Source organism: Psittacula echo, assembly GCF_963264785.1.
Source record: "Psittacula echo genome assembly, chromosome: Z".
NCBI lineage: Eukaryota > Metazoa > Chordata > Aves > Psittaciformes > Psittacidae > Psittacula > Psittacula echo.
Genome location: NC_137742.1, coordinates 72,838,382 through 72,971,443, shown reverse-complemented (window position 1 = coordinate 72,971,443; position 133,062 = coordinate 72,838,382). Strand labels below are relative to the sequence as shown.

Sequence of the window (133,062 nt, the reverse complement as noted above, 5' to 3'; positions counted from 1 at the left end):
ATAACACAAACCACTACTGCTACCACCAATAATAATAATGATAAGGGAAATAACAAGGCGAGAGAATATAAAACTAAAAGGAGAAAGCTAAAAAACAATAAGAACAAGTGATGCACAATACAGTTGCTCACCAGCTGCCAAGCGATACCCAGCCCAACCCAAGCAGCAATCTGGGCCTTCCGGGTAGCTCTCCCCAGTTTATATACTGGGCATGACGTGCTGTGGTATGGAATACCCCTTTGGCTAGGTCAGGTCAGGTCAGGTGTCCTGTCTCTGCTTCCTCTCGGCTTCCTGCGCCCCTCCTCACTGCAGAGCGAGACTCTGAAAGTCCTTGATGGGGGTAAACATTACTTAGTAACAACTAAAACATTGGTGTGTTATCAGAGTTGTTCTCAGGCTAAAGCCAAAACACAGCACTGCACCAGCTACTAGGAAGCAGAAAAATAACTGTTACAGCTGAACCCAGGACAGCAGTTAAATCTGACTTTAAAATATATAGCTAGACATATTTACTCATTAAGTTAGCACAAAGCATGTGATTCTTATGCACATCCAAAACAGCATAGAGGATTTCATTGAAATTGGTTTTCTCCTTGTAGGTGGAGAGGTAATAAATTAGTCAGGAATGCTTAGGTGCAGTTTTCAAAAGTTCTCCAGACTTTCAGAGCCAAAGTTCTCTCATGGGATGTAGCAGTTTGGAAAATATAACCCTTTGTCACAAGTTTTATTAAAAAGAACCTTAAATGCCTGCCTTTTTTTTTTTTTTTTATGATAATACATAATATACTAAATTTCTACATTACCTGTGGAAGTGTTATTATGATAATGAGATATTTATTTGACATTACATCACACACCTACTTGCAAAAATAGATCTTTTGGGGATTTTCCTGTCTTTTAAATCATAGATCGTTTTTAAGAATAAACTTTCCCTGACACTTTTCCTTTCCCCATTGAGAAAAAGGAAGAGCATCTTTGCTAGTGAGTGATATCATTCAGACTCTCTCTGCCTTACTTTGGGATAACATCAGCAAGAGCTAAAAATGTCTCCATAAGTGTTTTTCCTTTATGTCCTTGTTACTCCTTGTTATACACTTCAGGTATTCTAGCTTGTTCTTTAATGCCTTGTTCTGTTGCTTGATGCAAATGGATTACATGCTGAAATTATCTTCTCTTTAAAGAATCAGGAACAATTGTAGAAGGCAGATTGAAAAACAACCGAGAATCAACAGACCCTGTAAAGAAGCAGGAAAAAGAACATTTAGTCCAACAACACACCAGCACTGGAATTTCATTTGTTCTTATTACAACTCTTCTAATTATCCCTGTTGTTGTTCTGCTGGCAATTTTACTATTTATTCGATGGAGGAAGACAACTGTCTATGGAGGTAATTGTGAATAACTCTAGAGAACAGGCTTTTATTATTGCAGTTCAAAAACATTGCTGAATACTGAGGCATGAGGGTATGGAGAGGCTCACTGTCCCTTTACCCTTCTGAACAGTTACTGTGACACTGCATGCAAACCAAGAATCAGTGTGCATACAGCAACTGCAGCCTTTAACATTACATCTCAAGCCACCACCTTTTCAGAACATGTATCTAAAATTTTAACTGGTGTCAAGCCAAAAATTTGTGTCTCAGAACCAAGATAATTAGAATATATTCATGTTATAAAATTTATGTCTAGAATACATAAATTTTAATACTTTTGAGTTTGATTTTCAGTTTAAATTTTTGAGAACAAAGGACTCTAAAAGTATAAGCAAAAAGCAAACAGATAACATTTACAAGGCATTATATATTATTGTTCATTACTACTTTGTGCATTTTGTGAGTCAGATACCATCATGGACCTCTACCCATTGCTGTGAGAGCTTTAATTGGTACTTACAATGCTATGTAAATTTGCTGTTAGTTTACATTTCATGGTAAATTATTTTTGAGAAAATGGTAGACTAAAGCAGGAGTTTGATCATGATACTTTATATTGCATAAATAGCTTTATCAAAATACTGTCATCAAGAAAAGAAAATGTACATGCAATAGATAAATAAAAGAGTTTGCTACTGTCTAGGACTTACAATGGCAGATTAAGTAATTCGAAGATCTTCTGTTGCTGTGCAGCTGAACTGGATGTATTTTATTTGGAGATTTCAAATAAAAGTTTCCTAACTTCTTTGTGTTCAAACAAGTTTAGCACATTAGATATGCTAACACTCTAGACTACTGCAGTACTGCCATTAATGGATATGATCTATAATAGTGTCTTTGCATTCCAGTTGGATTCAAGCAGTGTTTGAATTTACTGTGTCAAAGAGCATGATACAGTTACACTGGTAAAAGTAACTTCTTGCACAGGTTTATGGAAACTGCGTAGTATATAAGAAAAGGCAGATAAGTCATGGCACTCAATTTTTCTTTAGTTAAAGGATGGGAAGAGGTACCAGGGAGGAGGATAGATGCAGTGTGTGAAGGGGGAGAGAAAGTTCCTCCAAAACACCTGACGAAATTCACCGTCTTCCATAAAAACAGTCTTCTTTCAAGGGAAACTATACCATTTCAAATGTCAAGCCGCAGTTTGCAGTGTGCTGCAATGTAGTTGTGTACATTCTAAATAGCAAGGTTATTGTCCTTCCTGTAAACTCTTCACAGTAACATGAGTGAACAGTTGAGGGAATTAAATTCTCAGAAATATCTTTATAATATATAAATATCTATATTTATAATATTATTTTTATTTTATTATATTTATTATTTTTATTATTATATTTATTATTTTTATTATTATATTTATTATATTTATTATTTTTATTTTATTATATTTATTATTTATAATTTATATAAATATCTACATACAAGAAATATCTTGCATGTGAATCTTCTTAATGGTTGAATTGACATAAACTTTACATCTATGGTATGGTGATTTTGTTAGGAATTATAATTTCACCTTAATCAAGAAACTGGAAAGTATCAGTTTTGCTTGTTAGAGCTGCTGATCAATTTGTTGAATGTCTGTGCTTTGTATCCTAGATAATTATTTAATTATATTAATTTTGTGGGTTTATATTTCATATTTCATTTATATTTCATCATAGAATATGGGGGTTTTTAGCTTGTTTTTGAAATCTGTCTTTCAGGTGATGGAGAACACAAACTTGATTCAAGTTCAGGAAGAATTTTAGGCAGAGTTAGAGGTAGGTCTGAGTCATTCAGGATCTTTTAAGAACAATGAGTGGAGGCTTTTTTTCTATCCACTTCCAGTTGAATAACAGATTTGATGGAACATTCTCAGAGAATGGATTGGAGGCAAACCTCAGGTGTTTTGTGGAAATGTATTCTATGACACCTTTCATCCATCATTATCTGCCCACTGAAGAGGATGTGTCATTACCAGTGGCAGAGCAGTACCTGTTATAATGGGTTATCTAAATCTGGTGAAGGAAATTAAGCACTTTGAGATGAAGGGCAAACTTGGGAACATAAGTAGGCTACATAAAGACTTAATGAAACAACGTATGCTGTTTAAAACTTCTACTTCAAAAATTAATTTCCTTTCTCATTCATAATCTCTGTACTTAGCTTTTGCAGCTAATGTACTCTGATCTTTAAAAACAATTTCTATAAGGACACGTAAAATAATCTCCATTATCCTGGTGAATCAGTAGATAGATTTTTTTATTCCTCTGTAGAGTAAAGTAAACCTTACAACAAACCTTTGCTTTCCACAGGGAAAGGCAGTGGTGGCCTTAACCTCGGGAACTTTTTTGCAAGTCACAAGAGCTACAGTCGAAAAGGTTTTGATCGAGTGAGCACTGAAGGCAGTGATCAAGAAAAAGATGAAGATGAAGGCACAGATTCAGAGGAAGAGTGTTCAGCACCTCCAACTCCACCAGCACCTTCATCCTCCTGAAACCAGCCTTTAAGTTCTCCATTATACGATCCAACCCAAAAAGTCATATTCCTTTTCCCTTAAGCACGTTTAAGATTTTGTGTATTTAATTGTAATGTACTAGTCTGTGTGGGGCTGTACACTGGTTCCTTTAGCTTTTGTTTGGTTTTAGTCCTGGTTTTTAGGTAGAGGAGTGTAGGAAAGTTCCATAACAGTGCTGTTGTTTTTATGTGAGCATCTTAATAAAGCAAAGTCTTCTAATTGCAGCACTGATTTAAAGCAGTAGTATTTTCTCATTTTAAACTGGGGATCTTGTAAATAGGTCATACTACCTGCTTCATCAAAATACTTTTCCTGTAACTATTCAGTTGCCAATTTCTGTTTTGTGCCTTTCCTCTTCAATGTCCTTAACCTGTTGCAGTACAGAGAAAATACAGTGCCACAAGAAAATAAAGCTGCTAAATCTTCTTCTATTTTTTTAAAATCAGTAACGTTATATTGCATTGAAGGAAAGAAAAAAGTCTCTATTTAATTTTTTTCTCCTTCCAAACTTGATGTGTTTCTGGGATGTCTTATTTTCAGATGGTATCACTGTTAGAACACTATTTTCAGAAGCTGAATGTAATTTGTGTAATAAAGTATTTGCAAAGCATTAGCTGTTGGAGTGCACTTTGGAATTTTTGCATATTTCAGGTGGTTTTATACCAGTTTTGTAAAAGTTACACAGGCCACTTAATGCAGTAAAAAATTCAATGCCTTCTACCAGAAAAAGATTTAAAAAAGAGCTAATTTGTACAGAAGCTGGAAAAATATTTTGCTATGTCACAAGGTTTTTTTTTTTTAAAAGACTCATAATTTACATACATGTACAAAATCAAGCTTAAAGAGGACTTTTACTTGTATAATAAAACTGCAGAGTATTTACTTTAATAAAACCTGGTCAGAGCTGAGAGGAAACCTGTGTCTCACATTAAATATGCAAACTAGCCGGGGCAGGTACTTGATCTGTTGTACTGATTATCTTGTTTCTCCGTGCTCCCTTACTCATTCATAAAACAGCAGCCCTCAATCCTGTAATGTGCTCTCTCATTGAGTGACCTGCCACACAATTACTCCAGCCGCATGAGTCATACCTCAAGTGTGAATCACTGTATAACGTCATCGTGCTGATTTATGGGTCTCATTCGAGGACCAGAGCACGATTAATCTGCTGTATTACGAGCACAGTGCACGCTGCTGTAATTGTCGCAAGGCTTCATGAGATGGCTTTCAGTATCGTCATTGCAGGTGTTGTAATAGGCTGCTGCTGGCGGTGATCTTGAAAAGCAGGCTTTGGGTTTCTTGTGGCAGCAGGTTTTGCAAGGTGTTGTTTGAGGCGGTAAGGGTAACAACAGTAAGATCTTCTCCCCCAGCAAGATTTTATAAATCTCCTTTCTTTGGGACAAAAACTTGAAATCCTCGATAGGCTGGTTTTTTCTCAAGTAAAACCTCCAGGATAGTTTTCTAAAATGCTGGGGTGCAGGCTAAGTTTCACATGAGAGGTATTTAGTGCATACTCTAAGTTGCTTCCTCTCCTGCTGTTTCCCTAATGTTACAATGTTTCTGTCTCACTTTTGAAAGCAAGGCAATGTTCCTTTTATCTGTCTGTGACACTGATCCCCTTGTATATGAATAAAACCACATAAGGTAGCTGGGAAGGCTCTCCTAAAGCTGTCTGCAAATATGACAAGTTGCTAGTTTACGGTAAGTTTTCAATGAGGGCAATAAGAAAGCAGTGCTATACACCACTGATGTGATAGCTGGTGTATGTGGCATCAGTTCTAAAAGATCACAGCTTCTCTCAAAAGCAATTTGGTAATTTTTTCTAACATTTGGATAGCTCACATTATGTCTACACTGATGTTGAGTGTTCTCTGCTTCTGTAGCTGAGGCCAATGAAGAGAATATGTAGGTGCCTCCTTCCTCTTCTCCTTTATTTGATCCTTATCCCCAAAAAAAAAAAAAAAAAAAAAAAAAAAAAAGCTTTGTTGATGGGGGAATAGCCAAACACAGTTTAATTGCAAGTACAAGCTAAAACGGATTAATTCAGTGTCAGCCATAATCTCTGCTCTCTGAAATTCGGGTCTGTACAATAGTCCTGGGCTGCATAATGAGGAACAAGCCAAGGCAGGGGATTCTCCCCCTCTGCTCAGCTCTGGGGAGACCTCCCTGCAGTCCTGCATCCAGCTCTTAGGCAACAACACAAAAGAGACGTGGAGCTGTTACAGCGAGTCCAGAGGAAGCCACAAAGATGCTGTGAGGGCTGGAGCAGCTCTGCTCTGGAGACAGGCTGAGGGAGCTGGGTTTCTTCAGCCTGGAGAAGAGAAGGCTCCTTAAGGGGAGACCTTAGAGCAGCTCCCAGTGCCTAAAGGGGCTGCAAGAAACCTGGAGAGAGGCTTTTGACAAGGGCCTGTAGGGAGAGGACAAGGGGGAATGGCTTTAACCTGACAGAGGGGAGATTGAGATGAGATCTTAGGCAGAAGTTCTCCTCTGTGTGGGTGGTGAGGCCCAGGCCCAGGTTGCCCATAGAAGCTGTGGCTGCCCCATCCCTGGCAGTGTGCAAGGTCAGGCTGGACGGGGCTTGGAGCAACCTGGTCTTGCAGAAGGTGCCCCTGCCTGTGGTTTTAAAGGTGAGCTTTAAGGTTCCTTCCAACTGAACCCATTCTATGATAACTGCATCAACAGAAAGCCAACTACTTCCCAGCAGCAAGCAAATTTCAGCACCTCCAGCTGCACACTCTTATTTTCATACAGGTGCAATGGCAGACAATCTGAACCTGCTTGAAAGCACTGAATTTTCCATCTCTCTTATTAAAGCTGCATCTTACAAAAACAATGTACCAGAGACTTCATACTGCAATAGAAAATTAATGTAAAAAGGAAAACACAAGCTTTCTGTAATCACAGCTCTTGTTTTAGCCAGCAGACCATCCTCTATCCTTGTGCGTTCTATGTGATAATAATTTTGTTTAGGTATTAAATGTTAAATACTGGTTATTCAATCTCAGCTAGAGGCCTTGGCGTGCATGTGTTTAATTTAGTTTCAGCAATTGTCCCAGTTAAGACTAAGCTTTTTAATGAACAACATGAAATTGCACATCTTAAGACTTCAAAGACATGACACTAATCTTTTCTTAAGCCTTTTTAAGGTGGAAGAATCTTGGCTACTTTAGGGGCTGGATATTTTCATTAAAATTAGGCTGGAGAAGCAGCTAACTGGCTTTCCCTGTGGTAGTGCTGTATCAAGCACCATTCTGAGCAGTCTGTCACACTGGAAGTCCTTCAGAGTGATAGGAAGGCGGCTGCTATCCACTGGGAAGCAGTGTCGGGTAGTTTGCACTGAACCAGCTGTAAGTGAGGGCAGGGGGGGGCAACTGCACAAGGAGAATGCACTGAACTGACACGTGCAGGTTGTCACCCACGTCACCTGAAGGTGTCCCAATTAAGTGAAATTACCATCCCAATTAAGCAGCTGTCCTTGTCACAAGTATCATTAGGTGTAAATTGATTCCTTGGGAAGCACCTTGTTTAAGTAGAGTTTTCTAATTAAGCAGTGCACTGCAGTAGTTAATGAGAATTTACAGATCAACGCAGTAAGTTGCAACAGCTTCTTGCTTGCCAAAGCTGGATTTATTTGTGTTTTGTCAGAACGTTTAGGTCATTGATGTCTGTCATGCTAGAGAGGTTTAGGATTAAGTGTGAGTCATGGTACAGAGAAGGGTTTGTTGATTTTTATCTTGCCATTTTTATCTTCAAACACACATGGGAACCCTTTTGAAAGACCACTTATGTACTAGTGATAAAAGTTGTGGGGATCAGATCATTGCTGAGCAATTCAAAAGCAAGTTTGTTATCTAATTGCACATTAGGACACACTTTTAAATTTGAAAGACCATGTTATTATACAGTGCATAGTTTGTGTGGACTCATTGTAATGTACTAATAAAAAACCAAACAACCAACAACAAACACCCAAATGTCCAGTTCAAAGCTGAAATAAGAAAATTTGCATTTTCTATGTAAAGTAGATGCTAGTAAACCCTGGAGTTTTAGCACCCTGATATGGCTTTACCTGTTTCTTTAATTCTTAAATGTGAAAATATTTTTTCTTCTTTGTGACTTATCAAAATTTGTTAGCAAAATTTACACTATAACTGCTCTTCAAAGTCCGTTCTGATACCTGTGAAAAATGTGGATTCATCTGCATAGCTAAGCATTACTGGCACAAAAAAAGATGGGAGCTAACAGTGTACGGGAGGATTTTCAATCACCTCCAGTGGCAGACACTTATCCGAGCAAAACCTATGAACTTCTTGCTGTTTCTGGACATGGTGGCTGGAAAACCTAAAGAAGCATCCAGCTGCCTTTGTTTTACACGTACTTGGAGAAGTACCTGAGAGAACTGCATGGGAGTCAATGTGGGAGCTGCACTAGGGGGTTCTAAATACAACTGGTCCTGAAGGCATATTTGCTGAATGCTCCTTTCTGCAGCTCCTTTCTACTCCTGTTTCCTATCAATTAGTTACACATGAAGCACACGACATACTGCGAGTGAAGCTCAGTGCGATTTCATTGTACAGCTTTTAACAAAATACACAGAAGATGTAGAGCAAATTTCTTCTATGGAACTGTGCCAAAAAATACCATTTTAGAGATGTGATGGAGCAATTTTTTCCCACCAAATAGTCAGTGGTAATGGTTCAGCAAACTAGGGAAATTGTTACTATTAGTAGCTACATTTATTTTTCAAGCTGAATTGTATAAGAAACCTAAATCTTTTTCTCTTTTTTTTTTTTTTTTTTTTTTTTTCATATTAGAATTTGAGAATTTGGTCAGAAAGGGGATAAGGCAACCATATACCAAGCCATAAAAAGCTGAAATTAGTGCTACTTATCATGTAGGCTCTAAGCGCAAAACCCTGCCCTGGCCATTGCATTCCTCAGTGCTCTGATACCCTCCCCACCATGTTTGTTACTGCTTTCTTCAGCAACGGCACATCCTAAAACTGCAGATCAAGAGAAAATTACTTCCATCAAAGAGGGCTGAATCTCACAAGTCTGCCATGTGTTCTTGAGCTGGGGCTCAGGTCAAACATACAAAAAAACTGGAGGGATGGCATTTGTGTGTGAGATCCAGCTCACAGCAACCAAGGTTTAACAAGTACTGAAACATGCCCAGTTCTCAGGAAGCTGCAAAGCTGTGCTGAATGTTTGCCACAGTTGACAGCTATGGTATAAAGTACCTAATGGCACAAGGAGATTGCTTTTGTACTTTAAGTAACTTACGTGACAAGTCAGTCATGCTGCCTTCACACGCTGCAGGTCACACTGCTCTCAGACACATATTTATGTTTCCACAGTTGTCATCATACAGCAAAAGCTGTAACCAGGTGGTAATTTTGCCGAGAACAAAGTTTGGGAGGGACAGACTCTGAGCAACAAACCACTGGGCAGCACTTTGTGAGAGCATCACGTATTCACCGTGCTGCACAGTAGTCCTGCAGGGACAGGCTGCCACCGTGCGACCATCTCAGCCGGGAGGCACTGCAGAAAGTCATGACTCAGATGTAAGCCCAAGAATAAATCCCTAACGCCTGCAGATTCAAACTTACACAAGTTAAGAAATTAAGTTACACAAGTTAACAAATTAAGTTTGCCAGTGCAATACCATAACCACGTGCTAAATCTTGTCCTGTTCCTGTTTAGTCTGCTATCCTTTACCTACGGCTTTAATCTGTGGGAGTGATGCATGATACCTCTGACTGGATAAACACTCAAAATCAGTCTGGTGGGGAAGCCCATGAATTATTTACTGCATATCACTGAAATTCTGCACAAAATATAGAACTCGTTTTCTTGTGGACTTTCTTATTGGAGCTTTTGCCACTATGCCTGCCAACTTTGGGAAAAGTAACGAGTATTTTTTCTGTATGTCTGGGAACTAACATGGTGCTATTCACGTTGCAAAGATGGAAGATACGAGCCATAGAGATCAAAGGCATAAACTGTCAAATGCATCAACTCACTTTAAGAACTGAATTTGTGAAATCTGATTTATTCTTATCTAACCCAGTTACTTAGATACCACTTTATATATTCAAGACCTGCTGCTTGCCACCACTTGCAGCTCTGAATACTGCAGGTCTGCTGATGAAAGCTCAGAGATTTCTGTCAAGCACCCAGAAAGAGACCGCCTGAGTAATGACTTGTAAATAATGGAAAGTGTATCCAAGTGATCTGTGGACCACTGCACTAGCAATCTGTAGCAGGGCAGCACTGCCTCGCAGACTGGGGATGATGTATTTCCTACAACCTGCCTTGCTTATTGGCATACCTATTTCTGCTGCCAGCGCAGCAAGGTTCCTGCAGATATCTTTGTCACTGTTGCACAGGAAGACGGACTGCACACAGTGGCAGCCAGGAGCCTTGTGGGAAGATAAACCCATGAACCTATCCTCAGAGCCTGCAATAATGCCTACCACAACAGGACACACAGGTAGGCAGACGAGGCAACCTGAATTTGTATTTGCAAATCTGGTCCTTGTTTGTGTACAAGTAGAGAGAAGGAAAGGGGAGCTGAGTGGGGAACGCAACTCTCAGGATTAATAGTTGCTGAATCAAACGTTTTAAAATTAAGTTACTATCTGGTTACTTATACCTGGAAGAGCCTTCCTCTTCAATTTAAAGCTTTCTGTGTACTGCTTTTCATTCCAAATATCCACATAGTTTGATTACCAAGATTTAAACAGCAGGCTAGCAGGTATTCTCATAAGCGTAGAAGAGCATAATACCCATTTCCTGAAGACACTGCTAAATCCTGTTTATTTGTGTCAATTTTAGCCTTCTAATTTAAAAGTGCATGGTCTTGGCAATTTCTAACATGACATTTCTTTCTGTAGAACTCAGAGGTGGGCAGTGTACCTCTCAGGCCAACAGATAACGACTGCTGTGTCTTCACCACCTTGTGAGACTCTAGAGCCCGTATCTTTTATTTTTTGCTAGTCCAGGAAGTTAACTGAAAGCATCCACTCCCCTGTAATCCCAAAAAATACTCCAATACACATTTGGAAAATACTAAGTTACTATGACACTAAGTCATTAGAGTAATGATGTCTGCTGCAAAAGGTCATTGATAGGGATGTCACACCTATGCAAATGAGTAAAGAAGCTTATATGACTTTTAAAAGTGTTTTTTTCAGGTTTGTTAACTGCTTGCTGTGAAAAGCAAATCACAACTGATTGGTGCCCTCCACCAGGGAACATTCAGTTCCAGGGAGAAGGTAAAGATTTTTAAGTCACTGTAGATGGAAAGCAAGAACATCTTAACATGGAACGAGCAAATGCTATACAAAAGTTCAGGAAGTATTCAAACAAGAGGTGAAAAGTTTTCATTCCACAGTAAAACACTTTGAGTACAGCATCTTTCCACTAGCAGGTGTTTTTTGTTGTGTTCTGCATCATACAGTGAGCAATCAAACCCAAAGCATAAACACTCACAGTTCTGTCTGATATAAGGACATCTGCGTCTTTTCTTTCATGCTTTACTTCCTTCTGCTCCTCACCTCTAAACAACTTGCCACGATGGCGCACACACTCAATTAGAAAGCAGAATTTCTAAGAATTCTGTTACAAAATAGTAATTTACTATTGTTCTATCATAAATCAAACCTTTGTGCCAGTGAAAAAGAGTAGAGATTGACATCCATGTATGTATCCAAATTGATTAAAATACAGACCAAATGTAGGCAGGTCACAGCTCACCATGGTCACAAGCATACACCGAACAATGCTTTGCTATTGCAAGGGTGCAAGCGGCTCCTCTGAGCTTCCCAAAGCCCAGCGTGCTGCTTGCAATGTCTCAGGTTTCCTGGTGGGCATTTTTCACAGTTTCCATGGAGTGTTTTTCATGCCGTTAGTCTGAAACACATATATTTTATTCCAATGAACCTCCCACATGCAGAGAAGGCCGCACTTACGTGCACTGAAGAGGCACTAATGTCTGCTTGTTAATATAGTAGATCAAAATTACTAGGAAGCCTGAATGATCCGCATTACACAGTATGGAAAACTGGTTTTGGGCTTTCCCATTCCTCAGTCACTGTAGTATTTTCTTTCTCTCCAGTGTAGCTATAATGAGTACACAGCACTTGCATTGCCCCAGAGCTTCCCCAGAAAACAGCTCCGCTGTGCTGTGTGCAAATAAGGAACTGACCAGTAAAGGTAAGAAAAAAAAGAGGGACTGGTTTTCTCTTACATCTAACAAAGCAGAAAACAGTCTTGTAGAGAGCTCCCTTACACTCCCATTTTACCCAACCTTTTTTTCTGCATGCACTCTGTCTCATATGTGCACACACAACATAACAAATCCATCCTAGCAGAAGATGGCCCTTTAGTCAATCATAGTGGAAAAAATAAAGGTACATAAGGAGAAGGAGGGGTTGGCTTAAAAAGCCTGGACCTCTGTTAAGGATTAGCATAAGAACAATTTAGGCTGCCACATCATCATCATGACATGAATGTCCAATGCCCATAGCGCAGAGCACCCAAACAGATTATTGTCTTTTAACTACTAGTCCAGGGAAAAAATACTGTATAACCACAGTGCTCATTACTGGGTGAAAAAAAAAATATCAACCATTACTGGTTATGTCATATTTACATGTCGGGTTTGTTTTTTTTCCTGATGCAACTAGGCTGACAGGATTTCCTAGCGTTTATTTTAAACAAGACAAATTATTTTACCAAGCCCACTTCCTTGTCTGCACTATAAAGGTCAATTTTCCTCAGGGGAGAAGATAGCTTGAGGGTAACAGCAGCCAACAGAAAGACGGTCTTCTCAGCTTGCATATGTTTGTCAATGACAACACAAAGCTTGCTCATCTCCAAATGTGTCTTTGAGCCGGCACAGAGGAGGAGGCCATTAAGCCAGCATCCCCATCTGCCCCCCAGTACCCTTTTCCTGAAACAGTCTCGAGCAGAAAAAGTTTATATGCAGGACTCGATTTTCAAAAATGCTTTTTTTTTTTCATTTCACAAAATGCTTTAAGTATTTTTCACTTGAATCTTAAAATAGGATCCTGTCATAGGGCTGAGGTCTTTTCTTATACAGCTGTGGTCCCTTTTAAAGATACGAGTTACATAACCTAATCAGCCTTGAGGACCACATCTTACTACTTAAGATTAACTGAAAATTCTTCATAAATACTTTCCTCCACCCATGTCACAAGTCACAAAACATTCAGCACAGAGATAAGATGGAATGCACACTTTCAGAGAGCAAGATAAGCAAATCTTCCACAGTATCAGATAGAAGTTGCTGAATTTCTAAATTCAGTTTTCTGCTAGCTGTCTTCTTTTGTGTCAATCCTCTATAAAAAGAACTGACTTGCACTCATCAGTTTTCCACATGAAATAATTCCTGTTCAGCTGAAATACCATCTTCTTCAGCAGGAAGTCCAGACCCTTAACAATTTACTCAAGGAATTCAGAGAATAAGTAATACCAGTGCTTCACCTTTCCCTTGACCACAGTCAGTGTAAATCTCCAAACCTGTAGTGGCTCTGGGAAGATGTAGCCAAAGGGAAAGCAGATGTTTGGGGGAAAAAAAGTACAAATGAATGCTAAATATGCTTCAGATTTTGAGAAATTCAAACTGCTCACCCTAGCAGAATTTGGCAAGTGGGAGCAGCTGAAGGGCCACACATTTTCACGTGCAGAACACTACACGTACTTGATTTTGGCAGCTCTACTGTTTCATGAAATCTTAGAGCTGAGGGTTAGACTAGAAACTAAAAGCTGCAGAATCAAAATTTGCAGCTTCTCAGCATAAGAAACTGGTTTATAACAGGAAAAGGAGGACACAAGCTTCTCTACACTGGAGGTAAAATTTACATCAAGTTGCTTAGATTATATTCATCCCACAGTATCTTCACACATTTCATTAATCCTTTGATGACTCATTCCTGATGTCATCTAAGGATTAATGAAAAGGTTATTAAAGTAAAATGATGCATTGTGTCCTGATTGTGATGCATTGTGAGGATAACAGTCAGGTATAGCCAAACGGCTATTCGACCAACTGCATCGGAAATTCAAATACATGATGACAACACGTGCTTTTACTAGGTTGTGCTTGTACTTTTGGTCACTGACTGCTTCTCAACACCCACATAAATTAACTACTGGACACATACAGTGTTCTTAAATTCATACAGTAGCTGAATATGTGCCTTTGTTTTTGGTGACAGAGCAATCCCTTCTTAACGCCCATACAAATTAGCGAGTGGGTAGCTGCAGTACTTCTATATATTCTATGCGGATATACTTCAATATCCATAAAGTAGGAAAGTGGATTTGGCTAAGGATTTTTTCTTTCCAGTCTGCCACAGAAGTTCCAAACTGTTTGTCAATGACATGTAACTTAAAACCATGCTTAAGTATCCTCTGTCTTGGTCTGAAGTGTTGAACAAGGTGAAGGCCATTGTTCTGTCTTTGCAGTGTTTGAGTCAATGTAATGATCTTCTGTCAGCTCAGACTGATGTTTATCATCTGTTGACTCCTGGTCTTTGCAGGCTGCAGGTGGCATTTGTACAGCAGACATGACATCTCTTGCATAGGTATTTATTTCTCCTTCCACAACTGAGTCTTGTTGCCTTGGATTATAGGATCTTTCAGATAAGCCAATATAGTCATGGTCAACAACTACTGCACCTTGTAAAAAGTAATGGTTGTCTGTAAAAGAAAAGTAGCCATCAAATCAGACCCTTCAAGCCATACTTAAAAAGTTAGTCAGGTGGTAACTTACTTTTTAAAACAATTTCCATAAGAAGACAAGAATGTTTGAGTGATAGCAGTGTATTTTCTAATTTCACTGAGCATCAAATGTTTGGCTGCATCTCATTACATCCACAAAACAATGCTTGCAATGTTTTTAGAGTTTTTAGAGTTTTTCTTTGCTAAGTGACTAGCTTGACATCTGTCATAATTACCTATCAAACTAATACCTTAAATAAATTGACATGCAAATTCTTCCATTTTGCGCACCCACAGAGAGAAACATGGCTACTCCAAGATCTTGCTGGGAAATCTTAATGCAGCACAAAAGGCTTTTCTAAGCAGTAAAAGCAGGAATAAAAGATTTACAGAATTTAAAGGTAATAACGGCAACTGCTACTGTAACAGTACTATTGAGCTTTTCTTTCATCCAATATGGTTACAGTGTTTTGACTTTTCCAAGTGAGTTCAAATAAAATGAAAACAGTCTAACCAGACAAATTAGAAGTGTAACTGTCAACATGGCATTAATACTTCAGTTTTGGAAGACGAGGTTAGGGCCTATCTTGCTTACATAGAATCACAGGTTAGGGTTGGAAGGGACCTTAAGATAAGCTAGTTGCAACCCCCCCCTGCCATGTGTGGGAGTGCCTCTCACTAGACCATGCCACCCAAAGCTCTGTCCAACCTTGCCTTGAACACTGCCAGGGATGGAGCATTCACAACTTCCTTGGGCAACTCATTCCAGTGCCTCACCACCCTCAAAGTAAAGAACTTCCTCCTTACATCTAAACTTCCTCTTTCAAAGTAAGAATCCATTACCCCTTGTCCTATCACTAGGGTCCCTAATGAAGAGCCCATCTCCAGCATCCTTGTAGGCCCCCTTCAGATACTGGAAGGCTGCTATGAGGTCTCCACGCAGCCTTCTCTTCTCCAGATTGAACAGCCCCAAATTTCTCAGTCTGCCCTCATACGGGAGGTGCTCCAGTCCCCTGATCATCCTCGTGGCCCTCCTCTGGACTTGTTCCAACAGTTCCATGTCCTTTTTATGTTGAGGACACCAGAACTGCACACAGTACTGCAGGTGAGGTCTCACAGGAGCAGAGGGGCAGAATCACCACCTTCGACTTGCTGGTCACACTCCTTCTGATGAAGCCTAGGACATGGTTGGCTTTCTGGGCAGGATTTCCTCTTACTGAAGCCATGCTGGCTGTCACCAAGCACCTTGTTGTTTTTCATGTGCCTTAGCATGCCTTGCAGGAGAATCTGCTCCAAGAGTTTGCCAGGCACAGAGGTGAGACTGACTGCTCTGTAATTCCACGGGTCATCCATTTTCCCCTTCTTGAAAATGGGAATTATATTTCCCTTTTTCCAGTCGTCGGGAACTTCACCTGAATGCCATGATTTTTCAAATATGATGGACAGTGGCTTAGCAACTTCATTCACCAGCTCCTTCAGGACCTGCAGATGGATTTCATCAGGTCCCATGGACTTGTGTATGTTTAGGTTTTTAAGATGATTTCAAACCTGATCCTCTCCTGCAGTGGCCTAGGGTCTTCATTCTCACAGTCCCTGCGTCTGCCTTCCAAGACTTGGGCGGTGTGGTCAGAGCATTTGGCAGTGAAAACTGAGGCAAAGAGGTCATTAAGAACCTCAGCCTTCTGCAAATCCAGGGTAGCCAGTTCTCCCGATAGCTTCCGGAGGGGGCCTACGTTGTCCCTAGTCTGTCTTTTATTTGCTATGTACCTATAGAATCCCTTCCTATTATCCTTAACATCCCTAGCCAAGTTTAATTCTAACTGGGCCTTAGCTTTCCTAACCTGGTCCCTAGCTTCCTGGACAACATCCCTGTATTCTTCCCAGGCTACCTGTCCTCCTTGCTTCCACCTTTTATAAGCCTCTTTTTTCCTTTGAATTTTCCTCAGCAGCTCCTTATCCATCCAAGGAGGTCTCCTGGCCCTCCTGCTGCGCTTCCTTCTAGTTGGGATGCAACACTCCTGAGCTTGGAGCAGGTGATCCTTGAATATCAACCAGCATTCTTGGGCCCCCCTGTTCTCTAGGGCTATATCCTATGAGACCTTACTAAGCAGGTTCCTGAAGAGGCCAAAGTCTGCTCTCTTGAAGTCCAGGGCAGTGAGCTTGCTGCACGCTCTTCTCACTCTCCTAAGGATCTTGAACTCCATCATCTCATGATCGCTACAGCCAAGGCTGCCCTGGAGCATCAGATTTCCAACCAGCCTCCTCCTTGTTGGTGACCAAGAGGTCAAGCATGGCACCTCTCCTTGTCAGCTTCTCTATTACTTGCAAGAGGAAGTTGTATTCCACACAATCAAGGAACTTTCTGGATTGCTTGTGCCGGGCCATACCATCCCTCCAACAGGTATCAGGATGGTTGAAGTCCCCATGAGGACAAGGGCCTGCAAGTGTGAGGCTGCTCCTATCTGTCTGTAGAGTGCTTCATTCACAAGAATCCTAATCAGGTGGCCTGTAACAGATCCCCACAGTAATGCCCCCCATCGCTGTTCTCACTTTGACCCACAACCTCTCTGTTGGTTCATCGCCCATCCCCAGACAGAGTTCTATACTCTCCATCCTTTCCCTAACATAAATAGCAACACCCCCTTCCCATCTGCCTGGACTGTCTTTCCTAAAGAGACTGTAACCCCATTCCAACACTCCAATCACAGGAGACATCCCACAATGTTTTTTGTGATGCCAGTCATATCATATCCCTGTAGCCCTGCACACGCCTCTAATTTCTTGTGTTTATTTCCCATACTAAGGATGTTTGTACAGATGCATCTGATCCGAGCTCCAGATGAAGCCGACTCATGGCTGGAGCAGCTGAAATATCTCTGCAGCATTTATTACAGGTGCTGGCAACTGACTGGAAGTGTTGGGATAGATCGATGCTCCCCTCCCCAGCACATCTAGTTTAAAGCTGCTTTGACCAGCCTGGCAGGCCTCCTACCAAAGCAGCTCTTCACCCTCTTTATCACACCAGCTCCACCAGCCTCCAGTAGACCTGGCCTCTCAAACTGAGCCCCATGTTCTAAATAACCAAACTCCTGACTATGGCACCACTGTTCTAACCATTTGTTAACCTGCCAAATCCGCCCAGGCTTTTCAAGGTCCTCCTCTTTGACCTGGGGGCCCAATGAAAAAACTGTCTGAGCCCCAGAGCCCCTAACCACCTCTCCCAGGGCTTTGTAGTCCTTAATGCTTTCCAGGCTTCTGATGGCATCTACACAGACCACGGGAAGTTGGTAATAGTCCATAGGACTTACTAGACCAGGCAGCCTCTCAGCAACATCCCTGATCCAAGGCCCCAGTAGGCAAAACACATCCCTCAAGACTCAGTCAGGCTGACAGATGGTGCCTCTGTGCCTTTCAAAATAGTCACTTACTACTATGACCTGCTGCTTTTTCCTGGAGGCACCAGTAGAGACCTCTTTCAAGGTGGATCAGCAGGATGTTCATTTGGTGAGGTGTGTGTTTTCTGGTTAGTACCCTACAGAACTGTGAAGTGGTTCTGGGTTGGGACGTCGGATTTTGGAGAAAGACCTTTGCTTTTAATTGTCTTCTTCATCCTTTTTTTGTTGGTTTTTTTTTGGTTACAAGTTCCCAGCTTCCTGGATTAATGCCCAGTTTGCCTGCCCTGTTCACTGCATGCCTGGTCACTTGCGCTCCCTAAGGCAATGTTTTACCCACTCAAGGATGGTGCTATCCCTCCTGGCACAGCCACCTGAGTCAGCTGCTCATGTCAGCAGAGCTGCCATCTCCTGGATAAGTCCTGTTGAGGACTTGAGGCTTCTTTAGTGCCTCTGGCCAAACAGGACTGAGACTCCTAGACACTGTGTTTTCCCCATGCTCCGGTGTTGAAGGCATCTTCTCTGGAGTTACCTCAACACGAGAATCCAGAAGAGCTGTTCAACACACATATCTCTATACAAGGGGCTACAAATTCCTTTGTGAGATGTAGGTCCAGACAGGGACCTTTGTAGGAGCTATTGTGGAGGTGAAATTGCACTTTTCCAGCCATGTTTCTCTACAGATATGTCTTAAATCTGCCTATTTGTACTCCTAAATCATTTGAGCACAGGACACAGAGTCATTCTCTTGATTTTAATATTTAAACCAAACTACACTCAAACAAGGAAAGCAAAATGTTGCTTCAGACATGTATATTTATGTATGCATAAGGTGTCCCCTGGAACTTCTTTCTGGCTATAAAGACACACAGGCAGCAAGTAACCCACGTACACCCAGACTGCAAGTCTGTGATTCCTGTACCAAGGGCTCTATCAATGCACTGACTCAGGATTGAGAGAATGTTACAAAAGGTTATGAAAAAAACCCACTTTGCTTCTGATTGCCCATTCTTACCTGCAAAAGATTTTTTCCTCAAATAAAAAAAGTAGCACCCCATTTTAAGGCTTTACTTTTCCCTTTTAAAACTCCCAAATTCACACACTTGAAGTGTGATACATGCAAGACACACTTCAGATTTTTGGAGCAAGGTAAACAAAACACTTTAGTAGCACTTACAAAGCTCGGAGGCAACAAATATCCTTGCTCAAGACATACTTTCTGCACTTTGATTTCAGAGAACATTACAAATGCTTTGATCCCATCCAAGGTTATGCCACCAGCCTGGAGGGACAGCCACCAGACTTACACCATAGCAAACACAGTGTATTCTCCTTCCACACATCTATTCATTGACTCAGCAACGCATGGGTTACGACTAAATGTATCTGCCACCAGACTTACACCATAGCAGCTGCAGATAACAAAAAGTAGACCCCTGCTAACAAAGAGAAGTCCTTTGTTACAAAGATACATGTGTTCCTTTATGGATGAAAACAGATGACATTCACTATGCCATTCACTGCCCAGTTTTCATTGTTTTTGCCCACCTGAAGTAATACTCTTGATTCTTGATTGCTGTTAGGCTGTTTGATAAAAAACACCTATTATTTTGGAAAAACCTGGTTTGCCTCTCTACAAAATGTAAATATATATGAATATCAGTCTATAATTTTAAGATTTGTAAGTATTCATAACTATTCATCATTGAAGTTTTCGCCAGTATCAGACAACTGATCTTTAGTCACTTCCTGGGAAAGGAAAGAGACTCTATGTTTACATACTGCTTTGCTACTGGTAAACATACTATGCTGTCATCCTACAAACGCAACTACATTTAACTTTTTATGCTATGACACAATTTAGTAAAGTCATTGTAACCGCTGGAGATTATCTGCAGGCTTGACATGCATATGACTTCCTCCTTATGGATCAGCAGTTTAATGAGGAACTGGAAGCCAGAGTGACTGTCCAACAGTAAAAGTAGTGTCCTGGAGACACAACAAGAAAACAGTATCTTGGTTATGAAATCTGTAATTGATGACTGGTATAAATATCGCCTTCTCACATGAAATTCCAGAATTAGTCTCAGCTTTGCAAGTCCCTCAGCTTTAAGGGTGATGAAAGAAATTACTATCTCAATGCAGTTTACATGCATTTTCAATAACCAAAGCTTAACTGCACACGCCAATGAGAGTGGAACTTGGTCTCCTTTTCAAGGATCCTGAACCAAAAACAAGCTTGTGTTTTCTAAAAACTGACATGACAGAAAAGCTAAAAAAAACTAAACAAATGAAACCCAAAACCAAACAACACCAAAATGTTAAATCTCTCTCTATATATATGAAATATGCACACACACATACATATACCTTTTTCACTGGATGCTCTTATGTATGGCTTGAGGTGAGACATCTTGATGGGTCTTTTCAACCTGGATCCTGTGACATCTCTTAATATTGCACAGCCATTATCTGTGATATAATCTATAATGCAAGGACCAACCCATTCCGACTGGAAACGACCATCTTTCCACCAGTTTTTTCTTTGCCTGAGGACTTCATGACCAACTTTAAGTTGCAGGGCATTTAATTGCTTTGGCTTCCTTTTGACAGTGATTTTGTTTCTGATTTTCTGTTCATCTGAAGTGTTTTTCTCTACCTGCAGAAAAATATAGATGAATCACATTTTCTTTTTCTCAAACTAAAAATGAATTTTCATAGAACTAGCTAATAATGTGGAAGCAGTATCCACTAAGTGGATTGGATGTGTGTAACTCAATATGTGGGGTTGAAGAAATTGAATTCATCTTTATAAATCAACAGTCCATAGGTAATGGGTTTCAGTTTCTTAGATACCCAGCCCACTAAGTCAGATATGAATCTCTTGGCAATAGGTCTCTTCTAAGGTTATTCCCTCCTAATACATATGAGAATTGTTACACTGGAACGTAGGGATCACAGGCAAAAAAAAAAAAAAAAAAAAAATGCAAACAGAAAAAACCCCCCACAAAACCGAAACACCAAAAAGCACACAACCCCCCACGCTGCTTTTAAAGGTTAATTATATTTCAAGATTTTTATCTTTTATCTTCTGGCTTCTTACTAGTAAACACATTTACCTGGCAATCTGACGTTTTCTCTTCTGCTAGAGCTTGACTGGCTGTTTTAGTTGCTTCAAATATTTTGGCAAACACACTGTATTCTCCTTCCGCACATATATGCATTGGCTCAGCAATGTGTGGGTTACGATTAAACATTTGGATATATGGGGTGGTTTGACCTGGCTCCTATTTAAATGGGGAGCAGAAAGCAAGCAAACTTAGCATACAGCTTGCAGATATTTGGGGAGACTTCAATAAAAAGCGGAAGAATCTTGACATACCAAATCTGTCAAATTGAAAGCATAGGCAATAGCAGACAAATGTTCATCCCAATCATTTGGATGGTTGATGCAGTATTTGTTAAGGAAAGCTTTGATTGTTTTGCATGTTCTTGCATTTACGTGATCTGTCTGAGGATAAGACAACACAATTTGTTTCATTCCAAACAGTGCAAACAGTTCTTCATTTATCTTCAAAAGAAGAAGAATACAATTACTGAAGGTTTCCCTCTCCTGTATCACAGTTCAAGTAAACAGACTCAGTCTTCCATCCCTTTTGTGGATGTGATGGTGACTGAGCTAAAGTCTTAGGCATATTCCCACCAAATAGTCCAGGGTCAAAAGTAAGAGCTAAAGGAATCAGTATAAGTTAGGAGACAGTAACTGATTGTTTCTAACCACATTTCTCCTACTAACTCAATCTGTCATTTCCTCTGTACTGCAGTCTCACGTTCATAATTTGTGAGTGGATAAAAGTATGAAAAATTCTTCATAATCACTATAGGCCAATGTCAAAAATACCCCTAGATATCTGCTATACCAGACAATATGGATGTTAAATATGGTTGTTAAATACAGCATGTTTGAGTGTGGAAGCTTGTGCCAGTTCAACTGAGTGACAAAATCTGCATTAATTCTACCAGAAAATAATTTTGCTTTGTTCTTTATCCAAAGGATAAAGTCCTGGGAAACACTGCATAATGTTACAATAGCAAATAATTGGTTTGTCATTTTCTATATGTACTAACATTTTCTTTTTTTTTTTTTTAATTCAAGAAGAAATATTTACAGTCTTTTTCAAGAATAATGTGGATTTACTACAAATTTACTACCAGGGAAAATATATGGGTTTTTTCAAAGAAAGTAAAAAAAAGAAAAAAAGAGAGAGAGGGAGAAACCAGCCACGTAAATAATTACCTGATGAACAAGCTCCTTCCCTTGATCAATCGGCATTTTTTGAGGTGGCCCATATAAGAAAAACACATTTGTGATTGCCTTAGCAATTTCAGCTGCTGAAATGTCATGCAGTGGCAAGATAACAGTCCATCTTGTAAACAAATCTGTCATAATTATGACGTACTTGTGGTTTCTGCTGGTAACACTGAAAGGTCCCATTAGGTCTATAGTGACTGCTGTCCATGGATCCTCCGCTTTGATAGGGTGCGTTTTGGGTGCTGTGGTGGTCGTATTCTTTGCCACTTGGCAATACTGGCAAGCATACACCTAGTGCAAAAATCAGGGAAGATGCTATCAATAAAAAGTGATGGTGGTTTAAGACAATCAGTAGGATCATAAATCTCCACTATTCCTCTGCAAGTTGGGTGAGACCAGGCAATGTGAAATTAATTTTAACATCTTTGTTATTTTTTACCCTTAGATTTTTCAGGCCCAGCATAAAACCCAAGCCAAGCAACAGTGAAGGCCAGGAAAAGGGCATATGCAGGAATAAACAGCTGAACTGTCTTCATCCTGAAATCACTGTGTCCTTTCAAGGCCACAGTATAAATTTTAATATCCATTACTATGTGTAATTACTAAAGAAAGTATGAAGCAGCTGGGATCGAAACAAAGTCCCAGTCATTCCCACTTTGGTACTACTGTGTATGCTGTGACTGAGAAACATTGGCAGCATACACAATATTCCATGCATAACATGGATCAGCTTTACTTACAGAACAGAGCTCTTTGCCCAAGTCTGAATCGAAAGCAAAGACTCATTTCAGTTCATGTTACAGTTGTGAATGAACCACAAAGCATTCAGGTGATGCAGCAAGCTGACAGCAATAGTAATTTGGCTGTAAAGGACATTTACATACAGTTTCCTCAAGGATCACACTCTGCCTGGGGCTCATGTCCATGTATCTTTGGGCGAACGAGGAGAAGGAACTTTCTCAAGCAGTGATTTGTTTAACTGTGTCCTGAACAAATTTTCATATTCTTATGTGCTAGCAGCCACTCTGGCCACATATCCTTAGGATGGTACACTGCACCTCAACAAAGATGTGTAACAGTACTTGCAAGAAGAAACCTTCTCAAGGACCAGATATGCTCTGCATATTTAAAAGGCAGGATGGCTCCTCACCACTGGGTAACATACAGCAATATGCAAGCCACATGATCAGTAGTAAGAGAAAAAAGAGAAAGGAAACACTGTGCTCTGCCAAGACCATTTACAATCTGATTGTAAGCTTACATTTCCTCATCATGAAGCAGTATAGCTGCTTGCTGTATGCAAATCACAGGATTACAAAACATTCCTAACAGACTACATTTAAAAAATATTGTGTAGCTATGAGATCATACCCACTGCTTGACGTCATTTGTTACAGAGGTCCAGTAGTAATTAGATTCCACTAAAGTTAGTGTCCTTGATATGCCATGATGAGTGCCAGCAGCATTTTCATGGCACTTTTCAAGCACCTTTTTCTTCTCTTCATCTGAAATAATGACCAGGCGCATTTGGTTTCTGTCTTTTCCAACATAGTACAATTTATTTTCTGAAAGAAGAAAAGTACCAGCAAATTATATGCAAGTGCTTTGTTTTTTGTTTGGTTTACTGAACTACTGGGGGTGATTAGGTACGGAATTTACTTCTGTGTGAATGTAGCTATTTGTTTATAAATACTTTAAATTATTTCCTTCAAAAAGCCTCACCTATGTTTATTAGCCTGGACACAAGGCATTAAAAGGGCAAGTCAGAATGCAAACAATACTCCCACAGGAAGTCTGACTGAAACACAAGCAAGTGCCAGGGGTGGGAAGGAGAGATAAGACTTGTTACCAGATTTAGAGTCTGCCTGCCAGCAATCTGACACTGCAATTCACAACTCTAGCTCCTCCCTGCTTTCTATATACATAGCCTTGTCAGGTTTGATGGGACTGAAAAGAGCACAGCAGACTACAGAGGTTCATATACCTCTTCACAGGGAAGAATGAAGCTGGGAAGGGCCAGGAGGCTCTAAAACAACAGATGGCAAAGTCATCCTTGAACATCCTTGCCCAGCCATAGAGCATCCGCCAGACCAGACCAAGCATTGCAGATCTGGATTTCCCTTTCTGTAGTCCTTTGAATTATGGACCTCAATAGCTACATACTTCCGCTGTATCTAGAACAAGGTTTGGCTTTTAGCTAGATAAATAAATTTCTGCCTGGAAATGACTAAAGCAGATTAAGCTTCTGTTTCTGTAAACATCCTGTCACATATTACACCACGGCTGAGCAGAGTTCTCTATTAAAATCACAGTATGCTGCAAAGCAAGATACCGCTTTTCTTTCTTTTTTTGTATCAGCAAATCTCCACCTAAAAACCTATTTTCCAAGTAGTCTGAGAGAATATTTTTACCTTTGAAAACAAATTTTTTGGCTGCTCTCCTGATTCCACTTCTTTCACTTGACAACGTTGTGGGATGATACTCCCCTGTTCGCTTGTAGTAGGCAATCTGCTTCAGGTGGAGCCCACCACTTTTCCCACTACGGACCATTGAGAACCTGAACAAAATACATGTTATCTGTTACGTGGAGCAACTGCCAGAGGAGCACATCTTCAGTTTTTACTGGTTTCCTTGTAGTGCAGAGGTATCTTGATAAGGTAACATCTGAGGGGATGTTAGATCATCCCCTGCACTGCTCGCCGTATCTCCATGCTATCAACTTAACCAATACGGGACACTGCTTGACACGCTAATTTTGTTCTATGCAAAGCTGTTTTTGTCAACTTACATTTTAAAACTTCCAAACAATGGGGACTTCCACTTGTATTTATGAGGCAGGAAATGAGACCAGAGAGAAAGATCTGGATAGCTCTCAAATGGAAGCATGCTGGAAATTAAGCATGTCCAAAAACCTACCCTAGTTGGAAAAAAAGTCTCAAACCAACACATAAACAAATGGGGGGAAACAACTTCCCAGACAGAAACTGACAAATTTATATTGTTCATTAATTCATCTGACAGAGTGTAAAGTCTGAAACTAGACTCTGCATGTAAGGTAACAATTCATTCCCTGATGAGGGCTGACTTCCCTGATCACATTAAAACTGAAATGTCATCAGTAAAATGCATCATCAGTACAGGAAATGCTTGGGTCTGGCAAGCACACCATCAAAATAATCAGCTATTAATGACTAGCAGAAATATTCACAGGCAGAATTACTGATGCAGGCTCTATGAGATTTCAGTATTTTGTTTTGGTTGGTTGGGGATTTTCCCCAAATCTGCTCTAGCAGCAACAAAGTTGTACATGGAATGGCAGTTTGATCCTTCTTTAACCGATGTTGCAAGAGCAGGATCAGGCCCGGGGTCTACCACATCATCATTTCTTAGCAAATGCTGGTTACCCACAGCATTAAGTAAATTTCTTCCCCATCCTGCCAGTGACCCAGGACTAGACAGTGTGACAACGCAGCACCTGCTAAAAGGGGTAGTCAGCTCATCTGCCACATCTGCTAAGTGGCATATAATTAGTGGGAAGTGACAGTATCCAGTCACTCTGGAATCTATGTTATCTCATACAGTGATGCTCTTTGAAAGCTAAATGTGTAAGTCAGGATGTTTATTTTTCAATTTAGAGATTCTCACCAACCTTCACTATACTGGGGGTGAAAAGGAGGTAAAGAGCTCTAAAGAATGAATATGCCTGCTTTTATTTATTTCTATTTATTCAGTTTTAATTTTTATTATTTTATTTCCATTTTATTTCTATTCCTCCCAGGAATTAAAATGTGGTATGTTATTTATAGAATATTATATTCTACATATACAGCTGGGCTAAACATTGCTGTGTGTAAATTCAAACGCACGCCAGAGACTTCACATTCAGTGACAAGACCTCTGCCCCACTGCATATACTTCATGTTGCACAACCTAGAGCTGGCTCTCAAAACCAGCCAATTCTCCTGTCATACAACACTAGTGTTTGCAATAAAATTCTCATGCCTGAGAGATCTAGCACAAACTTTTCACCACTACAACCCTGCCTGCAACGAAAGAGTGTTTTAGAAAAAGGAAGGTGTGGAGCCAGAACATACTAACATTTCTCGTGATCCTGGCTTGCACACCAGTTCCTTGAAAATTTACATCTGATAGCACAAGCCAAAGCAATCCACCGAGATGGTAAACTGGGAAACAGCAGAACAGAAGGTGAGGCTGCCAGGGTAAAATTTGTGGTTTTGTTGTTTCAGGGAAGTTGACTGACTAGTGTTTCTGAGAGTTAAACATGCTGGTGAAGAGCAATCAAAATATCTAATCTGAGAGGGGCATGCATTCAAGCTATAATCTGGGCTGTCCTTGTGAAATATGAGCTCACTCCTCTAATCGAGATAACAGGGTTTTATTGAGGGACAAAGTCAATAAAGCAAAAGCAACAGCACTAGCACATAGCCAGAGGCGCACTGATTAGCATTTGCTACAGGTACATATACTTTCACTATTGCATTAGCAGATACATATTCATAATTAGATAATTTGCGATAATACGATGGTCGCCTTTGAGATCCTCAGGAGAGTGAGAAGAGCGTGCAGCAAGCTCACTGCCCTGGACTTCGAGAGAGCAGACTTTGGCCTCTTCAGAAGCCTGCTTAGTAAGGTTCCATGGGACACAGCCCTAGAGGGCAGGGGGGCCCAAGGCTCTTGGTTGTTATTCAAGGATCACCTGCTCCAAGCTCAGGAGTGTTGCATCCCAACTAGAAGGAAGTGCAGCAGGAGGGCCAGGAGACCTCCTTGGATGGATAAGGAGCTGCTCAGGAAAATTCAAAGGAAAAAAGAGGCTTATAGAAGGTGGAAGCAGGAAAGGCGGCCTGGGAAGAATACAGGGATGTTGTCCAGGAAGCTAGGGACCAGGTTAGGAAAGCTAAGGCCCAGTTAGAATTGAACTTGGCTAGGGATGTTAAGGATAATAGGAAGGGATTCTATAGGTACACAGCAAATAAAAAACAGACTAGGGACAACGTAGGCCCCCTCCGGAAGCTATCGGGAGAACTGGCTACCCTGGATTTGCAGAAGGCTGAGGTTCTTAATGACCTCTTTGCCTCAGTTTTCACTGCCAAATGCTCTGACCACACCGCCCAAGTCTTGGAAGGCAGACGCAGGGACTGTGAGAATGAAGACCCTAGGCCACTGCAGGAGAGGATCAGGTTTGAAATCATCTTAAAAACCTAAACATACACAAGTCCATGGGACCTGATGAAATCCATCTGCAGGTCCTGAAGGAGCTGGTGAATGAAGTTGCTAAGCCACTGTTCATCATATTTGAAAAATCATGGCATTCAGGTGAAGTTCCCGACGACTGGAAAAAGGGAAATATAATTCCCATTTTCAAGAAGGGGAAAACGGATGACCTGGGGAATTACAGACCAGTCAGTCTCACCTCTGTGCCTGGCAAACTCTTGGAGCAGATTCTCCTGCAAGGCATGCTAAGGCACATGAAAAACAACAAGGTGCTTGGTGACAGCCAGCATGGCTTCAGTAAGAGGAAATCCTGCCTGACCAATTTGGTGGCCTTCTATGATGGGGCTACAGAACTGATGGACAGGGGTAGAGCAGTTCATGTCATCTACCTGGACTTGTGCAAAGCGTTCGACACTGTCCCACATGACATCCTTGTCTCTAAATTGGAGAGACATCAATTTGATGGGTGGACCACTCGGTGGATAAAGAACTGGCTGGATGGCCGCACGCAAAGAGTTGTAGTCAATGGCTCAATGTCCAGCTGGAGACCAGTAACTAGTGGTGTACCTCAGGGATGGGTGTTGGGATCGATCTTGTTCAACATCTTTGTTGGTGACATGGACAGTGGGATTGAGTGTGCCCTCAGCAAGTTTGCTGATGACACCAAGCTGGGTGGTTCGGTTGATATGCTGGAGAGAAGGGATGCCATCCAGAGGGACCTCGACACACTTGTGAGGTGGGCTGATGCCAACCTGATGAAGTTTAACCATGCCAAGTGCAAGGTCCTCCACCTGGGTCGGAGCAATCCCAGGCATGGCTACAGGTTGGGCAAAGAAGATATTCAGAGCAGCCCTGTGGAGAAGGACTTGGGGTGTTGGTCGATGAGAAATGAACATGAGCCGGCTTCAGTGGGCACTCACAGCCCAGAAAGCCAACTGTATCCTGGGGTGCATCAAAAGGAGTGTGACCAGCAGGTTGAAGGAAGTGATCCTGTCCCTCTACTCTGCTCCCGTGAGACCTCACTTGGAGTATTGTGTGCAGTTCTGGTGTCCTCAACATAAAAAGAACATGGAACTGTTGGAACAAGTCCAGAGGAGGGCCATGAGGATGATCAGGGGACTGGAGCACCTCCTGTATGAAGATAGGCTGAGAAAGTTGGGGCTGTTCAGCCTGGAGAAGAGAAGGCTGCGTGGAGACCTCATAGCAGCCTTCCAGGATCTGAAGAGGGGTTATAGGGATGCTGGGGATGGACTATTTATTAGGGACTGTAGTGACAGGACAAGGGGTAATGGGTTCAAACTTAAACAGGGGAAGTTTAGATTGGATACAAGGAAGAAATTCTTTACTGTTAAGGTGGTGAGGCACTGGAATGGGTTGCCCAGGGAAGCTGTGAATGCTCCATCCCTGGCGGTGCTGAAGGCCAGGTTGGAAAGAGCCTTGGGTGACATGGTTTAGTGTGAGGTGTCCCTGCCCATGGCAGGGGAATTGGAACTAGATGATCTTAAGGTCCTTTCCAACCCTAACTATTCTATGATTCTATTATACGATAATTCCCATGTATAGGTGGGGAATATTATAACTAGCTCCAGGAACTTATTATCATAAGTCTCCTCCTCTTGGCATCTGCGCACTGCTTTGCGGTGATTGTGGGCAGCGGTCTTGAGGATGAAGTAAGCAGTCTTCCTCATGCAGGCAGGGGTATTCAAGATGAAGTAAGCAGTCTTCCTCACAGTGTACTTTCCACCTTTGGCACAGTTAGATGCCCCAGTAATCACAAAACTAGCTGAAACCAGCCATATCTGTAATTTTTCTGATAGCTGGTAAAGATTTAGAACAGTGTGAGCTTCGTGCAAAATTTATTGCAAGCAAAACAGGACGGGCAGACAAGGAGTATCCAAAGCTAGCAGATGTTTGGGAGGCACTGTCTCCAAACTAACTGATAAGTAGAAGGATGGTGTGAAATCATTCACTCATGTTTAGTGGGGCCACTAAATCCTATTATCTCACCACAGACTTACAACACAAACATTGTTCTTTATCTTAGACCTATGTTAAGCTAAAAGTACTTTAACCCTATGTTTTCCAGGCGCTAGCTTACCTCATATCAAGCCCCCCTTCCCTCTTTTCTTTTACCTTTACAAATTCTTTTGTTATGTGACTCCATTTTGCTCGAGAGTTCTGCACATTTTCAACTTGTTGTCTAATCTTGTGTCGTTAGAGAGCTTTGTTTCTGTTATTGCAAACTCATACAGTTAGGTCCACATAGCAGCACCTATGATTTGCAAAAGCAAATACATTTATGTGTTTATCACATCCTAAAGCCAGTGCTGCAGCTACCCAAGCATGGCTAGAAGTTAAAACTAGCCAGGTATTATTTATCACGTAATCACTGGGAGGAGGGACCATTCTGGCTTGAAAGAGACTTTCACACATGGCAAGAAAAGATGCTGCAGGACAATTTTTATTCTTTCAGTACGTTTTGCTCCTTGAACGCTTGTCACAAACAGTGAATAATCTCCACATAGTACATGGTTATAGATTCTAAAAAAGTGAAGTTCCATAGCAGTAAGATACACCTGAGCAAGACCACTGCTCATACATCAGCTAAACAGAAATTCTACCCTCATTCCTGCAATGGTAGTTTCTACTATAGAAGTCTGGAATAGCATGCATAAGCCAGCAAAGAAAGAATGCTTATATAGTATGCATATAGTACACATTTAATGCATATAGCAGGATTCCGATCCCACAAAGAGTGCATCAATAGTCTTCTGGACTGCTGCCTGAAAGGACAACATCAAATGAGCTTCCTTCCTGGGTATTTAGATTCCTATGTACCTACTCGTTTCCCCGTCTCCCTCCCCCAACACCCAATTTACTTTGTTCAGCTTAATCTTAAAAACAACTGAACTGAAAATAATGTTTTGTTATTTAGAATTCAGATAACTCATAATCTGGTAGTACATAAAAATCAAACACTTTCACAATTCGCAACCGATCCTTAATCCCTTTGAAGCTGGAAAAGAACACACTGCTTTATAAGGAAAAGTATCTAGCAAAGATAACTAAACTTTCATGTAACCAGGGCTCTTTGGTTTGTCTCAGCCAAAACAGTTACACTTGCTAACATTTTACTATTTTGCTTTTTAATGTCCTCTGCCATCACAATCCCAACTGGTTTTGTACTTTTTTAATCCAGCTTTTGAGCACCTCCCCTACCTCTATTTGCAATTCCTACCAGAGACAGGAATTCCCCATGGAGCCTCAAATACATCTTTTCTAACCAAAATGCTAGCAGGAACCTGTAAACAGAGGCCCAGAGTGGGGCCACAGAAATGATCAGAGGGATGGAACACTTATGCTAAGAGGAAAGGCTGAGAGGGTTGGGTTTTTTCAGCCTGGAGAAGAGAAGACTTTGGGAAGATCTTATTGCACCCTTTCAGCTCTTAAAAGGTGCCTATAAGAATGATGGAGAAGGACTTTTTATCAGGTCTGTTGTGACAGGATGAGGGGTGATGGTTTTAAACTAAAAGAGGGGAGATTTGGACTGGACATGAGGAAAAAATTGTTTATGATAAGAGTGATAAAACATTGGCACAGGTTGCCCAGACAGGTGGTGGTCGTGCCATCCCTGGAGACATGAAGGCCAGGCTAGACGCGGTCCTGGGCAACCAGATCTAGTTGAAGATGTCCCTACTCATTGCAGAGGGTCAGAACTGGATGATATTTGAAGGTCCCTTCCAACCCAAATGATTGTATGACAGACACACTCACATTCCTCCTTAGCTTCTGGGACACCGACCAATACTTTACAGAGCCCCCTGAATTTCACAATACCCCCACTCCTGGGGTACTTCTACCGTCACACTTTCTAACAAGCCTCTGGCACACCGAACCGCACGAGCAAAGCTGAGTCAAGAAGGGACCTGTATTGCACAGTGCCGCCCAGAGTCGCTGCAAAGCGCGTTAAAACAGCGCCCTCATCCCCGCCGCCGCTTCGCACACACCCCGTCATCGCTTACTACGACCGTTACACAAAGTCAGGAGAGCCGAGGGCCTAAAGGCCGACAGCGGAGCTGAGAGGGCTCACAGCCACAGCCGCGTCAGGCACTCCTCCCGGAGCGTTTCCTCCCCTGAAGCGTCCCGCCCGCCCTCAGCATCCTTCGGAGCAGCGATACCGTCGCGTCTCAGCCCCACTCCTGCCTGCCGCCAACACTACAGCCCCCAGCATGCACTGCGCCGCAGCTGCCGCCATCCTCGCCACTGCCCGCGTAGGACACGCTGTGAGTGGTAGTCCCTAGCTGCCGCTGCTCTGCGCGCAGGTCCGCGCCGCATGCCTTGCGCATGCGCGAAGCGACGTCGACGCGATATTTTTCCCTCCCCCTGTCTCGCTCTCTCTCTCTCTCTCTCTCCCCGCCGCCGAACCTCACCCTCTCGTCCCGGCTCCACAGCGAGGCCTGAGCACCGCGGGAGAGCCACCGGAGCTCCCTCGGCACGCACTGCTCCACCACAGGTACAGGCGCGGCCTTATCCCAGCAGCCGTAGCACTGACCCCTTCCGACCGGCTAACCGCAACGGCGGCCCTTGTGCCCCGGGACCTATGTGGCGCCCCCGGAAGTGGCTGTGGGGGCGTGTCGCGGCGGGGGGCGGAGCTGTGGCTCCTCCTCAATGAGGCATCGCGACGGCGGGTGAGGTGAGGCGGATTTTTTTCGGTGCTGCTCATCTGGTGCACTTATCCTCCTTTACATGGGGTGAGGGGTCGCCCCCTCGGGTTGCGGCCTGCGCACTAGCGGCGATGCGGAGCTGCCCCGGCAGCGAGGGGAGGGGCGTTGCCCGTGGCCCACAGAGCCGTGATGGGGCGGTGGTGGGACGTAGGGGGGCTGGGAGGGTGTTGAGTGAGGCGGTGGCCGCTCCGCAAAGAGGCTCGTGAGAAGCAGAGCCGGGTCCGCGGGCTGCGCTAGGAGTCCCGGCTCCTGTGTCGAGGTGGGCGGAACGCGCCCGGTCCTCTTTGTGCATGGTGCTGTGTCGGTGGCATCACCAGTAAAGCACGGCGGGCACGGCCGGTGAGCGCTCTGGGCCTTCTGCGGGTCGTTCCGTCCTCTTCAGTGATCTCTCTGCAGCAGCCGTGACACGGGTTCGCAGCTTGCTGCACTAGCGGAAACCCGGTGGAATGCTTCATGGGATGAAAAGCAGCGTTCATAAACGGGTGGGATAATGACCTCAAACCACCAAGGTTCGAGCTCTCTGCTAACGTCTCACAACTGGTGATGAGTTAGCTGAGGTGTTAAAACTGATGCTAAATTAGCGGTGTAAAATTAGCTGGGGAAAGGGAGATTGCTGTCTACACTGAAATCAAGCTAGGAGAAAAAAAGTGCAGTGGTCCAGAGCTGAGAATCAGTTACATATATTAACCAGAAATTAACCTGTAGGGAGCTGAGATGGGAGAAGTGTATAGGCAGAGTCGCCTGTGTAACACTTCCGTTTGTTGTAATGGTGTTTTCCTGAACCCGGGAACCTCACTGGGTATTGGTGAGCTTTGAATATGCTGGGGTTTGTCACTTGTTGATTGCCCTGTAGTAGCTGATTTCTCCTCACACAAGCAGGAAAACTGGTATCGCAAACACAGTGAGGTAAGTGGTTTCCTTTCTCATCTATACCACTTGTATTTAGTGCTCTAAGTTGAAAAGCTGTTCCTTACAGTTGCTTGTTGCACTATTTCTGCTTTATGTTTCATGGAAACGTAAAATTGTTGGGGTTGCAAATGACCATAAGAACATCTAGTTCCAACCCCCCTGCCAGGGACAGAGACATCTCACACTACACTGTCACCCAAGGCTCTTGTCCAGCCTGGCCTTGAACGCTGCCAGGGATGAAGCATTCACAACTTCCTTGGGCAACCTGTTCCAGTGCCTCACCACCCTCACAGTGAAGAACTTCTTCCTTATATCTAATCTAAACTACTTCTGTTAAAGTTTAAAGCCATCACCCTTTGTCTTATTACTACAGTCACTGATGAAGAGCCCCTCTCTGATATCCTTATAGGCCCTTTTCAGAACCTGGAAGGCTGCTATGAGGTCTCCACACAGCTTCTCTTCTCACAGCGCCAACTTTCTCAGCCTGTCTTTATGCAGGAGGTGCTCCTGACCTCTTATTATCCTCATGGCCTCCTCCGGACTTGCTCCAGCAGCTCCAAGTCTTTCTTATGTTGAGGACACCAGAACTGTACACAGGACTAGAAGTGGGGTTTCACAAGAGCATCTTTCTCTCTGAGTGTTTTATTTCCCTTTATCTATTTCATCTCCTCCATTTCCATCTTTTCTGCATCCTTTTTGCATCATTTTTCTAATTAGTAGCAAGACAAACTTCCCCCCGCCCCCCCCCCCTTAGGGTATCAAAATTCCCATACAATCTTCCTTTGTTTTGGTTGACAACTTTTGATTCAAAATCTATTCTTGCTATGTAGAGCTGGTTTTGGCATAAGGATTTGACTGATGTAGTATGCCTCTTTTGTGGCTCAATATATGAGAAATACGATTTTTTTTTTTTTTTTTACTGATTGGCTTGTCTGGATTGGCTGATTATTTTTTTTTTTTTACTGTGGAAGACAGTTTCATTATTCTGGCACTTAGGTACAGATTTTTTTTGAAGAAGCTTTCTCATCTTTGCAAAGATTTTCTCATCTCTGCATAGTTGATGTCACAAATTCTTCGTGAGAACATAGAGAAGCTGTTTTGATATCTTTAAGTAGGATCTCTAAAAGTTTGGAAGCAGGCCTTTCTTGAAACATTCAGGCTTCCCACAAATATAACTGTCTTTGTGTGATGTGTTTGACAAGGTTTGATTTAGAAAAGATCTTGGATAGTAATGAACGTGAAGGTTATCTGTTCTGTGGCTGTGCAGGAGACACTTGTGATACATGCCAGATGTCAGTTTGTAGTTGAAAGAAATACTGCCCTTCTGTCTTGAAGAGAAGACAGTGATATTTACCAGACAAGTTTTTCTGTTCTGAAAGTTCTTTTGAAGGATGGCAATGTCTCATTTTATAGTTTATACTCAACTGCTAAGAGTTGAAAGATGCCTTGTAATAATACAGTGTTTGGGGATGTCATGTGTGCTGAAAACTCACATTTCTACTCGTGAGATATTGGGGGGGGTGTGGTGTGAAATTCTGTGAGCAAATAATTTAATAAGGGAAAGATGCATTGAAAAGTTATTTCACTTCAAGTTTCGTAACTCTAAATGACTGGAAATATTTCGCATAACTAACTGTATAGTTACCAAAAAAGAAAGCAAAAATGGGGAAATCAGCCAAATAATTACTGTTTGAAAGCTGTAACAGTTGCGCTTTAACACTAGGAACCTCATTCATGAGCAACCTAAAAGACACTGAAAAGCTGGCTTCTTAACAGAATTATGGTTGACGTGGCATGTTTTCAGCTGTTTTCAGCCCCCTGGGCTGCACTTCTGTAATGTGGAGGGTCAAACAGAAATCTTACTTAGGCACAAACATTTGGGTGGCATAGTTCTCGGAAAATAATTCACATCCTCAAGAGAAGATTTAGGCAACTTCAGTTAGTTGGGTAGCCTAGCTATATAGCATTTGAAGAAATGTAAATGCCCCTGTAAGTAGCACTGACCAGAACAGCTTCCAGCAGGAAATGCCAGTAAAGCGGCTATTTCTGGATTCCTGTTGCTGAGAGTGTAGATGTCTCACTGGTAAGGTTTTGCATGTTAGGTGCCTGCCTTCTGCTTGGAATCCAGAGCAGTGAGCCTTGTCCTGTAAGAGAAACCCAGTGGCCATGTTAAAAAAAACTAATGGTATGTGGAACAAGTGAAATTGGATTATGGTAGCCTGATATTTAGAGCAGTTGAGTGGAACAAGATAAATATTTTTTCTGCTCCCTTTTGTCTCAGTGGCTTCAAGTCCCTGTTTATCAGAAGAATGTTTTAACCACCAAGCTGAAAAAAGTGTGACTAAAAGCACCTGTACATATACCTTACTGCTGAAGATGGGGTACAGGTAACAGTGCAGTAGGTTTTTGCCCAGGAAACACATTTGGAGCACTGTGGGGTGTTGACCTTGGCTGGTCACCAAGCATCTACCATGTCACTCTATCACTCGTACATTGGTGGGCAGGAGGAGAAAATATGACAAAAAGCTTGTCAGTTTAGATAAGCACAAGGACATCACTCACCAACTACTGTCATGGGCAAACCAGACTCAATTTAGGGAAATAAATTTAACTTATTGCCAATTAACTGGAATAGGATAATGAGAAATAAATAAAAAAACCCAAACCCAAACACCTTTCCCTCACCTCTTCTTTCTTCCCTTCTTTCTTCAACTTCACTTTCAACTCTTGCACCTCATCCCCTCAAGCAGTGCAGGGGGATGGGAAATGGGGACTGTGATCAATCATAATGCTTTGTCTCTGCCACTCTTTCCTTCTCATGCTCTTCCACTGCACCAGGGTGGGATCCCTCCCATGAGAGACAGCCCTTCATGAACTGCTCCAAGTGGATCTTTCCCATAGGGTGCAGTTCTTAGACTAGCTAGACAGCACTACAATACAGAATTTCAGTTGGAAGGGACCTACAGCAATCATCTGTTCCAACTGCCCGAGCAATTCAGGGCTGACCAAAAGTTAAAGCATTGGTGTGAAGGGCATGGTCCAAATGCCTCTTCAATACTGACAGGCCTGGGGCCTGACCACCTCTCTAGGAAGCCTGTTCCAGTGTTCAACCACCCTTTGGTAAAGAAGTGCTTCCTAATGTCCAATCTGAACCTCCCCTGATGATGCAGCTTTGAGCCATTCACAGGTGTCCTAGCACTGGATCCCAGAGGCAAGAACTCAGCACCTCCCTCTCAGCTACCTGAGTCACAAGAATGGAAATCTTGCATGATACCACTACAAGTAGTTTGTCACAAACTGCACCAGTATGGGCTCTTTCTGCAGAGTGTAGTCCTTCAGGAACAGATTGCTCCAGCATAGGATCCCTGTGGAGTCATTGGTCTTGCCAGTAAGCCTGCTCCTGCATGGGGTGTTTGCCAAAGGCTGCAGCCTCTGCCAGAAGCTCCAGCACAGGTTTTCCACTGGCTGCAGCTTCCTTAAGGGCAGATCCCCCTGCTCTAATGTGGGGCCCTCCCTGGGCTGTAGGGGAAATCTGCTCCATTGTGGACCTTCATGGGCTTCAGGGAGACAGCCTGCCTCACCATGGTTTGTACCACAGACTCCAGGGGATTCTCTGCTCCAGTGCTTGGAGCACCACCACCCTCCTTCACAGACCTTGGTGTCTGCAGGATTGTTTCTCTAACATTTTCTCCCTCCCATTTCTCAGCTGCTGTGTGGTGTTTTTTACCCATCTTAAATATGTTACTGTAGAGGCACCACCAGCATTGCTGATGGCCTCAGTTTTGGGCAGCATCGGGTCCATCTTGGAGCTGTCTGAAACTGGCTCCATCTGACATGGGGGCAGCTTCTGGTGTCTTCTCACAGTGGTATCCCCTGCAGCCCGTCTGCTACTGAAGCCTTGCCATGTAAATCCAATACACACACTTACCTAACAGGGAAAGCTCCTCTTCATTTTTCAGAATGCTTCTTCAAGTCTCAGTAGAGTGAAACTGAAAGGTGAGCAGTCTGTTTTGAACTGGGAACTGCTGTAATTTTTATGGTGGACTAATGCATTAAGTACCACATCATAATGGTTTTGGAACACTGTACAAAATATTTGCAGTGTTCCTGCAAACAGAAAGAACTTTGTAGGTTCACAGTTATCATTGAGCACAGATTATGGCTCCTCATCTGACAGTGAGAGCTGTGCTTGGCTTGTAGGCACAACCAAGTGGCTGCCTAAAAGCAGTAAATAAAGTCTGGGAGGTGAGTGAGTGGGATGCAGCCTCCTGGTTGGGTTGGATAGGCAGCTGGTTTTGAGTGGAGCAGAAGAAGAGAAGAAGCATTGTTTTAACTTACTGAATCCCTGTGTGGGTGCCTACCACTTTTTGCCCATGCCACACTGTCTGCCAGTGGAGAGGGGAATGTGCAATGGTCTGCTTTGCAGATTACCTGTCTTGATTGGTGCGGAGGGAGGGGGAGCAGACTAAATCTTGCATCTGGATTCATGTGAAAATGCTTATAGGATGAGAAACAAGCTTTTTCAAAGTTTCTATTAATATGTAGGTTACTTATCATGGGGAAAGATGTTAGCATATTATAAAGTCTAGAGCTTGATGTTAGTTTAATGCAAGATTGTAGCAGGTGACTTAGTTCTTGTAATGCTGTGTGCTGCAGCCTGTGTGATTGTATCTTTTTCCATTCCTGCCTTTTTTAGCCTGTGTCTGTTCCTCTGTACATTGGCACAGTTCATTTCCTCGTTATTTAGCAGAGCTGAGTTGCAGAAGACAGCAATAAATTTCACAAGGCTGTTGCTGAAATTTGTGTAAGATGACAACTGCCAAAGCCTTTTCTTGGTTTCATATTTCTTAATCAGCCTGTTAAACCACTGGACTTTGTAAATCCCTGTAGTTATTGAGAACCTTCATTTCCCTTCGTATTTTCTGTGATCACTGTTTCTTTTCATTCATTTTGTTTTTATTGATTTGTGCAAAGTATTATCAGGCTAAAACTGTAAATATTATTTGTGATTGAGGCATATTCTCACTATAGAAGCTGCTCTACTTCTCTTTTTAGATGTAGTCCATCTCCTGGGCTGACAGCTGCTGCTCACCACCTCTCAGCAAGTGTGATAGAACAGCATCTGTGTGTAAATATAAATGTTTTCTATTGCTATGTGACACAGTAGAGATTTAATACTAAAGTAAATTGGAGATGTGTGTCTTGCTGTGTGAGATAAGCGATAAACAAGTCATGAATGAGTTTCTCAGAGTGTTGTCTTCAGCAGCTTCTGTGTCTTGGCATCCTTTCCTTCATTTTCTGCCTTTCCTGTATTCTTCTCTTCCTGGTCATTTGTCATACCTGAGGAAATGCTGTTCTTGAGCATGAGCCTTGTTAGTAGTTCTAGAGTCTCCCATTTAAATCTGGAGTATTATCAATTTTTTGAATCATTGTAGTAAGGTGTTACGCATCTGCAGAGACTGCTCAGGGTCACTGCCATCAGCTCTCTCAGATCTCAGTCTGCTGGTTCTTTCTTCTTCCTGTCTCCGCTCTGCTTCCCCCTTGTCTCCTCCCCATACTTCTTGCTCCACCGGCAACCCAGCAAGCTGGCTCTCTGGTGGTTTGTTACACTTCAAGTCATGTTGCAGAACTGGAATTTTAAAACGGGTAAAATGCCTCAGCTGGAGTGAATCAAATATTTCTGCTGTTAAACGTACAGTTAATGAAAATGTTTGGTGTAGCAGTTCTAGCAGAAAGTTCTTGGAAGCTTTGTGTCATTTCATTGAGACTACCTGAAAAATTGCTATTAAAGCACCACTTACACTTATTGTATGTTACCTGTTTGTTCCATAATGTAAATGTCACAAAGTGTTTTGTAGTTATTTTGTTACAATGGCATTTCCAGAAGTTGTTTTCCTGAGTGGTTCAAGATTTAGAAATGTTTTGTAGCCGTTTAATGTATGAGATACTGGGGTTTAGTTTGTTGGGGGGTTTTTTTGAGATAACAGATGAGGAGCAATTTTTGTCTAGTTTTGTTCCATTAGTTTCCATTAGAGTGCAGCAGAGGCAGTGTGTACTTGTTCTTCTTGATAGCTGTAGTGACCGAGAAGAAAATCTGGTGAAATGCTTTTGTTTATCCAGGAGATGTGTATGGTTTTGTTAATATTCAGAACATGACTGTTAAAACTTCGAGCCCATTTTACACAACCATTCAGACCACTGCTGCTATGTTAAGCTGATCTGCTGCTGACAGTTACTGGAATGCTAATCTTTATGAGCTGAGTAAGTACAGGAAATGCCAGGGCTGTATTCCTGAGCTGCTGAAACGTGGAATGGGGACAGGAAAACTATTAACACTTAGTGAATACTATGTCTGTGCTTATTCTTTTGGAATATTCTTGTGGAAATCTTTCAGAATATATTTGTGGAAGTGGAGAAATGTGTTCACTGGAGGGAACACTGGACTTGGAGTGCTTAGCAGGCTGCCAAAATCCATTATCTGAATACAACCCTACATGTATGTTAATGTTAAGGGGTTTTATGTGTCATTTTATGTATTTAGATTGTTATTTTATATACCTTGCACTGGTAAGTTATAATAATATCAGTTAAATGTAAGATTTTTACTTTTAATTTGCAGTGCACTATTTTAGTGCTGTCTAACTTGTTAGCGGAAAACTGAGATAAGTTTATTTCAAAATGAGAATGCAAAATTAAAGAAACAGTAAATCTACTAGGCTTTTTTTTTTTTTTTTTGCCTATAGGTAGCATGTGGTAGTCATGGATAGGAAGCTATAGGACAGATTGAATGAACAGACTATTTGTTTGGAAGTCCTTTTAAGAATTGACACTGTTGGTTAAATTGCATTTTTCAAAATTAGCAGAGGCTTGGTTTTTTCCATGTGTAAGCTGTAAAACAGAAGCCTTGTGTAACAGCTGAGGTCTGAAAGGAGCATAGTCTAATCAATTTAACCTGTAAAGGTCATTGCACGGTAGGGGACTGTTGCCTAAATGTTCTTGATGCTGTCTCTTTGGAAATGGGTCAGTGTATGTTCCAACACCAGGTTTTGGGGTTTGCTTTGCTTACATAGCAGTCTTCTGTGGTTGAGGCATGCATGTTACCTTCTAATCTTCACTGCCTGATGAGGCTTAAGCTCATGCACCAAATATGATCTGATGTAATCTCTGCTGTGTATTGTTGCTGATGCTCACTTTTTAATACAGAAAAACAGTACTGGGAAGACTCTTCCCAGCTGCAGGGGCAGCGAGATGGAATTCTGCATGGAGCACAGTGTGTTAGCATCCTATCAGCATTGATAGTCCTTCTGGGTCAGGAAGGCAGCTCTGTCTTCTTGCTCTGCCATACATTATTTATCCTTGCTGTACAAGTTGATAACCACATTTTTATTCAAACACAGTGTTACTGCATTTTTTATGTCAGATAACTGTAGATTATTTTAGGAGCCTTGTGTAAGTTGTTTCCTGTAGTTGCTGTCATTGTCAGATTTCTCTTTCTCTGTCTCTTTGCTTGGACTCTTTATTTCACACACCTCAAGAAAGAAGAGGATGCCTCAATTTTTATAGTAGCCAAAGAATTTTGGGGGAAAGAATTTTAATTCCCATTTCTGAAAGCATTTATTCAAAAAAATAAAGGATTTCGTTATATCCTGACTCAAATTTATGCTTACAACAGTAGCTTACAGCATGTGCTGTCTGGAAGATAAGCTGGTCACCATCAGCAGTCAGAATGGTAATTTATATGCAGTTCAGTGTGTCCATGCAGTAGTGTACAGGCTCAGAAATTGTCAGTATCCTTCTTGATCCTGTGTCTTTGGTCTTATTTTTACAAACTGTCTGTAAACTCTGGGGTGCAGTGACAATAGGACAGAGTTGCAATCTAGCACTTCGTCCACTTTCAGATGGATGAATTTAATTTTGCAGAAAATAATCTGTTAACTCCAAGACTGTGTGACTGGAGGTCTATTTTTGCAAGTGAAGCTCCACTTGGCAGGTCTGCTTGCCACCAATAACACCAACACTTTCCAGATTCTTGAGTTAGGAGGGTAGAAAACCACTAAGTTTCAGGTAGGTTTATTAGGGAATTAAGCTTGTCAGGTTCTGTCTTTGTGTCATTTGTAGACAGATATGTTGAGCTTTCTCTTCAGTCTTCAGTTGTGTGGTTTCTACTTGCCTTGAGAGCTAATCACTTGAGGTTAGAGAGATTCAGGTAATGCCAGAGATACTCATGAAAGAAGTAGACATTAATAGCACACAAGTGTCACAACCACTGCTGCTCCTACAAAGTGCACTACAGGAATAGGTACGGGAAAAAGCTTAACAAACCACTTTTAATAGCCTCCTGCTTATCTGTTTCAAGTGGTTTCTTTTCCTTCTTTATGAAAAAACCTTAGGTTTTAAAAAACTGTTAGGAGACTTGCGTCCAATTTACAGAATTTGGGTAGTGGGAGGGGAAGCTGATGCAAGAGGAACTCTTAAACTTCATTTTCAGGCTTTACTATTTTTTGGCTTGTTTTTTTTTTAGTACCATTTTAAAATTCTGTATTAGTTGCCAGTGTATGTTGGCAGTAACCTCTGAAGCACGAAATCAGACTCTGTAACTCAAAGACAGTTGTAAAGCAGGTATGTTCATTACCGGCCCAGGTGCAAGGGGGATCGCTCCTCCTAACTTGCACACCGAGGGGTTAAGCAAGCGGATATTTATTACACACAAACATGCATATTCATTAGGTTCCCTAGAGAGAAGAGAGCACAGGGATATTACAATTAGTTTAGGTACTCATTATCATAAGTCTCATCCGGTTTTGGAGCTTGCACACTGCCCTCCGATGGGGTGTGGGCAGGGATCTTCAGGATGAAGTAAGCAGTCTTCCTCACAGTGCACTTTTCACCTTTGGCACAGTTGGATGCCCCAGTAATCACAAAACTAGCTGAAACCAGCCATATCTGTAAGTTTCTGATAGCTGGCAAAGATTTAGAACAGTGTGAGCTTCATACATAATTTATTGCAAGCAAAACAGGATGGGCAGACAAGGAGTGTCCGAAGCTAGCAGATATTTGGGAGTCACTGTCTCCAAACTAACTGATAAGTAGAAGGATGGTAAGAAATAATTCACTCATTAGAAGGATGGTCACTCATGTTAGTAAGACTACTAAATCCTGTTATCACACCATAGACTTACAACACAAACATTGTTCTCTATCTTAGACCTAAGTTTTAAGTTAAAAGTATTTTAACCTTATGTTTTCCAGGCACTTGCTTTCCTTATATCACCTCTGCCCTTCTGAAGCTTGCTAGGAATAGGATGTGTAAAGCTTGCTTTCTTCACCCTGCCATAAATAAGACTGTTTTATCTTAATACTGAATTTCTAACTCTCAAGGGAGCAAGATGAATGAGATGTTTGAAATTTCATTTTTGTTCTTGTTGCTTGAGGGACAAGTAGCTGCATTTTCATGTTCTAAGGGAAAGTAATTTTTCATTAGTGGAATTGAAGGAAAGCGGATACATAACAAATATGTTTAAGAAATGAATCTTTTTAATCTTCTGCTGACACTCCGGGATCCATACGTTTCTGTTGTCTGGAACTCAGCTCGAGTTTCTGGATCTGAAACAGTTCTGTTTTTTACCCACACTTAATGCTCTCTGACTTAGGACATATTCTTTCTGGGTAATTTTTGTTCTGTTTACCATCCTCTTTCACAGTAAGCTGAATGGTTAATCACCACTGGGAATTTTAACTATTGCTTCACTTCGTTCATAGAACAGCCAAAGTCATTTTGGCAGGCATTTAAAGACAAATTTAATTCTGCTGAGATATCATTGTTGAGTAGCACTTACGTAATGGTCTGACTAATAAGCAACCTAAAGCATTCGATCAAATGAACTTCTAAACAAGTAACTGCTTATTAATTTTCTGAGTAGCAATGATGTATTATAATTAAAGGTATAAAGCCATGCACGACTTACAGCAAGAGCAGTTACCTAGTTAAAGCAACAGAAGACTGAGCTGTGAGTCCTTGTTTCTGTATAAAAGTTACTTGGTCAAATAATTGGTTGAAAGGGTACAATATGTTTCACTGGTACAGTAGTGCTTAGAAATGCTTTTGACAGAATGCAGTGCCAGTGCAGATCTCTGTAAATACTAGTTTTTCAGTGTGAAAATAAAGCCATGCTTTAGTGGAAATAAATAAGCAGACATTAAGCTGACACATACATTCCGCTTTCACACTGAGGATTCACTCAGTTTTTGAAAGAAGAGGTTTCCATATAAGAATAGTCCTAATGGAGGCTTTATAGTTTTCATCAACATTTGTGTCTGCTTGCCATTGCCATTTGATCAGAAACTTTTGGGGAAAAAAATAGCTGATGACAGAGATGGTGAGCTAAATATCACATATATCAGAGAAGGGTTTTGTTGGGTTTTGTATAAGAGATATACTCTTCATTTTCACTTGACTCTTAAGGGAAAAAATGCATTTGACAGATTTTCCTTTCATGAGCTATATTGTCTATTTCTAAAAACTCTGCATCAGTAGTTTGAAAATACTTTACAGTTATTTCCCCTGCTCTAAGTATACATGTAAAAGTGCAGACTGTGTTATAAGCACAGTTTTGCTTATGATGCTTTGCTCAGAGGTACGTAAATGTGCAAACACTTTCTGAATGAGAAGGGTTTAGTTTTTATTTGCCTTTACTAAGTGTGGTTTTTCTTTTTTTCTTTTTTTAATGTTTGTCTTAGGTTAAAAAGTTCTGTCGTCTCAGGGAAGCAGTAGCCTGTTGTTGATTTCTTGGAGCAGCAACTCAAACCAATAATGAGCAGATGATAACAGTTAAACAGTGTCTGGCAGACAACATCACAGTGGCGAAGCTGCACAAGCAACATCAAAGAGCAGTGAACTTTTGTATTCCTGAGTCAGTGGGAAACATGCCCAGTAGTACCTCCACTGCCAAAGTGGCTGCAGTTTCTACATAGATCTCTCTAGATCTTTTAACCATGTCTGTTCACGCAACAGAGAATGATCCTCCTAGATTCTTCGTGGGTGGAGAAGATGGAGAAGGATTACTGGATTCAGGCAGATCGTCAGATTATGAACAGTTCTATGACCATGGGGAAGAAGAGGAGGAAGAGTATGACTCTGTATGTACTGTTGGAGCATGTGTGTACTATTCTGTGTGTTGTCTAGCATTATTTTACTTTGAAATGGCATTAAATCACAAAAGTCTAAGGTGCTCTAAATTGGAAAACTGATCATATTCAGATAATGATCTGTCAGTTATGTTTGGAAATGCAGCACATTTGAAAAGTAAGTATACTGTGAACTTTGAAGTAGATGTGCTTGACCTTAATACAGAGTTTCAGGACATGCCAGCTTTGCAGATTTGATTTGGATTCTGTGAATAAACTTAATGGCATAAGCTTTAATTTTATTTATTTGGGTAATTAGTAGCAAAAAATGGTCAAGAGTTTTTCTTTTGTGTGTGTTGTCAGCTGCTGCAGAGTTAACTTTTGATGTTTCTGTTTAAACAAACTCAACATTTCTTAATTCATCTTGCTGTTGTTTTCATTAAGATCTGATGTATTTTCATTCTTCTTCTGTCCTGACATATAGAAAGTGCATGCTAAATTAATCTTAACTGATGCCTTAGTTTCTTATCCTTGCAGTGTGTTCTGAATTGTATTTTAGCACTATGTTTACCAATTTTTAGTTATGCATGAGTTGTCATGTAATTTTTGTAGATGTGTTTTTTTAGTCTGTAGCATTTCACTATAGGGAATAGTCAGATTAAATTTTTACTGATGGCAGGCATGTCTAAAAAAATGCAGGCAAGTGCTAGTAAAACACTTCTTGATTAAAAGTAACTTGGAAATGCAGAGAAATAATGCAAAATTAGCATTTTCTGTTTAAAAGAATACTAGAACGAAATGAAAGATTGTTGGGGGGTGGGTTTGTTTCTTTTTAAACGAATGCTGTTGCACTTACAGATACCACTGAGAGGAAAAAAATTTTTTAAAGGCTTATAACAGGAAAGAAAATACCAACTGTACAAAAGAAAAGTGAAACTATCTATGCAAAAAATAGCTTAAATCTAGAATAGTGTTTTCTGGTTTACTAGTTTTCTTTTCATATCTTACTATGTAAGAAGATGAGAAGTCTTGTGGCTACTAAGTAGATATAGAAAAATTAAATAGGTTAAAAATGAATTGCTGGATAATTTCAGAATAAGCCATAAGTATTCAGATTTTACATTTCTGACTTAGATTTTGATCTTGTGTATTTTTTTTCCTAATACAATACTCACAAAAAGTAGTGTAGAGCGATTGAACAGTTTCATTTTTTGAGGTATTTTTCATAAGAATGCACTGGGGCATACTGTCATGCTTCATTTTATTACCTGCTAGCAATTTACCCGATTAAACATTAAATTGAAGGTAGTGCATGAATTTTAAGAGAAACTATCTGATCTAGTACTGTGCTGCTAAAACCCTGTTGTGTTCTGAGAAAACTTAAAAATAATAATTGCTTTCCTTCCCCCTTCCTTCAGCCACCGGAAAGACAAATAGCAGTTGGGATATGTTCAATGGCTAAAAAATCCAAGTCCAAACCAATGAAAGAAATTCTTGAACGCCTCTCCATGTTTAAGTACATAACTGTGGTAATATTTGAAGAAGATGTTATTTTGAATGAGCCAGTAGAAAAGTGGCCTTTATGCGACTGTCTCATTTCTTTTCATTCTAAAGGTAAATCTGCTAATGATACTATAATTTCTTTTGACATCTAAATACTTTAACCACTTTGAGGGTAATTTTTTTTTTTGGTCTTGTTTTTTGGATTTTGTTAGGAAGTGATTAATTTTTTTAATATAATACAATTTACTTTTAAAATACAAACTTTTTAAATTGTACTGTTTTCATTGCTTGAGACAGTCCTGTCTGATGTGGTATTTAAAATAGCGATTCCATTGGTAAATATTTGTGGAGCCGGTGGAAGCGGTGGTCTAATACTTACTTGGTCCAATAACTGTGAAGGCATGCTACTTTCTCAGTAGGAGTGCTGGGTCTCTGGCCACTTGTTCATGCATCTCTGCTGATATCTAGGAGGTTTTGTGGGGCTGGGCTGTAAAGCAAAGATTAACACATCTTTGTTGGCTGAAGCTAAAAGCTGTACTTCTAGGCGGAGGCAATAAAAGCCTAAGTTCTGGCCCTGTGGAACTGGAGTACATGTGGAGAGAGGAGGAGGGAACTGAAGACAGGACCGCTACTTTTGGCAGCCTATGCTGAAATTAGGCTGTAGTCTCATAATTGTCTTGAGCTGATGTTATGTCTTATTTCTATAGCTGAGGGAGCATCCTCCCACGTAACCCATATCTCTGGTTGTACTCTAAAAAAAAAAGCTTGGATATGAAGGTTCCAACCTTAGTGGTGGTGTGTCTTGTAGTTTTAATTTATTTGTCGTAATAAATATTTTAGGATTTCCACTGGACAAAGCAGTTGCCTATGCAAAACTCAGGAATCCATTCATAATCAATGACTTGAATATGCAGTATCACATACAGGACAGGTAAGTAACACTAATTACTTGCAGCAAACTACTTTTAAGTTGGAGACTATACAAATCTGCTGTTATTGCATAGCAACAGGTACAGTGTTGTAGTAGTCTAAATAGTACAGTAGTCTAAATAAAATTACTGTGAATGTTACTCTTCATTAATATATGCATAGTTTCCTGGGGTATGTATTTATATGTTTTTTTTCTTTTGCTGCTTTTATACTGGTATATCTGTAGATTTGTCAAGGCAGGAATTTGGTGATACATTTGTCTAAAGCTTAGCAAATAAGATTTAAACTTTGAAAATATATGTAGCAACTATACAACCTCCTATAATTGTAGAATTCTTGTGACTCACTGAAGGTCTTTTTTTCTGTTAAGTGTATACATAATAGAAGTTCTTCATATGCAAAGATCATGTACTTATTCAAAGTGAATTTTCTTTTGGAGCTGCAGTCATGCATAGTAAATATTAACAAAACAATAGCAAGCAAAATACATAAACATTGGAGCCTTCTGAACAGTGAGCAGACTTGCCGTTTTGGATGCCTTCAGTTGCTGTCCCTTCATGTTCATAATCTCCTTTAACAAGAGAATTATTTTGTGTAAATTGCTGTTGCAGTGGGAGAGTGGAGAGGACTGGCATAGCAAATTACATTTTTATTGGTATTGATGAGATCACTGCAAAGGTACAGCTGTGTCAGTGACCTTTAAAGCTTTATGTTAATATGAGTATTATATATGTAATCTTACCCTGTGTGATTAAAAAAAAAAAAAAAAGTATGTATTTTTCTCCTCCCTTACTCATGGGCTGTAAAATACAAACACTGGCAGGATTTGTATTACTGTGCAACCTTTGTTCTTTTCTTACAGGAGAGAAGTTTATGGTATTCTTAAAGCTGAAGGCATTTTACTTCCTCGCTATGCAGTTCTGAACCGTGATCCAAACAATCCCCAAGGTAAAAAATTATGACTAAAATATCAACAATTAGCACTTTCTTGTTTCCACTAGAGAACATACGTAGCAGAAAGCTAAATTTCACCTGCTACACAATTAATTCATTTGTGCAGAGGTTGCTTGCTTCTGTAGCATTTAAAGTATTGTGGATTAGCCCTATATCTGGCTTTGGAGGCAGTATGTGAAACAGGAAAGGCTCTGAGGCTTTATAAGCAGTGTTCATCAATAACAAAACATCAAGACTGTTTTGGTCACAAATTCAAAACATAGCACCAGACCAGCTGCTGTGAAGAAAATTAACTCCATCCCAGCCACAGGTAATACAAGTGTGCGTCTGAAAACCATGACTCCAAAGCCTGGGATCACAGTCCTCTTACAGCCATCATAGAACAACTAGAATATTAGGGCCTCCAAACTCAAACTAAGATTCTAATATGTTGCCAAAGAGAGCAGCATTACCCACAATAATTAGTAATTTTACTCAGGGAAGGAATATTGACAGAAACAATTTAGGCTATTGAATACTTTCCCTTCTAAGTACAAGCAACCATGTTTGTTGTTTCTCTTGTAGACCAGGGAAACCTAGTCTAGACAGATCTGCAGATGATACACTGTGAATATAAATGGTAATTAATTTTTTCTGTATCTGAAGAGAAACTTAATGTCTTTTTCTACTAAGCTGAAAACTTGTATCAACAATAAAAGATTGCAATGACAGGTCAAGACACAAAATTAAGAGATAAGAAAAATTAAAGGCAGTAGAAGTATTACTGTTGTGTAGTTCGTAAGAGGCAGGGATTTTATGTTAAAATGTCTGCGTAATCTAGGGGGAAAGGGACTTGTTTATGCTACAAAAGTCAAGTGAAAGCTGCTACATGTAGCCAACCAGTAATGAAGAGACTCCTGACCCCTAATTCCAGAGGACCGAATCCTCTGTGCAAGGTGCATCCATCAGACAGTAGGAGATGGTTCTCAACCTATTAAAAGTACTGTTGCATATGGCATTGCACCATGTTCACTGTCCATCTGCCATCTCCCTGATGTTTCAGAGAAAGGCACTGAAGCAAGAGACAAACGGCCCTACCCCCTGTCTTCAAAACATATTGAAAAAGCATACCACCCATGCAAGCTTATGCTTAATCATCATTAAAAGATGAGTCTTGTCTGACACTGAGGAAATCGAAAGAAATGCTAGAACATAATATAGGCATGGTACTGGAGACATATTCAGCACACAATCACCACTTGTGCAGTCAGTAACAAATCAAGAAAACAAAAATGTAATACAGCCTCTTTATTTCAACCTACAAAATTAACCGGAGTCTCTTAATCATTTCATTCCATCAGTATAAACTGTGTTGTTTGCACTGTTTCTTCAGAATGTAACTTGATTGAAGGAGAAGATCATGTGGAAGTGAATGGAGAGATTTTCCAAAAGCCTTTTGTAGAAAAGCCCGTTAGTGCTGAGGACCACAATGTTTACATTTATTATCCAACGTCTGCTGGAGGTGGAAGCCAGAGGCTCTTTCGAAAGGTAAGATTATTGTACTAAACTATTAAAAAGTTATAAATGTCTGACAGAATTGCAGAGTAATTCTGACCTATCCATATGTTACCTGGGACCTGTTTTGGCATGTCCTGCTTGTGGAAGCAGTGGTGGATCAGACTTATATCAAGGGAACATGTAGACCCTTGTTCCTTGCAGCAGATTGTCAGCCACTGCAGATTCGTATAGATAAAAAGCCTGTGCACTATCAGTGCACTTTTAGAATCTTACAAAAATCGTTTGGGAGCTAGCAAAGCCTATTTACTTCATTTGTTACAGGAAGTGTTTTCTCAGTACAAGTGTGTTATTTTAAGAAGTTTTAAAGTTTCTTAGGCAGAAGCCTATGAGTTTATTAATAGAAAAATATTCATTTCAGATTGGCAGCAGAAGTAGTGTTTATTCCCCTGAAAGCAGTGTGAGAAAAACAGGCTCCTATATTTATGAGGAATTCATGCCTACAGATGGCACTGATGTGAAGGTATGACAACTGTGTTCTTACTTATATTTAGAGCAATTGAGTCCTCCAAGAGCTTGTCAGTTTTAAAGATAAAATTATAGCTTGGTGTCAAGGATTACTTCTAATGAAGTTTTGGTACAGTTCATAAGTAAAGAACATAATTTTTACTCTAACTAAACACAGTACTTGTAATGTGAAGCAGTTTTGCTTATGTTGTTAGAGTCAAGGGGTAGAGGCTTATTACCCAACACATTGTTTCTCTTTTTTTGTATTGTATTAAGGTCTTTGAGCAGCATATACTTTCCTGTGTAAACACAGAGTCACAGAATCATTGAATGGTTTGGGCTAGAAGGGACCTTAAAGCTCATCCAGTTCTAACCCCCTGCCACAGGCAGGGACACCTTCCTCTAGACCAGGTTGCTCCAAGCCCTGTCCAACCTGGCCTTGAGCACTGCCAGGGATGGGGCAGCCACAGATTCTATGGGCAGCCTGCATTGGTGCCTCACCACCCTCACAGAGGAGAACTTCTGCCTAAGATCTCATCTCAATCTCCCCTCTGTCAGGTTAAAGCCATTCCCCCTTGTCCTGTCCCTGCAGGCCCTTGTCAAAAGCCTCTCTCCAGGTTTCTTGCAGGCTCTTTAGGCACTGGGAGCTGCTCTAAGGTCTTCCCTTAAGGAGCCTTCTCTTCTCCAGGCTGAACAAGCCCAGCTCTCTCAGCCTGTCTCCACAGCAGAGCTGCTCCAGCCCTCACAGCATCTTTGTGGCCTCCTCTTTACTTGCTCCAACAGCTCCACCTCCCTCTTGTGTTGTTGCCCTAAGCCTCTGTATTGTAATGCTTAAACTGGGCACATCTTTGTATTTATTTATTTAGTGCTGTCTAAAATATGAAAATATTTTTTAATGAAGAGAATTACTTAGTTCTGAAGCCAGATTTCCATAATCAAACTATAAACTAAAATAATTCTCAGATTAACCTGTTCTCAAGTTCTGCAGATAAGAGGAAAATATTATTCTTTATCTCTGTACCATCATAATTAAGAAATTCAGTTTTAGTAATCAAGTTCTATAATTATTATTTTTCTTTACCTGTGCTCCAGCTGTTTACTCTTGCTTTATCCAATTTGTCAATAAATGATGGGTGTTCTCTGAGGAAAAGGTACTTCAGAGTGACCTTTTCAACGGTGAAAGCAGCTAGTTTCATTTGAAGTCATTACCACATTTGAGATAAATTTGGCAAAATGTATGTGTATATGTAATGTGAGTGAAATACACTGAACCAAGAGCTCCTGCTTTTCAATAAAGGTGTACACAGTAGGTCCAGATTATGCTCATGCTGAAGCCCGGAAGTCTCCAGCTCTGGATGGCAAGGTAGAACGCGATAGTGAAGGAAAAGAAGTGAGGTATCCAGTCATCCTGAATGCAAGAGAGAAGTTAATTGCTTGGAAAGTATGCCTTGCCTTTAAAGTAAGCTGATTACTTTCCTATCTGATCAAACATTTAGTGTTAATTAATTGTTTATTGCATTAAACTTCCATAGGGTTTTAGAGCACACAGTCAGTAGCGATAGTTGCTGCAGAACTCCTGGGAAGGTGAAAAGTTGAACTTCCACATCTTTTTTTTTATCTAGAAGAATTCTTCCTTTAATGCATTAAAAAGTTCTGGATGGGTTGCTTATGTTGCTTAAGTTTCCTGAGTTCATGTGTTGCTATTGTGCTTTGCTAACCCACAGTGCGTTCTATTCATATGTTCATACATTTTGTTAATGGTTTCTCAGTTAGCAAAACACAATTTCAGTAGTTAAATTTTTATAACTTTTGTTACCTACTATTTACATTGGGCCCAGTTAAATGTTAATTTGGTACTGACATGACCAGGTCCTTATTTGAAGTGTTTGATAGTTTTGATTTTTATATAGTTTTAAGATTCCTTTGTTCAAAACTTCTTTCAATCTCTTGTCCTCCTTTTACATGTCTTATTAAAAGGCTGTCTTTCTGTGTGTCTCATTACCTGTGTGTAATTATGTTGGCATTCAAGCCTGAAGGGTGTGAATCTCTGTTATCTAGCAAAGTCAGCTTTGAGATCTGAAAAAGTAATCTGCTGAAATGGCATATTTTTTCTAACTATGTCAATATTATTTCAATGTCAAAACCATCCTGTCAAATTTAAAGTTGGACAAAAATGTTTTTATCAGTATTTTGTCGTTTTCTGCCTATGACTCGTATGTGTAAGGGGAAACAGCTGTCAGATGCGGAATTTGTAGGCCTGTCATTGCTTATGCTATCTCAAAGGTTATGTTTAGGCACATGCAAGCTTGGCTTTCAATACTGATATTGGTAGGGATATGTAGCAATGATAAAACCAAGTTGGGGATAGAGTCAAAAACAAGATGATGTCTGCATGGCATGAGCAAACCTAACATCGAACTGGCAAAAGGTATGAAGTATAAAATTTGTCATATTTTGCCATGTTTTCAGGTTAATACAATATTAAAATGTAAAGTTTATTTAGAATAAGCAGTTCTAAGGAAGGTGATCAATGACTAATACTTTATTCTTAAAAACAGCAAACAGTTTGTGGCTTTGATTTGCTGCGTGCTAATGGACAGTCCTATGTCTGTGATGTGAATGGCTTCAGTTTTGTGAAAAACTCTATGAAATACTATGATGATTGTGCTAAGATACTGGGGTAAGATTTTACTGATTTATTTGAGGAGTTTTGCCTTTTAACTCTGCTATTTGTGACTGTACTTAATGTACTATTAACTTATATAATATGTATATGTAATGTACTCCTGATTCCTAAATTAATTCTTTAAAATGAAATAGTGCATAAAATAAGGAATTAAAAATATAAAATATTAAAAATAATAATAAATCCTAAATGAATTTCTTATTCATAAAATCATCTGAAATATCTGAGTGTTTTCTGAACACATAAAGCTAACTGAATAAGTATTTTGAAAGCTCGATTAATTCCTGAAATAGAGCTTCAAGAACTTTCTTCCCCCCCCCCCCCCCCCCCAGTAGAGAAGCACCACTGGATGGTTGTGCTTGCTGCTGTTTAATATGTGCCCAAATTAATGTACATTGTCCTTGATCTGAAGCTGGTGTGTACTTCTGTATTTGTGAATTTCATATTGATAAATCCAAATGGATATAGTATCAAAGTGTCTTCTGTCATACCATCTTCTCTCTGCTACTGGAAGGAAAAAAAGGTGTAACAAGGGATCATACAGAATTGGGTAGTTAACTGTATGCCAATGAAACACTTGCCCCCAAAGTAGGCTGATTCTATTTTGACCAGTTAAACTGGTTTTACAGTAAGATTATACTGATGAGATATAGCTGACTTTCTGCATTGTCAAATGATCTGGGATCTTACTAAGTGGAGGAAGAGAAGCTCAAATCCTAGATATAACAACTGTACTCCTGTTGTTTTATGCCACTTTTTGAATTGGTTACAATTCTCATACTTTTTGATTTTTCTTTATTGCAATTGTAGCTATTGAATTCTCTGATAAAAGTTGTCTCTTTTTTTTCTTTATGCTTTATTTTGTTATGCTCTATACATTACAGTTTTAATTAACAGCAGAATTTTTTTGAGCTTTTTAGAGATTAAATTTTGCCTTACGCTACTTTGAGAGTTACTTTTTGTTTCCTCCATATTACTGATTCTTATACAGATATTAATCTAAAGTTCAGTATATTTTGATGAAATACTTGGAAAACAGAACGTTAGCAAGATTTAAAAACCTTCTGTAGGTGGAAGCAGTTTTGGAGTTATCTTACTTATTTTTCCAGTTCTAACACAGAAATGTTTGAGTAATTGCTACTAAAGATACCAGTTACTCCCTGATGAGAATGGCTTACTGATTACCAGGGACTTCGGTTACATAATGGAGTCAAGTGTCTGAATATTTAAATGAACAAGACTGAATCAGATCCAAGGAGCTATTTTAGGAACTGGAATTCAAAAGTTTCTTACAAATCCAGGGTCATTAGGCTAATGTCTCTTTAGCAGTTGTAGTATCTTTAAATTGTTAAGTAGGTTTTTATTATACAGTTACAAGAAAAATATACATTTAGAGACTTGTGACTGCTAGTACGTTGATAAAAATGCATGTCTATATTATCTGTTTGGTTTGGAGTTTGTATGTGTTGTATAAGCTGTGCTTTAACTTAGGCTTGTTTTTCTCTTTTTTTAACCCTTTCTTTAGAAATATCATAATGAGAGAACTTGCTCCCCAGTTTCAGATACCATGGTCAATTCCTTTGGAAGCTGAAGACATTCCTATTGTGCCAACCACTTCTGGAACAATGTAAGAAAATAGTCGATCTACCTGGATTGTGCAAACTCCTAAAGTAACTTGTGTGAATTTTTTTTCTTTTCACAAGGTGTGCCCACTTTGGCCTATGAACACTTATTTTGTGTGGTGAAAACAAGGAAGGAATCACAATTGCTATGCCAGCAGTCAGTTTCTGACCATTAGTCAAGCTGAGTATAGAACAGCAGATTTTCAAGTGTAGTGTCTTTTATGCATAGCTTCCTTCACTGCTAATCGTTCCAACACCAGCTTAATAATGTGCTTCTAATAAACATGCTTTCTCATTTAATGAACCTCAAATTGTTGTTTTGAAAACTACTTAAAATAGATATTTCCATAGTTACCCAAGTCTTAAAATCAGTATTTATATTTTATACCTTACATCATTTTCAGTTAACCTTATATTCTTGCATATTCTTCCATCATTTCTGTAATTATGTCATGTAACTGTGACTTTGTCAATTGTCTTGATTCGTGGTGGTTTTAGTACTAAATACAAGACCCTCATATATAGAACTGTGAAATGTAACTCTTGAAATTGCAGGATGGAGCTTAGATGTGTTATAGCTGTAATACGTCATGGGGACCGAACACCAAAACAAAAAATGAAAATGGAAGTGAAACATCAGAGGTAAGTAGAATCTTCGTAAAAATTAGTTTGGATGCTTTAGAGCCCAGCTCGCTTCTTGTGGATGTGCAAGCAATGAATTGAGCAGGAATTGCATCTTACAAGTTGGTTTTTGTTTTGGTTTAAATCCAACTGATGTTGCAGCTGATTAACAAGTATGCACATCTCTTTCTAACAGGACTGACAAATTACTCATGCAGACTTCCTTGCTGTGCCATTGAACAGTTGTGTGTGTTATTAATGAAAATGCATTTGTCTCTACAGATGCAGCAGAGAATATTTCTGGTTCACCATTTGATTGACGTCTGCCTTTCTTTTTTTATCATAACTGTGCTTGTGTGAGCTGCCATCTGCTGTACTACCTTTTTGACTTTTGTCAAGGATGGATGGCTCTCAGTTTCTGGTAGATAGCATCTTTATGTTAGGATTTATAAAGTGCCTAATATAATTGTCCTGGAATTAGGTGCAATTTCAGTAAAAAAGTAATTAGTAATTACTTGTCTTGGGACTAGATTCTTGCATTCAGAGATACATGCTGTAAAAGTGTAGGACTGCTCATCTGGTATTTTTGCTTCTGTTCAGGAACATTCTTGACGATTAGGAATTTACGTAGCTGTATATTAGAATATTATGTCATTTGCTATGAAGAATATATTTCTTTTTCTTAGCAGATCAATAAAAGAACATTTTACGTGCTCTTATTTCTTTAATATATTGAAGTCATTATTGGGAAATGGAATGTGAATAAAGGTTGGTTTGACCTGGTTTTAGCATGCTTTTCAAATAATGTAAAGGTGCCGATATCAGGCCATTATTAAGTTTAAGAACCACTTGTTCAGTGATATTTTAACTTCCTAGCTGTGTTTTTTAATCAGTATTCTTTCTCTTAAAGGTTTTTTGATCTCTTTGAAAAATGTGATGGATATAAATCTGGAAAATTAAAACTGAAAAAACCAAAACAGTTGCAGGCAAGTTTGTCTTTGTTTTCTTGCCAGGGTATTTTATAAATAGAAAATCATTTAAGTAAATCCCATGTTTTCTTTCTTTAGGAAGTGCTTGATATAGCAAGACAACTCCTTGTAGAACTTGGGCAGAACAATGATTCTGAAATTGAAGAAAGTAAAGCAAAACTTGAACAGCTAAAGACTGTGTTAGAAATGTAAGTGTTTAATTTTTCAGGCTTCATAGCAACAAAGTTGCAGCAGCTATTTTGACCTTTTAGACCAATTAGTCTTGTATTGCAATGGTTATCAAGTATGCAATGATATATTAATACAAGCACAAGGGTTATGAAGAGGAAGGATGTCATGTCTGACATTATGAAGAAGTGAAACATCTGTTTTCTCCTTATTTTCTTAATTGAATGTATAGCTTTACCTAGTATCTGTGTATTCATTCTGCATGAAATGTTATTTTTTTTCATCTCAGATTTTATCTACTTGCATATTTTTAAAATGAAAGTATTTAAGTGCAGGGTCTGTTTCTTGCAGTGTGTGACATGATGAAGTCTGGTGGAGCCAATAGGAACTTTCACTGTGTACTGTCTACTTAAAGCAGACTTGGTGGATTCCAAATAAATAAGGCTTTCTATATTAATATTTAATATTTGTATATTAATATTTACTAATTTAAACCCCAAACCCTAAGGCTTCAAGGTGTGTTAAATATCAGGGTCTCAGAGTTCTAAAAGGTAGTAGGTAACTTTAATTTGAAAAAAGTAAAATCAGGGCAAAGGCAGTTATTGAAATTTATGAGTTCTGCTTGAGAACTTAATTATTGGCTGACAAAATAGTAGCCATCTCTACTGCCAGATCAGATTCTGGATAGTCATAGCTACTGTAGTTGTAGATCTGAGTAAATTACTCGTGTAATCTGTAAGTGCTGTTGTCTCCTTTCCTTTTCCTTTCCCTTCTCCCCTCCTTTCCTTTTTTTGTCCTGCCTTTCCCTTTCCCCTTATTTATCTTTTTTTTCCTTTTGCCCTTTTGCGTTTTTTTTTTTTTGTTTGTTTGTTTGTTTGTTTGTTTGTTTTTTGGTGTTTTTTTTTTTTTTTTTTTAGTTTGATGTTCAGTGTCATGAAAAAAGTAGTAGATGGCATTTTTAAATGTTTTATTACAGAATGGTGGATGCTTCTGTAGTCTTACTGTGCTTGTTGAGTTAGGTTTATTTTAAGTGCTGCTTCACTAAATGGTGGTCAAATGCACAAATCAGTGACCAGTATAGATGTAGTATATCTGGTTACAGGAGCATAGCAGTTCTGCAGAAAAATGTATAAAATGTTTCTCTCCCTCTTCCCTTCTCATTTTACTACTTCAGGTATGGGCATTTTTCAGGAATAAATCGCAAAGTTCAGTTAACATATCTTCCTCATGGCTGCCCAAAGACTTCCAGTGAAGAAGAAGGTATTGTATTACTTTTGTACCTAATTACTTAATATCATGTGCATTTAAATAGTCATGGGCTAGTGGCATAAGACATCTTGATGGTAAGAAAATGGAATATGTTTTCAATTAGTGTTATTTCTTATTGGCAGATATTGGCAGAGTCTCTTGAATAGTATACCTAAAACTGTAGTAAATTTGTCTTCTAACACTGCTTTTTTGTAACAGAAAAGTCGGGTAAAAAGAAGATTCATTCATTCACTAGAAAACAGTGGTTTGGGTCTCGGATAAGAAACTATGACTCAACATTTACTGCTGTCTTTAAAACTTTTATAAGCTTTTCTTAACTTTGCCCCATGATTGTTGACTGAAATAAATGTAGGGTATTTAACATCTAATTTGGTTTATTTTCCTCTCCAAATTTACTTTTTGCCTCAGATTTCATGCTAAGTATATTTTATTTTTTTTTTTCTGTAATTTAGGCTACTTCAGGTTTCTCTGTTAAAGTGCCCATTTAGTTCTCCAGTTTAATATTTTCTTAATGTTAGAATGCTGTTAAATATTCAAATGTTGAAGCAATCTTTTACTGAAATCTGAAGTTTGAATATTTTTTGTCATTACAAAAAAAAAAAAAAGGAATATACTTTACTACTTAACTCCTTTCTCTGTCTACAATTAGATAATAGAAGAAATGAGCCATCCCTACTTCTGGTTTTAAAATGGGGAGGAGAATTGACCCCTGCAGGCAGGGTTCAAGCAGAGGAGCTTGGAAGGGCTTTCAGGTGTATGTATCCTGGTGGACAAGGTAAAAAAAAAACAAACCAAAACAACAAAAACCCTAAAAAAAGAATGGCATAAACACCTTTGAAGATAATCAAGTGCAAAATGAGAGTGAGCAAAATGTTTGTTTGGTAGGAGATTATGCTGGATTTCCTGGATGTGGTTTACTTAGATTACATAGCACTTACCGACATGATCTCAAGATCTACGCTTCTGATGAGGGACGAGTCCAGATGACTGCAGCAGCTTTTGCAAAGGTACAGTGTGAAGTTGTATTTTCAATTTTAAAAATTCTGGTGTTCTCAAGGTTTTTTTTGCTTTTGAAGATTAGGAGAGATTTATGGCTTATTAGAGTCCACAGTGTATAATGAGGCTTTGGTTTAAGAGAAATGTGGTGGTGTTTTTATTTGGGGTTTTTTTGGGGGGCTGTTTTTTGTTGGGTTGTTTATTGTTAATTTTTTTTCTAGGAGTATTTATTCAGTGTGAAAAAGCAGACAGTTAATGTGTCAGCATGTTAAGTTCTTTGAGCAGATGCAGACAGATTTTAATTATACAGCCCTAGCAATATACCTTAGTCCTTTCCAGTAACAACCTTCAGAATCACAGACTCATTTGGTTTGGAGAGGACCTTACAGCTCATTCAGTTCCAACCGCCTGCCAAGGGGAAGGGACACCTTCCACTAGACCAGGTTGCTCCAAGCCACATCGAACCTGGCCTTAAACACTGCCAGGGATGGGGCAGCCACAGCTTCTCTGGGCAACCTATACCAGGGCCTCACCACTCTCACAAGGAAGCACTTCTTCCTAAGATCTCATCTCAGTCTGCCCTCTGTCAGGTTAAAGCATACTCCCTTGTCCTGTTGCTACTTACTCTTATAAAAAGGCCCACTCAAAACTCCATTCATGTTAACTATTCAACCACATGTCTGTAATCTGAATAAATTCGAAGCTCTGCCAGTGTTCAGACTTCTTTCTTTCTCTTTGTTTCCATGCTGCATGTGTTGGCGCAGAAGTATTCCAGTCATCTGTCCTGCTTTCTCCTTGGTCAGCAGCCTTGAGCAGACACCTCCTCATTTCCTTCCTTATCCCAGAGCCCTTCTGTTGCCAGAAAAGTCACAAAAGTTTCTAGCGTTTTCCATTTTGGAAGTCTCCATTCACCTCTTGTTGAACTCAGCCTTTGATTGTCTTTCTGTACCACACCAAGTTTGGGGTTTTGTCTTTGTAGGGTCTCACAAAAACCCTGTCTATTTTCCATTTATCCTCCCAGATGCTGTTCAGCTTGCTGACTCTTCTGATAGCTCCTACCTGGTGACTCAATGCCTTGAGCAGGAGCATGTCCGCCACAAGTCAGGCTGCTGCTGCTCCCACCCTCAGGGAGAAGGCACTATGTACATCCAGCAACCCAAAACCTCAACAGCTGTCATCTCACAGGAGCAGTGTTGGCACTGCTAATATGCTGGGGAGCATGTTTTATGACATGTCACCATCACTCTTTCACCAACTGTAGCAATCCTGCACACCAAAGCAGTGTTTTGGGGGGCATTTCTGTGCAAATATGTGCATTGTCTGCCAAGTCCCTGTTTGTATCACTTGCCTGTAGGTTAGATAATCTTGAATTTAAATCTGGTGGATTTTTAAGATACTGTTGCATTTTCGTTTTTATCTGTTTGCCTGATTAATTGTATTGCTTGCTTCAGGGACTGCTGGCCCTAGAGGGAGAGCTGACTCCTATTCTTGTCCAGATGGTAAAAAGTGCTAATATGAATGGTCTCCTGGACAGTGACAGTGATTCTTTAAGCAGCTGTCAGCATCGTGTTAAAGCAAGACTCCATGAAATTCTCCAGAGAGACAGAGAATTTACTGCTGATGACTATGATAAGGTTAGCATGGCCATTCGAATTCTTGTGTGAAAGTAATGAGCAGTGATATTTTGTATCTATTTTGAAAAAATACTTGTGTGCTTGGAAATAGTTTGAACTACAAAGGAAGCTGTACCAATTGTGATATTAGATATTTTGAGCTGTTTTGCCATTTGAGTAATAGATAGCTACAAACTTTTAAGTAGGAGTAGATAAAGACTTCATTCATAAATATTTTTCATTAAAATAATTATTAAAAACTGTTTTTTCCATTAAAAATATTTTAATTATTCAAGAAACAAGACTATATTGTTTTCACTTTCTGTTGTTTTTACTTCAACAGTGTGTGGTATTACAATATATATTAATGCCTGCCTACTGCAGTTGTTTCAATGTTTAATCTGCTACAAAGCCTTTTTTTTAACTCAAGGAATACTAAGATGCTGAAAACCAGTAGGACACTTTATAATCAGTGAAAGAAGATGTCTAATTAACGTGCTAAATTAGTGCAAATTAATAGAGTTTATTCTGACTTAGTGCAGAACATACATGATTGTTCCTGGTTTTAAATGTGAGTAATGTTTTTGTTAAGAAACTTCTTTCTCTTTCAGCTGCTCTTACTCTGTCTGGTATAAAAACCAAATACAAGTCCTCAAATGAGGTTTAAGCTTAAACTGCTATTTCTGAAAATGTATTGAGACCAAATTGCTGAAAAATAATTTTACTATCTTGCATGTAAACTGTGTGTGGATTTGTTTAAACATGTGTATTAAAAGTATCATCCAAACCACTCCCAGCAGTGGATTCAGCAGTACTTGGAAAAAGTGACAGGGTACAGGTTTTCAAGGATTTATTTGTTTCTCCCCTTCTTTTTAAATATAATTATATTTTAAAATATAAATATAATGGGGTTTGAAATGTCACTGGAAGGAATAGAGCATACTCTTCGAAGAAAGTTACTGAAAGTAACTAACCTCTGGGATTATGAAGTGATAATTTTTTATTTTTTTTTTAACTTACCTAAAATTTGTGAAAACAGAGTTTTTTTGGGTTTTTTATTTTCTTTTTCTGTGCCACAGCGCCTTTCCCATTTATTTATTTGGTCATAATAGGGAGGTAGGAACTGGTTACTATTAGGTAGAGGGCAGAAGTTTTCCATATCCAAATTATCCTGTGCATTTGAGGAAACAGAGAAAAGTGCAAATATGTATTTGTGTTATGTATATGAATTATTGTTTAATTGTTTTCTTGCTTTGGTTTATGCAGACTTTTCTTCAAAAATGAGGCTAAGCCTCACTTATATGGATATTATCTGTATTGTTTTGGTAACACCCAACTTGATAGCTCTAAAATTTTTAAAATTACATAGTTCTGAGGGACATATCGTATGTTCTTGATATATGTAAATTTAAAGGGTTTCTTTCTGTTTGTGCATGTGTTTGTTTCCTTAATGCCTTAAAGGCAGTAGATAATTCAGAGATGGGTTCAGAAATTAATAGCAAGTTGCTTGAATACTTTTTCTCCAATACTTGGAATCTTTAATATATTCCATCTTATCTCCTCAGTTCTTTCAAATCTAGATAGTTTTGTTTACATCATTTTGTGTTTATCTCAAATTGCAGCTTACCCCATCTGGAAGCGTCTCACTGATTAAATCAATGCAGATTATTAAAAATCCTGTGAAGACATGTGACACGGTCTATTCCTTGATCCAGAGTTTGACTTCTCAGATCAGGCAAAGAATGGAAGATCCAAAGTCTGCAGGTACTTAAACATTTTTATACTTGTATTTAGTTTCTCTTGCTTACACCTGAGAGAATTGTAACATAACTTTTTGTAATTAAAGTTGCTCTTAGCAGAACCTTAACCAGCAATGGCATAGGGATTTTCAGTTTGATTCCATGTGCATCATTTTAAAGTAAAAAGCAGGAGGAACATGTGATCTCATTGCAGGCAAGGGCTCTTTGTGCTGCTCAGAAGTTCAAGCTAGTCCTCGAATGTTTGCAGAAATTCTTAATTATTTGAAACTCAGCAGTCCAAAAAAAAAAAAAAAAAAAAAAAGATGGTACTAAAGCTAAGTTACATAGGTACATTTTTATATTTAAGTATCTTTGCTTGATGTATGATTTATGGTAGTATTGCATAGAATGATGGTCAATATAAAGTGTGGTGAGCCAGGAAATAATGTGATGCAGGAAAACCAGACCTGGAAGTGACCACAGTGCTTTTCTGGTACTAGCTAAATACTGGAGTATTTGCTGCCAGTGTTATCTGCAGTGTAGAGTATGCAAACAACTTCTGTTCTGAGGCTGAGCAGGACAAGTATCACCTGTGCATAGCTTCAGTGGGTTTTGGCTATTTGATCTAATCCTCTGTCCTGGGATGGGGATAATCCATTCTTTTTACCTTCTCCTGGCTTTTGCTGTTACTACATGCGGGAGGGAGAAACAAATGAGATGCGTGGTCTGTTATTAAACAGAGATCTTGTCTTGCTCGTTTTCCTCCCTCCCAGAATTTTCTTACAACTTTTTTTGGTTGCTTTTTAATATATATATTATCTGTGCTGTAAGACATGCTATTTGTGCTGTAGCTTTCCTTAAAGGGCCAGTGATGCACTTCTGCATATAAGCTTTCCACTATCTTGATGTAGCCCTGGAACTGTGATGCTTTGAGCAGTAAAATGAAGTGTATGCACATCTGTTCCCTCTGCTCAAAAACATACTTGATCCTTTTTATCCCTCTGTATTCAACTATAACATTTGATTAAAATTTCCCCTTTGTTTGATGGCCTTTAATTATGAGGTGTGTCTGTGCAGATATTCAGCTGTACCACAGCGAGACACTAGAACTGATGCTGCGCAGGTGGTCCAAGCTGGAGAAAGACTTTAAAACAAAAAATGGAAGATATGATATTAGCAAAATCCCTGATATTTATGACTGTATAAAATATGATGTGCAGCACAATGGCTCATTGAAATTAGAAAACACAATGGAATTATACAGGCTTTCAAAGGCTTTGGCTGACATCGTGATCCCTCAGGTAAGCATTTTCAGTTATTAAATAAAGAAATTGAAGAATAAATGCTTTTTCAAATTTTGTGAAAATGTCTGCTCTTTTATATTGAAGGTTCCTGTATATTGCAGTAATAGAAGCCTTTAACATTATCTCTTATTTTCTGGTAGCAAGCTGATTATTTTTCTAAGAAAAATCTGATTCATAATTCATAAGATGTATTCAAAGTAATTTTTTTTCTTACCAATTTAAGCTCTGAAAATGTCTGCCTCTTTTAGTGCAGTGTATTAGAAGAAAGTGGTTCATCTGAGCCATTCTTCATAGATTTAAGTGCTGTCCCTGTGGACAATAGTGTATTCCGAAAATATGTTTAATTTCATTCTTCCTGCTTTTAGAAATTTCATTTCAAGACTCTTTGTAGATGACACTGTTAATCTATCTAATTTCACTTAAGCAATTTGAATTTAAAAAGACCTTTCTGCTGCTTCAGAATGCTAACACTCCTTGATAAAAGCGTGCACATTAATTTTCCTAGAATTCCAGGCCAGAAGCAGGCAAGTTAAACTTCGATATACTACAGGCTGTTAAACTGAGATTATCCTAAAACGTTGTAGGCAGCAGGACATAGAATTGTTTTGTGATAATAGGATAGAACAGACTAAAGCTTTCCCCAGGTGCCCCTGTAGTTACAGAGCACTGTTGTAAGAGAGATATTATCCATGTTTTACACAGCAAGTGAGGGAACTTCTTCCTCTCTCCATCTCTCAAACTCCCTCATCTCTCAAGCTCCGTGACAGCAAAGAGGACAAAAAGAATAATGCAGTAAAGAATGTTGTGTTATGCAGAGCTCCTAAGCTTAAATTTTGAATAGAATGTTAGAGTGGGTAAAAATGAGGACATAAGAAAGAAAAACAGAAAAAACTTAATAAGCCTACATAATGCAAAGGGAAACTACTTCTTTTGCCTTCTAGGGTAACCACAAGATCCATCAGAATGCTATGAGCACTTTCATATCATGTGCAGCACAGAGCATGAAGCTCACAGGGAGGAGGAATAACTCCCTAGATGTTTTGTTTAAGAGCGTTTCATCATACCAGAAAGTGAATCCACTTTTGTGGTTTTAACTATTGAATGAAAAACCTGTTTCTGTGTCTAATAAAAAAAGCATCAAATCAAATAGAAAGGCAAACTGCTTGTTACTTGAAAGGGTGTCAGTAATCAAGTGTAATAAAAACGTTAAGCAAAACAGTTTGCAGCCAGGGCAAGTAGGTGACTAATCGGATTTATTACACAAGCCTTTGAACAGGAAAGTCATTTTAATCTTTAACTGAATTTTAAAAGTCAGTTTGTTCTTACATTCTGACAGGAATATGGCATTTCTAAGGCTGAGAAACTAGAGATTGCCAAAGGTTACTGCACTCCTCTAGTCAGAAAAATCCGTTCTGACCTTCAGAGAACTCAAGATGATGATACTGTAAATAAGCTTCACCCTCTGTAAGTATTTTTTTTTACATGGTTACATTAGTTTACATTCATATAGATACTCTGTAACTTTTATATTTGAAGTGTTTTACCAGCTCATAATTTAAGAAGCACAGTTTATTTGTTGACAGCTATTTCTAAAACAGGGACACATCCTGGTATGGTCTAATAAGATTCTTTCTATTTTCAAGTTATTCCAGGGGTGTTATGTCCCCTGAACGCCATGTTCGTACACGGCTGTATTTCACCAGCGAGAGTCATGTCCACTCCCTGTTATCCACCCTTCGTTACGGTGCCTTATGTGATGTAAGTTGAACACTTTTTTTCTGTTAAAGCTCTAATATTTTGAGAGGAACCAAAAGGACTCAGTCTTACTAAGATTGTATCCCCTGAAAGCTTAATTTTCTTAAGTGCCTTTGAAATTTATCACACTTTTTAAAACATTATATTTCTTATCATATATGCAGAGACATTTCAAATAGCTGATGTGCACACTGGTGGAAATCAGCATGCCCTTTAAGTAATTCTGAGTTCCATTGGCTGTGTTGAAAAGGGCAGATAATACTTTTTTTTTTTTTTTTTGTCTTATATTGGCACCTATAATTCTTCCAGTTACTTCCTTCAAGTTATCATTCAGGGTTCTCTTGAAATCACTTTTGGACTGGCTTATTATTTTTGACCACTGGCATATTGTCAAGACCTCCCTACCTGACTTAAATAACGCTCATGTAGTGCAAAGTTTCTGCTGTTCAGTAGGTTGTCTTACTTTCCTGTAATGTCATAGAATACCTTGAAGATGGTGCATTATTCTCCATCTGATTGGCTTTGAAAACAAGGACTAAAAAAGACAAGGTCTCCAGATTCAGAAATAACCTAACTGAAATCTTGGAGAGGATAACTGCAGCATCGCAAAGCCTGCACAGTTGCTTCTAAGATAGAGCTTGATTAACATACTAACTTATGATGTGGTTCTATTGACATACTTGCTTCTGGTAATGGATGACTGAACTCACTAATGGCAAAAGCATTTTTTAATCCCAGACCTCTGTGACATATGCTACAGCAGATAAACTCGTAGTTTTATACTGATAAACTTAAGTTTCCTTTAAAGTTAATTATTAAATATGCTTTTTCTAGAGTATGAAACAAGGTGAATATTCATTTTATATAGTTTAGGATGTTTTATATACTAAAAGGTTTCATTTACTCAGAGTGATATCTAGAAACATTTTCCACAATATACAGTTGAAATAAATTTATTGCAAAATTAACAATTCACATCAGGAGAGTTTAAAACAGTGCCTCTGTCTACAAGACATATATCATCATTGGCAAAATAATGTGAAAGATACACTGAAGTAAAATACAAAAAGTTCTGACCTCCACTTTTCATTCATTTGATGAGTAATTTTAAGCTCCTGCTTGCTCGTTTGGTTGTGGGGTTATTTTTGTCCCCTGGTTGTATCTTTTTTTTTCCTTAGCTGTGAAAAGCTTCATACTTCTGCTGTGAATGTAAAATCCATGTAAATGGGGAAAAAGGGAAATCGTCAATCTTCTTAAAGAAAATAGCTGGTTTTTATTTGTTAATATTTTTTTTCCCCCTTCATAAGGAATCAAAAGATGAACAATGGAAACGAGCTATGGATTATTTAAATGTTGTCAATGAACTCAATTACATGACACAGATTGTTATCATGCTTTATGAAGATCCAAACAAGGTATTTAAAATGGATAAATATCTTCAGAAACGAGTAGTGCTAAGCTAAGTATTAAACTATAAACCTATTTAATAATTTTCCTTCAGGAACTTTCTTCGGAAGAACGTTTTCATGTAGAGCTGCACTTCAGTCCAGGAGCCAAAGGCTGTGAGGAAGATAAAAATTTACCAGCTGGATATGGATACAGACCTGCCTCCAGAGAGGTAACAGTTACACATTCTTTAAAGCAGAAGTTAGTTTTTCTGGATGCAGACATACCTAAAATAAACATTGGGAGATTGTTAAGTGAAATATAAATCTGTGTTTTGTTAGAAAAATATCAGTAAAAAGAAGGCAGTCCCAGTGTATTACTGCATGTTGAATATACACTGAAGTAACAGACACTGGTAATTTGGACCTTCCATGGCTTTGCAAGAATTTTTGCTAGAAATACAAAATACACATGATAAGAAAAGCGATGCCAACATCAGCATCACACCAACTGATATTCTGGTAACTAAAAGCAATATTTAACAAAGTAAGGTAGTTTGGCATGTTTATGAATGCAGATTGTTGAGAAAGGATTGATATTTTCAAAGATGTATGGGAAAGTCTGTAGAGTTACCATCTGCTTTTCGAGAAATGATTGAAAGCAAAGCTTGGCTGGAATTCTTCATTCTATTACTAGGCCAACAGAATGTTGGAGTAAAATATGTTGCCTGAACAGTGAGGTTAATTAGGACCACACTATCATATGTAGTGGCTGGTTAGGAGCAAATACAGACAGATTATTAAAGTCTAGAACAATTTGTTCAATAGTAAATAATTTGCATCCTATATTTTTAAAATCCGCTTGCTTTATGTTTATGCAGAAGATTTATTTAACAGCCACTTGTGTCTACATGTTGCAAATTGTGCAACTAAATTGAAAATTATTTCTATATTGGTTGTAGAATGAAGGCTCGAAGAAAACCTCTCATAAAAACGATAGTGATGAGGAGGTACATGCTCCTAAAAGAGATGAAGTAGATCGGTCAGTCGTGATGTTCAAGCCAATGGTATCAGACCCAATTCACATACACAGAAAGTCACCCCTTCCAAGATCCAGGAAGATTGGTTCTGTTGAAGTAAGTGTTTATGTTCCAGATAATATCTTTCACAGAAATTAACTTTTGCTTATTTTTAACAGAACAAAACCAAATGTAGTTCTGCTTTTGATTACACAGAACCAATATGATATTATGTCTCACAAAAGGGTTGCTCTTATTCTATGGGAAATCCTCCATGGCAGTAATTTTTATGACAGATTTTTTAAAATGAATTACTGGTTTGCAGTAAGATTTATTTCCTTTTTCCTTTTTAAGCCATTTTAGAAGAGTTGGCATTTGAAAAAGAAGACTTTATCAGTCTACATCTTCAGACTAACATACATTGCTTTTGTATTTATCCTTACAAGGCAGCTGCTATTAGGAATTAAGCAAAACTTCAGGGTGATCATGCTGAAAGGGAAAACAAAGGGATTGGGGGTGGTAGGGGAGGTGCAAGAGGTGAGATGTGTTGTATGCTGTATTTGCTTTCATGTGGGGTGAAAGTGGCTCCACTTGTCAAGAATTTTAAGGTAAGATAATAAACTGGAAGGTTGTTGTGGGGGGTTTTTTAAGTGGGTGGGGTTTGTGTGTCATCAATTCTTTAGATAACGTCTTGAACAGTCTAAATTCCTGTCCCAAAGGCCATAACATATAGATGTGCTTCACAGATATGGCCTTACTGTCACAGAGGTGCGGGGACATATGACAGTATCACCAATGTCATTTGTACATTGAGCGGCAAAGCTTCACATGGTGCATAGTGGCACTTCTGTGATATTAATGCTAGAAGCAGACTAACAGCTTCTTATTGCCTCATTCACAGTTGCTTAAAACCATCAGAAATGAAAATTTACACCAAAAGCTTTTCCTTCCATGTTTGTGTTGGGAATGGGCTCTTTGTATGCAATGAAAGCATTAGAGATTTGCAAGTAACTTGGTTATTGGTAGTGTGGAGAGGAAAAGATGCATGATTCCCTTCTGTAAGGATATATGTATAACTCACATGACTTCCATAAATTAACAGAGATAATAAATGTGAATGTCTTGCATTTTCTTCTCCAAGTTTTATCATAAACAAATGCTCACAACATTAGTATCTTGGATTTTTAAAAGCTATTTTCACTATGATCATGCAAACTCCCCTCCTCGTTACGAGTTCACATACACACAGCTTAATAGTCTGTAACTCAAACTTTTAACCATTTTTATAAATTATGTAAAAGTTAATTTCAGAAGATGCTAATAACATAAACTTCTAAATTTTGACTGCTCAGATAATACATGTTCAGATGGAATATGTTTCAGCGTTCAGTGCTTCTTTACTTGCCAGAAAAAAATAGCAGATATAAATAAAACATTATGAAACTAGTTTTGAAAAAAATGAAAACTGAAAGTTTCATCTGGCCTAGTGAAATCTGCAAACCCTGTATTTGGAATATTTAAACCAAATGGTATTTTGAAGTGTTTAAAAAAAAGCCATTGCAACTTCAACTGCCTTCAACCTTTTGGCTTGTTTTTGGTTTGTTTTTTTTTTACTACAAGACAATTCTCTCTTCACCTATGTCTGTTGATTTGAAAGGACATTGTCAGGTGTGAGATTATATGGAAGTTTTCATCAGGGGAATAGTCAACAATATTTACAGAAGGACTGCAACTGGGATCGATTCATGAAAATATAAAAAGACCACAGTTGTAACAGAAAAACGAGAGTGAGACTCATTCATCATTGGAAATTGAATTCTGTATTGCTATAATGTTGATTGCTAGCAATACATAGTGACGTAGGGCATGGGGGACTCAGCCTGACAATGTCCTCCCTTGAAGTTTCAACAGGCATCCAGCATCAGATAATTTTTAGGGCTTTTTTAATGTTGGAAAACTACGAGTCAGGTTGGTGCTGCTACTGCTGGGTCAGCTGTAGAGTCTCAGAGGCAATTCTGAAAATCAGAATCTCCTAGATAAGGTTATAGACTAGAAATGAAAACTATTAAATAATAAATGGGAAAGTTTAATGTACTTGGGGGGAATACTGTTAAACAGTATGTCAAGGATAACAGATGTTCTGTTTCCAACGTGGGAAATTCTTAAAAGTCTGAATCAAGTATTTATAACAGTTACTTTTCTCTCATATCTAATAATCAGTCTACCAGAAATTTGATATAAAGGTTGTATTAAAAGGTATAATTGGATGAAAATGCATTAAGTAGAACTGATAGCTTTCTAATACTGTAATACTACTATTCCCTATTCGCTGTTTAATAGTTTTCAAAGCAGTATATAAAAGGGTGCAAGCAAATTGGGTTTTTTTCTTTTCTGTTCATTTGGCTCTGTTGAATCTAACTTTGCATGCTTTGCTGTTTTTTGCCCCCTTTCTCACTTCCAGGAAGAGAGCCCCCTGAGTGTGTCTAGCCCAGAGTGTATTGGTACCTGGCTGCATTACACCAGTGGTGTGGGTACTGGGCGTCGAAGACGCAGATCAGGGGAACAAATCACTTCTTCCCCTGTCTCCCCTAAATCATTGGCTTTCACATCCAGTATTTTTGGCTCATGGCAACAGGTTTTTAAACTTTACTTCATTAAACATTATTATGTTTAACAAGCAACAACCAACTGTCTTTAAGGACATCTAATCCCTTGTTATGGATTACGTTTGAAGCAAATTCTTCCACTTCTTAAAATTACTTTCTGAGAATGTTTGGGGGAAAAAGAGCAAGTGCATGTTTTTCCACTGAATGTGTTACACGTTTTTCTAAAAATTTGGTTTCTTTATAGGAATGGCAAATGCTACCACAGTAAAAAAGACTTAGTCTACTGCTTAATGAAACGGATTTCTGCTTTGGTTTAGTTGTCCTTTAAGACTTTAAAAACAGCATTGCTTAATTTGGTGGTAGGTAAATTGAAAATAATTTTTTTAATAATTGCAACCAATACCATTTAAAATACTTTGGTACATCATGTTGCTATTCAAAACTTGTTTTGCATATATCATATTTTCAGTGGCCTGGTATTAACTATTGCAGGGAAAAAACTCTAGCACTAATAATTCTTGCCTTCTGTATCTGGAGGTATCTGGAACTCCCAATGCAGTACATCATCCATTGACTTGAACAATATTTTGAAGATTTGGAATGCTTTTTGAATGCTTGGGTGGGAAAGGCAGGAAAATGAGAAACTTGAATGTTTTTGAAGTATCAGCGAAGATCTAAAGATTGTTTAGTATGTCAAGGTATTGTTTACATGTATGCAATGGATGGTGTTCTGTTAAACATATCCTTTTGCTTTGAAAAAATTCATAATTTCTTTTATTGTGGAAAATTCTAAAATTATTTACAAAGGAAAAGTTGGTATCAGTAAAGGCTGTGGGCATCTGAAGATTACACTGATTGAGCCCATGCATGGATCAGTGACTGTATGGTGTCCTCAATGGCTTGTCTGTCTTTCCTTCCCTCCGCTCCTTTTTTCAATACAGGCGCAGTTTAGGAGAGTGCTTTTGGTAAAATGAAATAAAATGTCTCAAATGTCTGTTCTCATATTGGTTTTGGTCTGTGTCCTTTCCTCATTCTGAATGCTTGCTTTGCACCACTTCATTGCAAGGAACTCATGTGAAATGGACTCCCTTGAGAAGGGGACATTGCATGATCCTTCATGTTTCCTTTACATATTTTTACTAATACTTATCATACAGCTTATTAACACTTGTCTGTCTGAAACAGGCTGCTGTATCAAGTTAAATGGATATTTCATACTGCTGTTCTACTTTACCTTATTTTTCTGTTTTTTATATGCAGGTCTTATCAGAAAGCAATAGTAACTTACGAACACCAAGAACTATTCTGGAACAAAAGCGAGAGAGTGGTCTAGGTATGTGCCTACAATTGAAGTTTGTTCGATATTAGCAGCTTTTCATCTGCCTGTTGTTCTGTATAGTTGTACATTCTTGGAACAGCATTTTTGTTAACAGGACCCAATAGTATTTGTTATATGCTGAGTGTCTGCCTATGAACTAGACAATTTTTTTTCTGCAGCAAAAGTTTTTTATAAAATATGATAACTGAAAAGAACAAATTGATTGACACTGTTCACACTGCTGACTGTACTACTCACAACAGGTACATAGGATAATTTGGGGGGGTTTTGCAAGAATCTTTTGGATAGAAATGGCCTGCTCTGGAAACAATTAAAACATTTTTCTTGAAAACTAATGTTTCCTACTGTGGGTAATTGATGGAATTGAAGGCGTTTGATTCAGGGGAGGGGATGGGGGACAAATGTCAAGGTTCTTGATAATATCAGGACAGGGAGAGGGGCTAGGAGGGTGCATACATTCCCTCTCCTAAAATCAATTTCTTCCTTTCAGCATAAGAATGAATCATGCTATAATTGAATGATTTGTTTAATTTTTTTTTTAATTCTAGTGGTGATTTTCTATTGCTTCTTTGAAACAGGCATACATATGACTCATGCAAAAATATGAAATCATGCACTACTGTAAATCAATATTGCATTTTTTTTCTGCAAGTGTCTTTTCGTGGGAAAAACAAAGTGTAGAAAATGCATAAGCTATATACATAAACTTAGAAGTAGTTTTTCCTTTCTTTGTAAAGATCTGTATTTTTTGTACATCTAATCTTTGTGATACTTTTCTCCCTATTGTATTTTTCCCTTAGTAAAATGCATACATCAGGTGCTCTTGTTTATCAAAGTCATGTTCTCTGTTGTGTGCTTGCTAAAATTAAACAACTTTTCTTTTGCCAATGTGTGACACAATATGGCTTGTGGAAGTTGATGTATTTCTGTGCATAGATTAAGGTATACATTTGGTGTGGAAGGCTTTTGCCACAGACGAGGCACCAATTTATTTTGGCTGTGATTGGTCACATGTGCTAGTAATGTTTCTCCTCATTAAAAGTAGTGAAAGCAAGTATCACTGGGTAGATGGTTGGTTTTCAAAAAAAATCTGCTGCTACTTACTAAACTGTAAAAGATAAGTTCTGTGTGAAAAGTAACTTCTCCTTTCAACTAGCAGTAATAGCTGAAGGAAAAAAATTGCAACATTTTTTTCCATTTTGTTCATCATTGTAGGTAGATTTCATTTATGGTTGATGATTATCAAAGTTATTTTTATATTTCTGTCTATGTCCTTCAGTGGTTTATTAAAACTCCCATCCTAGTGGCAGGAATGTATTATGAGTTGTAACAAAAGTACTCTCACTTGCATGGAGATGTACACAAGTCTTCATAGAAAAGGAAGTCAAGCTAAACTTGATCAACTTCTAGGTATTTTCAGTTTGCAACCTTGTCAATGATGACAGCTGAAATATGAATAGAGTATTTCCAAATTGGTTAACATTTTGCTGGGGGTAGAAGGGAAACATTTCCATATTAAGTCTGTGGAAATGCATAAGGACTTCATTGCAGCCTGTCATCTCAAAGGTTGATTTGGATGAATGCAATGAGCAGTATTTTTCCAGTTTATATTTGTTTCAGAACTGCAGCTCTTAAAACCACAGCAACTTTCACATTATCATCATCATTATCATCATCATCTTGCTTTTTCTTTCATTGTTTTGGTTATTTTTAAATTGATGCTAACTGGTAACCTTTCTCTGCCAAAAAGTGAAAACAGGACAAGAACTCACTTCGTTAAAGTCAGTGCTCTCTTTGTGCATATAGCAGAGGGTGCTGTGTCATGAGTAGAAGCACAATAAATTAAGATAGTTTCAGCCTACAAGTACCACTCTGACATTACAAGCATATTGTGAACCTGTCCAAGGCACTGCCAAAAGCTGCCTTTTGTGTGGTAAGAGCCATGTCCTTGCATGCTGCATGCATCCCCAATGTGAATGGACAAACACCTGGTTGTTGTATGTATTTTCTCTAACTCCCATCAGGGTCTCACTGTGCGGGCCTGTTTAGCACCTCAGTGCTCGGGGGTTCTTCAAGTGCACCTAACCTACAGGATTATGCTCGTACTCATCGTAAAAAGCTGACTTCTTCTGGCTTCATAGATGGTATGTGCACACTCTCGCACATGCACGCACAAACCCATGTGCCATATTGAACTTCTAAAGATTTTAATGGAATCCTAGAATCCTTTGCCTTAGTATTAATTGTATGAGTTTTTATTGCTTCTTTATTGCCCATAGCTTGCATATGTTTAACTTAATGGCATAGTTAATTCTTGTTTCTTCCTTGAATTAAACACTAGCCCACAGACTTGTAATGTGTGCAAGGAGATTTCAGCGAGTGCATTTTTTTGTTTAGTAAATTAAAATTTTTTGGGTTTAAATTCTTTTCTCATTTTAAACTTCCGTTTCTATGACTTATTGATCTTGAAATGAAATTACTTGGAGCATATACAAGGAATGAAAGAAATGATAAATAAGTTAAATACTGATGGTGAAAATTTTAGGATTCCTAATTTTTTTTTGGTGGGGTTTGGATTGCAGAGGAGCAAGAGATTTTCAGTTTTGGATAATCTGGAGTAGAAAAGAAACTCATTAGATTTCAGAATGTAAAGATGCTAAATCAGATCTTTAAAACTCTGAGGTGAAACTGCATTCCAGTATTCATGCTGTTTTCCACCCAATTCACTACTCAGTGTTCAACTTTTAACCTGATATGACCTTGTATGCCAGAATCACCAGCTCATTCTGCTTGTTTTCATACACTTCATTACACATCTTGTAGTTACCAACAATCCAAATTTTCTTCTTTTTAACATCTTTTTAGATTTAAGCCCTTTTCCTTGGTCCTTTCTGCATGCCACTCAGTTCTAATACCTTCTCATCTTTTTTTCTTCTTCCTTTCCTTTTTGAAATCTCCCTCTTTTGGTAGCTGTTACAAATTTCAGGTACCTGTTTTTCTCTTTCTCAGACACCACACGCGGTTCTGCTGTTAAAAGGTTTTCTATCTCATTTGCTCGACACCCAACCAATGGTACGTTTTGCTTTTATTTTAAAAACAAAAACAAAATCAAAAGGTTCCTTGCTTCATCCCTTTTATTTTTATTTGAAATACGGGGTGTACAGTATCATCCAGCCGTCTGTCGTTCCTAACTTCCAGCACAACTCCAAATATATTTGTAATCATTAGCTACCCTAAATCCTTCTTTACCATTCATTAGTATAAATACATCAAAAATCATTCCTTAAAAAAATCATTGAAAAAACTGAAGAGCTGCTGTTCATCATGATCTCTGTAATTATTCTCCCCAATTTCTTGTGTGATCAGACTGTATGGTACAAGATAAAAACAGGATTAAACTTGATCTTTATTGGGCTTACACTTCTTGATAGCTGTTGCTTCTTCTCTGTCTTTCTCCCACTGAGCTGTTTCCATGAGTCTCCTGATTCTAAAGTAAATCACTGAATTGACAACTGGAGTTTTATTTCTATCTTCTTGAAGTGATGCTAAATCAAAAAGCTAAAGCAGAAGCTTTGGTTCCATTCCTGCTAAATTGCTGTATTTATCATCAATCAAAAATGTACTTCTCTGCTCATCAGATGTACAAATTACTTAAATATTGCACTAAAAATCACAGCAAGAGAGCTGCCTCTTGTTTACATTGACCTCTTGTGCTTCAAGAGTGAGAGAGTCAACTTCTCTTCAGTCTACCAGTTACAAATAGAAGTCTGATTTAACATGTAGGACAGAGGTATGTCTTTCTCTTCCTCAGCAAAATATTTCGTGCCTATCTTTCTATGTGATTAAATAGGCCCATTCATGAAAACTAGACTCTGTCTTCAGCATCCACCAGATCTTAATGTAGCTTTTCCAGATTTCTTAATGGCAGTTTTAATATGTGCATGACTGTGGGCTGACTACAGTGTTAGTGGTATTACTGAAACTGTGATGGAAAATCATCAGTATTTTCATGTTAGATTAAAAATACATTCCCTTAGAAGCAAAATTAAAAAAAAAAGACACTGGGTTTTTGTTTGGCTTTACAGAGAGGCAAAGTAGTCCTTTTATTGACTTCATTTGGAATCTACAGTGACTTTTTGCAGTGCAGTGTTTCTTGAAGGGAAACGGCTATGGTAAGGCTGAATAAATACAGTTAAGACTATGTTTTATCTAAAAGGCCAGTTCTAGTATCCTATTTCTAATAGGAAAGATGGGAATCCATTTTTAATTTTTAGACTCAAGCCATTCGAGTTTCCAAAACATCCAAAGTCAGAAAGTAAGAACTACATTTGAGTATCGGTATCTAGTAAGGATTACTTTCTGTTCCATTAAGCACTGTTTGTGACTGCATTCTTTAAAAAAAGGGTCTAAATTGCTTTTAATGAATGCATTGATTATTCTGATCAGTTTAATATAGTAGTTCTACCACACATCTTTTACAAGATTAATGCATGCTGTGTGAGCTCCCATGAAACCTAATTATATTGGAGGTTTCAAAGAGTTCCTTATTAACATAAGAACATACTCATGTTGTTTTGTCTGTCCTCTGGACTATCATTTTTATTCTCCTTGTCCCTTTCACTCTGTTTTTCTTATTTCTATGTTATTATCACACCCTCTTAACTCATTTCAGACTACTTTCCCCATCTTTAGTTCAAGGAACATGATGAAACAAGTATCTTCTGACAGTGCTTTACCTTATTTTCTGGGCCTCTGTGCAGAAAACCCACACCTCTTTAGGTGCTGGTCCATTTCCTCTATGGAATTTCTAGCCTCCAGTGGTATGTCTCTATAGCTTTTAAATGTAGGGTGGCTTTTTGAGATGCTGCGTTAACCCTTTCATTGTCTTGCCTTTTGATGGGAACAGTGCTTTAAGAATAAACACAGCCAAAGCTCAAAGGCTGTTAGTTTACAGGAAATTGCTTTCTTAAAGGGATACTGTCAGGTGGCTTCATCATTGAAATTCAGATTTATTTCTCATATATGATCATAAAATATTTATCTTAAAATATTCAAATAAAACATCAGAGATAGATTTCCAGGATATCTTTTAAGTCATATTGGTTAGATGTGAAGATGCTACAACAACATGCTGGTATGTTGTTGCTGCTGCTGTCTGATAGCAGAATTGTCGAAACTGAATGAAAACCCATGGAGGGGAAATTCCTGAAAGAAGAAAATTCTCCCCCCCTCCCCCCCCTTTTTTTTTTCTCACAAGAGAATGGGTGCATTTTGAAATTTCTGGTTTTCTCTAATGGTGCACTATAAGAGTAATAGTTATTAAAAAGCTAATCTGACATTATCCCACTACGTTCTTTGCAAAATTAAAGAAATAAATTCTCATTCAAATGATAGGGACTTCTCTGTAAGGGTAAAGAGAAATCTTGTCTTTACTATAATGCAAAGAAAGGGTTTGCGTTTTGCATGCATGCTTACTTATTTAGGATATTAGTATGTATGCCAAACATCTTAGTGCTTACACTGAAGCTTAGCTACTGCCTTTCTAGAAAAACAGAAATTATGTATGTGGTGGTGTTTCTTTCGTACATGAAAACAAGCTTCCATGAAATGCAACTTTTTATTTGTAATACAAGTGAACCTCTCATAACTACACTTCAGTTGATTTTATATTTAAAGCGACTATCCCTCGCATTTGAGTATGGCCAGTGTGGATCCAAATATAAATACAGACATTTGGGGGTTGAAATTTCACTGAGTTACTCCTCTATGCAAAGCATAAGTGGGAAGTGAATGGGGAATACTGGTTATCACAAGAATATTGATGCTTATAATTTTAGGGAGGGAACAGTTCACAGTCAAAATGCTATCTCTAATAAATGTGCCTTGAACTGAAATTCTAAACATTATTTCATTCACAATTGTTTCTTCATTTAAATATCTTAAAAGAAATGTAGCAACTGTAAATTTACAATGCTGAATTGCAAGTTTGTAATGTTACAGCTGTATGTTGAAAACACAAATGGACATATTTTCCTGTTCTGAAATGCAATTGGATGAAGTTACTCATTGAGTTATCAAACTTGCATCACTTTAAAGAACTGCAGGGGTTTTTGCTGAAATGTTTAAATGCTTTTTTAGTATGTTAATAATATGGATATGCATGGTTGGTGTATGATCAGTACTAATTTAGAAAAGTGAAGTCCAATAAGTTTTTAGATTTTGGGTTGCTATACTTACCTGTCCTAATATATGAAACTTCTTTTCCTTTAAGTACTGTTTTTAAATGCATAAAGGTAGGTGTAAATCTGTCTTACAAAGCTAAAACGTGTAACATCGAGGTACAGAAGTGCTAACAGTGGTTTTCCTTTGATACTGAAGGCAACAGTTTGTTTTCACAGAATACTGAAGATGATAGAACGTGAATTCTACAAATTCATTTTTTGGAAGTTGTAACATTTTTAGCTCTTGTCTGCTAACAGTTGACAACACAGCCATCCTATTTTACTTGAATGAATGAGTTACCTGTTTAGTGCTGTGCCAGATATGAAAATGAGTGGAAGAATTACTACTATATCCTGCCTATTCTTTTCCTAGTAATTTACTAAGTCCGTCTTAGAGGAAAGTTACCTTTTGTGAACTGATCTGGGAGAGGAGCACAGTTGTAATTTTTGAAGACACTTCATGTGTAGATGAGATTTGTATCCCACTTTATGTTACATGGTAGCTTTATTTTAGAATGTCCTGGAAATTGGCACATCTTGTTCCAACTCCTATAATTTAGTGTCCGTGATTTAAGAGTACTGTGTCTGCATGTGCTGATTTAAAATAAGTACGTTTTATTGTACATTGATACTTGCATGTGCAGTAGCTTAAACTGTGTCTTATGTTTGGAAATCCGTGTTTTTTATTATATTTCCTTCAGGCTTTGAATTGTATTCCATGGTGCCTTCTATTTGCCCTTTGGAAACTCTACACAACTCCTTGTCTCTGAAGCAGGTGGATGAATTTCTTGCCTCTGTTGCTGCTCCATCAAGGGAAAATCTACAGGAGACAGGTACTGATTTTAGTTTGTAATTATGTTCATTTTAAACTGTTAAATATTGCTTAGTTAATCTTTCCAGTATCTTACAGCTAACAAGTAAACTAAGAGTACTGCTTTAAAAAATAAAATATGTGCAAAAACCGTAGTTTTAATTTTTGTGGCCTGGATAGTGTTATAATTAATTACAGTAATGTCTCTGTTGACTGGGGTAGTAAATTAAGGGTTTAATGAAATCATAATTGGTTTATTTCTTCATATTAAGAATCTCTCTGTACTGTCCACACTGTTAGCTGAATTGCAGGGAATGCTTGTTAGTGAGAATACAGTATTTCCTGCTTTATATTGTACCATTGTACTGTCAGTAACCCCAGCAGAGTAGTGTTGCCTTTTACAAGCCTTTTACATCCTAAAACTGTTATTTCCTGTTTCTTGGAATATTAGTTGGGGTTTCACCTTGTGATGTTCACCTTGCAGTCACTTAGTTTCTTAGTAGTTTGTGCTGTATGGTTAATGTTTAAGTGATACTGAAATTAAATGCAAACTGAGTTCTACCCATGTGCATGTCTGGGAAGATGACTTTCCACTGTGATTTTTGATCAGAAAATTTGTATTTGATAGTATTGATACAAAGGTTATCCGTCTATATGTTAGGGTTGTCCTTTTTTCTGTTACTTTCATTTTATATGGTTGAGATTTTAATCAGGCCTCCTATATCTGAGAAGGAGGGTAAGGAATTTAAGAAAACTGATGTTAAAGAAACCAGGGAGGCCTACAGGTATTTCGAAGTTTAAATTTAAAATGCTTTGTTACATTTGTTAGGAAGCTTGTGTCTCTTCAAAGCTGTTGAGAACACAAGACAAAAAAATACTTCATTTCTCTGTGGTGGTTTGGTTGTCACCTTTCTACAAAGGAGTGGTTGGAAATTAGACCTGATAGAATTGAGGCCATAAGTGCTTTGCTCTCCTTCTTCTTTCCTATAACATTTGGAAGTTGGCTGGAGAATAATGTATTATATACACTTTTCAAAGGCATTTTGGAGTTAAATGCCAGTTTAGTCCAAATGCCTATTCCGGTGCAGCCTTCAACATATGAAAAGTAGCACTTGTGATTTTGCCAGCTGTACTGAAATTCAGCTTAGCTGCCTTAGCAGCACAAATTTCTTGTGTCACTTTGTGAGGTAAAATGGAGATACTTAGATTTGGCTTTCATGCTGTGAAGTTTTGACCCTAGAGTCAAAAATTGGTGGCTGAGCTGCAGGGTGTGTAACAGTAGCGTCTGTATTGGTGGACAGATACACAGTTCTGTGGCTACTATCTTCAACACTTTGCTCAGGTGAGAATATTTTTATTATTAATGATGTGTATCTTTTTTTTCCGCTTTTCAGCTTCTCCAACTTACATCATTCCAGTTTCAGGAAGAAAAATTCCTTTAAATACATACACCCCTGCAAAAATTCAACCAACACCACTTGAAACTTTGCCTGAAAGGCAAGCAGTAGAGAAACCGACCTTATGTAAGTAACTTCTGTCAGAGGCACCGTGGCTAACTTGATTACATTATTTCCAGCAGTAGGATTCTTTCTTATATATATATATTACATAATTTCTTAGGGCAGCTATTTCTTATAATTCTCTGTCCATGTAAATGGGATCACTTTACGGGTCACAGAGAACTCAACGGTGTTGCACAATTAGTTGGAATAGTAAAACTGTGTTAATAGTTACTTTCTTTTATCCTCTGAGGTGTCTGGAAGAATTTCTGTGGCCTGAAAATGAATGGCTTTTTGTTTTGTTTTGTTTTGAAGTACGACAGTATTTCCAGCGGTCTCCAAGTAAATCAAGAACTGGAAATTTATTTGTTTAAATTTCAGGATTTCCAAAATGTTTTCTGAGCATTTACCATAGAGCTCTGTAAGCAGGTTCTGACTAAAGCTGCCAATACTATAATGATGTAATTCAATCACTTGTATATATTCAGTATGAATATACTAGTGGTGAGCTACACTGTCTGCTTTTGGAAGCTTGTGCTGTTCAGTGGGCCTCTAGAACAAAATCCAATTGCATGTCTGGTTTCATTAGATGCAGTGCGGCTTTGTGTATGTTCCTGTGTTAGGTAACTTACATCTTTCCTGGGTTTGATGCTTTTCAGCATGGATATTCTTAAGTGTAAAACCTAACACTTTTCTTCCTTATCTGTACAGCTTCCTCTGGATCTTCTGTTCATGTACCTAATGTTAAGCTAACTCTTGAAGAGACCTCGCTAGATCTGGAACTTAGTGGTGAAACTCTTTTTGAGAAGAAATGATGTTGATACAACAAAACTGGAACTGTCTTTTTAAACAATTTAGTGTTAGTTCAACTAAATTACTGAGCTTTCAAAAGCCAGTCATGTCTGTAGTTCAGAGTGCACCTAAGAAGCTATGCATGGTTAACTAGTGTGCACACTACATATTTAGGTCAAATGTCTTTTCTCATTTTTCAAAACATTTCAGGAATATTTATTTATCATTTTGAACTTCACACCTTTAATGGAAATGCTGCACATGAACATTCTCAGTGTCTTCAAATATTTACTGTAAATCTGTACAATACCAATGCAGTGGTATGTGTTACAGTGGCTCTGTTGATGTCACTGTAATAAAGGCATTGCCTGTTGTCATTATAAACTTCTATTTTCAGGAGTTTATAATCTCCCTGTTGAGTTTCTTTTGTGGACTGAAATGTAACACACATCTTTGCTAGAAGCTTTTTTTTTAATTTAACTATGTTTCCAAAGAGATCTGTTTTGCCTGGTTTTGAAGTCAAGCAGATGTTTTCTGCATTTTACTTATTTTATATCATATATGCTGCAATAATTAGGCATGATGGAGTGAGTTAATGTGTTGTCACTTTCCACTCTCCTTTTTATTCTGTGTTTACATCAGACCTGTAACATTCAAATACACTTTCTCTTTTATTGTTTAGTATACATGCTTGTATACGGGTACCTGTATATCATCCAGCAGATAAAACTGTCTTTTATATGTTTTTATCATGTCCTTCTGTTGTTTACTAAAAAGACAGTTTTATCTGCTTTGTCATACGTTTCTACAAAACACTGATATTAAAAAGCAGGTTTTGTAAAAAGATAAATGGTTACAGCTGGTCTTCTAGTAAGTCTATAATGAAAAACAGTAAATCTTCCATCTAAGCTCTGTTACCATCCCTTCAGAGTAGAGAGAAGCTATGGTGTAACAGACCTCAGTACTTACTGTTGCAAAATACTCAGGATTCCTCATGGCCTGGGGATTTTCATACTTCTGTCCTTGCAATCGAGGTGGTTAACAACAGCTCCCATTAAAAAAAAAATAAAAAAAATAAAAAAAATTAAAGATTTTATAAGAGCTGCAAGAAGCATTAGTAGGTCAGTGGAACTTTGAGTTATTCGGTTATGTAATCATCCAGTCTCAGCAGATCTTGTTATTAGCCATGGCATGAAAAAATACTGAATTATTATAATTATCCCAAATGTATGAAAATATTGTCCACTTTTGTAAGTTCAAGTGGCTGGTTATTAGTAATGGACGTAATAAACTACAAGTTATATAATAATTCCTTTCACGTGTAAGTTGCAGAAGTTGTAGCTTCTGAATAATATTTCTAAATAGGGCTCTTCCTCATTTCCAGAGCCAGTGCAATTCTGAATTACACTTACTTTGCCACAGGGCCTGTTTTTTCAGTGTTTACCACATGTGAAATGGGTTCAGCAGACTAATTCTAAAAATTCTGGTTAAATACCAAAAACATGAAGGGTTTCACAGCTATATACTTAAAACATTTCATTTTCTGTAATGTAATTGTGTTATTGACAGTGTTGGTCTTGCACACAACTGAATGTACACTTGTTTACCGTTTTTTAGAAAATACTGTAAAAATTTAAGTATGCATATCATTCCAGTCAACCAAAGCTGTGGCATAACTTTTTTTTTTATGTGCTCCTAAATAAAATGAAGATCACTGGCAACTTCTCTCCATTTTGTTTTCTTTTAAGTTTATATGTGAAGTGCAGAGTAGTTGAGTCTCATCTCAGTGGAAAACAACCTATAAATACGGCATTAATGTGCAAATAAGCTAAATTCTATTTGCAGTTCACACTGTAGAAAAATATTTTAAGAGATCAATGTGTGTGTAAGTGGCATCAAATTTGGGCCTTTGGGAGCATGCACTAAATACGAGATAGAAGCTATTGTGGCAAAGACCTTACAAGAAGCTTGGAGTCTGCATTGATACAAAACCACACTTCTAACATGTACTTGCCTTGGAAAAAAGAAAGAATGGATGAAAAAAATTGTCACCATTCTACATAATGTATGAGTGTAATATGCTGAATCATAGATTCAAAGAATGATTGGAGTTGGCAAGGGCTTGAAAAATTGCTTAGTTCCAATCCCCTGCCACAGGTGGGGAAGGAGACTTGTAGTCTAAATTTCTAAAAGTTGCAAATTTTCATGTGATCTGCTACCAGTGGAGGAATCAGCTTTCTGAAACAAAACTGAACTTGACTAGAAATTATTCTTTGTCTTCCTCCAAGCTACACTGAGATCAGTGTATATTTTTTCTATCATAAAGTTGCTGGAAAAGAGAAACAAACTTCTATGCGGAAATTACTATGTCTCGTGGTGTATTCTCTTAAAAGAGCCTTATTTGGTGATAATTGCTCTGATCTAAAAGGGATTGTATGTTTGACAGTGAGAAATTCTTTGGTTTTAAACAAGTGATAAATGAGAAGTGAAAGAAAGGAAATTCTGATATTTTACATGAGTATCTCAGATTAGCCTAAAAGGGAGGTATTTTGGGCTATTTCTGCCTGGATGCATCTTCTATCCAACATGTTTTGGAGAAATTCACTTCCTGTGCATCATTCTTGATCTATATAACCTGATGTCCAGGTAGAACAGAAATACCATCAAAGCTATTTTCTCCATCGCACTTACAGATCTCCATTCTATTCAGTAAAAGGGACAAAAGACATCGACAACATAAAATAAGGTGGTCAGAATCAGAGTTGGTACCAACTGAACATCTGCACAACAGAAAGCTCTAAAACCCATAATCTTTTTCACATTCTTTCCTGTGCTTGCGAACTCTTATCTGGACACAGATTCAGCCTTGCTTCAGTAGCTGTAATTCCTACTGAAATCAGCTTAATTAGGCAAAAAGTGAATTTGGCCCAAAAAGAAAATTAAGGGATACTTTCTGCACGCACTAAAATAATTTAACTTGCTATATAAAAAATAAAGTTGGGATTTTAGTAAATTGTCTACTTCAGACATTTTGTTCAGGTTTTAAATAAATTTTCACTGTATTTTCTTTTAATTTAGCCAAATAGCTTCTAATGATATCTTAAAAATGACTAAGCTATTTGATTTCGGTGGCAAAAGTTGCTAAGGTGAATGGCAATTTCTTTTATGTCTTTTAACATAATAATATTCCAGTCTTATTGGGGGGTTTTCTCAGTGTAAAAGTCATGCTACTACTTCATCCCATACATCCACACCAATACATACTTCATATTTTATCCTGAATGCAGTTACGGATTTGCAGTAAAATCCAGATTTTCAGAATAATGGCTCTAATCCTTAATAATGGAAAAGAAACTGAGTATTTAATAAATCTTTTTTGTCTCATTAGCCTTTGGAATTAAATCCATGTGCGCAAAATGGAGGAATTAAACACACTGAGTAAAGAATGTTTAAATTGCTCAGCTTTCAGCCCTTGTGATTTAATGACTTCATTAATGCTTAAATTATCACAGCAGTTTCCATTGTTCAAGCTTGGAATATATAAAACCAAGGAAAATAAGTCTTTTGATAAAATCTCGTTAAAGAAGAAAAAAATAAATTCTGTGTATTTTAATATTTCCTTCTAAAAATTGAGTTATATGGTCATTCTAATGACTGTCATCGATGCAGGAACCTACTGATGAGCAGAGCCATCATGAGATGTAGTAACTTCATGTTCTGGTCAAGGTGATGATACAGGGAAAATGGTCTGTAATGGTCTCTGTTTCTCTCTGTGTTGAAGCAACCCTAAAGTCTTAACCATATCCTAACTGGGGAAAACAGACTCCAAGCACTTCAGAGTACCTTTGTTATCCATGTAAAATCTTGGATGACTTTAAAAGCACAGCGAAAAATAGTGAAATCCAGTAGTCAGTTTTGGGAAAATCTTGATGACATTACTCATTGCATGGAAAATACATGGTTTTAGGGAGATCTAGGCTTATTTTCTAATATTTGTTGTGGTGTTTGTATACTGTATTTGGGAAGAATCTTCAGGATCTGCCTTTCTTTTGACGCATGGAAATTTAAGACAATTTTGCACCACATTAATTCTGTCAGTGCAATAAATGTTATTATTACAGTTTATTAAATGTTATTACAGTTCATTAAGTTACCTAATTTGTGAGTGGGGAATCACTAATCTGTAAACCATGTTTTAGTATGTTTTAACCGGTTACTTCGCTAGAGCACATTATATTCACCCCCAAGCATCTGTTACCTCCTGAAATCATTCACTGCTGCTGCCTGCCCCTCCACCCTGTCAAGGTCAAGCTTGAAAATCCATCTCAGAGACTGACTGACAACTCAGTTAATAACAAGATGGAGAAGTTGTGGGGGGAAGATTCTCCACTTTCTGTACCAGATCATCTAATTTAATTCTTAAAACACTTTAATGAACTTGCAAAACCAATTAACTCTCAAGGGCTTGCAGAGCTAAAGAGACGGTAGTTAAAATTCCTTAAACAACCCTTGCTTTGTTTTGGCTGAGAATCTCCAAGAAATGCAAATTCTAGGTGCATCTGGATGCACAATGAGCAGCTAGTTGGCTAGTCTGGCTGCATACCTAATGCTGACACCCTTTACTGCAGGTCAAGACCAGGTGACCTGGAGCCTTCTGAAGCACTAGGACCAGAGGGAGGCCAGAGCATGGCCTGTGTACAGAGGACATCTACACATTTCCAAGGAAGGTAATAAACTTTAGCTATGTATTTGAGTCTTTACAGACTCAGTTTTAGGAACAAAAGCTGGCTCAGCTCTACTGCAGGGGGATTAGAATACCAGCTGTGTGGTTCAGCTCCCAGCAAACTGTTCTTGAGAGAGGAAAAAAACAGGGCCTATGATGTTGCACTTTCTCTTCTTCTTTTCTATTTTTACTTGCAGGAGGGAAGTTAGGCAATTGTTTGCAAGGTTCAGTGCAGTAATAGCACTTCTGCTCAATCTTTAAGTAGCGAAATAAAACAGGGAAGTGATCTAACTGGTTGTTGGCAAAACCATTACTAAAGGTTTGTATCTAGTCAGTGTCCAAACTCTGTAGATGTGGAAATGCCACAGAGGTTATAGATAGAGATGGGTGGTATTTCAGTGAAGAGAAAGTCACCAAGAGATATTACTTGTTCCTTTCTTATAGTTGCATGCAAAGAGAACAAACGTGAGACTAAACTTTATTAAACAAGAGAGTATCAGATTGGGTGGAATGGTTGTTAGACGACACTTGTGCCAACAAGGCTCACTGCCTGGCACTGCAGAAAGTCACCTCTGCACAGGGATCCAGATAGACTTCAACTCTCAAGGCACAGCTGTGAACACCAGGTTGGAAGAGACCTCAAGGATCATCTGGTACAACCTTTATTGGCAAAGCATGACCTAGATGAAATGCCCTAGCATCCTGTACGGCTGAATCTTAAAAGTGTCCAATGCTGGGGAATCCACCACTTCCCTGGAAAGACTATTCCAATGGATGGTCGTTCTCACTGTGAAAACGTTTCCTCTTATGTCCAGTTGGAATCTCCCCAGGATTAACTTGTACCCATTACTCCTCATCTTTTCCACATGACTCCTTGAAAAAGGGAGTCTCCATCCTCTTTGTAGCCAGCACTTAAATACTGGACCATGGTGATAAGGTCTCCTCTGAGCCTTCTTTTCTCAAGACTGAACCTACCCAGTTCTCAGCTTTTCCTCATATGGCAGGCTTCCCAGTCCTTTGGTCATCTTTGTGGCCCTTCTCTGGACTCCTTTCAGCCTGTCTACATCTTTTTTGTACAGCGGGGACCAAAACTGAACACAGTATTCCAGGCATGGACTGACAAACACTGAGTAGAGTGAGATAATGACTTCTTTATCTCTGATGGTGATGCCCTTGTTCCCCAGCATCCTGTTGGCTTTCTTTGCTGCAGCTGCACACATTAACTCCTTGCTTGCTGTCCACCAGGACCCCCACGTTCCTTTCTACAGAGATGAGTCCCAGCCAAGTAGGCTGCAGCCTGTGCTTCACTTCTGGATTGTGTTTACCCAGGTGCAAAATCCCACATTTGACCTTGCTGAACTTCAGAAGATTCTTGTCAGCTCACTCTTCCAGCCTATCCAGGTCAACCTGCAGGTTGGCTCTCCCTTCCCAAGTGCACACTTCCCCACTCACTTTGGTACCATTGGCAAACTTCATCAGATTACAATTTGATCTCATCATCCAGATCACTTATGAAGATACTGAACAGTGTTTGGTTCGACATCAACCCTTGGGGGACCCACCAGTGACAGGTTGCCCTTGGGGTGCTGCTTGTCACCATTTCCCCCACCACCACACAGATCACTTGTCAAAACTGTGATGTGTCAGCTTCTCTAGGAGGAGGCTGTGAGAAACTGTATCAAAAGCTTTGGACAAATCCAGGCAATGTCCACCACTTGCTCCAGACATCTAGAGTCTCCTGCCTCTTCCAGCGCAGCCCTGCCCCCAGCCAAGCACAGGAAAAACGCAGAGGTGTGTGGAGACACCAGGCCGCTGTCCTGCTCCCGGGGGTTAGATCAGATATTGGATATTACGTAGTTTGAGATGAGATCTTAGGCAGAAGCTCTTCCCTTAAGGCCCTGGCACAGGTTGCCCAGGAAGAGGAAGCTGTGGCTGCTCCATCCCTGTGAGTGTTCAAGGCCAGGTTGGACATGACTTGGAGCAACCCGCTCTAGTGGAAGGTGTCCCTGCCTGTGGCAGGCGGCTGGAACTGGATGAGCTTTAAGGCCCCATCCAGCCCAAACCATTCAATGATTCTCTGTTGGTTCTACCGCCACAAGTTTGAAAGTATTACAAGAGAAATGAGGAAAACTCATACCATCCACAGAACAGTGAACACCGGCATCTCGAGCAAGTTTAAACTCCGCTTTCGCGCCGCGGCTCTCCCTACAGCCCCGTCCCGGCCCGCCCCGTCCCGGCCGCCACCGCGGCCTCGGCCTCTTCCTCCCAGTCACCATCACGCGAGGGGCGGTCTCACCCGAGAGGGGCCGGGCTGCGGGGAGCGCGGGGCTGTCGCTGCTGTTGGGACCTGACCCAGCCCTGCGCCCGGGCCGGGCCGGCCAGGGCCGCACCAGACGCCTTCCTGCTCCGTCCGCGGCGCAGGTAGGAGGCGGGTCTGGCCGCGCCTCGCGGAGCGGGCACCAGAACAGGGGCGGCGGGTGCCCCCAGCGGTGCCCGTAGGGCGGAGTAGGGGGGAGCCGGGCCGGCCCTGGCGCCTCGGTGGGAGTGGTGCGGCCAGCACCTTTAGCGGCACCCGGGGTGGGGGTCACGGGGAGCAGCCCGACCCTGCGTTGCCGCGGTTGGCTGTGCCTCTTCTCACTCCGCGTAGCGGTGTGGGGCCGTTCTTGACTGGGCTGCGGGCCCGGGTCCGCGGCAGGGCGCATAGAATGGGGCTTTCTCACGAGCGCAGCGTAGAGGCCCTGGCGCAGAGCTCCTGCTCGCTTCGCGGTCCTCCGGGCCCCTTGCTCGGCAACGGCTGAGGAGGCAGTGCGGGTAAGCGGACGGTGGTGGAGCTGTCCGGGCAGGGCCAGGAGGGACTCGGGGCGCTGGTGTTGGTACCTGCCCGCGGAAGGAAGCCCGTGGAATTGTCATGCAGGGCCTGCAGTGGGGCTGCTGAAGGGCGCTTGCCGTGCCAGCCGCTAGTAACGGCGCACCTGTATGGGTGCACAACCGTTCATAGCTCTCTTCAGTTGCAGGTTATAATCACGAACAGTGGCCATGCCGTTCTTAGTACCCTGAGGCAAGTGCTAAACGTGAATATGCTATTACTGCCCTGTCTGATGGTAACAGACTAGTGCCCAGCTTTGTATGGGTAGCTTTGTATTTCTCTGTAATAAATCGTGCTGTTAGTGAAGGGTAAAGAGAGGCTGAAGGTTCTGTTTAAATGGAGATTGTAGTATGTATGTTATGGATTGACTGCATTAAAGTGTTACTCTGTGGGGTAAGATGCTTGCTAAGCTGCTTTGGTTTATCGGCAAGTGTGTTTTGCCAGTTTTGTTTCTACATATTAAGGTATTTGGGGAATGTCTCTGAACAGTTGGGGTGCTGTTTTGAGTGGTCTACGAATGCATAGGAAAACAGTCTTGGGTCTTAACTTCTTTATGTGTAAGTTACGCATTCTGGTTTACATAGGGAATTTAGCTGGCCTAAGTGTGAGTCTGTATGTACCTGTTTCAAAGAAAGTAGCCAATTATGTGCATTGGTAGATGTTTCTTATGAACATGATTCTGTCCTTCCTTGTTAGTGTGCTCACTAGAGTGGGGCAGTAAGAGACTGCACATACGTAGAATCATAGAATAGTTAGGGCTGGAAAGGACCTTAAGATCATCCAGTTCCAACCCCCCTGCCATGAGCAGGGACACCCCACACTAAACCATGTCACCCAAGGCCTCATCCAACCTGGCCTTGCATAGCTGCATGTGGAAATGAATTGATGGCAGAAGCCTGCAGTTGCGCAGACTTCAGTGGGAGTGATGGAGGAGAGTCTGTGGTGGGGAAGAGCATTCAATGCTTGTGCCAGTCGTTGGCCGACTTCTGACAGAGCTTGTCCTGAATACAGTAAAAGTCCTTGGAGCATTTCCAAAAGGGGTGTAGTGAGGACTGCAGACTTGATGCTTTGGTTTGCCACAGGGAGTAGAAGTGAGTAGCACTGATTCTTCTTCCTGTCTCCCAGTCTATTCTGCTTCCTTTTTCCCAGTCGTGTCCCTTACTGAAAGCTGCTCCTCCCACCACCCTGCTGCTGTTGGTGTATTTTGAACCGTATTCTGTCTGATGTGGTGTGCTTGCACTCTTCTTCAAGGGAAAAAAATAAGGCTTGTTAGAATAATGGAGACAGAAGAGGGTGATGCTCACAGTGGCTTCTAAACAAAGGCAGTGGCAGCACAATTACTGAAATTAAGTTACTGCGTAACAGCACTGACTTTGTAGTATGGCTTTCTTCATAATGTGTTCATTTTAGACCAGCCTTATGCTGTTGGCTTTGCCACGAGGCATGCGTAATCACATGCAAATGCAGTATGTTATGGTAAAGTCAGATGAACTGAATATTCCAGAACAAAGTTTTCTGTTCGCACGAGTTGTAAGTTTAATTCAGTTTTACTGTACCTGCATGTGCTGTTTGGCTTTTATTAACTTTTATTCTGTAGTTATGTTACACTTAAACACTTGTGTTAGTATTTAAGTATGGGAAGGAGCATTTGAGAAAGCAGCAGAGAGCACAACTTTAATGCCATTATATGCATAACTTTTGTAAGTTTGACCATTAGCAATGTGGATGGTGTTAGTGAATGAGACGCCTTTCCTTCAAACACCCGAATACCTGCTGCAGATTGCATTAAGACAAAGAACTAGTCATTTAAAGTGCTTCAGTTAAAAAAGAAACCCAAAAACTTAAGTTGCATTGATTATTTTTCCTGATATCTTGGAGTAGGTCTTTTTTTTAACCACTCTCTTTTAATAGCTGTCCTTAGTCAAAGGCTGAATATAATATTGTTACTGTTCAGGTTAATAGTTTCAAAATAGTACCTGCAGAGCTGTATTTTCAGACATGGCAATATAGCATGCTACCAAGCGTGCATTTATTGACTGACAAAAACGAAATGGGGGAACCTTATTCCCATTATTATTTTGGTTTTTAAAGACGAATATCTGTATTTGTTCAGTGAAATCTGTAATACTTGAAAAGCTGGGGTTTTTTTCCTATTATTTTGAAAAGGCAGTTTAGTTTTTGTCGTCAAGTCAGGGTTGTGGTATATTTTTTGGTTTTGTTTTTTTTTTCTTGGTGGGCTAATCTGAAACTGGAAAGAACTTTGGAAATGAAACTTAGGGTTTGATTGGTGAGAAGAAGAAATTAAAAAATACAGAGAAATAAAAACAAGTAATAAAACATTCTTTTATTAACTAACTAAAGAATAAAAAATTACTTGTTTTGCAGTATGCATCAGCTGCTTTACCTGTGTCTCTCTGTTTCATCTTCTGATGAGTAACAATAGTAAAAAGCTATGTTTATGCTGGCTAGCAGCATCAGCTTACTAATGGAGCTGCGGGGAAGGGTTCATCTGTGATTCCACCCAGCAAGGAAGTCACATTGTTTATTTAAAGGACTGAGTATTTCAGAAAAGATACTCTCTGTAAAACACTTCCATCTACTATTGCTTGGCAAAGAGGTGTTAACTGGCCTTCCCTCCCACCATTTTCTTCTACTTTTCCTGCTCTCATGCAAAATTCATTAGTCTGGACAGACTCTTGGAATTCCATCTGTCTCTTTCCTGCGATAATTGTATGCTCTGTCATGCTGATCTGGTCTGGCCTACTCGCTGAAGTTGCCAGTTAAAATTCCTCAATAATTCTCTTGTGATCTTTTTCATTTTTAAAAAGTAGTTTCCTGGATTGTAATTGTTTTCTGTTTAAAGCTGGATTAATAACAAAAATTAACAGCCTGGTTAAATAGCTCTTGCTTCTTGTGGTAAGAACATGCTTCTTGCGGGAGGAACATGCTACTAGTAATTTATTTGATCTTCTTTCTTTTGTTTGGTATAGATGTGGTATATATCTTTCAGTATACTGATTTGCTGTGGGGCTCAATACTTCACCTTGTCAACTTCAAGGTTGTCAAGAGCCGCCCTCCACAATTCTGTGGTTATCATTTTTACTGGTTGGTTGGTGGACTGTTGTTTTGCATCACAACCTGAAATTACTGCACTGGCTTTGTTAATTCAGTAATATCCATTCATCTGTGTTCTTAAGGCCTGGAGGTTCATAACATCTGCTTTATGCATAATTGCATTTTCTTGCATGTAATTTTGAGAAAAAATCTGTGCTAAACTTTAACTCCATCTGAATATTGTCTCATGTAATGCAACAATTTAATATTACCTCCATTCTCTTTAGCTTCGAGTTGAAGAACATGTGCAGTTTACTGATACTGAGCTTGTTCTGTGATTATTTTTATTTAACACCCCCTCCCGCCACCACCTTCCCATCTCTACAAGCATGGTGGCAGTCTGTAAAACATAGCACAACTACTACAGGGAGCATTTGAGAGTATTGTGAAGCAGCAGTAGTCTTCAGTCCCTTCAGCTGAAAGTAAGGAGCATGTCTAAAAACAATCATCTGGCTCTGGCAGGACATGCAGCAGTATCACCAATGTGCAGTGGGAGAACCTAACAGACACCTCAGAGCCTGTGGCCTGGCTGCCTCAGCTCTAGAAAAAGAAATGTAGCGCCTTCGTGGATACTCTTACAGAGCTGAATTTTGGCTTGATTTTTCCCTTTCAGCTAAATATTCAACTTGTTTTAGTTGCAGACTGGAAATAACTTTTTCCAGAAAACTTTGCTGTAGCAGTACATGATTCCATCAGCATATTTCAGTGATAGAGAAACAAGATGTGAATTTTTCTTTTCAAACTGCAAGGGGAAAGTTGCACATGTTATTCTTTCTTTTCACAAACAGAGATAATCAAAATAATTTAAAATTGTGTACCTTCTTCACGTGTGCTGGGTGACTTTACTTAGTCCTGATGTTTGATTGACAAGCATTGTATCTTTTAAGTGCATTCTATATATTAATTTGTCAGCACAAAGAAGGGAAAGTGTCGGAACTGGCTTGATATTTCTGTCTAGTATGTTTTACTCTTTTACAGAGTTGTCATTGAGTCTGTTGCCGTCTTTCCATTCTGCTATCTGCTCATTGCAATTAGGAGCATTTTATCAGTGAGGCAGGTCTCCAAATTGTACTTTCATTCAAATGGTACTACCTGTAGGCTTGGCATCTAGAAAAATAATATGAATCTGTTCTTAAATCAAATCAGTACTTGGATTAAGAGAAATTCTAAGAAAATTGCATCTTTTCAAATGAGTTTATACTCTGGTTGAGAAGTAACAATGGGAACACCAGTGTACAGAGAACCAGTAGCTGAAAGCAACTTACTGTGGTTTCAAAATAATGCAGACTTTCTACAGAGTGCAGGAATGTCACAGGAAACCCCTTTTCATTTTTCTTTGCCTTCTTTAAATATTGGATAATTAAAGTTGGTACTTTTTTTAGTCAAATTTCTCAGAAAAATAGTAAATAATACATTTAACAGTAAAGATAACAAATTATCAGAAAAAAAAAATGAAGCAAAAGAGTAATTCTCATATGAAGACAGGCTGAGAAAGTTGGGGCTGTTCAGCCTGGAGAAGAGAAGCTGCATGGAGACCTCATAGCAGCGTTCCAGTATCTGAAGCAGGCCTACAGGGATACCAGAGAAGCAGGCCTACAGGAGTACCGGAGAGGGGCTCTGTGTCAGGGACTGTAGTGACAGGACAAGGGGTAATGGGTTCAAACTAAACCAGGATATTTAGGTTAGCTATAAGAAGGAAATTCTTTTTACTGCATGAATGGTGAGACACTGGAATAGATTGCCCAAAGAAGTTGTGAATGGTCCATCCCTGGCAGTGTTCAAGGCCAGGTTGGATGAGGCTTGGAGTAACCTGGTCTAGTAGAAGGTTACTTCAGTCCCTTCATGGGGACTGGCAGAGTGGCCAGTCTGTGGCAGGGAGGATTGGAACTAGATGATCTGAAGATTCTTTCCAACCCAAACCATTCTGTGATTCTGTGTCATCGGGTGTAGTAAGAGTACATGGTGGGAATGATTTACAGTGTGTGTATTAGCACGGTGTGATGTTAGACATTAGTGTGTTGTACGTGTCTCTTTTATTTTGTTGCATGCTAATCTTTGAGTGGTATCTGACATCGTGAAAGATTTGGTAATCAGAAAGCCTTTGTATTCACAAAATGTGGAGGCTTTGATGTTTTTACTCTCAAAGAATTATCCAAGCATCTTAATATACTCCTTGAGGTAAAACAATGATAAATAATAATTAAACTAGTATTTCTGTTCATTATTCCTCTTCTCTGTGTTTTAGACCATTTTCTCTTTTAGCTGGATTGTGTCAGATTGATTTATATGCAGAGCCTGCTTTATAATACAAAGAGAATCAATAACATCTTGTAAAATCCTGTTGAAGTGAATTGTATTCTGGAAGCAATTCTGGTGTGTATTGGTGAAGTGGGTCCTCTTGGTAACATGTTATTTTCCATAGTTTTTAAATATGTGAAGCAGCAGCAAAGGAAAGGATACGCCATCTTTTTCCTCTTCTCCTTGATTCGGTAAATCTTTAATTATAAATTGACCTGAATTGGCATCACTCTACTGTCATTCTCCTTGAGAAGACAAGGCAGCTCTGTTCTGAAGAAATAATCTTTTAACACTAAAGAAACAGTTCTTTAGTTTAATAATTGCTGAGAATTATTGATGAGCTTACACAGGTACGCAGCAGTGAACATAATAATAGTCATCTAATGCCTTATAGCCACAGAAATGGCCTAAAAATGCCTAAATGGTCAAAAGTTTTAAATGTGTGTTTGTTGGTAATGGTATCTCCACTCAAAGTTACTGTGAATCTCTCAAATTATTTTCTCTTCTAGAAGTCTTCTAGATAATATTTCTCTGTCTTTTTTTTTTTTTTTTCTTTTTATCAGGTAAGGAGACAGAGCATGTTGAAGCCATATGACAGCTTGAGTAGCTCACATTAAAAGTTTTGGTAAAGAACAGCTGAACACAGATTTGCTGTGTTCTGGAGCTCTGCCTGTGGAGCTGACCAGCCATTGCTGTCACTAGCTAGCAGTGTCGTCCCCTTGAGCTTCTGTATATGACACTAGTTTCTGATGCTACTGTTGCTGTAGAGTATCAGTCAGATTCTTGTTTTAGGGTTGTTCTTTGCACTGGAGCACAAAAGTGAAAGATTACAGTTTCAGGATGAAGAACTAGGCTGGAGCTTGCCGACTTGGGGGCTTTTCTGCTCTGATTTTCCTTTGTGCTGTTTTTGGTCAGTTCAGCAGTGAATTCCTGCCTCCTTCCCCCTTGCTTGTAGTTAATCTTCAAAGTTGATTGCATTTTTGTTACTAGGGCACATACACACTTCAAACAAAAGTAAATTAATTTTAAAAGCTGTTTTCTGAGAAGAGCCCTGTGTTCTGAGAAGAGTCTTTGTATTGCTTCCAAGTTCTCAAGGTTTTTTTTAAACTTGCATGAAGATGCATGAAGACGTCTCTTCCTCCTTCCCTTTACTTGCTGTGGCAGGTGGTTGTTGGTTTTGTGTTTTGTGTCCCTGCCCATGGCAGGGGGTTGCAACTAGATTAGCTTCAATGTCTCTTGCAACACAGATCGTTCTATGACGACCCTGCTCTATCTGTGATGATCCTGCTCCATGACTCTTCTGTGATGTAGCTGTGTCACTGAAATGGTGTAGATGATGCTGAAAACAAGAAAAGGAAAATAATTAAGCCTTGTCTGTGTTCTGGCATCCACTGGTATATACTTGCTGTGATAGTGACCTGACCTTTCCCATTTAGAGATGGTAATGATTTGTGGCAGACAGTTGTATCTGTAAAGGCACAAGACAATGTATTTGGAATAGTTGTGAGAAAGTACAAAGCTGTGAGGTCCTGGCAAAATAGTCTGTTTCCAAAAGAAATAGAAAACCATAGGATTCAGAAGGCTGGTTATTCTTAAGATGTTTATAAGAATATTAACGCTTTATTCATTAAACACCACCAGTATACTGTTTCCTGTGTTAGAAATACATGAGGATAAAATAGTGTGCGTGCTTTTAGTTGATTGTGAATAAAAAAATAGAATGAGGGAAAGGGGAATTTGCTGATGACCTATATGGGCAGCTGTTGAACAGCCAGGATGCCATTCTTGGAATCTAAAGCAAGCTGTCTTCACATCTGTAAGAGGTAAGCATCAGGTCTGGTCTGTGGTTGTCCTTGACTGAGGTAGTAGCTTTTAGACACTTTTATTGAAAGCTCTGTTTACTGAAACTATTGTCAATAGCAAAAATACACAGTTGAATACACAGAGAAATTGCTGTGGATGTGTTAATGGATGTAGATGGCTTCAGAAGTGAGAGGAATCAAGTGGAGTGGGAAGAAGCTTCTTTTTTTGGGTACAGTACTACTCAAGAACAATTTTAATGTTTGGGAATATCAGGAACATATTTATGGTTTCTTTTATTAAAGAAACACCTAAGATAAAAGGCTGTTGTCAATTTTGCTATCAACCTGTAGAACATAAAGCAAGGCTGGATAGAGAAGTATCAGTCATAACTTCTGGGTGATACAAAATCTTATTTCTGCAGTCCTCTCTCAAGTCCTTTTGTTGCTTAAAAGCTCTGTTTCTGATCAAGATCTGTTTTATTTTTAGGAGGATAGCATTGTGTTTAAAATGGAAGTTGACATAAATGGAGAGTCCAGAACTACCATATCCACCCTTCCTGTGCCTCTTGCAGAAGTGAGTCCTGTGGGCAGGATGGAAGCAGAGAAGCCCCGCTGTTCCAGTACCCCCTGCTCACCAATGAGACGGACAGTTGCAGGGTATCAAATCCTGCACATGGATTCTAACTACCTGGTTGGCTTCACAACTGGAGAGGAGCTGCTAAAATTAGCCCAGAAGTGTACAGGAAGTGAAGAGAATAAAGGGGAATCTGGGCCAAACTTGCACTCCAAACAGCTCGATTCAGGACTTACACGTTCCTCCCGTTTGTACAAAACTAGAAGTAGGTACTATCAGCCATATGAGATCCCAGCAGTAAATGGAAGGAGGAGGAGAAGGATGCCGAGCTCAGGGGATAAATGCACTAAGGCTTTACCATATGAACCTTACAAGGCACTTCATGGTCCCCTGCCTCTTTGCCTTTTAAAAGGTAAAAGAGCTCATTCGAAATCCCTGGACTACCTCAATTTAGACAAAATGAGCATTAAGGAACCTGCTGACACGGAAGTGCTACAATACCAGCTCCAACACCTCAACCTCAGAGGGGACTGTATGTTTGCAAGAAATAGCACATGAGCTATCATCAACTCGAATTTAGAACCAATTTCTAATTATTTCTGTTGCTGCAAAAATCCACTGTTGTACTGTGTACATGACTGTCCACATTGTATGTGGTTGTATCAGCTAAATGTTATCAGCAAGTAATTTATTTGAATAGAATCTTGGAAATGCAATGTGTTAAAAAAATGCGGAGGGATAAATCTTTCGTAAGCAAGCAGCTTCTGATGCAAATTTGACTTCAACTGGTGGATATTTCTTTGAACACCTTTTAACAAAAAAAACCAACAACACCTTTTGATTGTGGGGTTTGGGATAGGTTTTTTTTTGTACAGTTAGAGCTGGTATTTCCAGTAATTTAACACTGAAAAAATGGTGATGTCTGCTTGGCTGTTGCTAATTTTGGCTTGATGTTAGAAACTGCTCTTGGAAAAGTGCTTAAGTTTAGGAGGTTTTTTTGGTTTGACTTTCTATTTCTGTATTCTACAGTAAAACATATGTCTTTATTTTTTCTTTTCACATCATGGAGAGGAAAGTGAGCTTGGTTAAATAAGATCACTTCTTTTTAAACAGTTGAGTTCAAACATTTTCAGACTGCACTTACAATGGTGATGAGGGTGAGATTAACTCAGAGCAAACCTCTGCTACTTGAATCCTATTAAATGATTTTTTTTTTTTTTTTTTTTTTGTTTGTTTGTTTGTTTGTTTGTTTCTGTGTGGAAGTAGTTGCTTTGCCTCCTCTGTTCTATATAAAACTTGTTCAGGATAAGTATTTGAGTCATTAAAAAAAAATCTTTCGGGGAGTAAAGATTCTTTTTTTGTAAGTGGGATTTGTTTTTCACATTGTCATGGCACAAAAAATGATTCACTGCAGATTCCAGTAAATAAACTGGAATGTCTGCTTTGGTATGTCAGTAATGGTTTTGATTTTTAAACTGTGATTTCAGTATAACATAGTGACAGGAGGTGTCAAACAACTTCATCATTTCTTTGGAAGTGCAGTTGATTTGAAGCACTGAACACTAGAGATCTGGAAAGCCAATTTTGATTTACTTTTTGGGTTTTTTGATGGAGTGCAGGTCCAGCATTGGAGAGGTAATCCTGAATTATTTATCTGAGTCGATTGAATACACTGGCTTACTTATGTTACTTAAGAATTTTTTATCCAGTCATGATGTAAAACTCAGTTTGGCAGCTGTATTCATAGATGTATTTAAAACATCTTAGTAACTTTAAAAAGGAGCAATAGTTTTTAGAGGGGTTTTTAATTTTAGGTGCAATCTCTTACTTGAATCAGTGTGCAGCTTTTGGCTGGTGACCTCTCAGAAGTAGTTTAAAAATAAGATCACATTGTTGGAAACATAAACTATTTGATCAGTTTTTTCTGGTAGAATTATATTTGTTTGTTTATCGTTCCGAATGAATAGAAAGCACTGCTTAGTGCATGCACTGTGGAGTTCTCATTCTGTCACTCCACAGCTGGTAAATGAAGGCAGCCCAGTAGTCTGCATTTTGCTAGTTTGGTTATGTTTTTTTTTTAGGTTTATTAGAATCATTGCAACAAACTGATGTGTATTTTTAAAAGCTAACTACGCAAGTGTAAACTTAATGTATTGAACAATGATTTTGAAAGTAAAATCTTCTTATATAGTCTTTAGTTTGAAAAACAGATTATGGTCAGATGCCAAAGAGATGGGGATTTTCTTTAAGGAACAAACTCCAGTGTTTAATGAAATACCCTATGAAACTGCATTTCTGGCTGAAAAATAAAAAGGGTGGTATAAATACGTGTTGTTGTGGAATCTTTTGCTGTGTAGGAGAAAAAGGACATTTGAAAAATAAAACTGTAGACCAGGCATCATTTAAAAATAAAGTGGAGATCTTGGGTGTCTGTGAAATAGATGCTTAGGTTTGTTATTTTGTTTCAGGAAATGGGGCACGCAGTTACTAATATTTTGCGCATGTTTCTATAGTCATCCTGTGTCATAATTGAATAGCTACACCAGTAGAAAGATTGATAACTAGCAAAGTTCAAACATAAAATGTGTTGGTACTCCATCTGTTTGGTGATTTGCTCATGAGGGTGCTTACACATGGTAATATTGTTTGCCTGACTCATACACACTTGCAGCTCTCCTAGCATATGGGAAATGCTACCTATGCTATACTATTTATAACAGACTAAGCAAAGAATTGTTAATTGATAACATAACTTGATTTTTACTCTCTCAGTGGTTCCAAAGAACCTGAAACAAATTGTACAACATAATCAAATTTTGATTTTGTGGATGGTTGGGGGGTGGTCTCTCTGGAGTCAGTTATTAGTGTTAAACTTCATCTTAAAGAGGAATGTGTACTAAAAATAAACAATAGGAAGAAAGGATCTCCAGGGAGAATATAAGCATTAAAAAAAAAAAAATAAATTGTGAAGAACACTAATTTTATGGTGGAGGTACATTGCAGAAATATAAGTTGTTAAGCTGTTATAGGAAGAACGCAGATCTAAAATTGAAAAGGCAGATTTATTACAATGCTAATAACATTAAAGATGCCTTCCTTTCCTCCTCTGTAATGTAGGATCATTCTTAATGATTATACTCTCTCAGAAGATGCCCTTGGTTGCTGTGTTTGGCTACTTCTGGATGGCAGTAGTCAAGATTCAGTGCTACTGCTCCGGTGGGCTATGTGCTAAACCTGATCTTGGTTCATTTGTGTGGGATGTGGGATGCCTCAAGAGAGGAAATGTTACCTTAATGTTTCAATACCCAGTCTGTCTTACATCCTCCTTAACTTAGGCTTAGGTTTAGTAGTTTAGTGGTAGAGGACGACATCAAGGCAAACCTACAGAGCAACTATCTAGGCCTCATTAGAATAGATAAGGAAAGAAGACTCAGCCTGTGGGGAAAAATCTGGAATTGATTGACTTCCACTCAAAAGGGAAGGTAAGGATATTAACTGACCACATTCTGTCCAATTTTAGGAGACTATTCTCTGCATGTGCTTGATCTTAGCTATTGAAGAGTTGGTCAGGAGTGAAAAGGGGGAGAGGACAGAAAAGAAGGGCATTCCACAGTGCTTTTATTTCTGTGGAGAGTGGGCAGAAGGAATTCAGAACATATCAGGGAAAAGGCTGGCGAAATAATTGGAAAACTCCAGCGGGGCAGTGCTGCAAGAGTAGGAAGGGTGAAATACTGTATGGTTTCAGTGTCAAAACAAGAAAAGTCATGGAAGGAGATGGTGTGCTGTCTCAAATCTTTCTAGAAAGCAGTTGTCCATATTTCTGAATGATTAGGGAGGGTGATGGGACATTTTAGCAGTATGTGTTATCAGAGCTGGACTGCAGTGAAGATAGAAAGGAGGAGCCTGAGGCTGGGTATGTACACTTTCATAATGCAAACCTAGATGAAATTTAAGTTTAGAAGAGTGTTTGGAGGAAATAAAATTCTGTGGTGTTTCCGTGATGTTATGGAGCTCTACACAGTGACAATAGGTAAATGGGGCAATTTCATAGTTCTTTGACAAAGCAAAGTTTTAGGAGGCTGCCTGAGCAAGAAGAAAACACTTGTCTGTGATGTTCCTTTAATACTATTTTCAGTAAAAAAAAAAAAAAAAAAAAAAAAGAAAAAGCTTCAAGCTTCTTTATTTTTTCTGTTATAAATACCAACTATGATGTCTTGATGTCTGGTGGGATTATTGCCCCATTTGTTTTTGCCATTTTGCTAGACTCTTGCCCGCTGAAGCTCCTGATGACCTGTTCTTTCTGTGAAGGTGAAGGAAACAGAAGTGCTAAAACATACAAGAACTTTGAGAACAGCATCAACAGCATGGACCCTGTGAAAAATGGAGCAAGCCATGATTTGCTGTAGTACTTTACATTAACCTACTTTTCAGAAACTCAAAAAATGTCAAAGAAAAGCATTAGGTGTTGGGATGCTTTTAGAAGTCTATTTTGGGCCAGAAATACTGTAGTGTAGTTCACAATGTGACTTATGGTCTGGAATTGGATAACGCTGCAAAGGATGAGTGCACTGGAATATTGGATGGCAGAACACCAACATTTTAAGATGGATGAATGGGATACAGTGGGCAGAAGAACGCATTAAACGTAAGATTTATTTTGTTTCTGCCTTAGCTCAATGATTTCAACTTTTTATTTTAATTGGGGCAAACATTTTCCAATTGTTATGAAGGGAAATTGAGAGATACCCAGAATAGCTACAGCTCCAAGCAACTGACTCTGTGCAAGATATCTACCTATCCGTCTACATTAATGTTTTCTGTAGAATTTAATAATCTTTAATTTTTATTAGTGCTTCAATGTGCAACTGATATTTCAGAATTACTTTTGGTGAAGAGATAAGTGGGGAAAAAAGTATCAGAGTAAGAAGTGCTGGTGGGGATTATCAGCTAAAATAGTAGGAAAACTTTCATGTAAACAGTGGGAGTCCTATTCATTTAATAGATTTGAAGTAGAACTACAAACAGCAAAACAATCATTCATCACTCCAGAAAGCAGAGGTGGGACAAGATGATTTCTAAAGACTCTTCCAGTCTGTAAATTCTGTGAGGTGCAGACATGTTTCAGATGTAATCAGGTGTTTCACGAAACTTAACATTTCAGAGGTATTTCTAGAAGGCTGGACTACTTGCTTCTTACAGAATCAGAATCACTTAGGCTGGGAAAGACCTTTAATATCAAGTATAACCAGCACTGCCAAGTCCACCACTAAACCATGTCCCCAGCACCAGTTCTACATGTGTGTTTGTTTTTTTTTAAGGATGTGATACTCCCAAAGACTTGATGATCTTAAAGGTCTTTTCCAGCTTAAATAATTCTATGATCTGTATGTCTTTTAAATACCACTAGGGATAGTGACTCTACCACATCCCTGGGCAGCCTGTTCCAGTGCTTGGTAAATCTTTCCATGTCCCTAATATCCAGTCTAAATCTCCCCTGGCACAACTTGAGGCTGTTTCTTCTTATCCTGTCGCTTGTTACTTGGGAGAAGAGACTGACCCCCACCTCACTCCAATCTCCTTTCAGGCAGTTGTAGAAAGCAACAAGATCCCCCAGAGCCTTCTCTTCTACAGACTGAACACCTCCCGGTCCTTCAGCTGTTCCGCATCAGACTTGTGCTCCAGGCTGTTCACCAGCTCCGTTGCCCCCCTCTGGACCCACCCCAGCACCTCAATGTCTCTCTTGTAGTGAGTGGCCTAGAACTGAACACAGGATTCGAGGCACAGCCTCACCAGTGCCCAGTACAGGGAGATCACTGCCATGGCCGTGATGGCTGCAGTATTGCTGATACAGGCCAGGATGCCATTGGCCTTCTTGGCCACCTGGGGCACAAGCTGGCTCATATTTAGCAGCCATCAATCAGCACCCCCAGCTCCTTTTCTGCCAAGCAGCTTTCCTGCCGCTCTTCCCCAAGCTTGGAGCATTGCAGGGGGTTGTTGTGCCCGAAGTGCAGGACCCGGCCCTTTGCCTTGTTGAACTTCATACCACTGGCTTCAGCCCATCGATCTGATCCGTCCAGATTCTTCTGCAGAGCCTTCCTACCCTCAAGCAGATCAACGCTCACTCCCAGACAACTTGGTGTCATCTGCAGATTTACTGAGTGTGCACTTGATCCGCTCATTCAGGTCATTGATACAGATATTAAACAGCTCCAATTCTGAGCCCTGGGGAACACCACTTGTGACTGGCCACCAGCTGGGTTTTATTCCATTCACCAGAACTCTCTGGGCCTGGCCATCCATACAGGTTTTTATCCAGAGAACAGTAAAGCTATCGAAGATGTGAGCAGCCAGTTTCTCCAACATCCACACTCTTTTCCTCATCCAAGAAGCGGGTCACTTTGCCATAGCATGAGATCATGTTAGTTAATCAGGACCTGCCTTTCATAAACCCGTGATTACTGGGCCTGATCACCTGGTAGTCCTGTATGTGCCATGCGTTTGCTTTCAAGATCATCTGCTCCATAATCTTCCCTTACAGTGAGAAGAGAGCGATAGCCCTGTAGTTCCACCATCCTCCTTCTGGCCGTTCTTATAGATGAACATCACATTTGCTAACACTCAGTCAACGAGGATCTCCCTGGTTAGGACAGACATTCTCCTTAGCCCTCCTTTTGTTGTTAATGTATTTACAGAAACACTTTTTATTGTCTTTTATGGCAGTAGCCAAATTAATTCTAGTTGGGATTTGGGCCTTCTAATTTTCTCCCTGAATAACTTCGCAACATTCTTGTAGTCCTCTTGGAATAGCTTGCCCCTTCTTCCAAAGTCATAAACTCACATTTTATCCTGAGTTCCAGCCAAAGCTCTCTGTTCAACAAGGCCAGTCTTTTCTCTTGCTGGCTCATCTCTCAAAACATAGGGATGGGCTGCTCGATGCTTTTAAGTTTTCCTTCTTATGAAATCAGTTAGACCAGTTGCCACATGCTTACATCCCAAGGTGTTCTGATGGTATCTGCTTCAGCAGCCATAGGGGGATAAATATCTGGCTGTGAAGGGAAAGGAACATAAATGAGGAATTTTCATGGTGAATTATAGGATTTGTAATAACTGCTCAGAGGTATGAGTTTTAGGATGCTTTATCTTGGAATGCAACTTTGCAGAATGAATATTCAGAATTGTAATGGAATGAAAAAAAACCCTAAGGCCTGAATTTATTCTTTCTTAAACTAATGTTACAAATCTAACCGAGTCTGCATTTTTCTCAGTAGGCTTCCAGAGAAGGCCCAAGTCTTGCAGGCAGTACTGTTGATGGTGAAATTAACAGCTGTTCCCATTGGCACTAGTTACACCCTTGAATGATGACATTGGCGCCTAAGTGACACTAGCAAATCATAACAAAAATTTCACTGAGGACCCCCTGCTGTATTTTTCAGGGTTATGCATGTTGTACTGGATTACGTGGCTAAGTTCGAAAATGTCTGAGGAAAACCAGACATTATCAATGCAAACTATTATTAAAATGCTGGTCTCATTTTTACAATACTTGGATGTTTATATCTACCTTCCAGTTTTAGAAGACCAGAGGTGCACTTGATATGACCCTTTTTCTGTCTTCTTAGCTCTAGACTTTGAAAAACTTAAAGAGAAAAAAGCGTTATTCTTACACACTCTTGAAATACAATATATGCTTTATATCACCAACGGCAGAGTAATCCAAGATGTTGATCAATATTGAAACCACTGTTGCAGTGGCCTCAAAAAGATTGATGATTTTTTTTTTTTTAATGCATATAAATGATGGCATGCTCCTTATTTGTTTGATTTAGCCTTCAATTCAATGGGATAATAGCCACTGGTTTTAATAACAGAGGAGCTGGACTTCAGAAAACCAAAGCTGTAACACTCTATTTTGATGTCAAACCTTCAATCAGGCATCTGCTTCCCCATCTCCACTTACGTGGAGTTTTCACTGATTAATTTAGCGGAACTAAAGAAATCAAGAGAATTTTGGAATGAAGAGATTGTCTCAAGCGGGCAGTTTTCAAGAGGAAAAGTCTTACTTGGCAAATGTGTTTGGAAAACATTCTCAGTTGAGATTTGCCTGTCTCAAGGGAACTAATTTTGAAGGGGCTGGTGGCTTTTTATTATTATTTGACAATGAGCCATGAGAAGATGACAAAGCCCTTAGTCTGACAGCAGTTAATACTAATTTATAAACATTCTGCCAGGAAAAAAAAAAAGCAGTAATTGTGTATGTGATTAACCAGAGGAGAGATGGCAACGACTCCAGGTAGTAATTGAAACCACAGGACATACCCAAGGTATCTTTCAAAGACAACTGAGGAAAAGAAACCAAAAGGAGTAGCTACCTGTAATAATTCTACTTGCAAAAATGAGAAGTTTTCTTCTATTTTTGACCTGAGAAGCTTGTATTTAATCCTTGTCTGGGGTGAAAGGGTAGTACTTCTGACTGATCAATTGATAAAAGCTTAAATTTCCTGCAGAAGGAAGGTCAGCAATGCTGTTCACTTGGGCAATTTCAACACAGCCGGTCATCCTTCCAGTTAAAGCGCCCATTGAGACTGTTTTCTTTGTTCAGAAGATTAAATATGTCCTTAATCATCCAGATAAGGTGGTATCACCAGGATGCTATAAGACGTCTGAAAGATTAAATGCTCACTATCAAATGCAAACTTGGTCCTGAAATTGCAAAACTAAAAAGTTGCCTTGTATAATTCTGTGATCATCTCTAATTAACATGAACCATCACTAAATGCTGTAGCTGAAAAAAAAGAAATCTTTTTGGGGATGTTTGTAATGACATGATAACAATTTATGAGAAAAAGGTCATTGTTAATGTCAGGTTCAATTTGGAGGTTATGATGGAAAATGACAAATGAAGCTCCTTAGTCGGTACCTTTTCTCTCATGTCAGATCTAACCTTTCAATTTATTTTCAACATCCTGAAGTTTTACTTGCACTTAGCACCTTGAACTCTGGTGATGAATGAAGATGCAGGAAATATTCTTGAGAGAACAATTAATAATTGTTATTACACACATTGGATAAAACATGTTAATGCAAGCTGGCCTGTTGAAAATAAATCTGCGGTTTGTAATAGTTTTATAATGTTCTTGATTGACTTTAAATATATGTTTGTGGGTTGAAATGTGTTTTCTATTGGCTTGAACCTTGGGTTGGTGAAACTTCTTTTAGTAAAAATTGATTTCTTTCTTCCTTTCCAAGTTAGGTTGTTTCTCTCTTGTACTGCAATTCATCTTGTCCTGTTACCAGTCCAAAAGTAATTATGACTGGAAACTTTAAGCTAAATTTGACCACTCTCAACTGTACTTATTAGAAGCAAATGCTTTCTTTTGGTAGCTATCCATGAAGAGTGTATGTAACTTGTCTGCTAAGTGTGAACGTAAGCTGATTGAAAGCGAAGTTCATGGTCAGGTTTTGGAAAGTTAATGTTGTGGTTTTTTTGTTTTTGTTTTTTGTTTGGGTTTTTTTTTTTCTTTTTCTTTTTTTTTTTTTTCCCCAATATGTAAAGAGTAAGCAAAAAGTAGAAATCAATTGGGTGATCCTGAAAAGGAGAAGGCTTTTATAAAGATGTAAGAAATGATTTAAGTCTTGTATTGCAGGACAATTTCTCTGAGACAGCCTAGAAAGTTCACTTTCAAGATCGCATTTGCTGTTTCCCAGTTCTCAAGTTTAAGGACTTCAGAATGTGAGAGACCACTAGAACGTCCACTCTGAACTTAATATATCACCCAGTAATATCTGTATCAGATCCATAACTTCTTATTGAACTGCATGTTCAGCTGAACTAAATGTTTAGCCATTGTTCCCTTGTGCCTTCTTAGACTCACGCAGCGTAGACTGAACCGGGGACTGCTCATGGTCTAGTTTACTTCATTTTCTTTGAATCATTGTGCTGACATTTATGTAGAACCAAGATGTAGCCAAGAGCTTGCTACATGGTAGTACAGTCTGCATACTAAATGGCTAGAGGCGTGGTTCCTTGTTCAAACACTCCCTGTTCCCATTATATAGGAACTACTATTACAGCATAGACTTAAGGATGAAATTTAAGATTCAAGACAGTCTCTTCTGGGTAATTCTCATGTAATAATTACTTCCAGGCTCACATTCTGCTTACTGGGAGGAGGCAGCAATATTTTAAAGAACATTTCTTGTGTGAAATACTGTTTTATTGTGTATTCTGTGTTAATTTATATTTGGACTGAATACCTACAAATGAAAGTCAGCACTAATCTACTGACTGTAATAATTTAAAAAGTTGGTTGGTCGGTTTTTACACATATCTGCTTAAAAAAAATGTTAGAACACAGAAGTTTTGGTGTTCTATGCTACCAAAATGATGAAAATTGTGAGTTTTGCTATTTATTTTGGATTAGCATGTCTCATGGATTAAGATCTGAACTCACTGCCCCTTCCATTATGTTCCCACTACTCATTCTGTGTGAGCCTTCACACTGCTTCATCAGTTGCTGTGTTCTGCTAGAATGGCACAAAATAGATCCAGGAATAAAAATAGCACGTTTCCTGCTGTTGTGGTGGCTTAGCAGTGGAGTCCAGCGGGAATAAGTGAAAAGACAAACGGAGCTGGGAGCTGGGAGGGGGAAGCGGGGGCTTTCAGCAGCAGCAAGCTGTCAGGTCAGCCCAGCTGTCCACGTCACTGCACAGCAGTTATTGCCAGGAACCACAGATTCTGAAACTCATGGCCAGATGCTACATGTGGCTGCTGCATTGCCAAGCTACAGTCCTGACGCCTCATTTGTCATTTGACTCTTAGCTTTGATGACCTTAGAAACTGCCTCTAGTAGCTGTGTTTCTATTACTTAATCCTTGCTGCGAGGCACTATCATGACTTCTGGTTTAATGTTATTTTTGCTTTGATATTTAACCCCTGAAGAAACAATTTGGAAATGCTTTATGAGACAAGGTCAGAAAAGTTTGTTATGCAAATAATAGCAAAGATGCTACTAGCAAAGATGTTAGTGGATTTTGGTTAGTGTTGGACTGCAAGTAAGTGTAATCTACTCTATTTTCTTCCATATCATTAAATAAATTGATTTTCTTATCTCTAACACACAGAGGAAAAAATGTGTCAATAATGAAGCATGTGGTTGCACTGAATAAAAAGTCAAATGAAGTTGAATTATATTTTATATTTATTCAAACATAGATTAAGTAGTCATCTTTTTGTGAGTTTATTATAGGGGACTTCACCACCATCACCCCTTCCTTTAATTTCAGTGTAGATTCCGGATGTGCAATGTACCACATTAAACTGTTCTCAGATTTTATAAATGTTTTAAATTTAATGTCAAATTTGTGTAAAAAAAAAAAAAAAGTGTAGATTAATTTTATGGGTTCTACAATTGCTCTGCTTTTGGTTTCATTAGCTTCTGCAATTAGGTTGTATGTAGGTGAAGGCAGACAACGATACTTCAGACTCCCTTATCAGCAATATATAAGCTACAAAAAGTTGGTGAATGCATCTGTGGAACATGACCTAATGTAAGTTAATAATTTCATAGTACTGTCAATACATCTGTATCACATGAAAGACAAATGCAGAAATGGAGAAAAGGAGATCAGTAAAAGCAGTTTTTTCAAAGTTGTCTGATGTGGTTAAGTACCTTAAAAAATTTGCTTTGCCAGGCAGGAGTGAGTAGAGGAGATAGATGTGAAGTTATGTCTGTGCAGTCTTAGCTGTTGCATTATAAGTGAAGTACAGTAAGTTTAATAGCAACAAAATTGTAAATAAAAAGTATTTTTAAAAAGTTAGTGAAAACCTGGTATTGATTTCATACTGTAAATTTTTGATTGCTTACAGTGAATAGATGGAACTATATGGGGAAACATGGATTTATGGAAAAAATCTTTTGGACCAAGTGGCATTCTCATATACGTGTACTCTGCAATAGCTCTGTACATATTATTTCCATGGTTTATTTTGAATTCTTGTTTTCCCGTTACCCTGATGGTCTCAATTAGTGCTATTTTTCTCTTCATCAACAGAGCACTAACAATTTCAAATTCAGGTTTAACAAATAATGCAGTCAACTCTCAGGGTTTCAGAACTAAGTAGTAAAATTAGAAAGTACACGAAGCATTACTTAGAAATATAAACACTCTCCTTGCATGAGTATCAGTCTTCTGATGTATATGTGTGTCTGTGTTGTGTGAATGTAAACTATTTCTCAAGATCAAAAGCCACTAAGTTTCTGTAATATGCTGTGAAGCCTGGAGGCGAACTGAGTCCCACATGATATGGCAGTTGCTAAGGTAACTAGCATCATGTGAATGCTGAGTATAAGAATTTAGTAAGTCAGAGGGTTTTTTCGGTTTTAATTCCTTCCTTTCTTTCTTCTCTTTTTTTCTTTCTGAACAAAGGGATGAAAAGTGGCACTCCACTGCCAGCCCGTTTTTCGTGGACACAATGCATGGCAGGTGTTTGACCCCTGCTTGCACAGAGAGGCCTTCACAAGGTATGGCCTCATTCACATGTAAGTTATATTAAATCTTAGAAAAGCATGTTTAACTTTTCCATGCTTTTCTGTGGCAGTAAATTTTATGCCTGCTGACAGCAGAAATGCTTTAAGCAGAATAAAATAGCTGGAAAATGTTGAGCTCTGTGGTCCTGCTTTATATTATAATTGAGCCTGATTTCATAGGAATCCAAAGCAAAAAAGAACAGCATTTGCAAAAAGAATATAAATATAACAATTTCATTGATTTTCACTCCAGTAGCTATGGAAAGAATACGGTATTCCACCTATTCATAGCAAAAAGAGAAGGAGAGACTGCAATAAATGCAATGAGTTTGCTTTCAATTTTTTTCAGTCTGACATTTAGTTACTCTTCATTTTAAAGCACATTTGCAAGAATTTTCTGCTCAAAGTGTTACATCAATTTCTGGTCCTTTTAATAAAAATTATGCTCACTGATGATAATTTTTCACAAAAAAAAGAACAAAATATTTTTTACTGTGAAACTTGTAGAAATGTGCTATTTGATACAATTCTATTGACAGACCAGCGTTCTCTTGGTTGACAAAAATAAATCTAGAGGGAAGTTGAAAAAGCCTGCTATTTTCAGTGCAGCCTTAGCAACCACCCTGCTTGGTTTCAGAGGATAATACCATTTATTCTACTTTCTGTGGGAATTAAATGTCAACAATTTTTTTAAATAATTGCTTTGCTTTCAGTCCTTTCCCCCAAATCCTATGAAAAAAAAACCAAAAAAAGCTCTTTGAAGCTAAGTGCCAGCATTTTAAATGTATGTGAAATTAGCCATTACTCCTGTATGTGAATGATTGTCATTAAAAGATATTAATTCCTTCTGTTCCCACTAAAGCTAGCAGTTCCAAATACTAAGAATGGGTGCAAATCAGATGATTTTAGGCATTCATGTCTGAAAACTGTAATTGGCTTGATCTGAAAAACTGATCTTTTAGAGCAAAGTTGGAGTCCCAGGTTCTCTTTATGTTTTGGAACCACACAGATGCCCCCAAACCCACTCGCTGGAGCTATTCTTTCCTTGCTTTTTGGCATGATGGTTGATGTTTATAAAATAAAGGAACATTTTTCTGAAGAGAAATTAAAGGCAAGAAATTATTATTTGAAAGATTCAAACCAAAGTGGTAATTGCCTTTAGCCATTCTCCAAACTAATTGAGAGCTCAGCTTGAATTTACCAAACAGTTTTAAATTAAAACATTGCTGAAAGTGATCTCTTACAAAAATGAAGGAAGAAGTGCTCTGTTTTGACCCACTAACAAGTTCCTTAAGAGAGACAGGGTGATCTTGCAGGATCAGAGCCTGAATTTTAAACTCTTCACAACACACGTTGATTGTCAGTGCTATATTTAAGTAAATATTTAACACTAGTAAATCTATAAAATAAATAAATAAAGAACTAGTGTCATACTTAATGTAACAACGATAAGAATCGGAGCCTAATTAGCATAAAAAAGCACCCTAGGGCTTTTGTATAGAAGGGTTTATAAGAAGGCATAGAGTTACAACATTCCCTTCTTTAGATAGTGTGTTCAGTTATTCCAGTAAATTTGTAAATTAATTTGATATTAAGAGCAAATAATACTTGGGGATAGCTACCAAAAAGTAGGCCAAAGCAGGCATGATTTCTGATAATTGGAATTTTGTTGGATAGTTTCCCTGCTTTGATGGTAACTTGTCTCTTTGTTAGATGCTATCACCCCTCCCTGTTTTTTGCAATAATGCAGACTAAAACACACCTTGTTGTGGAAGTTCCTTTTGCTGTGTCAAGCTACTGAACAGCTCCATTAAAGCCTATAAAGGCACACAAAAAAAAAAAAAAAAAAAAAATATTGATTGAGCTTAAGTGAAGTTTCCGTGTGCGTTCTAAATTTTGAAAAGTGTGGTTTGAGTGTCAATGTAACTGCATTTCTAGAGCTAACTAGCAATGATCTGGAGATGCATCTTGCAAAGCTGCATGCATTCTTTTTCTGCCTATGACCCCATCACCTGTATAGTCTTGTAGAAATCGTTATCACTTGCTTGCAGGAGAGGTGTGAAACAGAAGTGTGATGCAGAGATTACTATGATATTGTCCTGATATGTACACCAAGTGTGAACCTAACCACTCCGTTCCAATTCTGTGCTTGAAATAACAAGTCCTACTAAGACAGCTGATGAGCACAGCCATACTGTTTTTCTGAGCTTGAGTGAGATCACATGTAGTTAATTATTTATTGCAAATCTAGTCCCTGCAAGGGTCAGCAGAGCCAATTCACTTCTTTTGTCGTCTGTAAGCATATTCTGTGGCTTTATTTCTCATTTACATTTTGTTCTTTTTCACTGAAGTTATAACCTCTGTTTTGGTTAAGGGGCTTATCTCTTTTGACATGCTTTTACAGCATCTCTTCTGTTGCAGGTTTCTAGAAAGTTAATTTCATTTGTTCATGGTTTTTTGGTTTTGTTTTTGGTTTGGTTTGGTTTGGTTTGTGATGGGGTTTTTTTTGTGTCTGTTTTTCCACTTAGGTGGTGTAATTAGTTAATCAACTCTTTTAACTTACACCTGTGCTGAGATTATGTATTTGGGGTTTTTTACATTCTTTCTATATAAGAACTGTAGCATTCTCATTTTTGATGGTGAGGGTAATTTGAGAGACAGAACAAAATCTCCCTGGCATAGAAAAGGGGAACCATACCTCAGTCTGAGGAAAATTGTCTCTTCCTTAGAATTTCTGCAAAACTGAACTCAGAATGAAAACTGAAGTATTTAGCCCTGGATTAAAGAGGGCCTCCTTCGACCTGCTGGTCACACTGCTTTCGATGCAGCCCAGCATACGGTTGGCTTTCTGGGCTGTGAGTGCACATGTTGAGCTTCTCTTGAGTCAACACCCTTAAGTCCTTCTCCTCAGGACTGCTCTTAATCCATTCTCCACTCAGCCGGTATCTGTGCTTGACATTGCTCCACCTCAGGTACAGGACCTTGCACTTGGCTTGGTTGAACTCCATGAGGTTGGCATTGGCCACGTCTGAAGCGTGTCAAGGTCCCTCTGGGTGGCATTCCTTCCCTCCAGTGTATTAACCAAACCACACAGCTTGACGTGGTTGGCAGACTTGCTGAGGATGCATCAACACCACTGTCCATGTTACTGACAAAGATGTTGAACAGCACCAGTCCTAATACCAGTCCTGAAGGAGCACCACTCATCATTGATCTCCACTTTGACATTGATCCATTGGCCACAACTCTTTGAATGTGGCCATCCAGCCAATTCTTTATCCACCGAGTGATCCATCCATCAAATCCATGCCTCTCCAGTTTAGAGACAAGGATATAATGCAGGACAGAGTCAAACGCTTTGCACAAGTCCAGGTAGATGACATCAGTCCCTCTGCCCTTATCTGCCATCATAGAAGGCCACCAAATATTTCAAGCATGATTTGCCTTTAGTGAAGCCATGTTGGCTGTCACCAACTGCTCCCTTATTGTCCATGTGCCTTAGCAGAGTTTCTGTGAGGATCTGCTCCATGATTTTGCTGGGCACTGAGGTGAAACTAATTGGCCTGTAGTTTCCCAGGTCTTCCTTTTTAAACATGGGGGTTATATTTCCCCTTTCCCAATCAACAGGAACTTCACCTGGCTGCCACAACTTCTTAAATATGAGGGATAATGGTTTGGCAACTTCATTCACCAGAAATGTCAGAAATGTCAGCATTGTCTGTTGCAGTGATATTTAGTTTTATTAACTATCCGTGTCAGCTCTCTTTGTGGAATGAACATCATAGCATTCATGCTTCAAAACAAGAAGGAGCTATACATCAAAATAATATATTCAAATGTCTGGGTATTAACAGAACAATATAGCTATTTCTGAATTGAATCTAAACTCAACTAAAACCATCTCTGTCTTGGATGTAGCATGCAACCAAATTTCATATATAGGGCAATGAAGAATTATTAGAATTTGTCCTGGTTTTAGCTGGCATAGAGTTAATTTTCTTCCTAGTAGCTGGTATAGTGCTGTGGTGGGATTGTTAGATGGACTACTGGTCACCAGCTGAAATGCTTTTCCTGGATATTGGGGGTTGAATGCAGAATATTTAATGAAGGCTGAAGAATTCCTGATATGAACGTATTTCTGTTCTTAAAACCGTGGAGGGGTGGGGAACCCAGACCCTGTGGCCTGGCTAGGCAGTAGGAAGTTGACTCTCTTAACATCTTAGATACCACAGATGGATTCTCAACTTTCTTTTCCATCTGTCGAATCTAGAAATCAGGAGCATTAAGGAAACATAGAAGTAAGATCAAGATTATTTTGATTGATTAGATGTGAAGAAAAGTTTCTTCTGCTAGAAAGGCCTGAAGTATTTAGGCCTGGATATCAGAAATTAGAATTTTTGTTGTCAACAGCTTCCTAATAATGCTTTCTGTCTCATTTGTGACACTTCTTTTTTGATTTCTTTTTTAACAAACAGAAGATACATGCATGAACAGAATTAAAATCCTCATATGGTAAATAATAAGTGAGTTAAATTAAAATAGCCAAAAGGAATGATTTCATCTTGTAATAAATATCACTCTTTCTCCCACAGCACTATAATATTTTAGATTATTTCCCTGATCAATTATTGCCTAAGGCTGCTGTGTAATTACTCGTGCTCAGTGTTATATTTTCTTTACCGGATACATTGCGTAAAATAGTATGCTCAAATTTACTCCTTCTCTCACAACTAATCATCTGTAAAACCATAACTAATTTGGCTGCTTCAATTTAGCATTTCTTCCAGCTGTAATATCACCATTGTTTTTAGGCCAATTACTTCTCCAAAGATGTAATCACTAGAGTTCTCTGTATAATTATAACTTGAGGTAGGTAAGTGTCAGGTGCCATTAGATGCAGAATTGTGGTCTTCATAACTGAAGCCTTTTCTGTGCTGGTATAAAGTGGAAGAAAGATTTACCATTGAATTTAACATCTTCTCCCTTCTCCAGGCAGAAACAAGAAGTTTCTACCCAGGGGCCATGTTCCTTGCTTTAGTGCCGTGGGCATAGTTTTTCTGTAGCTGTGTTACTATGCTGTGTCTGAATGCCTAAGCAAGCACACCCCTGAAGTCCTCTACAGCCAATTTAACCAGTTACAGCTTCCCTGCATTCAGTGCAAATGTGAGAAGACCACTGCCTGCCTTTTGGTGGGATGCATGGTAAGGAAGGGTAACTTGACAGCTTTTCTAGGTGCAGGGAAGATGTTCCTGCTGCACCTCCTCAGCATGTAAGCAGTGTGTGGGAAGTGTTGACAGTGCACTTCTGTGGTCTGTGCTCCTAACTGGGAGACAACAGGAAAGTGACTCACGTGACATAGCATCCTCTTCTGCACAGGGAACATGGTGACGTGAGGGACATGTGCTGGGCCACATGGCAGCTGTGAGATCTACAGCAGGTGGATGTGGTCTACCTTGACTTCAGCAAAGCATTTGACACAGTCTCCCACAGCATCCTCATAGCTAAATTGAGGAAGTGTGGCCTGGATGATCAGATAGTGAGGTGGACTGCAAACTGGCTGAAGGACAGAAGCCAGAGAGTTGTAGTCTATGGCGCGGAGTCTAGTTGGAGGCCTGTATCTAGTGGAGTGCCTCAAGGGTCAGTACTGGGACCAGTATTATTTAATATATTCATCAATGATTTAGATGAGGGAATTGAGTGTACTGTCAGCAAGTTTGCTGATGACACTAAGCTGGGAGGAGTGGCTGACACGCCAGAAGGCTGTGCTGCCATCCAGCGAGACCTGGACAGGCTGGAGAGTTGGGCAGGGAGTAACTTGATGAAATATAACAAGGGAAAGTGTAGAGTCCTGCATCTGGGCAGGAACAACCCCAGGTTCCAGTATAGGTTGGGGAACGACCTGTTAGAGAGCAGTGTAGGGAAGAGGGAGCTGGGGGTCCTAGTGGACGGCAGGATGACCATGAGCCAACACTGTGCCCTTGTGGCCAAGAAGGCCAATGGCATCCTGGGGTGTATTAGAAGGGGGGTGGTCAGTAGGTCGAAAGAGGTCCTCCTTCCCCTCTACTCTGCCCTGGTGAGACCGCATCTGGAATATTGTGTCCAGTTCTGGGCCCCTCAGTTCAAGAAGGACAGGGACCTGCTGGAGAGAGTCCAGCGCAGGGCATCTAAGATGATTAAGGGAGTGGAGCATCTCCCTTATGAGGAAAGGCTGAGGGAGCTGGGTCTCTATAGTTTGGAGAAGAGGAGACTGCAGGGTGACCTTATTAGTGTATATAAATATATAAAGGGGGAGTGTCATGAGGATGGAGCCAGGCTCTTCTCAGTGGCAAACAATGATAGGACAAGGGGTAATGGGTACAAACTGGAACACAAGAGGTTCCACTTAAACTTGAGAAGAAACTTCTTCTCAGTGAGGGTGACGGAACACTGGAACAGGCTGCCCAGGGGGGTTGTGGAGTCTCCTTCTCTGGAGACATTCAAAACCCGCCTGGACACATTCCTGTGTAACCTTATCTAGGTGTTCCTGCTCCGGCAGGGGGATTGGACTAGATGATCTTTTGAGGTCCCTTCCAATCTCTAACATACTGTGATACTGTGATACTGTGAAAATTATATAGGCTGTCAGTGACAAAGCTCTTGGCTGGTTAAGTTAACTAGTGAAGGCATTTGAGCTCTGCTTAGATGTTCCTCAGCTATCAATGACCTGTGGGCACCAGCAAGTAGAGTTCTGGTCCATCAAGAGTTGTCATACTTTGACAGTGTTTTAATTCCTGTGGAGGAAAACAGCGTCTAGTGTTGACGGAACAAGGTTTATACTGTTACCCTGTTCTCACATCAGCTGGCATAGCAATGTGCATGTAGCTGCAGTGGCATGGACTGAAATTTTTCCTGTACTCACTGACCATGTCCTGACATTGCTCCTCCCTTGGCTGACTCTGACCTACCAGTGCTCCCTATGAAATTGTTTTTCTCCATCTCTCTGGTTCTGTTATTTATCCTGACCTTGCACTAACATTTTCCAGCTCTGCCATGACATTTCTCCATTGCAGATTTTAATTCTTCTTGTGTTCCTAACCTTCTCTTATCTTGGACCCTGCTACATGCTGAGCTTTTTGGAACTGACCTGAGAGCAGAAGCTCAGCTTGGCCACACTGAAGTCTGTAGCTTCATCTACTTATAAAAAGATCAGAGTTTTCCTTCTCATTCTTTCCCCTCCAAAGTCAGCTCTCAGCAGGTCTGTGGTAGTTTGAGGTGCTGTGGCGTCTTCCCAGTGCCAAATACACTATCCAGTTATATCTGTGTATGGTGACAGCGACAATGTCACCAGATCAGAATGTAAATGCAGTTTATGTGCCTTGGCTGGAGTAAGGGGTAGTGTAGGTGCAGGGATGCAGACATCTGGGCCTACTGGGCTCTTGAAAAACAATGGGGCTTTTTTGAGGGAAGGTGCTGAAGAGTGAGAAGTGAGTTTGATGTGGCTTATATGTACTTTTTACAAGTAATGTACTTAAATTAAGGGGTAATTATTGGACTTGATGATCTTAAAGGTATTTTCTAACCTAATTGAGTCTATGATTCTACCTTGTTCCACTGTCAGTCTTGGCTTCAGTTCTGCTGCTTATTGTCTGCAAAGGCAGCTGATACCTGTCTAGAGCACCAAGGGTAGGCAATTTTTTTGAGAACCTCACATTGCATTTTAATATCTCTGGTCCCTCAGGCATAAGTGAGGCAGCATTTGAATGAATTTGTTCAAAACACTTTTGCTGATATCTCTCCACACAGAAAGCAACATTTCATGGTTGCAAGTGCCCTGATGAGCAGGCTGTACTAACAGCAGCATATCTCAGCCACTCTACAGAATTCCTACCTACAGGGACAAGAGCTGTATTTTGAAAAGAGCCAGTCTAGCTTTGGTCAGGATCTATGTTTAGTTCATTATCAGCTTGCTGTATTTCATGAGAATAAATAAAACTTTGGGTACATGATAATTAAGCTCTCTATGAGGCATATTTATATTCCAGCAAGGGTTCCTAACATTTATGGTTCTTTTTAATGATTCTGTGTGTATAGTCAATAGATACATAAACATGCAATATGCATATATGTTCTCTGTGTTAACTGCAGTAAATTCAGCTTTTTGGATAAAAAAAATGTTATTCCAAGACCAAAAATAACATGTGAGGTCACTGACGATGCAAGTACAAATTGTGACCTACTTTAGATTGTTATCATAGCACAGTGAGGAAAATCTACTGAAATTTATAGCTCTGCTTTTTAGAGAGATCAAGTGCCTGCAGGCCCTGTTGATTCCTGCTCGGGTGGGTATTCAGCACTCTGAAAACCTGGCTTTAAGTGTCTGCCACACATATCTTTAAAATAGCCATTGCTTATTTGGCAAGAACTTGAACAAGAGAAAAGTATTTGCCATCAGCTCAGTAGAGCCTAAAAAACCCCAATCTGTTATGTATTGTCTTCCTGTTATCACTGATGATGCTGTTGCACAAATGTGTTTTGGTGTGATAAGGAGCTATGTAAATTGAAGGTCTTTTTTGAAACAGGAGGTGTTTACCTTCTCCTATTCTCAATTTTCTTTCCTTCTATGCTTCTTGCCTCACCCATTTAATACAGACACACACACAAAATCAACATGAAAATTAACTGAGATAGTCATATTTGAATGATATGTGCATTGTGTACGCTGGGATGAAGGCAAAGTTGAAAGGAAATATTGTCAGAAACTTTCAATCAGAATTAAAATTATGTCAGAGTAAGTAGATACTGTGTCTGATTTGAAGACCATTGAAACCTATCACATATTTCTGGGTCATGTATAGAAAGTATTCTGCCTTGAACTAGATTACGTTATACCTTGTTTCAGGGGAAGGGAAATTTAGGATTTCCTCTTAGAATAATATTGACAGGGAAAACCTCTAGTCTGTCATATCTCTACTAATGCTATAAATCCAAGTCTAAGGTGAGACACTTCAGCTAAACTAGTTATAACACATTTAATTTGCAGGGAAGAAGGGTGACCTTTGAAAAAGTCATGGAAAACAAGGATGATTCCAGCACACTGTGGAAGAGCCTAATTGCCTTGAATTTTTGGGCTGAAATTAGATTTTTTTCAATGTTTCCCATAACTCTCTTCTGTGGCTGCCAGACTGATAAGTGAAATCTGCACTCAAGCGTTCTGCTGGGAAGCATACAAGGACAGTGCAGCCCTGTAGTATGAGGTCAGCTGCCTGGATGGTGAAGCCCAAGAACTTCCAGTGGTTGGGGAGTGCTGTCTGCATTTTGAACTGTTCATGAATGACAGGTGGTTTTGGCCTGGTTTTATTTTCACGTTCTCCTGCCCCTGACGTTTTCCCTGCAGGACACCACCAAAATGTCTGTGCTTTAACATCTGGGATTTCAGTGCTGATTTATTTTGAAGAAGGTTGAATAAGGAGTGTTCCCTGATTGTGGTCTAGTATTTCTGGTTACAAGATGGAAAGTGAAATGTTGCCTATCACTAGGGTGCATAATATGGGTTTCTTGTTGAATTTCACTAGCTTGGTTTTGGCTTCAATGTGAAGGCCAAATCAACTGTTTTCTGCTGCCTTTAATAATAGGTACGTACATACGTAGATACCCATATAGGTATATAGGTATAGGAATTGGTACAACTGCATTGTCTCTTTGGCAAAATTCATTCAGTATAAAATTCTATGGGGGGCAGGAGAAGCTTTCTAGTGACATGACTGATATATAAACCCTTTAATCTTCCAAACCCATTTCTTGTTTGAAAAGATATCATCTTGTGTTTCACTCTCAAGGAGAGGGACACACAGCACAAACACACAACACAAACTCTGTTTTGAGAAGGAACTCAGAGGAATGAGGTAGCACTAGAGATAATCTGTAGAGCTGCGGTGTCACAGTTAAGCGTTTCCTAATGATATCTACTGGCAATGAAGGCAGAATTGTACACAGACATGATTTAACGATCTGAATGACTGGGAATAATCACCAAAGACTATCAGGAGACAAAGATGGGTAGAAAAATGACTTATAAATGCCATATGCTTTTAGCAGGCTGGCTGCAACAGTTCATTCTGCAGCATGTAGCCTGTTGTCAGCTTCATGTATTCACACTGGCACTCCAAGGTCATCTAGAAGACGAAATTAGAATTCAAATATTCATTCTGTGAGACACTACTTAAGTGAGCTAACCTATATAAGTTAAATAGGTTACAGTCTTAATGGCTGTCTTTCCAGATTTGCTGTACAGAGGAATATTTGAAGAGACGTTACAGGTTACCAGTATCTTCAGGTTTTAGTGGTGTCCACGGTTATACAAAGGTAATCGTTAGGAGAATTTGTCAAAACAGGATGTTCCCCTCCCCCATCTCTGCCTGAAGCATTTAAAGATGCCTTTGCTGTGCATGCAATAGTTATTTGCTCATTTTGGATACCTATCAGCCATGCTCTCACAGTCCATGTGAGGCAGCAGCTTTCCTAAAGGGCTTACATTCTGCAATGTGGCCTACCCCATCACCTTCTTGTACGTCTTCCCTGGCATTATACTTCACTTGTACTGTGCTTCTCTGTCCTCTACAAATTCTCCATTTACTTTTGTTTTGCTTCTATTCCTTGGTCTCTCTCTGCTCCTGATGCTTCTTCCATTTTGATACGTATCTTTCTCTCCTGATAGTCTTTGGTGATGCTTTCTTTTATGCAGTCCCTTTGCCCAGGATGGGTCCCTGCATCTACCATGTGTCCTAGTCATCAGTAAATCCCTCACAATTCATTTTGTCCAAGGAGCTGTTCTGATTTATTTGCCTCATGTGTAGTCTTGCTTCCTTGTTTTGTTTGGGTGTCTGTCCTCTCCATTTTCTATTTGATATTTGCTGTGGCCCCACATTAATCTGAGTTCGTGAATCATATGCATGTTACTGAAGGCTGTGGCAGTGTCACAGTGCTTTTTCTTCCCTTGATCCACCAGGGATACAAAACTAATATAGCTCCAGTCAATATTTCATGGTTTTAATTCTGACAGTTTAGTTCAGTCAGCTGGCCAGTGCAGCAGCTAACACACATATTTACAGCACTCCTTTAGCTGTCACCAGTAGCTATTTGATTAAAAAGAGATCATGGAAGAATGTGTTGCTCTAAGCTTGGCCCTGGTGAAGCTGTTACACAAAGTCCAGTAACAACTGCTTCCTCCTCACACTTTCTTACTTATCTTTCAGCACACAGGGCCAGAGCAGTTTGTTGTTTGTATACTGGGACATCAAAGGAAGGTGGAGGTGCTACTGGGACCAGAAGGCTGAAAAGCTGAAGCTGACGTGTTGAAAGACTTCTTACTGCATCTGTAAGGTACCTTCTCTTCTTTGAATACCCCTTTTGTACTCTTCGAAGCTGACATACAGTTGTTTCACTTAATGATGACAATGCTTATGTTTAGATTTCACTTTCAAAGCTGTGTGTGAAGTTCTATGTACACAGTATGTGTTCAGACAGTATGTAATACCTTTGAGACTGGCACTCTAGCTAGAACTACTCAATTTGTGGAAACCATCATGCTTTTTGTTTATAGCATATAGATGAGTTTAGCTGCTTTTGCTGTATGAAGTTATTTTTCCTGTCTTACAGTCTGAATGCATTTCCATGAACTACTTGTTCTCTGACATTTGTTGTATGTGCCCCACATTTGACTTGAAAGCTTTTTCACCTCTGAGGTGAATCCTTTTCCTGTATGCTTAAGACAAAAATGTTAAATTGCTGCTGCTTAGAACCTCTAGGAGGAAAGTCTGTGGAGATGCCCATGAGTGTTTTTATTTGTATAGGAATAAGTTACTTTAAGGTGTGATTTAGTGCTTACTCCTTTCTAATTTTCCCTTGCAGGAGAACAAGTAAGTAATAGGAAGAAAAGTCATATGAAGGGGAAAAAACAAGCAAAAGTAGTGAGTCTGTGCACAGTTAAAACAAAAAGCTATTCCTGATGCTAATGCAGACAAAAAGTGTGATTTTGGTGAATATGATACACGAGATACTCTATGACCACTATTATGGATAGTGACCCTGAGAAAAAGAGCCCTGTAGGCATGGGCTTTTGGTACGATTGTTTCACAGCTGGTAAGTCGAACTGTACTGTGCTCTCCCACACTATATTATCCTGAAAGATTTTTAAAAGCTTTCAAATTTTAAATAAATGTTTAAATTATTATAAAGTCTGTTGGTCATGAATAACAGTGAGAAATCAGTTTAGGAAAGAAATTATTCCACCTGCCAGCCTGTAAGTGTCGTTTGAGAGCCCTTTTAGTGTTTTAGGACACCTTTTATGATTTGGCTAGGTGAGCTCTAGCAAGTATAAAAAGTTGCAGCATCCTATAAAGTAAATGCTTTAAAATTTCTTTTCCTCTGAACTTCACTGATTACACTACATTACTTGTCATTGCTGAATACTTCTCCAGTGATCAACCCCAATACTCTCCTTACTTTACATTGTAGTCTTACATCCTCCAATGTGAGGGCTTTATTTTTCATTGCAGTGCCATTTACAAAATGTTAAAGGGCAAGCAGCTGCACACTATGGATATGTATGGATATTTCTGCTCTTTGTTCTTCCACTGATCCAGCAATTTGACTGAAGCTGCAAAGGGTCAAGAGAAGAAAATCTCTCCCTGTGCAATTCTATCAAGCTACACGTCTCTGAACCTAAATTTCTGGGTTCACTGGTTTCGTAAGAATGCCATTTTGCATTGCAAACAAATGAGCAAATAAACTGAAACCAAACAAACTCACACTTTCAATTAGGAGTGGTCTAGTGTTCTATTATTATACATTTTTAGCCGCGCAGCAGCCAGCATGGAGATCTTCAAAATGTTCTCTTGGGGGTTTCTTGGTTGAGAGTTTTTGTTCTGTTGAAAGGCCCTTTCTGGGCAGCTATCCACAGAGAAAATCATGTTTGAGCTACCAGACAATAAAAAACAGCACAGACCCACAGGGTACAAGGTGACCTGAATAAGGTTAAAACTAAAGGTAGTGACAGCAATACAATCCTTCCTGAGTGTCTGTGCACATGTGCATTGTATGATGTCAAATATAAATATTTTAAACAGCCTTGGTCAAACCTCAAGCAAAAGAACTTACAAGGCACTATGAAGTATAGGATGTTTTTAATAGCAATTTACTTTTATGTGCACATATAAAGAAATTTGGTTAGAAATGTTTCAGGGTATGTCTTTATCAGTCATTCCAAGATTTTATACCGCTTAGTCTTTTCATCTGTTCTCCCATTGTATCTAGTGCTCCATAATGTTGATGAATTTGATAACTTTATATATCCAGGATTAAATTCTACAGTTACTTACACTTACTTCCTGTTCTTCATCTCTCCTTCCTCCTGTGAGCCAAATAATGGGAGATTTCTCCTATACTGCATCAACATCTACAGCTCAAACAATTCTCCCTTGTGCTTTTTCCCACTGGCCTTATGTGCCTTGGTTGCTGAACAATTTGTTTTTACTAACAAGTTTTCTTTTTACTGCCTGTCAGTTGTCAGTACAATGCTTCATAACAGGTTTAATAACTGTGTTGTGTCCATTTTCAGTTTTTAATGAAAGAATCTCATTTATTGAATTTCTAGATGCAGCATCTTAAAGGAGACCACCTTTCTTTTTGTTAACAGGAAATGTTTAGCATCTTTATGGTGGCCTATAATCTCCTCCCCAAAGAAAATACATTTTACAAACTTTTAATTCTTATCAACACCATTGGAATATACCCAAATGAGCTTGTCACCTGTTAGCACAGCCACAGCGCTACACAAACCAAGGTACGTGACTCTGGCTAGCCAAGCTGGCTTGTAAGTAGTAGGCTTCAGGGGCAGCATGGCAGCATGCAATGCAGCTTGTATCCATAAATCCTTTTGCATAGTTAGGTGAATTTTACCACTTGAGCTGAGAAATCAGTGCTTCTTCAAAGCTGTCACGTGGCTATTCTTCGTGGATCACAGTCAATTTAGCAGTTATAGGCTATTACACTGCTGGAGAAGAATTAGCGTAGGGTGGTTAATATTGTGATACACATAATAGTATATAATAATAGTAATCATACTAATAATAGGAATAATAACAATGCCCCACCCTTTCACAGCTCAAGACTCTGGCAGATAAAAATAGAAAAATATAATATGTAATTGCTATGTGAACCTGAATACAGTGTTCTGTATAAAAGTCCTTCTACAATACAGCATCTGCTTCATTCTACTAACTGAAAAAACAAGAAAAGGAAAAGAGAGAAAGGTTAAACAAAATGGAAACATGACTTTTTAAACTCTATTTTTTTTATACTTTACCTCTCACCTGAAGTCTCTGAAGCTGGAGCAGTGCTCCTGCCAGATCCCAGTAGCTGGTAACAAGTGCTGAAATTTCATGCCCAAATGATGTCAAAATAAGTTTTCTCTGAAAGCTGCACGGCCTCCTGTAACGAAGGATGCTGTTCATCTGTACAGCGCTGTTACCTGAATATCAGAATATTTTTTTAAATTTCTTCAAGAGCGGACCTTTGTTTTTGGTTTGTTTCTTTCTTTTTTTTTTTTTTTTTAAGTGTAAGAATGTTTTTTCAGTGAACTTGTATGTTGATTTCAGTTTAATCTTAGAAATTTTTTTGCTAGGCAATGTGAGGAGATACTGTCTGTGATATAAACACATCCTAATTTTCATTTTCTCTCTTTTTCTTGTTGTCTTATGGTGTTATGCAGATTCTATGCTCTAAGCAGCGTAAGATATAAATGGATTAGACAGGCAAAAGGCAGTATTATCTCTGCTAGAAAGACGTAAAAATGAGAACACCTTTACTATTGACTATCCCTAAAATTTGGTTTGGAATGAATGAAATGCTCTGTCCTCTATTATTACAGTCTTTCTAATGCCCATCACCATACATTCCTTACACTCTACAGGTAAGTACTCCTAGCTGGGCTTACAGATGATTAATAAATAAACCCCCTTAGTTGCTGTGAGCAGGATTCAATATGTGTGGGAAGCACACACATCTTGAGATGTCTGCTCTTAGTGTACATGGGGAATGCCTTGTTCTCCTTCACATAAAATAGTGCCTTTACTAAATTCTTCTTTTTTTGGTACTACACAATAACTTAAGGGTTTTATTTTTTTCAGAGTCTGTTGCACACCATCCTTGTAAAGCTGTCTAAGGGTTCATCATGCAATGACTTTTCTGGCATTCCTGCAAATTTGTGCTTCTGTGAAGAGAACAGGAGGGTCTCTTGCTGACTCCACTTTGCCCACTCGGTAAGGGTCCTTGATTCAAATCAAGATCTTTAATCTGACTTACTTTTCCGCTTGACAGAGAGGTGACTGTTCTTACTCTTCGTTCACCTTGAATGTATTCTGTGGGATTACCTTGCCTGCACTGCCCTGATGTGGGTGGAACTCCTACACATCCACCCATTGCCACCAGCTCAGAGTGGCAGCATTTCCTTTTACTTTCCTGTTGTACTTACAGCCTACACTTCTTCACACAGATGGTCCCTTAGAATGATTTTTAAAAGCATCTGGCCATATTTCTCCACTCTGTTATTACCACTGTACTAATATACATTAATAAAATAATATACTATGGGGGTTGGAACTAGATGATCTTAAGGTCCTTTCCAACCCTAACTATTCTATGATTCTGCTATTCTACTTACTGGTATACCGGGATTATACTGTATTTGGCATGCACTACGGATAAAAATGGCAATGACTTAATGATCTAACAGAGTAACTGCAAATAAGAAGCCTTTGCTCTAGTGAGTGTATTCTGAATGCATGGGAAAGAGTGACAGTTACATAAATATGTAAACTTTTGCTTTGCTAGCACAGGTATTTACAGTCACAAAGGTGTAGCAGGCTGGAATTCAGTTTTGCAGGGATTATGGGTATTTGTTATGATTTCCAACCTGTGCAGAGATGGATGCCATCTTGTGATGTGTCTGGTAATACGTAAAGTCAAACTGGGGCAGATTTTCCTATCCCTTGTATAACCACACCATGAGAATCCTCCCCTTTCACTGGATGTCTGTGTATCCACAGTTACTCTGTGTACTGCTGCTCCTTATTCTGTTAGTTGTGACTGCTTAATTTTTTTTTTTTTTTTTTTTTTACCTTTGTGCTGTAGTTTTTCTTTGGGATATTTTTCATTCTAGCGTTCACAATGTCTACTTGACAGTAAATTAGAACGAATGTAATTTCTGCTGCTTCTTATGGTCTTGCAGATTGAGCTTGAAAACCTTTTTCTGGTCCCTCTTACTGCTTCAGTTGTTTCCCTCACCAGGTTGCTTTCCAATTTCTGTAGGGTGAGGTCTGTTTTGTTGGCAAAATTGAGGTTTTTCAAACTTGTTTGTGAGCCACAACCTGTGGTATCTCTATCCTACAAAGAAACACAAGGTATCCGTTGGTGTGCTGTATTTTTCATGTGACGCTGTACTGAGGCACACTGGACCTTCCTTCCAGCAGTCATAGAACCTTGTGCTGGCTATATGGCTATTTCCAGTAATGAGTTATTACTGGCTTTGATGCCTGCTCCCGTGTGTGCCATAGATACGCACTTAGAGACATAACCTTCCATATCCATGCTTTTTATTTCATGAACATACTACCTCATCTCCAATTAGTGGTTCCATTTGTGTTTCAAAACCATCTTTACAGCAGTAATGGCAATTGCTTATTTGGAGAAGCAATTTCAGGACATTTACTTAATTAAGGTTTACCTCTTTTACAATCATTTTTACAGTGCCCAGTTCACTGGGCCACTAGCAATTGATCTTTTTGCCGTATGTGATTTGACCAACACATGCATAATGTCAAATTTCCTTATAGGAAAATCATTAGCTGTGCTCCCTGATACTGGTGAATAATAACACTTTCAATGTAAAGTGCAGTTGTATAGAAGCATCAGAGACCTGGCTTCTGGCTTGGTATGGGTCTTAGACCAAAATCCCCAGGGCATTTCATTCACAGAAGACCTTCTCCTAAATAACAAAACCTTTAGGCAAAAGCAACACTTCTTCCTTCCCCCCCCACGCCCCCCGCCCCAAAAAACTAAAGTATTTCCTGGCTCTGTCAGCATGTGATTTTTTTTGTTGTGAAGCATCTGGCTCAGATAAATTGCCCTTGAGAATATCATCTTGAATAAGAGATGCCAAACTCTACATACTGCTGAAATCCATCCTCTCCACTCAGATAAAATTAATATGACATCTTGTAAATAGGTGCAATGCCATTGGAGAGAATGAGCGTAAGTGTCCATGTGTCAGTGAAGTCTGGGTACTAGGCTGACAGGTTTCTGTCCTAGAGTGTTGCAATGTTTTGGCTTTGGCTAATGTGTATCTCGTCATTGCTATATTTGAAAGATGGATTAACTCTAGAAAATTAAAAGATGTTTTCCACTAAAATGACTTTCAGCTTTTTTAAAAGAGATTCTGAGGTCTGGGAGAAAGAAGGTGAAAAAGTAACCCCAACACCTTTATCCTTCACAAACACGCTACAAAAGGGAATTACGCGCTTTGTAAAAATATTTTTGTGCACTCAAAGTGTTTCCTGCTAAATAACTCAGCGGTTTGTGGTGACCTTCTGCAGCTTTCCCTGTGCAGAACCTTGTACATATTTTCTGCTGAACAGGGCAGAAAATGAGCTCCATTTGGAGTGCAGCAAACCATCTGAATAAATCATGTTTCAAGTACATGACTCAATTTCTTCTCAGTCAAATATCATACTCTGCTAATGGAAGCTTTCTGGTTTCAATACAGTTGTCTTTTTCCAGCCAGTGAAAGGAAAAAGTTTCTCTGGCAATAAATATAAAGTCTTTAATGCAAACAATAAAATATAAAATCTTAAATGCAAACAACAGAGCCATAGTGAGATACTGGCAAGGTAGTTATTGCACTGCTGTGCTGACATGAGATACAGCTTGCCACACTTTCTCCTTCCATGTTTTCCTTTTGAAGGAATTGCAACAAAAACCAAAATGGGACTAAAACCTTGATTCCCAAGGGGAACTTTATAGAAAGTTTTAAGTTTAAATTGCATCATCCTTTGGAGAAATCTGGATTTGGGGATATCATGGCTGACCATTATTTCTTTGGTGGTTAACTCACAATTCTATTTCATGACAAAATTTGTACCTCTGAGTGGTTTTGTTGTTGTTGTTATTTCTTTTTATTTTGTTTTTAAATTGTATTATCTAAGATGTGTCTAATTGCTGGGGAATTTTTTCGTGGTTCTTCAGAAATATTTCCAACCTGCTTTCTTGAGTTCCCATCTGAATTGTTGTAAGTATAAAGACCATTAGTGAAATTACTGAAACAACTTGAAGGCTGGAAAAAGTAACATTCTACTTCATGTTCTTTCAAGCAAAGAGCGTATTTCTTTCTTACACTCATGGGAAGGCCAAGAAAGACTTTAATTTCGCAGGGTGGAATTGTTTTCTCACTCTTATCCCAAAGCTTTTTCATCTGAAGATAAAGGTAAAGCTGTCAGCAGTCATTTAAACTATGCCAACTGACTTTGTATGAGACTTTGCATGAGACTTTGCATGAGAGAAAATGAGGAACTGTCACACAATTCTTCTGGATCATTAAATGTGTCATTTTAACATGTATTTCTCAAGTGAGAATGGCAGCAAACACCTAGGGGTAAGAACAGCTAAGCTGCCACGGTTTATGCAGTTTACTGCTGCAACTGGAGATAGCATGCATCAATGACAAATCACAACATTATGATGCAAGACCAATATGTCCTTGGACATTTTTGTTTAATACATTTAACAGTGATGCTCTTTAAGTTCACAAATTCATGTTTTTTGTTGATGCCCTGGGCATCACCAGAAGTGTTTCAGTTAATTACTATTTAAGCATTTTTAAACAACCAAGCACTTCTGTTTATGCTTTTAGTGTTATAGAGATGCCCCTCTGCTCATTTAAATATTTGGGGTTTGGGTTTTGTTGTTGGTTTTGTTTGGTTGGTTTTTGGTTTGTTTGTTTGTTTACTTTCCAAATAGCAAACTGGGAAACACACTTTCAATATGTTGGCATTTGTTTTTCCTATTGCTTATTTTTCTGCTTAGCTCCGAACTACCACTCTGAATTGGGTAAATATTCCTTAGGAAACGTTATTAATCTCAAGTCCACAGCATTTGTACTTGATCCATATGTGTTATTTTCTTCAGTGTGGAAAAGAGTAAGAAGAAAATTAAGTCATTTATACCTACGTCATTACTTGTTCTCAGAGTTGTAGCAGAAATATGAATTTTATTTCCAAACACAAAAATTTGAAAATACTAGCAATAAATGTAGACTATGACTGTGATGACTGTTTGTTTTCAAATTCAGCTATATGTTTTTGCTCAGAGCACAGATTTATACAAAGCAAGAGCATTAACATATTTGAGGTTGGGTGCCTGTTTTCGATTTCCAGAAAATTGCTTGCACTGTTTAACTAACCATTCTCATTTTTGAACTCAAATCACTGTACGAAACCATTTCAGCTGTTTAACAGTTTTCCATTGGTTTGAGTATCTAAAGCTAATGAATCAGTCTAAAAAATACATTTGTGGTGATTGGGGGAGCACCACTTGCTTTTACATTTTTATTACATATGTATAATATTTTCCAGGCTAACAATGAAAGCAAGCAAGTAGTTGAGGTTCTGGTGTGTTCAAATGATCTTAAGGTCTGTGGACCGTGATAAGAAGAGCAAGGCTTTGTTAGAAAACCTTTTGCCTGTGTTGGGTGTGTATTCTTTTCCCTTCTGTACTTGCTGCAGCATTAAATTGTAAATTTTTTGGGATGAGATATTTAGTTAGCCCATGGCTTCAATAAATAAATGGAACTAACCTTTGTTACTTTATTGAGTTAGTATCTTAGGAAGCTTGGAAACTGAATATGCAGATTTATTCATGGAAGGGATTATTTTAATGTTATAGAATAATGTTAAGCCCTATCTACATGATTGGCTGTAATAACCACAGATGTATAACCCTGCTATGCCTGATGAAGATTTATGGTGCTGCCTCTTACTGCTAACTTTGGAGGAAACTGTCTTTAATTTGTGAATTGATTTCTCTCCACAACTGTACTGTGCTGTGATGGCAGATGGCCGAATCAAAATTACCGTAAAATTAAAACTCATGTTAAGCGAGAATGTACCAGAACAAAAATATTTGTACAAATCATAAAAATTTATTCTGTTCCCTCAGGTATGCTGTAATATGTATGTAGCTGCTAACCTTTCAGTCGGCCCAGCCTGTCCCAACTTCCAGCCTCACACCATATAGAAACTTTAAGGCAAAATCCACATATGAAATTTCTGGGTAGAAAAGCAGAAGTTTTTGCAAAGGCTACAGGGGTACATCAAGAAGTACAAAGCATATGTTCAAATACAGTGCTTTCTCTTTTCACTGCATCAGATAAATGTTGGCGTCTGTTCACTGCTATAAAGCAGACTTTATGGTTGGTCTGAGTTGAAGTAGAAACACAAAATAGAGACAGCCACAAAGAAGGCAACATTGCTTTATGTTTATTTACTAATGCTTACAAAAGTTCTGAATGTATGGCAATGCTAAACATTAATTGCTGCTAGATTATTTTTGCGATGAATCCTAAGATGTAGCATGGAACTTTTAATGGAAAACAGAAACTGAGGGAAGAAAATAATCTTTCTTCTCACATCTTTGTCTCCTCCAGTGGTCTATTCATAAAATCTTGGATTGCTTGGTGTAGGGGTAACCATTTATTAATTGAAGCTTTCAAAGCTGTAATCCACCTAGAAGAAATGAAAGACCAACAACTGTCCCTGATCAAATGTTACGCATGCATTTTTATATTCTTTGAAACACACATTTTATAAATGGTGCTTATACAGCTGTGTTACTATGTACACTAACAGTAAGTGGCTTGGAGAGGCACAGGAGGTGAAGTTGACTATAAAAACAAGGTATCTTAACACTGATTTCCAACATACTGAAAAGCTTTGTCCTTTGTTCATTAAATTAAACCCCGTATCACTTCATTAGTAGGCTTTAGAGGAGACGAACACCCACTGCCCACTGAAAGACATGGGATTTGGCTGGATTATGATGAGGGAATTCACCTTCAGAACATGATTTCATAGGTCGATTTTCTTTTTTGTTTCTGATGGTCTGATAGTTGGAAGTAAATCATTCTTGAGAATGAGAAGGATATAGTTTCCATTTTCTCTCATGAGAGGTACCATAGGTTTCTGTTTACTGCAAACACTCACACATCATTGTGAAAAGCACCTTATTCAGGTTTCTTTCTGAACCTCTGCAAGCTATCCTTGCTGTAGCTGCAGCACTGACAATAGCAGATGACTCACATGTGCCAGCATGCTGTACCGCAGTTTGACTAAACCTACAAGCAAAGAGAAATCTGGGGAACAAGTGAAACAGAATGAGAAGTTTTCACTAGACCTTCCCAAGCTGCAGTGCTCCTGCTGTCCTAAAGACTGGCAAATAAAATTGTGTGTGTACAGAAAGTTTGCTTTACCTTTTGTTTTCATTTACATTTTCTGCACATAAGTAGAAAGTTTTAAATTCTTCAGATGGATGTTTGAGTTCAATTACAGACCTCTTGGAGCCCAGCGACTGTTCACTCACAGTATAACCCTGGAGGTAAAGGCCACCTAAACAGAATAAAATCATCATGTATATCACAGACGCCATTTATGAAATTACTGCCAATTACAAGCAGACCAACAATTCTTGCAAGGTTGATTCTCAGATGCCTTGTGCTGGGTGTTTCAGCTGAGTTGTACAGAGTTTATATGTAAAATAGAGTTGTATTTGCAAGCTCTCCTCAGTGCCTGAAATTCAGCCCCTCTGTACTTGCAGTTGATCTGGATAGCCTCATGTTGCTGCTTTCAGGGAGTGGACAGATAGCCAGTTCTGTTATGGGGAGAGCAGTTAGATGGGATCCTCAGCTGCCTCTGACCATGCCCACACCCTGGAGCACCAGCCTCTGCTAGTGTAGGGACATTCTGCCTGTTGCTGCATGGACTAGCTTTGCCAAGGCCATGTGAAAACCTGGTAGTTGCAGTGAAACTGAGTTTATGCCGTCCCTCCCTCACTCTGAGAATGCTCCCTGATGCACCGGAGTTGATAGCTTTCATCATGCTGCCATCAATACGACAGGCTCAACCACTGTAAAGTACTTTGGAAGGGTTGATCTTTTCTTTGACACTTGCTCCTGAGGTAATGTGCACAGATCTGGATTACCTCCATTGCAGAAAGATGCAGACCATGGGACAGAAAGGAAAGAAGATGCTGGGGGGAATGAAGTTGCTATTTTATGAAAAAAGGCTGAGACTGGTCTTCCTTCACTCACCTTCATGGAACAGAGTGAGTTTGCTAAGAAGAAACAACCATTAGTGGGAAAAGTTCTGTTTGGAAAATGCAGTGAAACATTTCTGCTTTAACAATCAATTGGAATCCAGCAGCTGTCCCTACCTTGGGCAGGTGTAGACCGGAGAGTGGCATAAAAATACAAACAGCCATCCTTCAGAATGCAGTAGTGCTGAATCCAGGTGTCTTTGCTTCTGTCCAGCTGGTGGAGAAGCCCCAGGCACTCTGGGTTTTTGATAGCCAAGGGTGGAAGTGTAGTGTTATGCAGTGTGACATCTACCCACACATGGTTCTGTAAAGTAAGCATGTAACAAATATTTATGGCAAGGTTTAAGGAGGGCCCGCTAGTTATGGTAAGACACAACTCGTAGTTCACTGCTAGGAAATTAGCTTTTGTTGTGAAAACAATTTGAAAAGCATTTTGGTTTTGGCTGTGATAATCTTCTTTGTAGTAGCTGGTATGGGGCTGTGTTTTGGATTTGTGATGAAAACAGAGCTGACAATGTAGGAATGTTTTCATTAGTACTGAGCAGTGCTTACACAAAGAAAAGGCCTTTCCTGCTCCTCACCCCACCTCATCAGCGAGCAGGCTGGGGGTGCACAACGAGTTTCAGGGCACACAGACAGGACAGCTGACCCGAATGTATGGGTATTGCTTGCCAGATCGTGTCATGCTCAGCACATAGAGCTGGGGGAAGAAGAAGGAGAAGGGGATGTTCAGAGTAGTGGCGTTTGTGTGTCCAATTAACCATTACCCATGATGGAGCCCTGCTTTCCCAGAGAAGGCTGAACACCTGCCTGACCATGGGAAGTGGTGAATGAATTCCTTCTTTTGCTTGTGTGTGTGGCTTTTGATTTACTGTCTTTATGTCAACCCACGAGTTTCATTACTTTTCCAGTTCTCTCCCCCATCCCACCAGGGCAGTGAGTGAGTGCCCGTGTATTGCTTAGTTGCTGGCTGGAGTTAAACCACAGCAAAAGTCAATGCTGAAAATGCAATTAGAAAAACCTGTATTTGATGGCAAATGGTGATAAACTACCTTGTTCTTACAATGACAAAGTCTTTCTTAGCATCTATTTTGTTTTTCAGTACAAATTTTGCTGGTAAAAATAAGGTTATTTCAAAATTGTATGAAGAAGCTTTTTTTTATAAAATTGTCTTGTTGATCTCCCAATTAAAGACTGATTCAGCAGTCTTTACTGTGTGTAGCAGGGAAGACGAAATCCAGCATCAACCCTCTGGGCTCCAGAGCAAAAAGTGCCATATGAAGCCAGAATATAGCACTCAGACTTGGATGGAAGCACTACCACACATAAAGTGTTTGGAGATGCCTTCCCATGCCATTCTGGAAAGCAGAGACTTTTTCATTGTTAAAATTTTCCCATTGTCATTTAGACGTGAAGAAAAAACTCAGCCCATGAAACATTGCTGCTGTATGGGCCATTTGTGTGATAAGAGAATCAAAAAAGAAAATCTGAAAAAAAACCCAAAACCCTGTTGTTTAGTAAGACCAAATTTTCTATTATGAAAGTAAAGCATTTCTTCATTTCCTTAAAATCTGACAGGTGTTAGGAACTCGGACTCTCCTAGTGTGTTTTGCTCATCTGCAATACATATTTTGGATTCTACATCAAATAGTGTCACTGTCATTCAAAATTCATGGGGAGAATGTGTGCAATATGAATAGCATCCTGTTTGTTTCCACAGGGGTTTTCTTCTGCATTTATTTATGGTACTTGACAAGGCAATGATGAAAAGAAGACCTGGCACAATATAGCTAACTTAATTCTTTGCTATGGATGGGAAACCTGCTGGGACTTGGAGAAAAGTGCAGAAAAGGCCTTCAGTAGTACTAGGTGTATTCATAAAATAGTTATCCTAAAGATTTACTAAGATGGCATAGTGTCAGTATATTGGCCTGTTATATCATTGTGTTGTGAGCCCTACTGTAATACACTAGCTATTGCAAAAAGCTATTGCAAAAAGTCAGCTAGAAAAAAAAAAAAAAAAAAAAATATATATATATCTATATATCTCAGCTTTTTCATACTCAACTGAATGGAAAGTACAGCTAGAAGGAAGCAACAGATAGAGTGATCATTAAGAACAGAGGTTAGGCAATGAAACTGGCATATTAAATCAAACATTTCCTTCAGAAGAGGCTATTGTTTTCTCAAAGGCAAAACTAAAAAAGTAAAGCAATTAAAAATAACATGCAGTAGCAGAGAAAGGAGGCAACTTACTGTGTTGTTAATGAGTGAATGCATGAGAGATCTTTCTGTATATGTAATGGAACCTTTTATCCGGTAAGCTATTTTTGCATGTGTTGTGGTTTAAGTTCAGTCAGTAACTCAGAACCATGTAGTTGCTCACTCACTCCCCCCTTCCTCCCCCTGCTCCTGGAGGGATGGGGAGGAGAATCGGAAGAATGTAACTCCCACGGGTTGAGATAAGAACAGTCCAATAACTAAGGTATAACACAAATCACTACTGCTGCCACCAATAATAATAAGGGAAATCATGAGGGAAGAGAATACAACTGCTCACCACC

At 39.1% G+C, this 133,062-nt stretch overlaps 4 protein-coding genes across 11 annotated transcripts in view; 3 read left to right on the top strand and 1 right to left on the bottom strand.

The window, feature by feature from the left end:
- PAM (peptidylglycine alpha-amidating monooxygenase) overlaps positions 1 to 3,915 on the top strand; it is a gene marked incomplete at its 3' end in the record, with an annotated part of 71,202 nt that extends 67,287 nt beyond the window's left edge. For both annotated transcript variants that reach the window (XM_080637565.1, XM_080637566.1), the window contains exons 23-25: positions 1,182 to 1,388; positions 3,143 to 3,199; positions 3,734 to 3,915. In XM_080637565.1, coding sequence (XP_080493691.1) covers positions 1,182 to 1,388; positions 3,143 to 3,199; positions 3,734 to 3,915 — 446 coding nt within the window. The remainder of the gene's footprint in view (positions 1 to 1,181; positions 1,389 to 3,142; positions 3,200 to 3,733) is intronic.
- A 10,449-nt stretch (positions 3,916 to 14,364) lies between these two features.
- Positions 14,365 to 32,179, bottom strand: GIN1 (gypsy retrotransposon integrase 1; the record flags this gene model as incomplete). Its single annotated transcript, XM_080637148.1, has 8 exons — positions 32,051 to 32,179; positions 24,800 to 24,945; positions 23,760 to 23,953; positions 22,374 to 22,679; positions 21,459 to 21,647; positions 21,196 to 21,363; positions 20,447 to 20,735; positions 14,365 to 14,663 (listed from the first exon to the last, which is right to left on the bottom strand). The coding sequence occupies exons 2-8, from the start codon at positions 24,936 to 24,938 to the stop codon at positions 14,365 to 14,367; spliced, it is 1,584 nt and encodes a 527-aa protein (XP_080493274.1). The 5' UTR covers positions 24,939 to 24,945; positions 32,051 to 32,179.
- On the top strand, positions 32,079 to 81,924 carry PPIP5K2 (diphosphoinositol pentakisphosphate kinase 2). Of its 5 annotated transcripts, none has more exons than XM_080637143.1 (29): positions 32,079 to 32,313; positions 43,991 to 44,389; positions 45,796 to 45,991; positions 46,721 to 46,811; positions 47,673 to 47,758; positions 49,137 to 49,291; positions 49,680 to 49,781; positions 51,063 to 51,224; positions 52,324 to 52,445; positions 53,977 to 54,078; positions 54,629 to 54,715; positions 55,605 to 55,680; positions 55,762 to 55,871; positions 57,026 to 57,111; positions 57,770 to 57,895; positions 58,006 to 58,127; positions 59,568 to 59,750; positions 61,352 to 61,493; positions 62,546 to 62,769; positions 64,109 to 64,236; positions 64,416 to 64,530; positions 65,835 to 65,942; positions 66,029 to 66,145; positions 66,875 to 67,048; positions 70,798 to 70,870; positions 72,901 to 73,020; positions 77,799 to 77,930; positions 79,303 to 79,431; positions 80,119 to 81,924. In XM_080637143.1, exons 2-29 carry the CDS (start codon positions 44,246 to 44,248, stop codon positions 80,220 to 80,222), a joined length of 3,516 nt encoding a protein of 1,171 aa, XP_080493269.1. In that variant the 5' UTR covers positions 32,079 to 32,313; positions 43,991 to 44,245; the 3' UTR covers positions 80,223 to 81,924. The 5 variants fall into 5 exon arrangements, with proteins under 5 accessions (XP_080493269.1, XP_080493271.1, XP_080493272.1 ...); XM_080637147.1 differs by lacking the exon at positions 32,079 to 32,313 and adding an exon at positions 73,886 to 73,948 and having other exon boundaries at positions 43,720 to 44,389; XM_080637145.1 differs by lacking the exon at positions 65,835 to 65,942.
- A 5,182-nt stretch (positions 81,925 to 87,106) lies between these two features.
- Positions 87,107 to 97,989, top strand: MACIR (macrophage immunometabolism regulator). Of its 3 annotated transcripts, none has more exons than XM_080637151.1 (2): positions 87,107 to 87,343; positions 95,490 to 97,989. In XM_080637151.1, exon 2 carries the CDS (start codon positions 95,511 to 95,513, stop codon positions 96,132 to 96,134), a length of 624 nt encoding a protein of 207 aa, XP_080493277.1. In that variant the 5' UTR covers positions 87,107 to 87,343; positions 95,490 to 95,510; the 3' UTR covers positions 96,135 to 97,989. The 3 variants fall into 3 exon arrangements, with proteins under 3 accessions (XP_080493277.1, XP_080493276.1, XP_080493275.1); XM_080637150.1 differs by lacking the exon at positions 87,107 to 87,343 and adding an exon at positions 92,165 to 95,023 and having other exon boundaries at positions 95,575 to 97,989; XM_080637149.1 differs by lacking the exon at positions 87,107 to 87,343 and adding an exon at positions 92,165 to 95,023.
- The last annotated feature ends 35,073 nt before the right edge of the window (positions 97,990 to 133,062 follow it).

Bases quoted from the DNA above. Each gene is read 5' to 3' on its own strand.
- MACIR (XM_080637151.1), top strand. From the start codon at position 95,511: ATGGAAGTTGACATAAATGGAGAGTCCAGAACTACCATATCCACCCTT.
- PPIP5K2 (XM_080637147.1), top strand. From the start codon at position 44,246: ATGTCTGTTCACGCAACAGAGAATGATCCTCCTAGATTCTTCGTGGGT. The intron at 44,390-45,795 runs GTATGTACTGTT...CCCTTCCTTCAG, and splicing joins AGGAGGAAGAGTATGACTCT to CCACCGGAAAGACAAATAGC. The intron at 57,896-58,005 runs GTAAAAAAAAAA...TTTGTTTGGTAG, and splicing joins TATGTATCCTGGTGGACAAG to GAGATTATGCTGGATTTCCT.